This window comes from Columba livia, unplaced genomic scaffold, assembly GCF_036013475.1.
Source record: "Columba livia isolate bColLiv1 breed racing homer unplaced genomic scaffold, bColLiv1.pat.W.v2 Scaffold_84, whole genome shotgun sequence".
Taxonomy (NCBI): Eukaryota; Metazoa; Chordata; class Aves; order Columbiformes; family Columbidae; genus Columba; species Columba livia.
Window position 1 is genome coordinate 157,426 of NW_027043812.1, and position 144,179 is coordinate 301,604.

General features: G+C 45.7%; 3 protein-coding genes and 2 long non-coding RNA genes across 9 annotated transcripts; 2 read left to right on the forward strand and 3 right to left on the reverse strand.

Annotated features, from left to right (window-relative positions):
- Positions 1–62,457: 62,457 nt before the first annotated feature.
- Positions 62,458–64,301, reverse strand: LOC135578165 (uncharacterized). Its single transcript, XR_010469504.1, has 3 exons — positions 63,921–64,301; positions 62,794–62,914; positions 62,458–62,570 (listed from the first exon to the last, which is right to left on the reverse strand). It is a non-coding gene; the product is annotated as an uncharacterized LOC135578165 (long non-coding RNA).
- Positions 64,261–84,962, forward strand: LOC135575245 (transmembrane protein 52B-like). 5 transcript variants are annotated; one of them, XM_065048522.1, is made up of 8 exons: positions 64,261–64,368; positions 66,767–66,996; positions 69,027–69,141; positions 69,705–69,842; positions 79,779–79,822; positions 80,756–80,794; positions 81,734–81,900; positions 82,374–84,960. In XM_065048522.1, exons 4-8 carry the CDS (start codon positions 69,786–69,788, stop codon positions 82,622–82,624), a joined length of 558 nt encoding a protein of 185 aa, XP_064904594.1. In that variant the 5' UTR covers positions 64,261–64,368; positions 66,767–66,996; positions 69,027–69,141; positions 69,705–69,785; the 3' UTR covers positions 82,625–84,960. The 5 variants fall into 5 exon arrangements, with proteins under 5 accessions (XP_064904594.1, XP_064904593.1, XP_064904596.1 ...); XM_065048521.1 differs by having other exon boundaries at positions 64,357–64,584; XM_065048524.1 differs by lacking the exon at positions 69,027–69,141 and having other exon boundaries at positions 64,357–64,584; positions 82,374–84,962.
- Positions 69,143–75,216, reverse strand: LOC135578164 (natural killer cells antigen CD94-like; the record flags this gene model as incomplete). The annotated part of the gene is made up of 5 exons (XM_065048527.1): positions 69,143–70,152; positions 70,420–70,538; positions 71,445–71,578; positions 73,443–73,541; positions 75,024–75,216. Coding segments are annotated over 5 exons (708 nt in total), but the record flags the coding sequence as incomplete, so codon positions are not given.
- A 5,064-nt stretch (positions 84,963–90,026) lies between the features above and the next one.
- On the forward strand, positions 90,027–99,515 carry LOC102088161 (gamma-aminobutyric acid receptor-associated protein-like 1). Its single transcript, XM_005513819.4, has 4 exons — positions 90,027–90,503; positions 94,212–94,290; positions 95,257–95,375; positions 96,806–99,515. The coding sequence occupies exons 1-4, from the start codon at positions 90,414–90,416 to the stop codon at positions 96,869–96,871; spliced, it is 354 nt and encodes a 117-aa protein (XP_005513876.1). The 5' UTR covers positions 90,027–90,413; the 3' UTR covers positions 96,872–99,515.
- A 9,069-nt stretch (positions 99,516–108,584) lies between these two features.
- On the reverse strand, positions 108,585–115,569 carry LOC135578163 (uncharacterized). The gene is made up of 2 exons (XR_010469503.1): positions 114,888–115,569; positions 108,585–113,344 (listed from the first exon to the last, which is right to left on the reverse strand). It is a non-coding gene; the product is annotated as an uncharacterized LOC135578163 (long non-coding RNA).
- Positions 115,570–144,179: the final 28,610 nt, after the last annotated feature.

The following is a 144,179-nucleotide window of genomic DNA, read 5'->3' on the forward strand; positions in this document are numbered from 1 at the left end:
CAGTAAGGACAAGAAAGACAGTTGGGGAGGTAATCAAGAGGTGATACAGAGAGCAGAGACCAGCTCTGCAAGCACCTTAGTTAAATTACTCCCAACTGCAGCTAAAATTCTTTCCCTAGGTTTTTATACTCGTTTTCGACCATCCTCTTTATGGTGGTCATATGCCAAATCATCCTATACGTACCAGTAATTCATTTGTCCAGGACATCTGTTTTCTAGGTGTTTTTTAGTTACAGTTTGCCAGTCTCCTCGATATAAGGTCATTGCATGCTTTTCTTGAAAACCTTGCTGTACCATAAGTATTTTCCCAATTTTGCAATACCTCGGCCAAGGGCGTCCCCTTCTCTATGCCGAGTTTTATTTCCCATCACTAAAATAATTCAGAGACACGCTTCCGTTGAGTCACGAGGTTCAGAGGGAGCCCCTTGCTTTCTAATCTCCTTCAGAGAGGAGTTTAGGTGCGGCTGGATCCCATCCTAGTCTCAGACTTGGTCAACGGCTTATGTCTAAAGGATATTTTCCCATTCTCAAGAGAGACTCGAACACTGCTTTTATGTGCACTTTACACTGATCAGGCCACACACTTTGCACTCAAAAACATACTGCAGGAAGGGAGGGACTCGCACCCACCCTGGTGTGGAGGAAGATTTAAAGGCCCTACAGTTTTTTTTACATACCAATTTAGATCTTTGCATAGCCAATTGTCATTGGATCCGTATTTTGGCCAGAATATCACTCTATTAAGGGCTATTTTGTCCAGACAAAACACAATACTTTATCATTTTCTATTTATCCTTCCTTTTTGTACACCACACGTTTCCCCGGTACCTTAACATCCTCCCTAAACGACTGGACGGAGGAATGTCACCATTTTTCCTTTCTATTTCCCATTCTGAGTCTCGAGGCTTCTCCTTGCGCCTCGTCCCTCCTCTCAGAATGCCCCCGACCACCAAGGTAGTACTTAACAGTCTGTTTTCTTACCTTGGTCCACGCACAAAGTTGCCCGCTCGCTCGTATCGTGCTTCCCGCTTTTTCCTTTCTCCTTTCGCCTATGGTTTGCGGGGATCCGCCTTCGTCCCCACAGCCCTGCAGTTTCTGTCTGTCCGTCCGTCCTGGAATCCCCACCGACCATCCAGAAGGCCATTGAAATCAACGGGGCACGCCTTCCCGTCCATTGGCGACAGGGACCCCCGAGATGACGACGTCGAGTCTCGGACGAGCCCCCAGACTTGTAGGAAACCATCATCTTGCCAACAGAATAGGCTCAGGCAGGATCTCTCGGCAAAGCACGTTTTATTAAGGCTTTTGCGAAACGGGCCGTTCTACCTAAAAGTAGGCACACGCAATAGGGCAAAAAGCTTATACGCCCCCACAAATGCCAGCTGCAAATTCCCTGCCCTGTTCCCCAGGGGTTGGGTACTGCAGGCTTTCCGGACTGCCCGCCGCCTGCCTCAGTTTCCAGGACTCATTCATCTCATGCTAAGAAGGCCCTTCCCCTGCTGGATCTATTGCAAAGGTGGGTTCCTGGCTCTTGGGTTAGCCTTCCCTCTAGCTGCACTTGTTTTTGAAATGCAGGAATGAGTTTGCATTGCAGCATGAGTTGGAAGAGAGTTGGTTTGTGGGAAGGATTCCCAGTGTGATGTGTGTCAATCCTTCCCCCCTCGCTGGGTGAGGTGGCAGCTGAGTTGCAAAAGCAACATTCCTTCTCGAAGGGCTCCTTCCTTGCAGGGCTGAGGCAGAGGCGAGAGAGCGAGGCAGGTGCGCGGGGGGGGCGCCGTGGGGGGCGCCGTGGGGGGGGCGGTTTGTCGGTGGGAAAAGCGGGGATCGAACCAGGGACCCATTTGACCAATCCGCGGGTCCGGCGCCCTGGCCGCTCCGCCAGCGCGATCCCACGGCCGTGGAACGCACGGCGCCCCCTATAGGCCGCAGAGCGGCCTGCGCGGCGGCTAAAGGCCGGGGGGGCGGTGGGCGGGGTGGGGATGGAAGTGGGTGCCCTGCGGACCAGCGTCCCGCGACCTGGCCGCTCCTCTACCGCCATCCCCACCGCCGGGGGACGCCACAGCTCCCCCTACAAACCTCCGCCCGCCCGCTAAGCTCGGCCCATGCCGGGGGGCACCCACCGACTCGCTGCCTCCCACCACCACGCTGCAACCCCACCTGCCCCCCGCCCAATCACACACCCCCCCACCCGCCCCTCGCCTGACAGAGCCCAAGACCTCCCGCTGCTGACAGCTACCTGCTCGCGGCCCTAGCGGCAGCGCACGCCGCTCTGCGGCCTATAGGGGGCGCCGTGCGTTCCACGGCCGTGGGATCGCGCTGGCGGAGCGGCCAGGGCGCCGGACCCGCGGATTGGTCAAATGGGTCCCTGGTTCGATCCCCGCTTTTCCCACCGACAGACCCCCACCCCCCACAGCCCCCCCCCCCCGCGCACCTGCCTCGCTCTCTCGCCTCTGCCTCAGCCCTGCAAGGAGCTATTGAAGGACGAAGGTTGTTTTTACAACTGGTTTGGCACCTGAGCTCAGCGGGGGAAAGGATTGAGAGGTATCAGACTATGAATCACAGAATCACAGAATGTTAGGGATTGGAAGGGACCTCAGAAGATCGTCTAGTCCAATCCCCCCGCCAGAGCAGGAACACCTAGATGAGGTTACACAGGAATGTGTCCAGGTGGCTTTTGAATGTCTCCAGAGGAGGAGACTCCTCAGCCTCCCTGGGCAGCCCGTTCCAGTGCTCTGCCAGCCTCACTGAGAAGAAGTTTCTTCTCCTATTTAAGTGGAACCTCCTGTGTTGCAGTTTGTACCCATTGCCCCATGTCTTATCATTGGTTGTCAGTGAGAAGAGCCTGGCTCCATCCTCGTGACACTCACCCTTTACATATTTACAAACATTAATGAGGTCACCCCTCAGTCTCCTCTTCTCCAAACTAAAGAGACACAGCTCCCTCAGCCTTTCCTCAGTAGGGAGATGCTCCACTCCCTTAATCAACTTTGTCGCCCTGCGCTGGACTCTCTCCAGCAGTTCCCTGTCCTTCTTGAACTGAGGGGCCCAGAACTGGACACAATATTCCAGATGCGGTCTCACCAGGGTAGAGTAGAGGGGCAGGAGAACCTCTTTCAACCTACTAACTACCTCCCTTCTAATACACCCCAGGATGTCATTGGCCTTCTTGGCCACAAGGGCACAGTGCTGGCTCATGGTCATCGTGCCGTCCACCGGGACCCCCAGGTCCCTTTCACTGCTCTCTGACAGGTCATTCCCCGACTTATACTAGTACCTGGGGTTCTTCTTGCCCAGATGCAAGACTCTACACTTGCGCTTGTTATAGTTCATTCATGTTTTCCCCGCCCAACTCTCCAGCCTGTCCAGCTCTCGCTGGATGGCAGCACAGCCTTCTGGCGTGTCAGCCACTCCTCCCAGCTTGGTGTCATCAGCAAACTTGCTGACAGTCACTCTATTCCCTCATCCAAGTCATTGATGAATATATTGAATAGTACTGGCCCCAGTACCGACCCTTGAGGGACTCCACAGGCCTCCAACTAGACTCTGCCCCGTCGATCACGACTCTCTGGCTTCTTTCCTTCAGCCAGTTCACAGTCCACATCGCTACCCGATCGTCCAGACCACACTTCCTCAGTTTAGCTGGGAGGATGCTGTGGGAGACCGTGTCAAACGCTTCACTGAAATCAAGACAGACCACATCCACTGCTTTACCATCATCTGTCCACCCGGTTATGTCCTCATAAAAGTCTATGAGGTTGGTCAAGCACGACTTCCCTTTGGTGAAGCCACGTTGACTGCCCCTAATGACCCCCTTATCCCTGATATGCCTTGAGATGGCACCAAGGATAAGTCGTTCCATCAGTTTCCCAGGGATGGAGGTGAGGCTGACCGGTCCATAGTTACCCGGGTCCTCCTTCTTGCCCTTTTTGAAGACTGGAATGACATTTGCTTTCCTCCAGCCCTCAGGCACCCCTCCCGTTTCCCATGACTTAGCAAAGATGACGGAGAGTGGCCTAGCAATGATCAGCCAGCTCCCTCAGCACCCGCGGGTGCATCCCACCTGGAGCCATGGATTTATGGATGTCCAGATTGCTTAATCGGTCCCTAACCCAGGCCCTCAGCCTTCCCTAGCCTGGAAGCACCAACACCCACGAAGGAGCGAGCTGTGGGCAATGTCCTGCTTTGCCTTCAGCGTCTCTCGCAATGTTAACTTGCAAATTTGTAGTGGATGAGGGTGTGGAACTGCAAGCTGGGGATAACAGTTTTCCAGTGAACGTGAAGGAGAAGGACATTGAACTGCTGCCCATGCAAGCTGGTCTCAGAGGACACGTAGCAACTATTCACCTCACACCTGGCAATGCATTCGTTTTAAAAAAAAAAAAAAAATAAGCCCAAAACCACTAAGGCAGGGCTATGTTTCTCACCTGCATAGATGTCATCCTTTCCTGACTGGAACCCTTGGCTTCTTTGTGAAGCCTTTGGTTTCATTACCAGGTAGCGGAGGTTTGTTATCAGTCCTTGATTTGGCTTGTCGTAAGTGTATATTGAATCCTTCAATATTCTGAAGATCCTCTCTGGAACACCTTCAGAAGTCTGCAGAGAAAGGAAAGAAACATTTGTCTGCAGCTGCTCTTCGCATGGAGTCCCCAAAAATGAAAGGAATGACAGGTTGCTTCTTCTTTCCCAAGGAGCTGTTTTGGAAGCAGACTGGGTGACAGAGTCTGGTACCAGCCTTTGGCCACCAGGGACACCTGCTTGGTGGTGTGCTCTAGGCCCTAAGTGTCACCTCCCTCACCCGCTTGATTTTTTTTTTTTTTTTTTTTTTTTTTTTTTTTTTTTTTAAAGGGAGAAGAGCAGTTTAAAATCTGGGCTCAGGGGTGTGTTGCAGAGGGATGGCGTTACCGACTTCCCCCTGGCGTCAGAGCGCAACGTTCTCTAGGTTATCTACTTTAGTCTTCTAGTGCACCACACTGGTGTGGATGTCAATGAATAAAGTCTGTGTTGAACTTGTATAAGGAAACACGGAAAAAAAGAATAAGCCAATAAACGCCATCATTATTTTAAAGAAAGATGAGAAGGTAATTTTGCTTATGTCTCCAATAGAAAAGAACCACTGAACAATGACCCCCCTTCCTTCTCTCCTCAGTGGGCAGAGATGACAAGAGTTCCTCCTACTCCTTCCCTCTCCTTTCTCCCAAGGTAAACAGTGTCACATTCAGTGCCATGTAGATTAACTTGCATTTCTGAATGGAACCATAACTCCCCTTGGCACCACTCCAAGCAGAGAGACGAACTGAGCAGCTCAGACATGGATGTGTATGAGTATTCAAGGGTCCTGGCCTGACACCAACATCAGTGACATTTTCTTGATCTATCCTTTAATAGACTGAGATCTTTGTCGGTCAAAGTTCAGGCAGCTTACCAGAAAACCAACTACAGTCCTCATGTGTTAACAACATTTAGACTGTCAAAGGAAGAATGCTCAAATTTTAAATTCATCCTTCGTTTGCAGAGAACAGCTGCAGAAACTGAATGCCTAACACAAGCTAGCGCAACAACACAGAAACGTAGAGAAGGAAAGAGAACACCCAACCGCCTGTTCTACTGGTTATTTTCTCCAATACAGGAGAAACAACCACCAACTCTGGAGAACAAACAGGTCAGGGTTATTGGTCCCACAAAAACGAGCATAAGAAATACTAAGGCAATTCCCCAGAGTCCAGTAACTCTCTTGCCCTCAAGCCAGGGTCGTGCCACAAAAACAAAACTCTTACCAAAGATTTCATCTTAGCTTGAACAGGTAAGTTGTGATGACGGAGATTCGCCAGGAGTCCTAAACATGGTATCATTACCTCATCTTCTGTGGTTTGACTGAAAAGTCCAGGAAGTCAAACAAAGACTTTTAATTAAAGCATCCAGAAATTAGTTACCAGAATTTGGGGGTTGAGGGTGGGGTGCTTGGGGGACTCTATTTTGTTGCCGTGGCGGTGGGGAGGGGAGTGTGGTATTGTTTTGTTTTTTAACTAGACACCATTCTGCCAAGCCAAGCAAAATTCAGATTGCAATCCCCATAGTGTGGGCAGTTTTTAACTGAGCACATCTGGGGGAAAAAAAAAAAAAAAAAAGGTCTATCAGAGACCAGCACTATCAAAGGTCCTTTATTGCAGGTGCTTTTAAGAGTCACTAGATCTCTTACAAGGACCCTTGCACAAAAGTCATTTTAATGTAACATAAGTCTGTTCCTAATGACGAGCATGACTTTTCCCCTGGGTCTTCTCTTTGACAGCTCCCTGGGATATGCAGGTGGGCTAAGAGGCCAGTTAATATCCAGTCACTGAAAGTCCCACAACCACTGCATTTGACAGGCTGTAACAACATGGTTTGCTAAGAAAAACCTCTGTTTAGCTTGGAGTAAAAATGCCACAGGTCACTCTGGAGACCAGGTTAGTGCAATACGCTAATGGCCTTCAGAAAGTTTAGAAACTTAGCCAGGTGTTTCCCATGAGAGAAGGTAACTGAGTGCACACTTACACATGATGCATTAGAAATGAAATTAATTCATTGACGCTGGCACCAGCACAAAAGACCTGAACATTGTAAGTTACCCTCTGCAGCAACTGGATACTCTGAGGAAATTAAAAGCTGTTCACATGTGTCTTTCCTATAGCATCGCACTCAAGAATGTTACAAATTAGAAAGCTGAAAGGACAAATAAAAAGACATCACGACTGAATTCATTTTCAGACCCTGTGACGTTAACACGACAACTACACAAGCTGCTGTGAGCACACAGGGTCGTGTCCTGACACTCCGAGGTACTTATTAAAAGCCCAAACAGATGGATAAGGTTTTCTTTTGACAGAGGCATTACCTTTGTAGCCCATCCATTTCTCCCCTTTGCTTCATCAGCACGTTCTCCATTCTGTCAGCGAGAAAGGGGCTTTGTCCTGTTGAAAGATCCACAAGTTTTGCCAAAATGCAAAAAGCGCTTTGCAGCCTCTTCAGAAAGTATGTTTAGTGCAGGGGTGTCAAACTCATTTGTAGCAAATGCATTTTTAGGACTGTATAAATGTAGGAGTAGTCGCATTTCTAGAGTCCTAAAATTACGTTTGGCCCTTTGAAGGCAACCGCGAGGCTGATGTGCCCCCCAGTGAAAATGAGTTTGACACCCCCGGCTTAGAGGAAAACACGTTTGCTGTGAAGACAGTCGACAGATCTAATGGTAGTTAAGTCTTTCCTACAGCATCCTTTCAGCACGCAACGTAATTGAGTTAATATAATGCTAATATGCACAATTATGACAATAATCACAGCACAGGATAGCAGCTGAAACCAAACCTCATTATATAAGCATGTGACATAAGAAATTCAAGGTCTTAGTCCTGCATCTACTTGGTGACTACAAAACCTCTCCCACTGACTGGCAAGTCACCTGGATCTCTTAGTCTTCTCCTACTCCAAGTGCTTTGACAAATACACAAACTGGGACAAAAGTGTCCTTCACTGGATGCCTGACTCATTTTCCACAGATCAGGGGCAACACAACTGCTGGCAAATTCATTTTCCGTTTTCCCTCTCAGAAAAGAGATGTCACGACACGTAGCCAGCAAGTACTTGCTGAAATCTCAGAGCCACATATGAGGAAACCTGTGCATATTTAAAAAAAAAAAAAAAAAGAGGAGGTCTTCCCCACCTTTACTGGTCAATGCACAGAAAGGACACGTGAACATTGGTGAAGATGGGCTGTGAGATATTATGTGTAAGGTAATAATGTGTAATAAGCTCTGCACTTGACTCCTATAACTCAGCTCGCACTGGCACAGCCCCTTGCACTCACTGGCACTGAGCAGAGGGCAGCAGGCACACGTGCCCTGCAGACCTTCGATGAGAACTGGCAGCCACAGCTCTCGTTTCACTCCTTCACAACTGCCTGTCAAAGAATTGATTAGACAAAACCGACTCCAGGCTTGTCTCATGAACAGTAGGAGAAAGAACTAAATACCTCAGCTGGAAAATAATTCTGGAAAATAAGCTCTCCAGCAGCCAAATCATTTCAAAAACAGAGGCTTTTGGTTTTGGTTTTGGTTTATTTTTGCTTGGTTTGTTGGTTGGATTTGTTTGTCTGGTTTTGTTAGGTTTGGGGTTTTTTGTTTTGTTTCAATTGGAGCAGGTGAGAAGCTCAAGCTCGATTAAAGAGAGAGTACAAAGAACTCTCTGCAGCCTTAAAATCCTGTCATACTGGCCTCGTATGGCAAACAACATACACAGCTAAGACCAACACACTATTTCAGAAGAGTTATTACATGCATGCCGCATAACAGATACCATATAAGAGTAGACAAATAGAGTTAAACATTAGTTCCTGTTACCTGTAATATGAATGGGTCACTGAGATGAGCAGAGCCTCGATGAACCACTCCTGCCAGCACGTGGTCACATTGTAGGTATCCTGAAGAGCTTCTCTAGTCTCGCTCTCTAAGACTGGAATTTAAGAATTATTAACAAAAAACCCCTGTCAAACAGCAAAAGCAGCTGTTGCATTAGCTACCAATCTGAGCAGAAGCCCAAGTCATTGACCAGTTTTTCACATCTGTTTCACAAACAACTACAAATAAATCACAGCTCCTACGCACTTGAAGAATCTGGACCTGTCTTGTCATCGCTTTCCCAGAGCAAAGAGCATACCCCCCTCCCCTCTTCCCCCCTTCCTACCCCTCTGCACACCACCTCCAGCCCCGCTACAACCCCACCTGCCCCCCACCCAAACACATCCCCCCCCACGCCCACCCCACCCCTCGCCTGACAGAGCCCAAGACCTCCCGCTGCTGACAGCTACCTGCTCGGGGCCTGGGAGCAAGCGTCACCCAAATGGAACAACCGGCCCAGGCCCACCCACGGGAGACTCTGGGGCGCAAACCAGATGCAAACTCTTCCGTCCTTCCTTCCTTCCTTCCTGCCTTGGCCCTAAGTGTCACCTCCCTCACCCACTTGTTGGGTTTTATTCCGAAAAAAAAAAGAGTGGTTTAAAATCTGGGCTCGGGTGTGTTGAAGAGGGACAGCGTTAGCGACTTTCCCCTGGGGACAGAGTGCAAGGTTAGTGGCAACCTGTTTGGTTCTCACTTCAAAGCTTCTCTTTCGACGCCTAGGTGAGAAGCAGAAGCCAAAGGTTCTGCCAAGGATGGGCACTGTCGAGCAAAAGACATCTGCAGAGGCAAGCCCGGAGGACGGCGCTCCTAAGCAGAGGAAGGGCCTTGTCGCAAGCTGCGTTTGAACGTGCCGGTTGGTGCTGCTGGACTGGATTCCTTCCAGGGCACAGTCCCCCAGGGATCCGTACAGAGACTTGGCCACACTGGTCACTTGAGGAGGGTGACAGACGGTAAGCGCACAAATCATCTGGAGTCACAGCCAGGGTCCTGCTAGTGGTGAGGACAAGTGAACAGGGCTTGATTCTCTTGGTTTTTCGGCATCCTGCATCTTGCCTTCTGCCCGGGGTGGGCTAGGTGCCACTGCCTCTGCGGACTTGCTCTGGCTGGGACGGAGTTGACTCTTGTTAGTGGCAGCCGGCCTAGCACCGTGTTTGGCAGGGGTGGCTAAAGCGGTGTTGCTTACTGCAGCTGTGGTGTGGCTGTTGCTGCGAGTGCGGGCCTCCCGGAGCCGTGAGGTTGTCTCTTTTTCCTGCAGCGCTGAGGCTGGGGGTGTGCAAGAGGTTGGGAGGGTGGAGAGCAGGAGAGCGTCCGGGAAGTGGCCAAAGGGCCGTCCCCTGCTGTAGGCCAGCTGCGCCCACAGGCCTGGTGTTCCTTGCTGCTGGTGCTGCTGCTGCTGCCTTTGTGGTGCAGGTCAGCGTTTCTGGGCGCATGCATGATTTGGGGTGGGCTTGGGGGTGGGCAGGAGGGCAGCAGGCCAAAGGGCTCCCCTCCTGCTGTGCTGCCTGGGTGTCCCTGGCTGTGTGTCTGCCGGGGGCCGGGGAAGCAAGAGCAAGAGGGCCAAGCGGGCGGCAGGCAGCGCAGGCTGGTGAGCGGCAAGGAGGAAAGGCCAAGGGCTTTGGGCGTCTGGTGCCGGGCCAGGTGGGGCTGAGGCGAGGGCATCTTTTCTACTAATGTCTATTCGCGATCCATAAACCTCACTTACTGAATCATCTGCTCCCTGTAGCGTAATTAGCAAAGGGTTGCACTGCAGAGACTCACATCCCGGGAGAGATTGCCCTTTGGATAGGGTAAGTTTTCTTTTTCATTCATAACCATTCATTGCTCACTGTCCATCCCCCAAACTCTGTGGTCCAGATAACACTGTACCAGGAGGGGCAATGAGAGACAGCAACAAAAACTATGCACTTATTTAAATCATCCTTAGACTCGGTCCCCTTGGACACATGTTTGTTTTCATAACTCAATTCCCTTTAGCTCTGTACATCCCCACACCTATGGATCTGGCAAGCGTCTACTCAGATTGTTAGGGAACCTTCAGTTTCAGTGACGTTCACGTTAAGTAACCCATTTGTAAATTCTACATAATACAGGATTAGTAATCCCCAAAAGTTTCATTTCATTTTCATCTCTGTATCTTTAGTTGAAGTGGGTCGTCAGTTGTCAGTACTTGCCACTCCTCACTGTCCTTTGGAGGTCTGATTGGCTCTTTAATCCACATGTAATGAGTCCACCCTTTCTCAGCTGGTCGCACCACTGTCTCGGTGATCAGCAGAACTTGAAATGCGCCTTCCCAATCTGGCTGAAGCTTAGCGTCTTTCCAGGATTTGACCAGGACCTGCTGTCCAGGCTGAAACTTGTGAGCTGCAGACTCTAAAGGCAGAGTTTGTGCCAGAAGCCCTTGGTGCCTGAGAGAAGACAGAAAAGACAACCCGAGCATACAGTTTTTGAGAAACAAATCCTTAGTTTCAAACCGTGGGGGTCCATCCGTTATTTCGCTTTTGCTACCACTGCCCCCGTGGCAGTGCTAAGAGGGAAGGCTTCTCCCCACCTGGTAAGATGATCAAACACTAGTAAGTTTTTAATTCAGCCAACTGCAGGTAATTCTGTGAAATCAACTTGTATATTTTGGAAGGGTCATAAACTTGGCCTTCAACCTCCTGCAGGCTGCTTCCTAAGTGCCTTTTCATTTACTTTTTTACAAACCACACATCATTCACAAATTTGCTTGGCTATAGTATAAATTCCAGTACACCCATATTTTTATAACACTATGGCACCCATTACTTGTTTTCCTCATTAACTCTCTTGATGTAAAATTGCTAATACCTTCCTCATGGTTTGCTTATTTAACATTTCTCTACCCTCTGGGAGTACGCATTTCCCATTCTGTTCCCTGGCTTCCAACTCTTGGAGGACTTCTTTTTATCTTTCATTGAAAACTGGAATTTCTTGTGGGGCCAGGACCTCGGGCGTGAGATAAAACCTGAAGCAATAACTAAGTTAAGGCTGCTTCTCAGGCCATTTCATCTGCTAACCAACTTCCCCTGACACAAAAAGAGTTGCCCCTCTGATGTCCATTAACATGTACTACAGCCACTTCTATTGGTGACATCAGATTCCATAACACTTGTCCAACTAGTTCTTCATGAACCAATTCTTTACCTTTGCTATTAATTAGACCCCATTCTTCCCAAATTTTCCCAAAGGTGTGCACTTTTCCAAATGCGTATCTAGAACCATTACGGATGGTACCTTCTTTTCCTTCTAACATTTGCAGTGCCTGACTGACGGCTTGTGGCTGGCATGTTTGAGCTGACCAGTTATTAGGCAACCTTCCCGTTTCTCTTATTTCACCATTCACACCTTCAACGATGGCACACCCATTGTGTCTCTTCCCCTGAATTACCCTTGAAGACCCATCTATGAAGAGGTGCAGCCCATTGCCACCTCTCCATAGGAAAGCAGCAGGGTTTAATTTCCTGCTTTCTCCCACCAGAAGAGCAGTTGCTGCTGCAGCTTGCACACACTCTGGCCAACCTCGAGACACTGGGTCTAAGAGCTTAGATCAGTGTGCCACTGCTTGTCGCTTCCCCCCCAGCCCACTTGCTGCTGGAGCAGCGTGAGAGGCAGAACAGGCCTCCACTCTGTGCAAGCATTGCTCAACAATAACAAAAACATCTCTGTATTATCAACACTGTTTTAAGCATCAATCAAAAACATAGTCCCATACTAGGTACCACAAAGAAAATTAACTCCAGCCCAGCCAAAACCAACACAAACTTCCAGGTAATACAATATCTTTCAAATTTTCTCCTTGTCACCCCCCAGGCAGTAACTGTGTTTCCACACCCAGAGCCTGTAAAAGGTTTCTCTCTAATATAGAAGCTGGGGAATCTTCCCCTAATATATTCCTTCCCCATACGCTTTTAATTCTTATTATCACAAATAGGAATTTATTCATAATTGTCTCTCCTTCCTCCCTGCTACCCCATTTATTACAACTCCGTCTTCAGTTCTGGATCTTTTTAGGGGAGAATTTAGAAGGGACATGGGAGCTTCTGTTTCTGCTAAAAACTAGACCTCATTACCAATTACCACCATTACTTTACCAATTACATGCTCTTTTCCAATTTAAACGTTTCCCCACAAAAAACAAACAAACAAACAAACAAAAAAAAAAACACCAAAAAAAAAAGCCACCACAACACCAAAAACATTTTCAGCCCCTCTGATTTTCCAAAGTGTATTGAGTTTTCTTCCTTTAGTCATTTCCAACAGTTGCCGCCCTAGGGGTAAATATCCCAGATTTCCACAATAATAGCATCCCATTTTCTCTCATTCTCTCACTTTTTTCACTGACTTTGGTCTAAATCTTCTGCGGTTTTGTTTTGTTTTGTTCTTTTCCCTTTCAGTCTTTCACTTGCAACCAATCAGTCTGCTTCAACTTTTCGCTTCAGTTCCCGACCATCATACACAAACACGACCACACTCAGATTTTTTGCAAATTCTTCCTGCCAACCTGGCACATGCTCTCGGAAATACTTCCGTAGATCCACAAACACACTTGCTACCAGTCCACAAAGCTTTCCAAAAATCTTCCCCAGTCGGTGCTCCCCTGGCTTCTGTCTACATTCCTGCACTTCAGTTCAGTTTACTCTTATCTCCTCAAAAGCTCAAAAGCTTTTATCAGATTTTTAACCACCGTTTGGCAATTATCTCCATTTGTTTGATTATTATCATCTCAATTAGAATCACCTTGGGGCCAGGTAGTCTCCCACTGCCTGTGGGGTTAGTTCCACATTCTTTTAAATGATGTTTCCGGAAAGACCAACTCTCTCAATAACAGGATAACATCGGCTCAGAATGGATTCTAGCCGCTCCCCCCCTCCCCCCCCAAAAAAAAAAAATTAGAAAATCATGATGCTCATCGATCCCCATCTTCCCTTCAGAGTTTGATTTCCTCACATAATCAAATCCCCAGAGTGCCAGGGGGTGCATCCGTGTAACACTGGAACACTGGAGGGCATTCACATGTACATCCCCCCCTTCGCACTTGCTCCCCTACACACACATACGCACGCACATCTGCTGCTGGCTGCACTGCAAAATAACTTTAGCAATCCCAGGGTAAAGCCCAGCAAAAGCAGTAAGGACAAGAAAGACAGTTGGGGAGGTAATCAAGAGGTGATACAGAGAGCAGAGACCAGCTCTGCAAGCACCTTAGTTAAATTACTCCCAACTGCAGCTAAAATTCTTTCCCTAGGTTTTTATACTCGTTTTCGACCATCCTCTTTATGGTGGTCATATGCCAAATCATCCTATACGTACCAGTAATTCATTTGTCCAGGACATCTGTTTTCTAGGTGTTTTTTAGTTACAGTTTGCCAGTCTCCTCGATATAAGGTCATTGCATGCTTTTCTTGAAAACCTTGCTGTACCATAAGTATTTTCCCAATTTTGCAATACCTCGGCCAAGGGTGTCCCCTTCTCTATGCCGAGTTTTATTTCCCATCACTAAAAAAATTCAGAGACACGCTTCCGTTGAGTCACGAGGTTCAGAGGGAGCCCCTTGCTTTCTAATCTCCTTCAGAGAGGAGTTTAGGTGCGGCTGGATCCCATCCTAGTCTCAGACTTGGTCAACGGCTTATGTCTAAAGGATATTTTCCCATTCTCAAGAGAGACTCGAACACTGCTTTTATGTGCACTTTACACTGATCAGGCCACACACTTTGCACTCAAAAACATACTGCAGGAAGGGAGGGACTCGCACCCACCCTGGTGTGGAGGAAGATTTAAAGGCCCTACAGTTTTTTTTACATACCAATTTAGATCTTTGCATAGCCAATTGTCATTGGATCCGTATTTTGGCCAGAATATCACTCTATTAAGGGCTATTTTGTCCAGACAAAACACAATACTTTATCATTTTCTATTTATCCTTCCTTTTTGTACACCACACGTTTCCCCGGTACCTTAACATCCTCCCTAAAGGACTGGACGGAGGAATGTCACCATTTTTCCTTTCTATTTCCCATTCTGAGTCTCGAGGCTTCTCCTTGCGCCTCGTCCCTCCTCTCAGAATGCCCCCGACCACCAAGGTAGTACTTAACAGTCTGTTTTCTTACCTTGGTCCACGCACAAAGTTGCCCGCTCGCTCGTATCGTGCTTCCCGCTTTTTCCTTTCTCCTTTCGCCTATGGTTTGCGGGGATCCGCCTTCGTCCCCACAGCCCTGCAGTTTCTGTCTGTCCGTCCGTCCTGGAATCCCCACCGACCATCCAGAAGGCCATTGAAATCAACGGGGCACGCCTTCCCGTCCATTGGCGACAGGGACCCCCGAGATGACGACGTCGAGTCTCGGACGAGCCCCCAGACTTGTAGGAAACCATCATCTTGCCAACAGAATAGGCTCAGGCAGGATCTCTCGGCAAAGCACGTTTTATTAAGGCTTTTGCGAAACGGGCCGTTCTACCTAAAAGTAGGCACACGCAATAGGGCAAAAAGCTTATACGCCCCCACAAATGCCAGCTGCAAATTCCCTGCCCTGTTCCCCAGGGGTTGGGTACTGCAGGCTTTCCGGACTGCCCGCCGCCTGCCTCAGTTTCCAGGACTCATTCATCTCATGCTAAGAAGGCCCTTCCCCTGCTGGATCTATTGCAAAGGTGGGTTCCTGGCTCTTGGGTTAGCCTTCCCTCTAGCTGCACTTGTTTTTGAAATGCAGGAATGAGTTTGCATTGCAGCATGAGTTGGAAGAGAGTTGGTTTGTGGGAAGGATTCCCAGTGTGATGTGTGTCAATCCTTCCCCCCTCGCTGGGTGAGGTGGCAGCTGAGTTGCAAAAGCAACATTCCTTCTCGAAGGGCTCCTTCCTTGCAGGGCTGAGGCAGAGGCGAGAGAGCGAGGCAGGTGCACGGGGGGGGGGGGCCGTGGGGGGGGCGGTTTGTCGGTGGGAAAAGCGGGGATCGAACCAGGGACCCATTTGACCAATCCGCGGGTCCGGCGCCCTGGCCGCTCCGCCAGCGCGATCCCACGGCCGTGGAACGCACGGCGCCCCCTATAGGCCGCAGAGCGGCCTGCGCGGCGGCTAAAGGCCGGGGGGGCGGTGGGCGGGGTGGGGATGGAAGTGGGTGCCCTGCGGACCAGCGTCCCGCGACCTGGCCGCTCCTCTACCGCCATCCCCACCGCCGGGGGACGCCACAGCTCCCCCTACAAACCTCCGCCCGCCCGCTAAGCTCGGCCCATGCCGGGGGGCACCCACCGACTCGCTGCCTCCCACCACCACGCTGCAACCCCACCTGCCCCCCGCCCAATCACACACCCCCCCACCCGCCCCTCGCCTGACAGAGCCCAAGACCTCCCGCTGCTGACAGCTACCTGCTCGCGGCCCTAGCGGCAGCGCACGCCGCTCTGCGGCCTATAGGGGGCGCCGTGCGTTCCACGGCCGTGGGATCGCGCTGGCGGAGCGGCCAGGGCGCCGGACCCGCGGATTGGTCAAATGGGTCCCTGGTTCGATCCCCGCTTTTCCCACCGACAGACCCCACCCCCCACGGCCCCCCCCCCCCGCGCACCTGCCTCGCTCTCTCGCCTCTGCCTCAGCCCTGCAAGGAGCTATTGAAGGAGGAAGGTTGTTTTTACAACTGGTTTGGCACCTGAGCTCAGCGGGGGAAAGGATTGAGAGGTATCAGACTATGAATCACAGAATCACAGAATGTTAGGGATTGGAAGGGACCTCAGAAGATCGTCTAGTCCAATCCCCCCGCCAGAGCAGGAACACCTAGATGAGGTTACACAGGAATGTGTCCAGGTGGCTTTTGAATGTCTCCAGAGGAGGAGACTCCTCAGCCTCCCTGGGCAGCCCCGTCCAGTGCTCTGCCAGCCTCACTGAGAAGAAGTTTCTTCTCCTATTTAAGTGGAACCTCCTGTGTTGCAGTTTGTACCCATTGCCCCATGTCTTATCATTGGTTGTCAGTGAGAAGAGCCTGGCTCCATCCTCGTGACACTCACCCTTTACATATTTACAAACATTAATGAGGTCACCCCTCAGTCTCCTCTTCTCCAAACTAAAGAGACCCAGCTCCCTCAGCCTTTCCTCAGTAGGGAGATGCTCCACTCCCTTAATCAACTTTGTCGCCCTGCGCTGGACTCTCTCCAGCAGTTCCCTGTCCTTCTTGAACTGAGGGGCCCAGAACTGGACACAATATTCCAGATGCGGTCTCACCAGGGTAGAGTAGAGGGGCAGGAGAACCTCTTTCAACCTACTAACTACCCCCCTTCTAATACACCCCAGGATGTCATTGGCCTTCTTGGCCACAAGGGCACAGTGCTGGCTCATGGTCATCGTGCCGTCCACCGGGACCCCCAGGTCCCTTTCACTGCTCTCTGACAGGTCATTCCCCGACTTATACTAGTACCTGGGGTTCTTCTTGCCCAGATGCAAGACTCTACACTTGCGCTTGTTATAGTTCATTCATGTTTTCCCCGCCCAACTCTCCAGCCTGTCCAGCTCTCGCTGGATGGCAGCACAGCCTTCTGGCGTGTCAGCCACTCCTCCCAGCTTGGTGTCATCAGCAAACTTGCTGACAGTCACTCTATTCCCTCATCCAAGTCATTGATGAATATATTGAATAGTACTGGCCCCAGTACCGACCCTTGAGGGACTCCACAGGCCTCCAACTAGACTCTGCCCCGTCGATCACGACTCTCTGGCTTCTTTCCTTCAGCCAGTTCACAGTCCACATCGCTACCCGATCGTCCAGACCACACTTCCTCAGTTTAGCTGGGAGGATGCTGTGGGAGACCGTGTCAAACGCTTCACTGAAATCAAGACAGACCACATCCACTGCTTTACCATCATCTGTCCACCCGGTTATGTCCTCATAAAAGTCTATGAGGTTGGTCAAGCACGACTTCCCTTTGGTGAAGCCACGTTGACTGCCCCTAATGACCCCCTTATCCCTGATATGCCTTGAGATGGCACCAAGGATAAGTCGTTCCATCAGTTTCCCAGGGATGGAGGTGAGGCTGACCGGTCCATAGTTACCCGGGTCCTCCTTCTTGCCCTTTTTGAAGACTGGAATGACATTTGCTTTCCTCCAGCCCTCAGGCACCCCTCCCGTTTCCCATGACTTAGCAAAGGTGACGGAGAGTGGCCTAGCAATGATCAGCCAGCTCCCTCAGCACCCGCGGGTGCATCCCAGAGGCACTGGAGCCATGGATTTATGGATGTCCAGATTGCTTAATCGGTCCCTAACCCAGGCCCTCAGCCTTCCCTAGCCTGGAAGCACCAACACCCACGAAGGAGCGAGCTGTGGGCAATGTCCTGCTTTGCCTTCAGCGTCTCTCGCAATGTTAACTTGCAAATTTGTAGTGGATGAGGGTGTGGAACTGCAAGCTGGGGATAACAGTTTTCCAGTGAACGTGAAGGAGAAGGACATTGAACTGCTGCCCATGCAAGCTGGTCTCAGAGGACACGTAGCAACTATTCACCTCACACCTGGCAATGCATTCGTTTTAAAAAAAAAAAAAAAATAAGCCCAAAACCACTAAGGCAGGGCTATGTTTCTCACCTGCATAGATGTCATCCTTTCCTGACTGGAACCCTTGGCTTCTTTGTGAAGCCTTTGGTTTCATTACCGGGTAGCGGAGGTTTGTTATCAGTCCTTGATTTGGCTTGTCGTAAGTGTATATTGAATCCTTCAATATTCTGAAGATCCTCTCTGGAACACCTTCAGAAGTCTGCAGAGAAAGGAAAGAAACATTTGTCTGCAGCTGCTCTTCGCATGGAGTCCCCAAAAATGAAAGGAATGACAGGTTGCTTCTTCTTTCCCAAGGAGCTGTTTTGGAAGCAGACTGGGTGACAGAGTCTGGTACCAGCCTTTGGCCACCAGGGACACCTGCTTGGTGGTGTGCTCTAGGCCCTAAGTGTCACCTCCCTCACCCGCTTGATTTTTTTTTTTTTTTTTTTTTTTTTTTTTTTTTTTTTTTTTTTTAAAGGGAGAAGAGCAGTTTAAAATCTGGGCTCAGGGGTGTGTTGCAGAGGGATGGCGTTACCGACTTCCCCCTGGCGTCAGAGCGCAACGTTCTCTAGGTTATCTACTTTAGTCTTCTAGTGCACCACACTGGTGTGGATGTCAATGAATAAAGTCTGTGTTGAACTTGTATAAGGAAACACGGAAAAAAAGAATAAGCCAATAAACGCCATCATTATTTTAAAGAAAGATGAGAAGGTAATTTTGCTTATGTCTCCAATAGAAAAGAACCACTGAACAATGACCCCCCTTCCTTCTCTCCTCAGTGGGCAGAGATGACAAGAGTTCCTCCTACTCCTTCCCTCTCCTTTCTCCCAAGGTAAACAGTGTCACATTCAGTGCCATGTAGATTAACTTGCATTTCTGAATTGAACCATAACTCCCCTTGGCACCACTCCAAGCAGAGAGACGAACTGAGCAGCTCAGACATGGATGTGTATGAGTATTCAAGGGTCCTGGCCTGACACCAACATCAGTGACATTGTCTTGATCTATCCTTTAATAGACTGAGATCTTTGTCGGTCAAAGTTCAGGCAGCTTACCAGAAAACCAACTACAGTCCTCATGTGTTAACAACATTTAGACTGTCAAAGGAAGAATGCTCAAATTTTAAATTCATCCTTCGTTTGCAGAGAACAGCTGCAGAAACTGAATGCCTAACACAAGCTAGCGCAACAACACAGAAACGTAGAGAAGGAAAGAGAACACCCAACCGCCTGTTCTACTGGTTATTTTCTCCAATACAGGAGAAACAACCACCAACTCTGGAGAACAAACAGGTCAGGGTTATTGGTCCCACAAAAACGAGCATAAGAAATACTAAGGCAATTCCCCAGAGTCCAGTAACTCTCTTGCCCTCAAGCCAGGGTCGTGCCACAAAAACAAAACTCTTACCAAAGATTTCATCTTAGCTTGAACAGGTAAGTTGTGATGACGGAGATTCGCCAGGAGTCCTAAACATGGTATCATTACCTCATCTTCTGTGGTTTGACTGAAAAGTCCAGGAAGTCAAACAAAGACTTTTAATTAAAGCATCCAGAAATTAGTTACCAGAATTTGGGGGTTGAGGGTGGGGTGCTTGGGGGACTCTATTTTGTTGCCGTGGCGGTGGGGAGGGGAGTGTGGTATTGTTTTGTTTTTTAACTAGACACCATTCTGCCAAGCCAAGCAAAATTCAGATTGCAATCCCCATAGTGTGGGCAGTTTTTAACTGAGCACATCTGGGGGAAAAAAAAAAAAAAAAGGTCTATCAGAGACCAGCACTATCAAAGGTCCTTTATTGCAGGTGCTTTTAAGAGTCACTAGATCTCTTACAAGGACCCTTGCACAAAAGTCATTTTAATGTAACATAAGTCTGTTCCTAATGACGAGCATGACTTTTCCCCTGGGTCTTCTCTTTGACAGCTCCCTGGGATATGCAGGTGGGCTAAGAGGCCAGTTAATATCCAGTCACTGAAAGTCCCACAACCACTGCATTTGACAGGCTGTAACAACATGGTTTGCTAAGAAAAACCTCTGTTTAGCTTGGAGTAAAAATGCCACAGGTCACTCTGGAGACCAGGTTAGTGCAATATGCTAATGGCCTTCAGAAAGTTTAGAAACTTAGCCAGGTGTTTCCCATGAGAGAAGGTAACTGAGTGCACACTTACACATGATGCATTAGAAATGAAATTAATTCATTGACGTTGGCACCAGCACAAAAGACCTGAACATTGTAAGTTACCCTCTGCAGCAACTGGATACTCTGAGGAAATTAAAAGCTGTTCACATGTGTCTTTCCTATAGCATCGCACTCAAGAATGTTACAAATTAGAAAGCTGAAAGGACAAATAAAAAGACATCACGACTGAATTCATTTTCAGACCCTGTGACGTTAACACGACAACTACACAAGCTGCTGTGAGCACACAGGGTCGTGTCCTGACACTCCGAGGTACTTATTAAAAGCCCAAACAGATGGATAAGGTTTTCTTTTGACAGAGGCATTACCTTTGTAGCCCATCCATTTCTCCCCTTTGCTTCATCAGCACGTTCTCCATTCTGTCAGCGAGAAAGGGGCTTTGTCCTGTTGAAAGATCCACAAGTTTTGCCAAAATGCAAAAAGCGCTTTGCAGCCTCTTCAGAAAGTATGTTTAGTGCAGGGGTGTCAAACTCATTTGTAGCAAATGCATTTTTAGGACTGTATAAATGTAGGAGTAGTCGCATTTCTAGAGTCCTAAAATTACGTTTGGCCCTTTGAAGGCAACCGCGAGGCTGATGTGCCCCCCAGTGAAAATGAGTTTGACACCCCCGGCTTAGAGGAAAACACGTTTGCTGTGAAGACAGTCGACAGATCTAATGGTAGTTAAGTCTTTCCTACAGCATCCTTTCAGCACGCAACGTAATTGAGTTAATATAATGCTAATATGCACAATTATGACAATAATCACAGCACAGGATAGCAGCTGAAACCAAACCTCATTATATAAGCATGTGACATAAGAAATTCAAGGTCTTAGTCCTGCATCTACTTGGTGACTACAAAACCTCTCCCACTGACTGGCAAGTCACCTGGATCTCTTAGTCTTCTCCTACTCCAAGTGCTTTGACAAATACACAAACTGGGACAAAAGTGTCCTTCACTGGATGCCTGACTCATTTTCCACAGATCAGGGGCAACACAACTGCTGGCAAATTCATTTTCCGTTTTCCCTCTCAGAAAAGAGATGTCACGACACGTAGCCAGCAAGTACTTGCTGAAATCTCAGAGCCACATATGAGGAAACCTGTGCATATTTAAAAAAAAAAAAAAAAAGAGGAGGTCTTCCCCACCTTTACTGGTCAATGCACAGAAAGGACACGTGAACATTGGTGAAGATGGGCTGTGAGATGGGCTGTGAGATATTATGTGTAAGGTAATAATGTGTAATAAGCTCTGCACTTGACTCCTATAACTCAGCTCGCACTGGCACAGCCCCTTGCACTCACTGGCACTGAGCAGAGGGCAGCAGGCACACGTGCCCTGCAGACCTTCGATGAGAACTGGCAGCCACAGCTCTCGTTTCACTCCTTCACAACTGCCTGTCAAAGAATTGATTAGACAAAACCGACTCCAGGCTTGTCTCATGAACAGTAGGAGAAAGAACTAAATACCTCAGCTGGAAAATAATTCTGGAAAATAAGCTCTCCAGCAGCCAAATCATTTCAAAAACAGAGGCTTTTGGTTTTGGTTTTGGTTTATTTTTGCTTGGTTTGTTGGTTGGATTTGTTTGTCTGGTTTTGTTAGGTTTGGGGTTTTTTGTTTTGTTTCAATTGGAGCAGGTGAGAAGCTCAAGCTCGATTAAAGAGAGAGTACAAAGAACTCTCTGCAGCCTTAAAATCCTGTCATACTGGCCTCGTATGGCAAACAACATACACAGCTAAGACCGACACACTATTTCAGAAGAGTTATTACATGCATGCCGCATAACAGATACCATATAAGAGTAGACAAATAGAGTTAAACATTAGTTCCTATTACCTGTAATATGAATGGGTCACTGAGATGAGCAGAGCCTCGATGAACCACTCCTGCCAGCACGTGGTCACATTGTAGGTATCCTGAAGAGCTTCTCTAGTCTCGCTCTCTAAGACTGGAATTTAAGAATTATTAACAAAAAACCCCTGTCAAACAGCAAAAGCAGCTGTTGCATTAGCTACCAATCTGAGCAGAAGCCCAAGTCATTGACCAGTTTTTCACATCTGTTTCACAAACAACTACAAATAAATCACAGCTCCTACGCACTTGAAGAATCTGGACCTGTCTTGTCATCGCTTTCCCAGAGCAAAGAGCATACCCCCCTCCCCTCTTCCCCCCTTCCTACCCCTCTGCACACCACCTCCAGCCCCGCTACAACCCCACCTGCCCCCCGCCCAAACACATCCCCCCCCACGCCCACCCCACCCCTCGCCTGACAGAGCCCAAGACCTCCCGCTGCTGACAGCTACCTGCTCGGGGCCTGGGAGCAAGCGTCACCCAAATGGAACAACCGGCCCAGGCCCACCCACGGGAGACTCTGGGGCGCAAACCAGATGCAAACTCTTCCGTCCTTCCTTCCTTCCTTCCTGCCTTGGCCCTAAGTGTCACCTCCCTCACCCACTTGTTGGGTTTTATTCCGAAAAAAAAAAGAGTGGTTTAAAATCTGGGCTCGGGTGTGTTGAAGAGGGACAGCGTTAGCGACTTTCCCCTGGGGACAGAGTGCAAGGTTAGTGGCAACCTGTTTGGTTCTCACTTCAAAGCTTCTCTTTCGACGCCTAGGTGAGAAGCAGAAGCCAAAGGTTCTGCCAAGGATGGGCACTGTTGAGCAAAAGACATCTGCAGAGGCAAGCCCGGAGGACGGCGCTCCTAAGCAGAGGAAGGGCCTTGTCGCAAGCTGCGTTTGAACGTGCCCGTTGGTGCTGCTGGACTGGACTCCTTCCAGGGCACAGTCCCCCAGGGATCCGTACAGAGACTTGGCCACACTGGTCACTTGAGGAGGGTGACAGACGGTAAGCGCACAAATCATCTGGAGTCACAGCCAGGGTCCTGCTAGTGGTGAGGACAAGTGAACAGGGCTTGATTCTCTTGGTTTTTCGGCATCCTGCATCTTGCCTTCTGCCCAGGGTGGGCTAGGTGCCACTGCCTCTGCGGACTTGCTCTGGCTGGGACGGAGTTGACTCTTGTTAGTGGCAGCTGGCCTAGCACCGTGTTTGGCAGGGGTGGCTAAAGCGGTGTTGCTTACTGCAGCTGTGGTGTGGCTGTTGCTGCGAGTGCGGGCCTCCCGGAGCCGTGAGGTTGTCTCTTTTTCCTGCAGCGCCGAGGCTGGGGGTGTGCAAGAGGTTGGGAGGGTGGAGAGCAGGAGAGCATCCGGGAAGTGGCCAAAGGGCCGTCCCCTGCTGTAGGCCAGCTGCGCCCACAGGCCTGGTGTTCCTTGCTGCTGGTGCTGCTGCTGCTGCCTTTGTGGTGCAGGTCAGCGTTTCTGGGCGCATGCATGATTTGGGGTGGGCTTGGGGGTGGGCAGGAGGGCAGCAGGCCAAAGGGCTCCCCTCCTGCTGTGCTGCCTGGGTGTCCCTGGCTGTGTGTCTGCCGGGGGCCGGGGAAGCAAGAGCAAGAGGGCCAAGCGGGCGGCAGGCAGCGCAGGCTGGTGAGCGGCAAGGAGGAAAGGCCAAGGGCTTTGGGCGTCTGGTGCCGGGCCAGGTGGGGCTGAGGCGAGGGCATCTTTTCTACTAATGTCTATTCGTGATCCATAAACCTCACTTACTGAATCATCTGCTCCCTGTAGCGTAATTAGCAAAGGGTTGCACTGCAGAGACTCACATCCCGGGAGAGATTGCCCTTTGGATAGGGTAAGTTTTCTTTTTCATTCTATAACCATTCATTGCTCACTGTCCATCCCCCAAACTCTGTGGTCCAGATAACACTGTATCAGGAGGGGCAATGAGAGACAGCAACAAAAACTATGCACTTATTTAAATCATCCTTAGACTCGGTCCCCTTGGACACATGTTTGTTTTCATAACTCAATTCCCTTTAGCTCTGTACATCCCCACACCTATGGATCTGGCAAGCGTCTACTCAAATTGTTAGGGAACCTTCAGTTTCAGTGACGTTCACGTTAAGTAACCCATTTGTAAATTCTACATAATACAGGATTAGTAATCCCCAAAAGTTTCATTTCATTTTCATCTCTGTATCTTTAGTTGAAGTGGGTCGTCAGTTGTCAGTACTTGCCACTCCTCACTGTCCTTTGGAGGTCTGATTGGCTCTTTAATCCACGTGTAATGAGTCCACCCTTTCTCAGCTGGTCGCACCACTGTCTCGGTGATCAGCAGAACTTGAAATGCGCCTTCCCAATCTGGCTGAAGCTTAGCGTCTTTCCAGGATTTGACCAGGACCTGCTGTCCAGGCTGAAACTTGTGAGCTGCAGACTCTAAAGGCAGAGTTTGTGCCAGAAGCCCTTGGTGCCTGAGAGAAGACAGAAAAGACAACCCGAGCATACAGTTTTTGAGAAACAAATCCTTAGTTTCAAACCGTGGGGGTCCATCCGTTATTTCGCTTTTGCTACCACTGCCCCCGTGGCAGTGCTAAGAGGGAAGGCTTCTCCCCACCTGGTAAGATGATCAAACACTAGTAAGTTTTTAATTCAGCCAACTGCAGGTAATTCTGTGAAATCAACTTGTATATTTTGGAAGGGTCATAAACTTGGCCTTCAACCTCCTGCAGGCTGCTTCCTAAGTGCCTTTTCATTTACTTTTTTACAAACCACACATCATTCACAAATTTGCTTGGCTATAGTATAAATTCCAGTACATCCATATTTTTATAACACTATGGCACCCATTACTTGTTTTCCTCATTAACTCTCTTGATGTAAAATTGCTAATACCTTCCTCATGGTTTGCTTATTTAACATTTCTCTACCCTCTGGGAGTACGCATTTCCCATTCTGTTCCCTGGCTTCCAACTCTTGGAGGACTTCTTTTTATCTTTCATTGAAAACTGGAATTTCTTGTGGGGCCAGGACCTCGGGCGTGAGATAAAACCTGAAGCAATAACTAAGTTAAGGCTGCTTCTCAGGCCATTTCATCTGCTAACCAACTTCCCCTGACACAAAAAGAGTTGCCCCTCTGATGTCCATTAACATGTACTACAGCCACTTCTATTGGTGACATCAGATTCCATAACACTTGTCCAACTAGTTCTTCATGAACCAATTCTTTACCTTTGCTATTAATTAGACCCCATTCTTCCCAAATTTTCCCAAAGGTGTGCACTTCTCCAAATGCGTATCTAGAACCATTACGGATGGTACCTTCTTTTCCTTCTAACATTTGCAGTGCCTGACTGACGGCTTGTGGCTGGCATGTTTGAGCTGACCAGTTATTAGGCAACCTTCCCGTTTCTCTTATTTCACCATTCACACCTTCAACGATGGCACACCCATTGTGTCTCTTCCCCTGAATTACCCTTGAAGACCCATCTATGAAGAGGTGCAGCCCATTGCCACCTCTCCATAGGAAAGCAGCAGGGTTTAATTTCCTGCTTTCTCCCACCAGAAGAGCAGTTGCTGCTGCAGCTTGCACACACTCTGGCCAACCTCGGGACACTGGGTCTAAGAGCTTAGATCAGTGTGCCACTGCTTGTCGCTTCCCCCCCAGCCCACTTGCTGCTGGAGCAGCGTGAGAGGCAGAACAGGCCTCCACTCTGTGCAAGCATTGCTCAACAATAACAAAAACATCTCTGTATTATCAACACTGTTTTAAGCATCAATCAAAAACATAGTCCCATACTAGGTACCACAAAGAAAATTAACTCCAGCCCAGCCAAAACCAACACAAACTTCCAGGTAATACAATATCTTTCAAATTTTCTCCTTGTCACCCCCCAGGCAGTAACTGTGTTTCCACACCCAGAGCCTGTAAAAGGTTTCTCTCTAATATAGAAGCTGGGGAATCTTCCCCTAATATATTCCTTCCCCATACGCTTTTAATTCTTATTATCACAAATAGGAATTTATTCATAATTGTCTCTCCTTCCTCCCTGCTACCCCATTTATTACAACTCCGTCTTCAGTTCTGGATCTTTTTAGGGGAGAATTTAGAAGGGACATGGGAGCTTCTGTTTCTGCTAAAAACTAGACCTCATTACCAATTACCACCATTACTTTACCAATTACATGCTCTTTTCCAATGTAAACGTTTCCCCACAAAAAAACAAACAAACAAACAAACAAACAAAAAAAAAAACCACCAATAAAAAAAAGCCACCACAACACCAAAAACATTTTCAGCCCCTCTGATTTTCCAAAGTGTATTGAGTTTTCTTCCTTTAGTCATTTCCAACAGTTGCCGCCCTAGGGGTAAATATCCCAGATTTCCACAATAATAGCATCCCATTTTCTCTCATTCTCTCACTTTTTTCACTGACTTTGGTCTAAATCTTCTGCGGTTTTGTTTTGTTCTTTTCCCTTCCAGTCTTTCACTTGCAACCAATCAGTCTGCTTCAACTTTTCGCTTCAGTTCCCGACCATCATACACAAACACGACCACACTCAGATTTTTTGCAAATTCTTCCTGCCAACCTGGCACATGCTCTCGGAAATACTTCCGTAGATCCACAAACACACTTGCTACCAGTCCACAAAGCTTTCCAAAAATCTTCCCCAGTCGGTGCTCCCCTGGCTTCTGTCTACATTCCTGCACTTCAGTTCAGTTTACTCTTATCTCCTCAAAAGCTCAAAAGCTTTTATCAGATTTTTAACCACCGTTTGGCAATTATCTCCATTTGTTTGATTATTATCATCTCAATTAGAATCACCTTGGGGCCAGGTAGTCTCCCACTGCCTGTGGGGTTAGTTCCACATTCTTTTAAATGATGTTTCCGGAAAGACCAACTCTCTCAATAACAGGATAACATCGGCTCAGAATGGATTCTAGCCGCTCCCCCCCTCCCCCCCCAAAAAAAAAAAATTAGAAAATCATGATGCTCATCGATCCCCATCTTCCCTTCAGAGTTTGATTTCCTCACATAATCAAATCCCCAGAGTGCCAGGGGGTGCATCCGTGTAACACTGGAACACTGGAGGGCATTCACATGTACATCCCCCCCTTCGCACTTGCTCCCCTACACACACATACGCACGCACATCTGCTGCTGGCTGCACTGCAAAATAACTTTAGCAATCCCAGGGTAAAGCCCAGCAAAAGCAGTAAGGACAAGAAAGACAGTTGGGGAGGTAATCAAGAGGTGATACAGAGAGCAGAGACCAGCTCTGCAAGCACCTTAGTTAAATTACTCCCAACTGCAGCTAAAATTCTTTCCCTAGGTTTTTATACTCGTTTTCGACCATCCTCTTTATGGTGGTCATATGCCAAATCATCCTATACGTACCAGTAATTCATTTGTCCAGGACATCTGTTTTCTAGGTGTTTTTTAGTTACAGTTTGCCAGTCTCCTCGATATAAGGTCATTGCATGCTTTTCTTGAAAACCTTGCTGTACCATAAGTATTTTCCCAATTTTGCAATACCTCGGCCAAGGGTGTCCCCTTCTCTATGCCGAGTTTTATTTCCCATCACTAAAAAAATTCAGAGACACGCTTCCGTTGAGTCACGAGGTTCAGAGGGAGCCCCTTGCTTTCTAATCTCCTTCAGAGAGGAGTTTAGGTGCGGCTGGATCCCATCCTAGTCTCAGACTTGGTCAACGGCTTATGTCTAAAGGATATTTTCCCATTCTCAAGAGAGACTCGAACACTGCTTTTATGTGCACTTTACACTGATCAGGCCACACACTTTGCACTCAAAAACATACTGCAGGAAGGGAGGGACTCGCACCCACCCTGGTGTGGAGGAAGATTTAAAGGCCCTACAGTTTTTTTTACATACCAATTTAGATCTTTGCATAGCCAATTGTCATTGGATCCGTATTTTGGCCAGAATATCACTCTATTAAGGGCTATTTTGTCCAGACAAAACACAATACTTTATCATTTTCTATTTATCCTTCCTTTTTGTACACCACACGTTTCCCCGGTACCTTAACATCCTCCCTAAAGGACTGGACGGAGGAATGTCACCATTTTTCCTTTCTATTTCCCATTCTGAGTCTCGAGGCTTCTCCTTGCGCCTCGTCCCTCCTCTCAGAATGCCCCCGACCACCAAGGTAGTACTTAACAGTCTGTTTTCTTACCTTGGTCCACGCACAAAGTTGCCCGCTCGCTCGTATCGTGCTTCCCGCTTTTTCCTTTCTCCTTTCGCCTATGGTTTGCGGGGATCCGCCTTCGTCCCCACAGCCCTGCAGTTTCTGTCTGTCCGTCCGTCCTGGAATCCCCACCGACCATCCAGAAGGCCATTGAAATCAACGGGGCACGCCTTCCCGTCCATTGGCGACAGGGACCCCCGAGATGACGACGTCGAGTCTCGGACGAGCCCCCAGACTTGTAGGAAACCATCATCTTGCCAACAGAATAGGCTCAGGCAGGATCTCTCGGCAAAGCACGTTTTATTAAGGCTTTTGCGAAACGGGCCGTTCTACCTAAAAGTAGGCACACGCAATAGGGCAAAAAGCTTATACGCCCCCACAAATGCCAGCTGCAAATTCCCTGCCCTGTTCCCCAGGGGTTGGGTACTGCAGGCTTTCCGGACTGCCCGCCGCCTGCCTCAGTTTCCAGGACTCATTCATCTCATGCTAAGAAGGCCCTTCCCCTGCTGGATCTATTGCAAAGGTGGGTTCCTGGCTCTTGGGTTAGCCTTCCCTCTAGCTGCACTTGTTTTTGAAATGCAGGAATGAGTTTGCATTGCAGCATGAGTTGGAAGAGAGTTGGTTTGTGGGAAGGATTCCCAGTGTGATGTGTGTCAATCCTTCCCCCCTCGCTGGGTGAGGTGGCAGCTGAGTTGCAAAAGCAACATTCCTTCTCGAAGGGCTCCTTCCTTGCAGGGCTGAGGCAGAGGCGAGAGAGCGAGGCAGGTGCACGGGGGGGGGCGCCGTGGGGGGCGCCGTGGGGGGGGCGGTTTGTCGGTGGGAAAAGCGGGGATCGAACCAGGGACCCATTTGACCAATCCGCGGGTCCGGCGCCCTGGCCGCTCCGCCAGCGCGATCCCACGGCCGTGGAACGCACGGCGCCCCCTATAGGCCGCAGAGCGGCCTGCGCGGCGGCTAAAGGCCGGGGGGGCGGTGGGCGGGGTGGGGATGGAAGTGGGTGCCCTGCGGACCAGCGTCCCGCGACCTGGCCGCTCCTCTACCGCCATCCCCACCGCCGGGGGACGCCACAGCTCCCCCTACAAACCTCCGCCCGCCCGCTAAGCTCGGCCCATGCCGGGGGGCACCCACCGACTCGCTGCCTCCCACCACCACGCTGCAACCCCACCTGCCCCCCGCCCAATCACACACCCCCCCACCCGCCCCTCGCCTGACAGAGCCCAAGACCTCCCGCTGCTGACAGCTACCTGCTCGCGGCCCTAGCGGCAGCGCACGCCGCTCTGCGGCCTATAGGGGGCGCCGTGCGTTCCACGGCCGTGGGATCGCGCTGGCGGAGCGGCCAGGGCGCCGGACCCGCGGATTGGTCAAATGGGTCCCTGGTTCGATCCCCGCTTTTCCCACCGACAGACCCCCACCCCCCACGGCCCCCCCCCCGCGCACCTGCCTCGCTCTCTCGCCTCTGCCTCAGCCCTGCAAGGAGCTATTGAAGGACGAAGGTTGTTTTTACAACTGGTTTGGCACCTGAGCTCAGCGGGGGAAAGGATTGAGAGGTATCAGACTATGAATCACAGAATCACAGAATGTTAGGGATTGGAAGGGACCTCAGAAGATCGTCTAGTCCAATCCCCCCGCCAGAGCAGGAACACCTAGATGAGGTTACACAGGAATGTGTCCAGGTGGCTTTTGAATGTCTCCAGAGGAGGAGACTCCTCAGCCTCCCTGGGCAGCCCGTTCCAGTGCTCTGCCAGCCTCACTGAGAAGAAGTTTCTTCTCCTATTTAAGTGGAACCTCCTGTGTTGCAGTTTGTACCCATTGCCCCATGTCTTATCATTGGTTGTCAGTGAGAAGAGCCTGGCTCCATCCTCGTGACACTCACCCTTTACATATTTACAAACATTAATGAGGTCACCCCTCAGTCTCCTCTTCTCCAAACTAAAGAGACCCAGCTCCCTCAGCCTTTCCTCAGTAGGGAGATGCTCCACTCCCTTAATCAACTTTGTCGCCCTGCGCTGGACTCTCTCCAGCAGTTCCCTGTCCTTCTTGAACTGAGGGGCCCAGAACTGGACACAATATTCCAGATGCGGTCTCACCAGGGTAGAGTAGAGGGGCAGGAGAACCTCTTTCAACCTACTAACTACCCCCCTTCTAATACACCCCAGGATGTCATTGGCCTTCTTGGCCACAAGGGCACAGTGCTGGCTCATGGTCATCGTGCCGTCCACCGGGACCCCCAGGTCCCTTTCACTGCTCTCTGACAGGTCATTCCCCGACTTATACTAGTACCTGGGGTTCTTCTTGCCCAGATGCAAGACTCTACACTTGCGCTTGTTATAGTTCATTCATGTTTTCCCCGCCCAACTCTCCAGCCTGTCCAGCTCTCGCTGGATGGCAGCACAGCCTTCTGGCGTGTCAGCCACTCCTCCCAGCTTGGTGTCATCAGCAAACTTGCTGACAGTCACTCTATTCCCTCATCCAAGTCATTGATGAATATATTGAATAGTACTGGCCCCAGTACCGACCCTTGAGGGACTCCACAGGCCTCCAACTAGACTCTGCCCCGTCGATCACGACTCTCTGGCTTCTTTCCTTCAGCCAGTTCACAGTCCACATCGCTACCCGATCGTCCAGACCACACTTCCTCAGTTTAGCTGGGAGGATGCTGTGGGAGACCGTGTCAAACGCTTCACTGAAATCAAGACAGACCACATCCACTGCTTTACCATCATCTGTCCACCCGGTTATGTCCTCATAAAAGTCTATGAGGTTGGTCAAGCACGACTTCCCTTTGGTGAAGCCACGTTGACTGCCCCTAATGACCCCCTTATCCCTGATATGCCTTGAGATGGCACCAAGGATAAGTCGTTCCATCAGTTTCCCAGGGATGGAGGTGAGGCTGACCGGTCCATAGTTACCCGGGTCCTCCTTCTTGCCCTTTTTGAAGACTGGAATGACATTTGCTTTCCTCCAGCCCTCAGGCACCCCTCCCGTTTCCCATGACTTAGCAAAGATGACGGAGAGTGGCCTAGCAATGATCAGCCAGCTCCCTCAGCACCCGCGGGTGCATCCCACCTGGAGCCATGGATTTATGGATGTCCAGATTGCTTAATCGGTCCCTAACCCAGGCCCTCAGCCTTCCCTAGCCTGGAAGCACCAACACCCACGAAGGAGCGAGCTGTGGGCAATGTCCTGCTTTGCCTTCAGCGTCTCTCGCAATGTTAACTTGCAAATTTGTAGTGGATGAGGGTGTGGAACTGCAAGCTGGGGATAACAGTTTTCCAGTGAACGTGAAGGAGAAGGACATTGAACTGCTGCCCATGCAAGCTGGTCTCAGAGGACACGTAGCAACTATTCACCTCACACCTGGCAATGCATTCGTTTTAAAAAAAAAAAAAAAATAAGCCCAAAACCACTAAGGCAGGGCTATGTTTCTCACCTGCATAGATGTCATCCTTTCCTGACTGGAACCCTTGGCTTCTTTGTGAAGCCTTTGGTTTCATTACCGGGTAGCGGAGGTTTGTTATCAGTCCTTGATTTGGCTTGTCGTAAGTGTATATTGAATCCTTCAATATTCTGAAGATCCTCTCTGGAACACCTTCAGAAGTCTGCAGAGAAAGGAAAGAAACATTTGTCTGCAGCTGCTCTTCGCATGGAGTCCCCAAAAATGAAAGGAATGACAGGTTGCTTCTTCTTTCCCAAGGAGCTGTTTTGGAAGCAGACTGGGTGACAGAGTCTGGTACCAGCCTTTGGCCACCAGGGACACCTGCTTGGTGGTGTGCTCTAGGCCCTAAGTGTCACCTCCCTCACCCGCTTGATTTTTTTTTTTTTTTTTTTTTTTTTTAAAGGGAGAAGAGCAGTTTAAAATCTGGGCTCAGGGGTGTGTTGCAGAGGGATGGCGTTACCGACTTCCCCCTGGCGTCAGAGCGCAACGTTCTCTAGGTTATCTACTTTAGTCTTCTAGTGCACCACACTGGTGTGGATGTCAATGAATAAAGTCTGTGTTGAACTTGTATAAGGAAACACGGAAAAAAAGAATAAGCCAATAAACGCCATCATTATTTTAAAGAAAGATGAGAAGGTAATTTTGCTTATGTCTCCAATAGAAAAGAACCACTGAACAATGACCCCCCTTCCTTCTCTCCTCAGTGGGCAGAGATGACAAGAGTTCCTCCTACTCCTTCCCTCTCCTTTCTCCCAAGGTAAACAGTGTCACATTCAGTGCCATGTAGATTAACTTGCATTTCTGAATGGAACCATAACTCCCCTTGGCACCACTCCAAGCAGAGAGACGAACTGAGCAGCTCAGACATGGATGTGTATGAGTATTCAAGGGTCCTGGCCTGACACCAACATCAGTGACATTGTCTTGATCTATCCTTTAATAGACTGAGATCTTTGTCGGTCAAAGTTCAGGCAGCTTACCAGAAAACCAACTACAGTCCTCATGTGTTAACAACATTTAGACTGTCAAAGGAAGAATGCTCAAATTTTAAATTCATCCTTCGTTTGCAGAGAACAGCTGCAGAAACTGAATGCCTAACACAAGCTAGCGCAACAACACAGAAACGTAGAGAAGGAAAGAGAACACCCAACCGCCTGTTCTACTGGTTATTTTCTCCAATACAGGAGAAACAACCACCAACTCTGGAGAACAAACAGGTCAGGGTTATTGGTCCCACAAAAACGAGCATAAGAAATACTAAGGCAATTCCCCAGAGTCCAGTAACTCTCTTGCCCTCAAGCCAGGGTCGTGCCACAAAAACAAAACTCTTACCAAAGATTTCATCTTAGCTTGAACAGGTAAGTTGTGATGACGGAGATTCGCCAGGAGTCCTAAACATGGTATCATTACCTCATCTTCTGTGGTTTGACTGAAAAGTCCAGGAAGTCAAACAAAGACTTTTAATTAAAGCATCCAGAAATTAGTTACCAGAATTTGGGGGTTGAGGGTGGGGTGCTTGGGGGACTCTATTTTGTTGCCGTGGCGGTGGGGAGGGGAGTGTGGTATTGTTTTGTTTTTTAACTAGACACCATTCTGCCAAGCCAAGCAAAATTCAGATTGCAATCCCCATAGTGTGGGCAGTTTTTAACTGAGCACATCTGGGGGAAAAAAAAAAAAAAAAGGTCTATCAGAGACCAGCACTATCAAAGGTCCTTTATTGCAGGTGCTTTTAAGAGTCACTAGATCTCTTACAAGGACCCTTGCACAAAAGTCATTTTAATGTAACATAAGTCTGTTCCTAATGACGAGCATGACTTTTCCCCTGGGTCTTCTCTTTGACAGCTCCCTGGGATATGCAGGTGGGCTAAGAGGCCAGTTAATATCCAGTCACTGAAAGTCCCACAACCACTGCATTTGACAGGCTGTAACAACATGGTTTGCTAAGAAAAACCTCTGTTTAGCTTGGAGTAAAAATGCCACAGGTCACTCTGGAGACCAGGTTAGTGCAATATGCTAATGGCCTTCAGAAAGTTTAGAAACTTAGCCAGGTGTTTCCCATGAGAGAAGGTAACTGAGTGCACACTTACACATGATGCATTAGAAATGAAATTAATTCATTGACGTTGGCACCAGCACAAAAGACCTGAACATTGTAAGTTACCCTCTGCAGCAACTGGATACTCTGAGGAAATTAAAAGCTGTTCACATGTGTCTTTCCTATAGCATCGCACTCAAGAATGTTACAAATTAGAAAGCTGAAAGGACAAATAAAAAGACATCACGACTGAATTCATTTTCAGACCCTGTGACGTTAACACGACAACTACACAAGCTGCTGTGAGCACACAGGGTCGTGTCCTGACACTCCGAGGTACTTATTAAAAGCCCAAACAGATGGATAAGGTTTTCTTTTGACAGAGGCATTACCTTTGTAGCCCATCCATTTCTCCCCTTTGCTTCATCAGCACGTTCTCCATTCTGTCAGCGAGAAAGGGGCTTTGTCCTGTTGAAAGATCCACAAGTTTTGCCAAAATGCAAAAAGCGCTTTGCAGCCTCTTCAGAAAGTATGTTTAGTGCAGGGGTGTCAAACTCATTTGTAGCAAATGCAATTTTAGGACTGTATAAATGTAGGAGTAGTCGCATTTCTAGAGTCCTAAAATTACGTTTGGCCCTTTGAAGGCAACCGCGAGGCTGATGTGCCCCCCAGTGAAAATGAGTTTGACACCCCCGGCTTAGAGGAAAACACGTTTGCTGTGAAGACAGTCGACAGATCTAATGGTAGTTAAGTCTTTCCTACAGCATCCTTTCAGCACGCAACGTAATTGAGTTAATATAATGCTAATATGCACAATTATGACAATAATCACAGCACAGGATAGCAGCTGAAACCAAACCTCATTATATAAGCATGTGACATAAGAAATTCAAGGTCTTAGTCCTGCATCTACTTGGTGACTACAAAACCTCTCCCACTGACTGGCAAGTCACCTGGATCTCTTAGTCTTCTCCTACTCCAAGTGCTTTGACAAATACACAAACTGGGACAAAAGTGTCCTTCACTGGATGCCTGACTCATTTTCCACAGATCAGGGGCAACACAACTGCTGGCAAATTCATTTTCCGTTTTCCCTCTCAGAAAAGAGATGTCACGACACGTAGCCAGCAAGTACTTGCTGAAATCTCAGAGCCACATATGAGGAAACCTGTGCATATTTAAAAAAAAAAAAAAAAAGAGGAGGTCTTCCCCACCTTTACTGGTCAATGCACAGAAAGGACACGTGAACATTGGTGAAGATGGGCTGTGAGATGGGCTGTGAGATATTATGTGTAAGGTAATAATGTGTAATAAGCTCTGCACTTGACTCCTATAACTCAGCTCGCACTGGCACAGCCCCTTGCACTCACTGGCACTGAGCAGAGGGCAGCAGGCACACGTGCCCTGCAGACCTTCGATGAGAACTGGCAGCCACAGCTCTCGTTTCACTCCTTCACAACTGCCTGTCAAAGAATTGATTAGACAAAACCGACTCCAGGCTTGTCTCATGAACAGTAGGAGAAAGAACTAAATACCTCAGCTGGAAAATAATTCTGGAAAATAAGCTCTCCAGCAGCCAAATCATTTCAAAAACAGAGGCTTTTGGTTTTGGTTTTGGTTTATTTTTGCTTGGTTTGTTGGTTGGATTTGTTTGTCTGGTTTTGTTAGGTTTGGGGTTTTTTGTTTTGTTTCAATTGGAGCAGGTGAGAAGCTCAAGCTCGATTAAAGAGAGAGTACAAAGAACTCTCTGCAGCCTTAAAATCCTGTCATACTGGCCTCGTATGGCAAACAACATACACAGCTAAGACCGACACACTATTTCAGAAGAGTTATTACATGCATGCCGCATAACAGATACCATATAAGAGTAGACAAATAGAGTTAAACATTAGTTCCTGTTACCTGTAATATGAATGGGTCACTGAGATGAGCAGAGCCTCGATGAACCACTCCTGCCAGCACGTGGTCACATTGTAGGTATCCTGAAGAGCTTCTCTAGTCTCGCTCTCTAAGACTGGAATTTAAGAATTATTAACAAAAAACCCCTGTCAAACAGCAAAAGCAGCTGTTGCATTAGCTACCAATCTGAGCAGAAGCCCAAGTCATTGACCAGTTTTTCACATCTGTTTCACAAACAACTACAAATAAATCACAGCTCCTACGCACTTGAAGAATCTGGACCTGTCTTGTCATCGCTTTCCCAGAGCAAAGAGCATACCCCCCTCCCCTCTTCCCCCCTTCCTACCCCTCTGCACACCACCTCCAGCCCCGCTACAACCCCACCTGCCCCCCGCCCAAACACATCCCCCCCCACGCCCACCCCACCCCTCGCCTGACAGAGCCCAAGACCTCCCGCTGCTGACAGCTACCTGCTCGGGGCCTGGGAGCAAGCGTCACCCAAATGGAACAACCGGCCCAGGCCCACCCACGGGAGACTCTGGGGCGCAAACCAGATGCAAACTCTTCCGTCCTTCCTTCCTTCCTTCCTGCCTTGGCCCTAAGTGTCACCTCCCTCACCCACTTGTTGGGTTTTATTCCGAAAAAAAAAAGAGTGGTTTAAAATCTGGGCTCGGGTGTGTTGAAGAGGGACAGCGTTAGCGACTTTCCCCTGGGGACAGAGTGCAAGGTTAGTGGCAACCTGTTTGGTTCTCACTTCAAAGCTTCTCTTTCGACGCCTAGGTGAGAAGCAGAAGCCAAAGGTTCTGCCAAGGATGGGCACTGTCGAGCAAAAGACATCTGCAGAGGCAAGCCCGGAGGACGGCGCTCCTAAGCAGAGGAAGGGCCTTGTCGCAAGCTGCGTTTGAACGTGCCCGTTGGTGCTGCTGGACTGGATTCCTTCCAGGGCACAGTCCCCCAGGGATCCGTACAGAGACTTGGCCACACTGGTCACTTGAGGAGGGTGACAGACGGTAAGCGCACAAATCATCTGGAGTCACAGCCAGGGTCCTGCTAGTGGTGAGGACAAGTGAACAGGGCTTGATTCTCTTGGTTTTTCGGCATCCTGCATCTTGCCTTCTGCCCGGGGTGGGCTAGGTGCCACTGCCTCTGCGGACTTGCTCTGGCTGGGACGGAGTTGACTCTTGTTAGTGGCAGCCGGCCTAGCACCGTGTTTGGCAGGGGTGGCTAAAGCGGTGTTGCTTACTGCAGCTGTGGTGTGGCTGTTGCTGCGAGTGCGGGCCTCCCGGAGCCGTGAGGTTGTCTCTTTTTCCTGCAGCACCGAGGCTGGGGGTGTGCAAGAGGTTGGGAGGGTGGAGAGCAGGAGAGCATCTGGGAAGTGGCCAAAGGGCCGTCCCCTGCTGTAGGCCAGCTGCGCCCACAGGCCTGGTGTTCCTTGCTGCTGGTGCTGCTGCTGCTGCCTTTGTGGTGCAGGTCAGGGTTTCTGGGCGCATGCATGATTTGGGGTGGGCTTGGGGGTGGGCAGGAGGGCAGCAGGCCAAAGGGCTCCCCTCCTGCTGTGCTGCCTGGGTGTCCCTGGCTGTGTGTCTGCCGGGGGCCGGGGAAGCAAGAGCAAGAGGGCCAAGCGGGCGGCAGGCAGCGCAGGCTGGTGAGCGGCAAGGAGGAAAGGCCAAGGGCTTTGGGCGTCTGGTGCCGGGCCAGGTGGGGCTGAGGCGAGGGCATCTTTTCTACTAATGTCTATTCGTGATCCATAAACCTCACTTACTGAATCATCTGCTCCCTGTAGCGTAATTAGCAAAGGGTTGCACTGCAGAGACTCACATCCCGGGAGAGATTGCCCTTTGGATAGGGTAAGTTTTCTTTTTCATTCTATAACCATTCATTGCTCACTGTCCATCCCCCAAACTCTGTGGTCCAGATAACACTGTATCAGGAGGGGCAATGAGAGACAGCAACAAAAACTATGCACTTATTTAAATCATCCTTAGACTCGGTCCCCTTGGACACATGTTTGTTTTCATAACTCAATTCCCTTTAGCTCTGTACATCCCCACAGCTATGGATCTGGCAAGCGTCTACTCAGATTGTTAGGGAACCTTCAGTTTCAGTGACGTTCACGTTAAGTAACCCATTTGTAAATTCTACATAATACAGGATTAGTAATCCCCAAAAGTTTCATTTCATTTTCATCTCTGTATCTTTAGTTGAAGTGGGTCGTCAGTTGTCAGTACTTGCCACTCCTCACTGTCCTTTGGAGGTCTGATTGGCTCTTTAATCCACGTGTAATGAGTCCACCCTTTCTCAGCTGGTCGCACCACTGTCTCGGTGATCAGCAGAACTTGAAATGCGCCTTCCCAATCTGGCTGAAGCTTAGCGTCTTTCCAGGATTTGACCAGGACCTGCTGTCCAGGCTGAAACTTGTGAGCTGCAGACTCTAAAGGCAGAGTTTGTGCCAGAAGCCCTTGGTGCCTGAGAGAAGACAGAAAAGACAACCCGAGCATACAGTTTTTGAGAAACAAATCCTTAGTTTCAAACCGTGGGGGTCCATCCGTTATTTCGCTTTTGCTACCACTGCCCCCGTGGCAGTGCTAAGAGGGAAGGCTTCTCCCCACCTGGTAAGATGATCAAACACTAGTAAGTTTTTAATTCAGCCAACTGCAGGTAATTCTGTGAAATCAACTTGTATATTTTGGAAGGGTCATAAACTTGGCCTTCAACCTCCTGCAGGCTGCTTCCTAAGTGCCTTTTCATTTACTTTTTTACAAACCACACATCATTCACAAATTTGCTTGGCTATAGTATAAATTCCAGTACACCCATATTTTTATAACACTATGGCACCCATTACTTGTTTTCCTCATTAACTCTCTTGATGTAAAATTGCTAATACCTTCCTCATGGTTTGCTTATTTAACATTTCTCTACCCTCTGGGAGTACGCATTTCCCATTCTGTTCCCTGGCTTCCAACTCTTGGAGGACTTCTTTTTATCTTTCATTGAAAACTGGAATTTCTTGTGGGGCCAGGACCTCGGGCGTGAGATAAAACCTGAAGCAATAAATAAGTTAAGGCTGCTTCTCAGGCCATTTCATCTGCTAACCAACTTCCCCGACACAAAAAGAGTTGCCCCTCTGATGTCCATTAACATGTACTACAGCCACTTCTATTGGTGACATCAGATTCCATAACACTTGTCCAACTAGTTCTTCATGAACCAATTCTTTACCTTTGCTATTAATTAGACCCCATTCTTCCCAAATTTTCCCAAAGGTGTGCACTTCTCCAAATGCGTATCTAGAACCATTACGGATGGTACCTTCTTTTCCTTCTAACATTTGCAGTGCCTGACTGACGGCTTGTGGCTGGCATGTTTGAGCTGACCAGTTATTAGGCAACCTTCCCGTTTCTCTTATTTCACCATTCACACCTTCAACGATGGCACACCCATTGTGTCTCTTCCCCTGAATTACCCTTGAAGACCCATCTATGAAGAGGTGCAGCCCATTGCCACCTCTCCATAGGAAAGCAGCAGGGTTTAATTTCCTGCTTTCTCCCACCAGAAGAGCAGTTGCTGCTGCAGCTTGCACACACTCTGGCCAACCTCGAGACACTGGGTCTAAGAGCTTAGATCAGTGTGCCACTGCTTGTCGCTTCCCCCCCAGCCCACTTGCTGCTGGAGCAGCGTGAGAGGCAGAACAGGCCTCCACTCTGTGCAAGCATTGCTCAACAATAACAAAAACATCTCTGTATTATCAACACTGTTTTAAGCATCAATCAAAAACATAGTCCCATACCAGGTACCACAAAGAAAATTAACTCCAGCCCAGCCAAAACCAACACAAACTTCCAGGTAATACAATATCTTTCAAATTTTCTCCTTGTCACCCCCCAGGCAGTAACTGTGTTTCCACACCCAGAGCCTGTAAAAGGTTTCTCTCTAATATAGAAGCTGGGGAATCTTCCCCTAATATATTCCTTCCCCATACGCTTTTAATTCTTATTATCACAAATAGGAATTTATTCATAATTGTCTCTCCTTCCTCCCTGCTACCCCATTTATTACAACTCCGTCTTCAGTTCTGGATCTTTTTAGGGGAGAATTTAGAAGGGACATGGGAGCTTCTGTTTCTGCTAAAAACTAGACCTCATTACCAATTACCACCATTACTTTACCAATTACATGCTCTTTTCCAATTTAAACGTTTCCCCACAAAAAAACAAACAAACAAACAAACAAAAAAAAAAAAAACCACCAATAAAAAAAGCCACCACAACACCAAAAACATTTTCAGCCCCTCTGATTTTCCAAAGTGTATTGAGTTTTCTTCCTTTAGTCATTTCCAACAGTTGCCGCCCTAGGGGTAAATATCCCAGATTTCCACAATAATAGCATCCCATTTTCTCTCATTCTCTCACTTTTTTCACTGACTTTGGTCTAAATCTTCTGCGGTTTTGTTTTGTTCTTTTCCCTTCCAGTCTTTCACTTGCAACCAATCAGTCTGCTTCAACTTTTCGCTTCAGTTCCCGACCATCATACACAAACACGACCACACTCAGATTTTTTGCAAATTCTTCCTGCCAACCTGGCACATGCTCTCGGAAATACTTCCGTAGATCCACAAACACACTTGCTACCAGTCCACAAAGCTTTCCAAAAATCTTCCCCAGTCGGTGCTCCCCTGGCTTCTGTCTACATTCCTGCACTTCAGTTCAGTTTACTCTTATCTCCTCAAAAGCTCAAAAGCTTTTATCAGATTTTTAACCACCGTTTGGCAATTATCTCCATTTGTTTGATTATTATCATCTCAATTAGAATCACCTTGGGGCCAGGTAGTCTCCCACTGCCTGTGGGGTTAGTTCCACATTCTTTTAAATGATGTTTCCGGAAAGACCAACTCTCTCAATAACAGGATAACATCGGCTCAGAATGGATTCTAGCCGCTCCCCCCCTCCCCCCCCCCCAAAAAAAAAAATTAGAAAATCATGATGCTCATCGATCCCCATCTTCCCTTCAGAGTTCGATTTCCTCACATAATCAAATCCCCAGAGTGCCAGGGGGTGCATCCGTGTAACACTGGAACACTGGAGGGCATTCACATGTACATCCCCCCCTTCGCACTTGCTCCCCTACACACACATACGCACGCACATCTGCTGCTGGCTGCACTGCAAAATAACTTTAGCAATCCCAGGGTAAAGCCCAGCAAAAGCAGTAAGGACAAGAAAGACAGTTGGGGAGGTAATCAAGAGGTGATACAGAGAGCAGAGACCAGCTCTGCAAGCACCTTAGTTAAATTACTCCCAACTGCAGCTAAAATTCTTTCCCTAGGTTTTTATACTCGTTTTCGACCATCCTCTTTATGGTGGTCATATGCCAAATCATCCTATACGTACCAGTAATTCATTTGTCCAGGACATCTGTTTTCTAGGTGTTTTTTAGTTACAGTTTGCCAGTCTCCTCGATATAAGGTCATTGCATGCTTTTCTTGAAAACCTTGCTGTACCATAAGTATTTTCCCAATTTTGCAATACCTCGGCCAAGGGTGTCCCCTTCTCTATGCCGAGTTTTATTTCCCATCACTAAAAAAATTCAGAGACACGCTTCCGTTGAGTCACGAGGTTCAGAGGGAGCCCCTTGCTTTCTAATCTCCTTCAGAGAGGAGTTTAGGTGCGGCTGGATCCCATCCTAGTCTCAGACTTGGTCAACGGCTTATGTCTAAAGGATATTTTCCCATTCTCAAGAGAGACTCGAACACTGCTTTTATGTGCACTTTACACTGATCAGGCCACACACTTTGCACTCAAAAACATACTGCAGGAAGGGAGGGACTCGCACCCACCCTGGTGTGGAGGAAGATTTAAACGCCCTGCAGTCTTTTTTACACACCAATTTAGATCTTTGCATAGCCAATTGTCATTGGATCCGTATTTTGGCCAGAATATCACTCTATTAAGGGCTATTTTGTCCAGACAAAACACAATACTTTATCATTTTCTATTTATCCTTCCTTTTTGTACACCACACGTTTCCCCGGTACCTTAACATCCTCCCTAAAGGACTGGACGGAGGAATGTCACCATTTTTCCTTTCTATTTCCCATTCTGAGTCTCGAGGCTTCTCCTTGCGCCTCGTCCCTCCTCTCAGAATGCCCCCGACCACCAAGGTAGTACTTAACAGTCTGTTTTCTTACCTTGGTCCACGCACAAAGTTGCCCGCTCGCTCGTATCGTGCTTCCCGCTTTTTCCTTTCTCCTTTCGCCTATGGTTTGCGGGGATCCGCCTTCGTCCCCACAGCCCTGCAGTTTCTGTCTGTCCGTCCGTCCTGGAATCCCCACCGACCATCCAGAAGGCCATTGAAATCAACGGGGCACGCCTTCCCGTCCATTGGCGACAGGGACCCCCGAGATGACGACGTCGAGTCTCGGACGAGCCCCCAGACTTGTAGGAAACCATCATCTTGCCAACAGAATAGGCTCAGGCAGGATCTCTCGGCAAAGCACGTTTTATTAAGGCTTTTGCGAAACGGGCCGTTCTACCTAAAAGTAGGCACACGCAATAGGGCAAAAAGCTTATACGCCCCCACAAATGCCAGCTGCAAATTCCCTGCCCTGTTCCCCAGGGGTTGGGTACTGCAGGCTTTCCGGACTGCCCGCCGCCTGCCTCAGTTTCCAGGACTCATTCATCTCATGCTAAGAAGGCCCTTCCCCTGCTGGATCTATTGCAAAGGTGGGTTCCTGGCTCTTGGGTTAGCCTTCCCTCTAGCTGCACTTGTTTTTGAAATGCAGGAATGAGTTTGCATTGCAGCATGAGTTGGAAGAGAGTTGGTTTGTGGGAAGGATTCCCAGTGTGATGTGTGTCAATCCTTCCCCCCTCGCTGGGTGAGGTGGCAGCTGAGTTGCAAAAGCAACATTCCTTCTCGAAGGGCTCCTTCCTTGCAGGGCTGAGGCAGAGGCGAGAGAGCGAGGCAGGTGCGCGGGGGGGGGCGCCGTGGGGGGGGCGGTTTGTCGGTGGGAAAAGCGGGGATCGAACCAGGGACCCATTTGACCAATCCGCGGGTCCGGCGCCCTGGCCGCTCCGCCAGCGCGATCCCACGGCCGTGGAACGCACGGCGCCCCCTATAGGCCGCAGAGCGGCCTGCGCGGCGGCTAAAGGCCGGGGGGGCGGTGGGCGGGGTGGGGATGGAAGTGGGTGCCCTGCGGACCAGCGTCCCGCGACCTGGCCGCTCCTCTACCGCCATCCCCACCGCCGGGGGACGCCACAGCTCCCCCTACAAACCTCCGCCCGCCCGCTAAGCTCGGCCCATGCGGGGGGGCACCCACCGACTCGCTGCCTCCCACCACCACGCTGCAACCCCACCTGCCCCCCGCCCAATCACACACCCCCCCACCCGCCCCTCGCCTGACAGAGCCCAAGACCTCCCGCTGCTGACAGCTACCTGCTCGCGGCCCTAGCGGCAGCGCACGCCGCTCTGCGGCCTATAGGGGGCGCCGTGCGTTCCACGGCCGTGGGATCGCGCTGGCGGAGCGGCCAGGGCGCCGGACCCGCGGATTGGTCAAATGGGTCCCTGGTTCGATCCCCGCTTTTCCCACCGACAGACCCCCACCCCCCACGGCCCCCCCCCCCGCGCACCTGCCTCGCTCTCTCGCCTCTGCCTCAGCCCTGCAAGGAGCTATTGAAGGACGAAGGTTGTTTTTACAACTGGTTTGGCACCTGAGCTCAGCGGGGGAAAGGATTGAGAGGTATCAGACTATGAATCACAGAATCACAGAATGTTAGGGATTGGAAGGGACCTCAGAAGATCGTCTAGTCCAATCCCCCCGCCAGAGCAGGAACACCTAGATGAGGTTACACAGGAATGTGTCCAGGTGGCTTTTGAATGTCTCCAGAGGAGGAGACTCCTCAGCCTCCCTGGGCAGCCCGTTCCAGTGCTCTGCCAGCCTCACTGAGAAGAAGTTTCTTCTCCTATTTAAGTGGAACCTCCTGTGTTGCAGTTTGTACCCATTGCCCCATGTCTTATCATTGGTTGTCAGTGAGAAGAGCCTGGCTCCATCCTCGTGACACTCACCCTTTACATATTTACAAACATTAATGAGGTCACCCCTCAGTCTCCTCTTCTCCAAACTAAAGAGACCCAGCTCCCTCAGCCTTTCCTCAGTAGGGAGATGCTCCACTCCCTTAATCAACTTTGTCGCCCTGCGCTGGACTCTCTCCAGCAGTTCCCTGTCCTTCTTGAACTGAGGGGCCCAGAACTGGACACAATATTCCAGATGCGGTCTCACCAGGGTAGAGTAGAGGGGCAGGAGAACCTCTTTCAACCTACTAACTACCCCCCTTCTAATACACCCCAGGATGTCATTGGCCTTCTTGGCCACAAGGGCACAGTGCTGGCTCATGGTCATCGTGCCGTCCACCGGGACCCCCAGGTCCCTTTCACTGCTCTCTGACAGGTCATTCCCCGACTTATACTAGTACCTGGGGTTCTTCTTGCCCAGATGCAAGACTCTACACTTGCGCTTGTTATAGTTCATTCATGTTTTCCCCGCCCAACTCTCCAGCCTGTCCAGCTCTCGCTGGATGGCAGCACAGCCTTCTGGCGTGTCAGCCACTCCTCCCAGCTTGGTGTCATCAGCAAACTTGCTGACAGTCACTCTATTCCCTCATCCAAGTCATTGATGAATATATTGAATAGTACTGGCCCCAGTACCGACCCTTGAGGGACTCCACAGGCCTCCAACTAGACTCTGCCCCGTCGATCACGACTCTCTGGCTTCTTTCCTTCAGCCAGTTCACAGTCCACATCGCTACCCGATCGTCCAGACCACACTTCCTCAGTTTAGCTGGGAGGATGCTGTGGGAGACCATGTCAAACGCTTCACTGAAATCAAGACAGACCACATCCACTGCTTTACCATCATCTGTCCACCCGGTTATGTCCTCATAAAAGTCTATGAGGTTGGTCAAGCACGACTTCCCTTTGGTGAAGCCACGTTGACTGCCCCTAATGACCCCCTTATCCCTGATATGCCTTGAGATGGCACCAAGGATAAGTCGTTCCATCAGTTTCCCAGGGATGGAGGTGAGGCTGACCGGTCCATAGTTACCCGGGTCCTCCTTCTTGCCCTTTTTGAAGACTGGAATGACATTTGCTTTCCTCCAGCCCTCAGGCACCCCTCCCGTTTCCCATGACTTAGCAAAGGTGACGGAGAGTGGCCTAGCAATGATCAGCCAGCTCCCTCAGCACCCGCGGGTGCATCCCAGAGGCACTGGAGCCATGGATTTATGGATGTCCAGATTGCTTAATCGGTCCCTAACCCAGGCCCTCAGCCTTCCCTAGCCTGGAAGCACCAACACCCACGAAGGAGCGAGCTGTGGGCAATGTCCTGCTTTGCCTTCAGCGTCTCTCGCAATGTTAACTTGCAAATTTGTAGTGGATGAGGGTGTGGAACTGCAAGCTGGGGATAACAGTTTTCCAGTGAACGTGAAGGAGAAGGACATTGAACTGCTGCCCATGCAAGCTGGTCTCAGAGGACACGTAGCAACTATTCACCTCACACCTGGCAATGCATTCGTTTTAAAAAAAAAAAAAAAATAAGCCCAAAACCACTAAGGCAGGGCTATGTTTCTCACCTGCATAGATGTCATCCTTTCCTGACTGGAACCCTTGGCTTCTTTGTGAAGCCTTTGGTTTCATTACCGGGTAGCGGAGGTTTGTTATCAGTCCTTGATTTGGCTTGTCGTAAGTGTATATTGAATCCTTCAATATTCTGAAGATCCTCTCTGGAACACCTTCAGAAGTCTGCAGAGAAAGGAAAGAAACATTTGTCTGCAGCTGCTCTTCGCATGGAGTCCCCAAAAATGAAAGGAATGACAGGTTGCTTCTTCTTTCCCAAGGAGCTGTTTTGGAAGCAGACTGGGTGACAGAGTCTGGTACCAGCCTTTGGCCACCAGGGACACCTGCTTGGTGGTGTGCTCTAGGCCCTAAGTGTCACCTCCCTCACCCGCTTGATTTTTTTTTTTTTTTTTTTTTTTTTTAAAGGGAGAAGAGCAGTTTAAAATCTGGGCTCAGGGGTGTGTTGCAGAGGGATGGCGTTACCGACTTCCCCCTGGCGTCAGAGCGCAACGTTCTCTAGGTTATCTACTTTAGTCTTCTAGTGCACCACACTGGTGTGGATGTCAATGAATAAAGTCTGTGTTGAACTTGTATAAGGAAACACGGAAAAAAAGAATAAGCCAATAAACGCCATCATTATTTTAAAGAAAGATGAGAAGGTAATTTTGCTTATGTCTCCAATAGAAAAGAACCACTGAACAATGACCCCCCTTCCTTCTCTCCTCAGTGGGCAGAGATGACAAGAGTTCCTCCTACTCCTTCCCTCTCCTTTCTCCCAAGGTAAACAGTGTCACATTGAGTGCCATGTAGATTAACTTGCATTTCTGAATTGAACCATAACTCCCCTTGGCACCACTCCAAGCAGAGAGACGAACTGAGCAGCTCAGACATGGATGTGTATGAGTATTCAAGGGTCCTGGCCTGACACCAACATCAGTGACATTTTCTTGATCTATCCTTTAATAGACTGAGATCTTTGTCAGTCAAAGTTCAGGCAGCTTACCAGAAAACCAACTACAGTCCTCATGTGTTAACAACATTTAGACTGTCAAAGGAAGAATGCTCAAATTTTAAATTCATCCTTCGTTTGCAGAGAACAGCTGCAGAAACTGAATGCCTAACACAAGCTAGCGCAACAACACAGAAACGTAGAGAAGGAAAGAGAACACCCAACCGCCTGTTCTACTGGTTATTTTCTCCAATACAGGAGAAACAACCACCAGCTCTGGAGAACAAACAGGTCAGGGTTATTGGTCCCACAAAAACGAGCATAAGAAATACTAAGGCAATTCCCCAGAGTCCAGTAACTCTCTTGCCCTCAAGCCAGGGTCGTGCCACAAAAACAAAACTCTTACCAAAGATTTCATCTTAGCTTGAACAGGTAAGTTGTGATGACGGAGATTCGCCAGGAGTCCTAAACATGGTATCATTACCTCATCTTCTGTGGTTTGACTGAAAAGTCCAGGAAGTCAAACAAAGACTTTTAATTAAAGCATCCAGAAATTAGTTTACCAGAATTTGGGGGTTGAGGGTGGGGTGCTTGGGGGACTCTATTTTGTTGCCGTGGCGGTGGGGAGGGGAGTGTGGTATTGTTTTGTTTTTTAACTAGACACCATTCTGCCAAGCCAAGCAAAATTCAGATTGCAATCCCCATAGTGTGGGCAGTTTTTAACTGAGCACATCTGGGGGAAAAAAAAAAAAAAAAGGTCTATCAGAGACCAGCACTATCAAAGGTCCTTTATTGCAGGTGCTTTTAAGAGTCACTAGATCTCTTACAAGGACCCTTGCACAAAAGTCATTTTAATGTAACATAAGTCTGTTCCTAATGACGAGCATGACTTTTCCCCTGGGTCTTCTCTTTGACAGCTCCCTGGGATATGCAGGTGGGCTAAGAGGCCAGTTAATATCCAGTCACTGAAAGTCCCACAACCACTGCATTTGACAGGCTGTAACAACATGGTTTGCTAAGAAAAACCTCTGTTTAGCTTGGAGTAAAAATGCCACAGGTCACTCTGGAGACCAGGTTAGTGCAATATGCTAATGGCCTTCAGAAAGTTTAGAAACTTAGCCAGGTGTTTCCCATGAGAGAAGGTAACTGAGTGCACACTTACACATGATGCATTAGAAATGAAATTAATTCATTGACGTTGGCACCAGCACAAAAGACCTGAACATTGTAAGTTACCCTCTGCAGCAACTGGATACTCTGAGGAAATTAAAAGCTGTTCACATGTGTCTTTCCTATAGCATCGCACTCAAGAATGTTACAAATTAGAAAGCTGAAAGGACAAATAAAAAGACATCACGACTGAATTCATTTTCAGACCCTGTGACGTTAACACGACAACTACACAAGCTGCTGTGAGCACACAGGGTCGTGTCCTGACACTCCGAGGTACTTATTAAAAGCCCAAACAGATGGATAAGGTTTTCTTTTGACAGAGGCATTACCTTTGTAGCCCATCCATTTCTCCCCTTTGCTTCATCAGCACGTTCTCCATTCTGTCAGCGAGAAAGGGGCTTTGTCCTGTTGAAAGATCCACAAGTTTTGCCAAAATGCAAAAAGCGCTTTGCAGCCTCTTCAGAAAGTATGTTTAGTGCAGGGGTGTCAAACTCATTTGTAGCAAATGCATTTTTAGGACTGTATAAATGTAGGAGTAGTCGCATTTCTAGAGTCCTAAAATTACGTTTGGCCCTTTGAAGGCAACCGCGAGGCTGATGTGCCCCCCAGTGAAAATGAGTTTGACACCCCCGGCTTAGAGGAAAACACGTTTGCTGTGAAGACAGTCGACAGATCTAATGGTAGTTAAGTCTTTCCTACAGCATCCTTTCAGCACGCAACGTAATTGAGTTAATATAATGCTAATATGCACAATTATGACAATAATCACAGCACAGGATAGCAGCTGAAACCAAACCTCATTATATAAGCATGTGACATAAGAAATTCAAGGTCTTAGTCCTGCATCTACTTGGTGACTACAAAACCTCTCCCACTGACTGGCAAGTCACCTGGATCTCTTAGTCTTCTCCTACTCCAAGTGCTTTGACAAATACACAAACTGGGACAAAAGTGTCCTTCACTGGATGCCTGACTCATTTTCCACAGATCAGGGGCAACACAACTGCTGGCAAATTCATTTTCCGTTTTCCCTCTCAGAAAAGAGATGTCACGACACGTAGCCAGCAAGTACTTGCTGAAATCTCAGAGCCACATATGAGGAAACCTGTGCATATTTAAAAAAAAAAAAAAAAAGAGGAGGTCTTCCCCACCTTTACTGGTCAATGCACAGAAAGGACACGTGAACATTGGTGAAGATGGGCTGTGAGATGGGCTGTGAGATATTATGTGTAAGGTAATAATGTGTAATAAGCTCTGCACTTGACTCCTATAACTCAGCTCGCACTGGCACAGCCCCTTGCACTCACTGGCACTGAGCAGAGGGCAGCAGGCACACGTGCCCTGCAGACCTTCGATGAGAACTGGCAGCCACAGCTCTCGTTTCACTCCTTCACAACTGCCTGTCAAAGAATTGATTAGACAAAACCGACTCCAGGCTTGTCTCATGAACAGTAGGAGAAAGAACTAAATACCTCAGCTGGAAAATAATTCTGGAAAATAAGCTCTCCAGCAGCCAAATCATTTCAAAAACAGAGGCTTTTGGTTTTGGTTTTGGTTTATTTTTGCTTGGTTTGTTGGTTGGATTTGTTTGTCTGGTTTTGTTAGGTTTGGGGTTTTTTGTTTTGTTTCAATTGGAGCAGGTGAGAAGCTCAAGCTCGATTAAAGAGAGAGTACAAAGAACTCTCTGCAGCCTTAAAATCCTGTCATACTGGCCTCGTATGGCAAACAACATACACAGCTAAGACCGACACACTATTTCAGAAGAGTTATTACATGCATGCCGCATAACAGATACCATATAAGAGTAGACAAATAGAGTTAAACATTAGTTCCTGTTACCTGTAATATGAATGGGTCACTGAGATGAGCAGAGCCTCGATGAACCACTCCTGCCAGCACGTGGTCACATTGTAGGTATCCTGAAGAGCTTCTCTAGTCTCGCTCTCTAAGACTGGAATTTAAGAATTATTAACAAAAAACCCCTGTCAAACAGCAAAAGCAGCTGTTGCATTAGCTACCAATCTGAGCAGAAGCCCAAGTCATTGACCAGTTTTTCACATCTGTTTCACAAACAACTACAAATAAATCACAGCTCCTACGCACTTGAAGAATCTGGACCTGTCTTGTCATCGCTTTCCCAGAGCAAAGAGCATACCCCCCTCCCCTCTTCCCCCCTTCCTACCCCTCTGCACACCACCTCCAGCCCCGCTACAACCCCACCTGCCCCCCACCCAAACACATCCCCCCCCACGCCCACCCCACCCCTCGCCTGACAGAGCCCAAGACCTCCCGCTGCTGACAGCTACCTGCTCGGGGCCTGGGAGCAAGCGTCACCCAAATGGAACAACCGGCCCAGGCCCACCCACGGGAGACTCTGGGGCGCAAACCAGATGCAAACTCTTCCGTCCTTCCTTCCTTCCTTCCTGCCTTGGCCCTAAGTGTCACCTCCCTCACCCACTTGTTGGGTTTTATTCCGAAAAAAAAAAGAGTGGTTTAAAATCTGGGCTCGGGTGTGTTGAAGAGGGACAGCGTTAGCGACTTTCCCCTGGGGACAGAGTGCAAGGTTAGTGGCAACCTGTTTGGTTCTCACTCCAAAGCTTCTCTTTCGACGCCTAGGTGAGAAGCAGAAGCCAAAGGTTCTGCCAAGGATGGGCACTGTCGAGCAAAAGACATCTGCAGAGGCAAGCCCGGAGGACGGCGCTCCTAAGCAGAGGAAGGGCCTTGTCGCAAGCTGCGTTTGAACGTGCCGGTTGGTGCTGCTGGACTGGATTCCTTCCAGGGCACAGTCCCCCAGGGATCCGTACAGAGACTTGGCCACACTGGTCACTTGAGGAGGGTGACAGACGGTAAGCGCACAAATCATCTGGAGTCACAGCCAGGGTCCTGCTAGTGGAGAGGACAAGTGAACAGGGCTTGATTCTCTTGGTTTTTCGGCATCCTGCATCTTGCCTTCTGCCCGGGGTGGGCTAGGTGCCACTGCCTCTGCGGACTTGCTCTGGCTGGGACGGAGTTGACTCTTGTTAGTGGCAGCTGGCCTAGCACCGTGTTTGGCAGGGGTGGCTAAAGCGGTGTTGCTTACTGCAGCTGTGGTGTGGCTGTTGCTGCGAGTGCGGGCCTCCCGGAGCCGTGAGGTTGTCTCTTTTTCCTGCAGCGCTGAGGCTGGGGGTGTGCAAGAGGTTGGGAGGGTGGAGAGCAGGAGAGCGTCTGGGAAGTGGCCAAAGGGCCGTCCCCTGCTGTAGGCCAGCTGCGCCCACAGGCCTGGTGTTCCTTGCTGCTGGTGCTGCTGCTGCTGCCTTTGTGGTGCAGGTCAGGGTTTCTGGGCACATGCATGATTTGGGGTGGGCTTGGGGGTGGGCAGGAGGGCAGCAGGCCAAAGGGCTCCCCTCCTGCTGTGCTGCCTGGGTGTCCCTGGCTGTGTGTCTGCCGGGGGCCGGGGAAGCAAGAGCAAGAGGGCCAAGCGGGCGGCAGGCAGCGCAGGCTGGTGAGCGGCAAGGAGGAAAGGCCAAGGGCTTTGGGCGTCTGGTGCCGGGCCAGGTGGGGCTGAGGCGAGGGCATCTTTTCTACTAATGTCTATTCGTGATCCATAAACCTCACTTACTGAATCATCTGCTCCCTGTAGCGTAATTAGCAAAGGGTTGCACTGCAGAGACTCACATCCCGGGAGAGATTGCCCTTTGGATAGGGTAAGTTTTCTTTTTCATTCTATAACCATTCATTGCTCACTGTCCATCCCCCAAACTCTGTGGTCCAGATAACACTGTATCAGGAGGGGCAATGAGAGACAGCAACAAAAACTATGCACTTATTTAAATCATCCTTAGACTCGGTCCCCTTGGACACATGTTTGTTTTCATAACTCAATTCCCTTTAGCTCTGTACATCCCCACACCTATGGATCTGGCAAGCGTCTACTCAAATTGTTAGGGAACCTTCAGTTTCAGTGACGTTCACGTTAAGTAACCCATTTGTAAATTCTACATAATACAGGATTAGTAATCCCCAAAAGTTTCATTTCATTTTCATCTCTGTATCTTTAGTTGAAGTGGGTCGTCAGTTGTCAGTACTTGCCACTCCTCACTGTCCTTTGGAGGTCTGATTGGCTCTTTAATCCACGTGTAATGAGTCCACCCTTTCTCAGCTGGTCGCACCACTGTCTCGGTGATCAGCAGAACTTGAAATGCGCCTTCCCAATCTGGCTGAAGCTTAGCGTCTTTCCAGGATTTGACCAGGACCTGCTGTCCAGGCTGAAACTTGTGAGCTGCAGACTCTAAAGGCAGAGTTTGTGCCAGAAGCCCTTGGTGCCTGAGAGAAGACAGAAAAGACAACCCGAGCATACAGTTTTTGAGAAACAAATCCTTAGTTTCAAACCGTGGGGGTCCATCCGTTATTTCGCTTTTGCTACCACTGCCCCCGTGGCAGTGCTAAGAGGGAAGGCTTCTCCCCACCTGGTAAGATGATCAAACACTAGTAAGTTTTTAATTCAGCCAACTGCAGGTAATTCTGTGAAATCAACTTGTATATTTTGGAAGGGTCATAAACTTGGCCTTCAACCTCCTGCAGGCTGCTTCCTAAGTGCCTTTTCATTTACTTTTTTACAAACCACACATCATTCACAAATTTGCTTGGCTATAGTATAAATTCCAGTACACCCATATTTTTATAACACTATGGCACCCATTACTTGTTTTCCTCATTAACTCTCTTGATGTAAAATTGCTAATACCTTCCTCATGGTTTGCTTATTTAACATTTCTCTACCCTCTGGGAGTACGCATTTCCCATTCTGTTCCCTGGCTTCCAACTCTTGGAGGACTTCTTTTTATCTTTCATTGAAAACTGGAATTTCTTGTGGGGCCAGGACCTCGGGCGTGAGATAAAACCTGAAGCAATAACTAAGTTAAGGCTGCTTCTCAGGCCATTTCATCTGCTAACCAACTTCCCCTGACACAAAAAGAGTTGCCCCTCTGATGTCCATTAACATGTACTACAGCCACTTCTATTGGTGACATCAGATTCCATAACACTTGTCCAACTAGTTCTTCATGAACCAATTCTTTACCTTTGCTATTAATTAGACCCCATTCTTCCCAAATTTTCCCAAAGGTGTGCACTTCTCCAAATGCGTATCTAGAACCATTACGGATGGTACCTTCTTTTCCTTCTAACATTTGCAGTGCCTGACTGACGGCTTGTGGCTGGCATGTTTGAGCTGACCAGTTATTAGGCAACCTTCCCGTTTCTCTTATTTCACCATTCACACCTTCAACGATGGCACACCCATTGTGTCTCTTCCCCTGAATTACCCTTGAAGACCCATCTATGAAGAGGTGCAGCCCATTGCCACCTCTCCATAGGAAAGCAGCAGGGTTTAATTTCCTGCTTTCTCCCACCAGAAGAGCAGTTGCTGCTGCAGCTTGCACACACTCTGGCCAACCTCGAGACACTGGGTCTAAGAGCTTAGATCAGTGTGCCACTGCTTGTCGCTTCCCCCCCAGCCCACTTGCTGCTGGAGCAGCGTGAGAGGCAGAACAGGCCTCCACTCTGTGCAAGCATTGCTCAACAATAACAAAAACATCTCTGTATTATCAACACTGTTTTAAGCATCAATCAAAAACATAGTCCCATACCAGGTACCACAAAGAAAATTAACTCCAGCCCAGCCAAAACCAACACAAACTTCCAGGTAATACAATATCTTTCAAATTTTCTCCTTGTCACCCCCCAGGCAGTAACTGTGTTTCCACACCCAGAGCCTGTAAAAGGTTTCTCTCTAATATAGAAGCTGGGGAATCTTCCCCTAATATATTCCTTCCCCATACGCTTTTAATTCTTATTATCACAAATAGGAATTTATTCATAATTGTCTCTCCTTCCTCCCTGCTACCCCATTTATTACAACTCCGTCTTCAGTTCTGGATCTTTTTAGGGGAGAATTTAGAAGGGACATGGGAGCTTCTGTTTCTGCTAAAAACTAGACCTCATTACCAATTACCACCATTACTTTACCAATTACATGCTCTTTTCCAATTTAAACGCTTCCCCACAAAAAACAAACAAACAAACAAAAAAAAAAAAAAAAAACACCAATAAAAAAAGCCACCACAACACCAAAAACATTTTCAGCCCCTCTGATTTTCCAAAGTGTATTGAGTTTTCTTCCTTTAGTCATTTCCAACAGTTGCCGCCCTAGGGGTAAATATCCCAGATTTCCACAATAATAGCATCCCATTTTCTCTCATTCTCTCACTTTTTTCACTGACTTTGGTCTAAATCTTCTGCGGTTTTGTTTTGTTCTTTTCCCTTCCAGTCTTTCACTTGCAACCAATCAGTCTGCTTCAACTTTTCGCTTCAGTTCCCGACCATCATACACAAACACGACCACACTCAGATTTTTTGCAAATTCTTCCTGCCAACCTGGCACATGCTCTCGGAAATACTTCCGTAGATCCACAAACACACTTGCTACCAGTCCACAAAGCTTTCCAAAAATCTTCCCCAGTCGGTGCTCCCCTGGCTTCTGTCTACATTCCTGCACTTCAGTTCAGTTTACTCTTATCTCCTCAAAAGCTCAAAAGCTTTTATCAGATTTTTAACCACCGTTTGGCAATTATCTCCATTTGTTTGATTATTATCATCTCAATTAGAATCACCTTGGGGCCAGGTAGTCTCCCACTGCCTGTGGGGTTAGTTCCACATTCTTTTAAATGATGTTTCCGGAAAGACCAACTCTCTCAATAACAGGATAACATCGGCTCAGAATGGATTCTAGCCGCTCCCCCCCTCCCCCCCCCCAAAAAAAAAAATTAGAAAATCATGATGCTCATCGATCCCCATCTTCCCTTCAGAGTTCGATTTCCTCACATAATCAAATCCCCAGAGTGCCAGGGGGTGCATCCGTGTAACACTGGAACACTGGAGGGCATTCACATGTACATCCCCCCCTTCGCACTTGCTCCCCTACACACACATACGCACGCACATCTGCTGCTGGCTGCACTGCAAAATAACTTTAGCAATCCCAGGGTAAAGCCCAGCAAAAGCAGTAAGGACAAGAAAGACAGTTGGGGAGGTAATCAAGAGGTGATACAGAGAGCAGAGACCAGCTCTGCAAGCACCTTAGTTAAATTACTCCCAACTGCAGCTAAAATTCTTTCCCTAGGTTTTTATACTCGTTTTCGACCATCCTCTTTATGGTGGTCATATGCCAAATCATCCTATACGTACCAGTAATTCATTTGTCCAGGACATCTGTTTTCTAGGTGTTTTTTAGTTACAGTTTGCCAGTCTCCTCGATATAAGGTCATTGCATGCTTTTCTTGAAAACCTTGCTGTACCATAAGTATTTTCCCAATTTTGCAATACCTCGGCCAAGGGTGTCCCCTTCTCTATGCCGAGTTTTATTTCCCATCACTAAAAAAATTCAGAGACACGCTTCCGTTGAGTCACGAGGTTCAGAGGGAGCCCCTTGCTTTCTAATCTCCTTCAGAGAGGAGTTTAGGTGCGGCTGGATCCCATCCTAGTCTCAGACTTGGTCAACGGCTTATGTCTAAAGGATATTTTCCCATTCTCAAGAGAGACTCGAACACTGCTTTTATGTGCACTTTACACTGATCAGGCCACACACTTTGCACTCAAAAACATACTGCAGGAAGGGAGGGACTCGCACCCACCCTGGGGTGGAGGAAGATTTAAAGGCCCTACAGTTTTTTTTACACACCAATTTAGATCTTTGCATAGCCAATTGTCATTGGATCCGTATTTTGGCCAGAATATCACTCTATTAAGGGCTATTTTGTCCAGACAAAACACAATACTTTATCATTTTCTATTTATCCTTCCTTTTTGTACACCACACGTTTCCCCGGTACCTTAACATCCTCCCTAAAGGACTGGACGGAGGAATGTCACCATTTTTCCTTTCTATTTCCCATTCTGAGTCTCGAGGCTTCTCCTTGCGCCTCGTCCCTCCTCTCAGAATGCCCCCGACCACCAAGGTAGTACTTAACAGTCTGTTTTCTTACCTTGGTCCACGCACAAAGTTGCCCGCTCGCTCGTATCGTGCTTCCCGCTTTTTCCTTTCTCCTTTCGCCTATGGTTTGCGGGGATCCGCCTTCGTCCCCACAGCCCTGCAGTTTCTGTCTGTCCGTCCGTCCTGGAATCCCCACCGACCATCCAGAAGGCCATTGAAATCAACGGGGCACGCCTTCCCGTCCATTGGCGACAGGGACCCCCGAGATGACGACGTCGAGTCTCGGACGAGCCCCCAGACTTGTAGGAAACCATCATCTTGCCAACAGAATAGGCTCAGGCAGGATCTCTCGGCAAAGCACGTTTTATTAAGGCTTTTGCGAAACGGGCCGTTCTACCTAAAAGTAGGCACACGCAATAGGGCAAAAAGCTTATACGCCCCCACAAATGCCAGCTGCAAATTCCCTGCCCTGTTCCCCAGGGGTTGGGTACTGCAGGCTTTCCGGACTGCCCGCCGCCTGCCTCAGTTTCCAGGACTCATTCATCTCATGCTAAGAAGGCCCTTCCCCTGCTGGATCTATTGCAAAGGTGGGTTCCTGGCTCTTGGGTTAGCCTTCCCTCTAGCTGCACTTGTTTTTGAAATGCAGGAATGAGTTTGCATTGCAGCATGAGTTGGAAGAGAGTTGGTTTGTGGGAAGGATTCCCAGTGTGATGTGTGTCAATCCTTCCCCCCTCGCTGGGTGAGGTGGCAGCTGAGTTGCAAAAGCAACATTCCTTCTCGAAGGGCTCCTTCCTTGCAGGGCTGAGGCAGAGGCGAGAGAGCGAGGCAGGTGCGCGGGGGGGGCGCCGTGGGGGGCGCCGTGGGGGGGGCGGTTTGTCGGTGGGAAAAGCGGGGATCGAACCAGGGACCCATTTGACCAATCCGCGGGTCCGGCGCCCTGGCCGCTCCGCCAGCGCGATCCCACGGCCGTGGAACGCACGGCGCCCCCTATAGGCCGCAGAGCGGCCTGCGCGGCGGCTAAAGGCCGGGGGGGCGGTGGGCGGGGTGGGGATGGAAGTGGGTGCCCTGCGGACCAGCGTCCCGCGACCTGGCCGCTCCTCTACCGCCATCCCCACCGCCGGGGGACGCCACAGCTCCCCCTACAAACCTCCGCCCGCCCGCTAAGCTCGGCCCATGCCGGGGGGCACCCACCGACTCGCTGCCTCCCACCACCACGCTGCAACCCCACCTGCCCCCCGCCCAATCACACACCCCCCCACCCGCCCCTCGCCTGACAGAGCCCAAGACCTCCCGCTGCTGACAGCTACCTGCTCGCGGCCCTAGCGGCAGCGCACGCCGCTCTGCGGCCTATAGGGGGCGCCGTGCGTTCCACGGCCGTGGGATCGCGCTGGCGGAGCGGCCAGGGCGCCGGACCCGCGGATTGGTCAAATGGGTCCCTGGTTCGATCCCCGCTTTTCCCACCGACAGACCCCCACCCCCCACGGCCCCCCCCCCCCGCGCACCTGCCTCGCTCTCTCGCCTCTGCCTCAGCCCTGCAAGGAGCTATTGAAGGACGAAGGTTGTTTTTACAACTGGTTTGGCACCTGAGCTCAGCGGGGGAAAGGATTGAGAGGTATCAGACTATGAATCACAGAATCACAGAATGTTAGGGATTGGAAGGGACCTCAGAAGATCGTCTAGTCCAATCCCCCCGCCAGAGCAGGAACACCTAGATGAGGTTACACAGGAATGTGTCCAGGTGGCTTTTGAATGTCTCCAGAGGAGGAGACTCCTCAGCCTCCCTGGGCAGCCCCGTCCAGTGCTCTGCCAGCCTCACTGAGAAGAAGTTTCTTCTCCTATTTAAGTGGAACCTCCTGTGTTGCAGTTTGTACCCATTGCCCCATGTCTTATCATTGGTTGTCAGTGAGAAGAGCCTGGCTCCATCCTCGTGACACTCACCCTTTACATATTTACAAACATTAATGAGGTCACCCCTCAGTCTCCTCTTCTCCAAACTAAAGAGACCCAGCTCCCTCAGCCTTTCCTCAGTAGGGAGATGCTCCACTCCCTTAATCAACTTTGTCGCCCTGCGCTGGACTCTCTCCAGCAGTTCCCTGTCCTTCTTGAACTGAGGGGCCCAGAACTGGACACAATATTCCAGATGCGGTCTCACCAGGGTAGAGTAGAGGGGCAGGAGAACCTCTTTCAACCTACTAACTACCCCCCTTCTAATACACCCCAGGATGTCATTGGCCTTCTTGGCCACAAGGGCACAGTGCTGGCTCATGGTCATCGTGCCGTCCACCGGGACCCCCAGGTCCCTTTCACTGCTCTCTGACAGGTCATTCCCCGACTTATACTAGTACCTGGGGTTCTTCTTGCCCAGATGCAAGACTCTACACTTGCGCTTGTTATAGTTCATTCATGTTTTCCCCGCCCAACTCTCCAGCCTGTCCAGCTCTCGCTGGATGGCAGCACAGCCTTCTGGCGTGTCAGCCACTCCTCCCAGCTTGGTGTCATCAGCAAACTTGCTGACAGTCACTCTATTCCCTCATCCAAGTCATTGATGAATATATTGAATAGTACTGGCCCCAGTACCGACCCTTGAGGGACTCCACAGGCCTCCAACTAGACTCTGCCCCGTCGATCACGACTCTCTGGCTTCTTTCCTTCAGCCAGTTCACAGTCCACATCGCTACCCGATCGTCCAGACCACACTTCCTCAGTTTAGCTGGGAGGATGCTGTGGGAGACCGTGTCAAACGCTTCACTGAAATCAAGACAGACCACATCCACTGCTTTACCATCATCTGTCCACCCGGTTATGTCCTCATAAAAGTCTATGAGGTTGGTCAAGCACGACTTCCCTTTGGTGAAGCCACGTTGACTGCCCCTAATGACCCCCTTATCCCTGATATGCCTTGAGATGGCACCAAGGATAAGTCGTTCCATCAGTTTCCCAGGGATGGAGGTGAGGCTGACCGGTCCATAGTTACCCGGGTCCTCCTTCTTGCCCTTTTTGAAGACTGGAATGACATTTGCTTTCCTCCAGCCCTCAGGCACCCCTCCCGTTTCCCATGACTTAGCAAAGGTGACGGAGAGTGGCCTAGCAATGATCAGCCAGCTCCCTCAGCACCCGCGGGTGCATCCCAGAGGCACTGGAGCCATGGATTTATGGATGTCCAGATTGCTTAATCGGTCCCTAACCCAGGCCCTCAGCCTTCCCTAGCCTGGAAGCACCAACACCCACGAAGGAGCGAGCTGTGGGCAATGTCCTGCTTTGCCTTCAGCGTCTCTCGCAATGTTAACTTGCAAATTTGTAGTGGATGAGGGTGTGGAACTGCAAGCTGGGGATAACAGTTTTCCAGTGAACGTGAAGGAGAAGGACATTGAACTGCTGCCCATGCAAGCTGGTCTCAGAGGACACGTAGCAACTATTCACCTCACACCTGGCAATGCATTCGTTTTAAAAAAAAAAAAAAAATAAGCCCAAAACCACTAAGGCAGGGCTATGTTTCTCACCTGCATAGATGTCATCCTTTCCTGACTGGAACCCTTGGCTTCTTTGTGAAGCCTTTGGTTTCATTACCGGGTAGCGGAGGTTTGTTATCAGTCCTTGATTTGGCTTGTCGTAAGTGTATATTGAATCCTTCAATATTCTGAAGATCCTCTCTGGAACACCTTCAGAAGTCTGCAGAGAAAGGAAAGAAACATTTGTCTGCAGCTGCTCTTCGCATGGAGTCCCCAAAAATGAAAGGAATGACAGGTTGCTTCTTCTTTCCCAAGGAGCTGTTTTGGAAGCAGACTGGGTGACAGAGTCTGGTACCAGCCTTTGGCCACCAGGGACACCTGCTTGGTGGTGTGCTCTAGGCCCTAAGTGTCACCTCCCTCACCCGCTTGATTTTTTTTTTTTTTTTTTTTTTTTTTAAAGGGAGAAGAGCAGTTTAAAATCTGGGCTCAGGGGTGTGTTGCAGAGGGATGGCGTTACCGACTTCCCCCTGGCGTCAGAGCGCAACGTTCTCTAGGTTATCTACTTTAGTCTTCTAGTGCACCACACTGGTGTGGATGTCAATGAATAAAGTCTGTGTTGAACTTGTATAAGGAAACACGGAAAAAAAGAATAAGCCAATAAACGCCATCATTATTTTAAAGAAAGATGAGAAGGTAATTTTGCTTATGTCTCCAATAGAAAAGAACCACTGAACAATGACCCCCCTTCCTTCTCTCCTCAGTGGGCAGAGATGACAAGAGTTCCTCCTACTCCTTCCCTCTCCTTTCTCCCAAGGTAAACAGTGTCACATTGAGTGCCATGTAGATTAACTTGCATTTCTGAATTGAACCATAACTCCCCTTGGCACCACTCCAAGCAGAGAGACGAACTGAGCAGCTCAGACATGGATGTGTATGAGTATTCAAGGGTCCTGGCCTGACACCAACATCAGTGACATTTTCTTGATCTATCCTTTAATAGACTGAGATCTTTGTCAGTCAAAGTTCAGGCAGCTTACCAGAAAACCAACTACAGTCCTCATGTGTTAACAACATTTAGACTGTCAAAGGAAGAATGCTCAAATTTTAAATTCATCCTTCGTTTGCAGAGAACAGCTGCAGAAACTGAATGCCTAACACAAGCTAGCGCAACAACACAGAAACGTAGAGAAGGAAAGAGAACACCCAACCGCCTGTTCTACTGGTTATTTTCTCCAATACAGGAGAAACAACCACCAGCTCTGGAGAACAAACAGGTCAGGGTTATTGGTCCCACAAAAACGAGCATAAGAAATACTAAGGCAATTCCCCAGAGTCCAGTAACTCTCTTGCCCTCAAGCCAGGGTGCTTGGGGGACTCTATTTTGTTGCCGTGGCGGTGGGGAGGGGAGTGTGGTATTGTTTTGTTTTTTAACTAGACACCATTCTGCCAAGCCAAGCAAAATTCAGATTGCAATCCCCATAGTGTGGGCAGTTTTTAACTGAGCACATCTGGGGAAAAAAAAAAAAAAAAAAGGTCTATCAGAGACCAGCACTATCAAAGGTCCTTTATTGCAGGTGCTTTTAAGAGTCACTAGATCGCTTACAAGGACCCTTGCACAAAAGTCATTTTAATGTAACATAAGTCTGTTCCTAATGACGAGCATGACTTTTCCCCTGGGTCTTCTCTTTGACAGCTCCCTGGGATATGCAGGTGGGCTAAGAGGCCAGTTAATATCCAGTCACTGAAAGTCCCACAACCACTGCATTTGACAGGCTGTAACAACATGGTTTGCTAAGAAAAACCTCTGTTTAGCTTGGAGTAAAAATGCCACAGGTCACTCTGGAGACCAGGTTAGTGCAATACGCTAATGGCCTTCAGAAAGTTTAGAAACTTAGCCAGGTGTTTCCCATGAGAGAAGGTAACTGAGTGCACACTTACACATGATGCATTAGAAATGAAATTAATTCATTGACGCTGGCACCAGCACAAAAGACCTGAACATTGTAAGTTACCCTCTGCAGCAACTGGATACTCTGAGGAAATTAAAAGCTGTTCACATGTGTCTTTCCTATAGCATCGCACTCAAGAATGTTACAAATTAGAAAGCTGAAAGGACAAATAAAAAGACATCACGACTGAATTCATTTTCAGACCCTGTGACGTTAACACGACAACTACACAAGCTGCTGTGAGCACACAGGGTCGTGTCCTGACACTCCGAGGTACTTATTAAAAGCCCAAACAGATGGATAAGGTTTTCTTTTGACAGAGGCATTACCTTTGTAGCCCATCCATTTCTCCCCTTTGCTTCATCAGCACGTTCTCCATTCTGTCAGCGAGAAAGGGGCTTTGTCCTGTTGAAAGATCCACAAGTTTTGCAAAAATGCAAAAAGCGCTTTGCAGCCTCTTCAGAAAGTATGTTCAGTGCAGGGGTGTCAAACTCATTTGTAGCAAATGCAATTTTAGGACTGTATAAATGTAGGAGTAGTCGCGTTTCTAGAGTCCTAAAATTACGTTTGGCCCTTTGAAGGCAACCGCGAGGCTGATGTGCCCCCCAGTGAAAATGAGTTTGACACCCCCGGCTTAGAGGAAAACACGTTTGCTGTGAAGACAGTCGACAGATCTAATGGTAGTTAAGTCTTTCCTACAGCATCCTTTCAGCACGCAACGTAATTGAGTTAATATAATGCTAATATGCACAATTATGACAATAATCACAGCACAGGATAGCAGCTGAAACCAAACCTCATTATATAAGCATGTGACATAAGAAATTCAAGGTCTTAGTCCTGCATCTACTTGGTGACTACAAAACCTCTCCCACTGACTGGCAAGTCACCTGGATCTCTTAGTCTTCTCCTACTCCAAGTGCTTTGACAAATACACAAACTGGGACAAAAGTGTCCTTCACTGGATGCCTGACTCATTTTCCACAGATCAGGGGCAACACAACTGCTGGCAAATTCATTTTCCGTTTTCCCTCTCAGAAAAGAGATGTCACGACACGTAGCCAGCAAGTACTTGCTGAAATCTCAGAGCCACATATGAGGAAACCTGTGCATATTTTTTAAAAAAAAAAAAAAAAGGAGGTCTTCCCCACCTTTACTGGTCAATGCACAGAAAGGACACGTGAACATTGGTGAAGATGGGCTGTGAGATGGGCTGTGAGATATTATGTGTAAGGTAATAATGTGTAATAAGCTCTGCACTTGACTCCTATAACTCAGCTCGCACTGGCACAGCCCCTTGCACTCACTGGCACTGAGCAGAGGGCAGCAGGCACACGTGCCCTGCAGACCTTCGATGAGAACTGGCAGCCACAGCTCTCGTTTCACTCCTTCACAACTGCCTGTCAAAGAATTGATTAGACAAAACCGACTCCAAGCTTGTCTGATGAACAGTAGGAGAAAGAACTAAATACCTCAGCTGGAAAATAATTCTGGAAAATCAGCTCTCCAGCAGCCATTTCTCGAAATCATTTCAAAAACAGAGGCTTTTGGTTTTGGTTTTGGTTTATTTTTGCTTGGTTTGTTGGTTGGATTTGTTTGTCTGGTTTTGTTAGGTTTGGGGTTTTTTGTTTTGTTTCAATTGGAGCAGGTGAGAAGCTCAAGCTCGATTAAAGAGAGAGTACAAAGAACTCTCTGCAGCCTTAAAATCCTGTCATACTGGCCTCGTATGGCAAACAACATACACAGCTAAGACCGACACACTATTTCAGAAGAGTCATTACATGCATGCCGCATAACAGATACCATATAAGAGTAGACAAATAGAGTTAAGCATTAGTTCCTGTTACCTGTAATATGAATGGGTCACTGAGATGAGCAGAGCCTCGATGAACCACTCCTGCCAGCACGTGGTCACATTGTAGGTATCCTGAAGAGCTTCTCTAGTCTCGCTCTCTAAGACTGGAATTTAAGAATTATTAACAAAAAACCCCTGTCAAACAGCAAAAGCAGCTGTTGCATTAGCTACCAATCTGAGCAGAAGCCCAGGTCATTGACCAGTTTTTCACATCTGTTTCACAAACAACTACAAATAAATCACAGCTCCTATGCACCTGAAGAATCTGGACCTGTCTTGTCATCGCTTTCCCAGAGCAAAGATAAAAAGTTCACATGCATACCTTACCTAGCTGTGATAGGTGAGAGATGGCTTTGTACTGGCATCCTCAAGGAGTTCTACCGAGACATTCACATGGTAGAATCTGGTTTGAAGCAAAAAATGGTGGAAGCTTCAATCCAGAGATAACCTGGAGACGGGGAATTGGGGGCGAGAAACAACCTTAATTACTCAACTGCAACAAAGCATTTAACACAGACATCAAAGCACAGTCATATTCAATAGTTCTTGCCCTGTTTGACAAAACGAGGATGCTTAGCGCCACTCTAAAAGGAGATTCACAGCAGGAAAAAAAAAAAAGTTTTGAAAAAATCTGTTTTTCATTCCTGTGGATGCATTTCCCTTACTCTTGGAAAGTACCAAGTTTGCAGCCTGATTATTTATACCATATTGGAGCTGCCTTTCTTCGCTTGCTAACAGCATCCATAAGTAACAGCATTCTTCTTTATCTCACAGCTCTAGCAGAGGAACACCAAACAGATTTCTCAATGCACACCTTTAATAACCAGCCTTCAGCTCAGCCCAACAGCCTGCTTTCCACAGACACAGACAGGAACCCAAAGGAGCACAAAGGACAGGCTGTAACAGGAGCTTTCAGAGCACTCTGTGCTTGAGACAAAAAAAAACAGAACTTGAGTTCAGGGAAGCCTCTATAAGAAGATGCTGAAAATGACACACCTGCCCATCAGTACAGGCAGGCACGAGTTACACTTGTATCCTAGAGGAACACAATGTCAATTTGGCATATCCCTGTCAAACTCTTTACAATAGATACAGGAGAAAGCTCAGCTGAATACTAACTCTGATATTAATGTTTTAGCAATTAACAAGTAAAACTGTATTTGAACAAGGTACCCGGCAGATTAAGCCATTCAGTCCATGTGTCCATCTCTCACCACACCATGGTGCCCAGGCCGAGGTTGTACACAAGGCTCTAGCTGGAGCTCACCCCCCCCTTAGCAGCAAACACCTTTCATTACTTGTTGCATGGAACTGCCAAACACCCCATACAAGACCAGCTCATTCGTCAAACTGCAGTTTTAAAGTTGGGAAAGTAAAGGATCCTTGTGGGTGAGAATTTCGGGAATATGAAAAAGAAAAAAAAGGTCCCCCAAAGGGCACACTGTATACTTTACCTACGTCCATATGGACACATTGCAGACCTCCATGAGCATACACAAACACCATAAACCAGTCTAACAAAGTACACAGCGATAGTCGGGGGATAGGGCTGAACACTGACCCAGCCACCAACTCCCCAGCCAGCCGGGCCCAGGGCCAGGCCGCGGAGCAAACCCAGCCGAGGCCGGGGCCCGGAAAAATCCACCCGTTGTCCACAGGCCCGAGGGGACACCGCGGCAGCCATGGCGCCCCAGCTCAGCTGTCAGACCGGGCAGCAACAAACTCCACTCGCATTTCCCGCCGCCGCTATTTTGATGGCAGCGCCCACGGAACGGCAGCGGGGCCTGACGGAGAGGCCGCGGCCGCCGTGTGGCTGCAAGGGGAGGAGCCCGGCGGATGCGGCTCGGCAGCCGGTACCCGCGCGTCTGGGCTGTGGGACGGGAGGAGCTGCTGCGTTAACACGTAAAAAACTCAGGATGTGGATCCAGTTGGGTGGGTGCGGGCGGCTTCAGGGCTCGCGTGGGGCCGAGGTAATGCAGGAAGGTCGGGTGTCAGACCTTCTTCCAGCTGCCACCTCTGGCAGACAGCTTCAGGAGTGAAGTGCTGCGGATTCCATCTATGCCCAGAGCCCTGGCGTTCCTTACTGCTGGTGCTGCTGCTTCTGCCTTTGTGGTGCAGGTCAGGGTTTCTGGGCGCATGCATGATTTGGGGTGGGCGGGAGGGCAGCAGGCCAAAGGGCTCCCCTCCTGCTGTGCTGCCTGGGTGTCCCTGGCTGTGTGTCTGCCGGGGGCCGGGGAAGCAAGAGCAAGAGGGCCAAGCGGGCGGCAGGCAGCGCAGGCTGGTGAGCGGCAAGGAGGAAAGGCCAAGGGCTTTGGGCGTCCGGTGCCGGGCCAGGTGGGGCTGAGGCGAGGGCGAGAGAGAGAGGCAGGCGTGCTGGGGGGGCCAGCAGGCTTGTCCGGGGTTGCGGTGGACGGGCGGGAGAAGGGCGGATGGAACTGGGTGGTTTCTGGTGAAATAAATAACTTACGTTTCTTGTATGGATAAACAACGTTTAATCTAATTCCTTGTATTCCTTAAACACATGTTCATTAGAGCATAAGCAAAACAGCACTGGGTGCACAGGGGATTCGCTCCACCCAACATGCACAACATGCACGCCCAACATGTGCTTAAATACAGTAAGGTATTACATATTCATAATGACCCCAGGAACACCTATACATATTCATAACCTTTCCCCGCTTCTGATTAAAATGAGTCTCAGATAACCATTTCCATAGACCCTCCCCTATTGCGCCTGCGCAGTGCCACTTGGTGAATTTGAGGAGGGGTCTTTGGACGAAGGCTCCTTCAGCTTCGTCACAGTGAACTTCTTACCTTTGGCTCATTATGTTGAATCAACTGGGACCCAAGCTGCCAAGTCGATTGAAACCAGACTGGCGCCCCCTTTTGCTGTAAATCTTCGTTATCTTGTCTCCTCAAGTTTACAGCTAGGTGCAGTAAAACTTCTTATCTTGGCATTCAATGGGGTTCTGTTCTTCTTAACATAAAGCTCTAAACTAAGCATTTATTGTGTGGCTAAGCCTTAAAGTGTTAGTTCATTAGTAGACACCCATTATATGTTTAGTTAACCCTTAAAATGTTAGTTCCCTTCATAAACAAGTTTCATAACTTTTTACATGGAACTTAACAACCTTTTTCCAGGTTCAGAGCCTGTGCCTCATTTGGTTATATCTATAAACATTAAACATCTTAGCAAGAATCACAACTGCATTTTTCACACTGGGAAGGATTCCTAGTGTGATGTGTGTCAATCTTTCCGCTCACTGGGGTGAGGTGGCAGCTGAGTTGCAAAAGCAACATTCCTTCTTGAAGGGCTCCTTCCTTGCAGGGCTGAGGCAGAGGCGAGAGAGCGAGGCAGGTGCACGGGGGGGGCGCCGTGGGGGGCGCCGTGGGGGGGGCGGTTTGTCGGTGGGAAAAGCGGGGATCGAACCAGGGACCCATTTGACCAATCCGCGGGTCCGGCGCCCTGGCCGCTCCGCCAGCGCGATCCCACGGCCGTGGAACGCACGGCGCCCCCTATAGGCCGCAGAGCGGCCTGCGCGGCGGCTAAAGGCCGGGGGGGCGGTGGGCGGGGTGGGGATGGAAGTGGGTGCCCTGCGGACCAGCGTCCCGCGACCTGGCCGCTCCTCTACCGCCATCCCCACCGCCGGGGGACGCCACAGCTCCCCCTACAAACCTCCACCCGGCCGCTAAGCCCGGCTGCCCGCTAAGCTCGGCCCACCCCGCTCCACTCAGCGGGGCACCCACGCATTCGCTGTCTCCCACCACCACGCCACGCCGACACCACCCGCCTCACACACCGAAATGCACATACACACAGCAGCCTCCACAGCCCCTTCCCTCTTCCCCACTTCCTACCCCCCTGCACACCGCCTCCAGCCCTGCTACAACTCCACCTGCCCCCTGCCCAAACACACACACACGCACACACCCCCCACCCTACCCCTCACCTGACAGAGCCCAAGACCTCCCGCTGCTGACAGCTACCTGCTCGGGGCCTGGGAGCAAGCGTCACCCAAATGACACAACCGGCCCGGGCCCACCCACGGGAGACTCTGGGGCGCAAACCAGATGCAAACTCTTCCGTCCTTCCTTCCTTCCTTCCTGCCTTGGCCCTAAGTGTCACCTCCCTCACCCACTTGTTGGGTTTTATTCCGAAAAAAAAAAGAGTGGTTTAAAATCTGGGCTCGGGTGTGTTGAAGAGGGACAGCGTTAGCGACTTTCCCCTGGGGACAGAGTGCAAGGTTAGTGGCAACCTGTTTGGTTCTCACTTCAAAGCTTCTCTTTCGACGCCTAGGTGAGAAGCAGAAGCCAAAGGTTCTGCCAAGGATGGGCACTGTCGAGCAAAAGACATCTGCAGAGGCAAGCCCGGAGGACGGCGCTCCTAAGCAGAGGAAGGGCCTTGTTGCAAGCTGCGTTTGAACGTGCCGGTTGGTGCTGCTGGACTGGATTCCTTCCAGGGCACAGTCCCCCAGGGATCCGTACAGAGACTTGGCCACACTGGTCACTTGAGGAGGGTGACAGACGGTAAGCGCACAAATCATCTGGAGTCACAGCCAGGGTCCTGCTAGTGGTGAGGACAAGTGAACAGGGCTTGGTCTTTGACTTGTAAGGCAGGCTAGGATACAAACCACAGTAATGTGTATCATGGTTGCAAAATAGACCTTTTAGCCAAGGAAGGCTAACTCCATGTGTTAAAACAGCAGCCCTGTATGGGTTACTCTTCCCATCATTCACATCCTACCTCCATCCGCTGTCAACCAGTCCGTGCTGGGATCCCATGTAGTACCTCTATGGCTGTTGAGACCCCATGGTTAGACTTAGGAAATGCAGTGTTTCCAGACTGAGATAGCTGTGTGGCAGGACACTCTCTATTGTCCCTTCTCCTCTGACTTCTTCATACCCATAATTAAGATAATTGCCATACTGCTAAACCCTCATTTAAGTGAGAGATACAGCATACTTGTTGACTGTTGCTACTGCAAACTTATGATGCACAGCTTTATGTCTGAAATAGACATAATTAGGTGGTTTCCTAAACAGAATCTTAGAATTGTTTTGGTTGGAAGAGACCTTCATGATCATCAAATCCAACCATAATCCAGCACTAAACCATGGCCCTAAGAACCTCATCTAAATGCCTTTTATACACCTCCATGGATGGTGACTCAACCACTTCCCTGGGCAACTTGTTCCAATGCCTGACAACTCTTTCCATGAAGAATTTTTTCTTAATATCCAATCTAAACCTCTCCTGGTGCAGCTTGAGGCCATTTCCTCTTATCCTATTGCTTGCTACTGGGGAGTAGAGACCAACATCCTCCATGTTACAACCTCCTTTCAGGTAGTTGTAGACAGCAATAAGATCTTCCCTCAGCCTCCTTTTCTCCAGGCTAAACAGCCCCAGTTTCCTCAGCTTCTCCTCACCAGCACCGAGTACGGAGGCACAGTAACTTCTCTGGTCCTGCTGGCCACACTATTCCTGATACAAGCCAGGATGCTGTTGGCCTTTTTGGCCACCTGGGCAGACTGCTGGCTGATGTTGAGCTGGCTGTCAATCAACACCCCCAGATCCCTTTCTGCCAGGCAGCTTTCCAGCCACTCTTCCCCAAGCCTGTAGCATTGCCTGAGGTTGTTGTGACCCAAGTGCAGGACCTGCCACTTGACCTTGTTAAACCTCATACAGTTGGCTTCAGCCCAACAATCCAGCCAGTCTAGATCCCTCTGTATGGCCTTCCTACCGCCAGCGGATAACACTCCCACCCAGTTTGGTGCTATCTGCAGACTTACTAAGGGTGCACTCAATCCCTCATCCAGATTGTTGATAAAGAGATTAAACAGAACTGGCCCCAGTACCAAGCCCTGGGGAACACCACTCGTGACCAGCCACCAACTGGATTTGGCTCTGTTCACCACAACTCTTTGGGCCCGGCCATCCAGCCAGTTCTTTATCCATTGCAGAGTACACTCATCCAGGCCCTGAGCTGCTAGTTTCTCCAGGGGAATGCTGTGGGATACAGTGGCAAAGGCTTTACTGGAGTCTAAGTAGACAGCATCCACAGCCTTTTCCCCATCTACTAGGTGGATCACCTTGTCATAGAAGGAGATCAGGTTGGTCAAACAGGACCTGTCTTTCATAAATCCATGTTGACTGGGCCTGATTCCATGGTTTTCTTGTATGCGCCATGTGATGTTGCTCAGGATGATCTGCTGCATGACCTTCCCCAGCACCAAGGTCAGACCGACAGGCCTGTAGTTCCCCGGATCCTCCTTCAGGCCCTTCTTGTAGATGGGAGTCACATTAGCCAACTTCCAGTCAACTGGGACTTCCCCAATTAGCCAAGATTGCTGATAGATAATGGAAAGTGGCTTAAATTAAATACCCACACCTTCCCCAACTTACAGTTCAATTTTCATTGAAAGGCTCAAATTAGTGCAAAATATACACAGAAACAAAAGATAAACTTGACTGTTCCTGGGAGATTTCAACGATCTCTATTGTTTGCTAGTGCCATAGAGAGAGATGCTCTCTCTGATGCAGTCTTCTCTTTGAACAGCCTCTTAAACAGCAGTGAAGTGGCAGGAGGCTTTGCATCATTAAAGACCCTGTATTTGATGGTTGTTGAGCCTACTGCACAGTGACTTATGAAAAAGACACACTACACGGAAAAGGTCAGTAGCAGCAATATTTATTTCATTTGTGAAATTCTGCAACAGAATGGAAAATGGATTTTAGAAATTGAAGAACTGGATCAGATGTGGCATGGATAATTATCAAGACAGATGCCTTAGAGGAATGCACCTTCCCCCTAACACCCGATGCAGCAGAACAATCCACTAGCAGCTGGACTGGCATTCCTGGGCATTAAATGTTGCTGACTTTCCTCATTAAAGATGTGTTCTGCATTTACCTTCTGTTCTTTGACCCATAAGGCATATAATCCCATTTGAAAGCTTTTCTCTCTAACTAGGAGAATTATATATACATTTATTTGTCTTTTAATGCAGGCTCTGATTCTGTTGCACTTTCTAGTTATCAGTTGGTGGGGAGTGAAATTAAATATTTGGAAATGTGTTGTAAACTGGGAGCTCACATCTGTGAATACCCAATGGATGGATTTTGAAAACACGATCTGTTGCTCTAACAAACATTTGTTGATTCCTGTTTCTGGGAGATAGGTATGAATATTTAAAGTAAAGTTCTGTAATCATATACTTAATTTTGTTTCATTTAGAAAGGAATTTATGAGGAGTGGATCGAAGTCATTACACAAGAATGAAGAAAGAAGAAAAGAAGAAAAAAGAAGAATGAGGGAATGAAGTTGTTGAAGAAAAAGCCCAAGAGGAGTCTGGCTGTTGTGCATCACCAGGGGGCAAGTTCAGTTTAGATTATCCCTGATGTTAGATTAACCTGAGCTCAGACTAGTTTTCTCTGTCACAAACCCTGGACAAGCCCTGGGGCAGAACTCGCTCCCACAGTGGCATATCCCAGGACAGGGCTCCCTGCAGAGCCCTGCATACTAGTGTCTCTCCAAGTAGCTGACTTGCTCAACCATGGCAGGATCCACCAGTTTCTCACAAATGTAAAATTTATACTCGCTGCACCGGGCAGTGTCTATGTTTGCACCTTGAAACCACACACAATCTAGGAAAGGACTTGAGCTGGCTCGTTGGAACTGAAACCTGTGAAAAAAGAGCAGATATATTAATGGAAAAAGTAACAGGCTGATAGAGTAATTCCTGACTGCTGCTACCCATTTGACCCACAACAGAATACAAGATCTCTGATGGGGGCTTGCCTAGGCTGATAAGTGTGAGTGATGGGTAACCTGTCTGCTGGCAAGCAGGTGAGGGGACAGGTGATTACTGAGTGATGTTTAAAGTTTGCTGTTTCTGGCCCATAATAAATATGCCTGGACATGGTCTGCTCCTATCTGTGCATTGACTTACAGATCACGGGAGAAACCTGATCCATTCTCCCAAAGCCAGGGCCCCTCCGATCCATTGCGAGACAGCCCAATCCAGAAGGAGTAAGAACTGTAAGACTGTTCTGATTCCATTGTGAAGTCCTGTATGGAAATAAATGCAAAGCCTATGAATCACATCCCTGCCTCAGTCATAATGGCCTATTGGAAAAGGAGGGAAGGAAATGAAAGCGAGCTGCTCCCACCTGCATGTAACAGACTTGTTACATGTCACAAGTGAAGCTGGGCAGTGCCTCCTGCTCCTGGCAGTCAGTGCTGCTTTGGAGATAAGGAAAATGAACCTGCTGAGAGCTTGCAAGTAGCTCTCAGCTAGAATGACAGTTGAGATAACTGAAGCTTTCACATTAGCTGGGTAATGGGTATAGGATAATGACTTCCTTCCAACACCATGGCTGTATAAGTAGGCAGGAAAAGACCTTTGCATGATTTGCTGTCATTACAGAAAATTCATAATACAGACAGTAAAACCATGGAGTTCAAGACCATTAAGGGTCTGGGTAGAAATTCCTTCACAGAGAAGAACTCTTCTGTCAATGCTTTATCTGCTGCGTCATCATGTGGAAGACTAGACCAGGGGGCAGGCCAGGCCAGCAAACTTTCTAGTTGTGGACAGCATGAAGCTGAAGGCCAGGATTCTGATGTTTGCTAGCCAGTTTTCTCCAGCAGGACAACAAAAGAGTTGCCATCCAGCACTAGCTCAGTTATATTTGCTCTGAGGTGAGATGAAGATCTCTATGTAGGCCCAAGCTGGTGTGTCTCAGTTCACTTCCCTGCAGTCAGAAGAGATGTACTAGGAAGGGTGCAGCCACAGTACAGGTAGAGAGGCTTCAAAGAGGCATGGACAGTTTTTGACACTTGGTCCAGCACATGCATGCCATAGCATACTGCCCAGTGTGAGGATGGAGTGGCTGTTCAGGCCACAGTAAAATGCAGAGTGTGAAACTACTAAGAGAGAGGAAAAAAAATCTTTACCAGCTCTTCCTTACTCACTGTCTTAAGAAGTCTGGACTCCAGAGCCGAGCATCTATCCTTGCTTTCTTGCCAAGTTTTCCATTCATTTGAAAAGTGGTAGCAGTTCTCCCCATACTGTAGCCAGTTCTTGGGACAAGGAATACATTTATTCCCTTGAAAACAAAAAAACACCTGATAAGGCTTGTTGGTGACAGCAGTCTCTAGTGGTCTAGTGGATCCCTGCAGGATCCCTAGAGTAATGGAAAGTCAATCACAGAGGAGCAACAATTCCTCCTTCATTCTGCAGCTAAACTAATGTCTTCATTAGAGAATTAATAAATCCAGTTGGCAGAAGACCAGAAAAAACACTTCTAAGTGAAAATCAGAAAAAGAAACCATAAAGACTTTTTTGAATCTGACCAGTAAACATGGAGGGTGCTAGTAAAACACAAATAGGGGAAATTCTGGACGGCTGATCCATATTCAGAGACGTGGATCTAGGTGGACGGAAAAGGAAACCTGGACTTTCAGTCATATGGATACATCTCTATTTACATGAACTTCTTTTTAACTTCTTGTTGACATCAGAGTCAGCTCTTCCCTTCTATATGCTTTACAAGGCAATTTAATTTTCCTGGTAGCATTTTGTATTTGCTGTGGATTCAGTGCGCAGACAGTGACAGCCAGCCAAAGTGTAAGATAATGAGTCCATTGCTGTAAAAGAAAATACCTTTTTGACATCTGCACTTTGACTCTGTTCTGCCACATTATTCTGTTAGCTGCCTTTTGGGACCCTGAGTAATGCTGAAACTAGAAAGAACTCAAAATGTTGGGTTTTTCTTTCACACTTGCACCATTTGAGGAACTCAGTTTCTAGTTGGAAACTGAAATAATCACAGGCAGTAAAAAAGACCTGCCAAAGAAAATATTTCTGATATTTCTGGGAACTAGGTTCTAACTATGGGGTGAATCATATTAATTGCTCTATAGTTCGCATGACCATTTTATATTGTAACAAAACAGTGCCAGCTGGGAATGCCAGGACTTAATGCTGGATGGTAATAGATAGCACAGCACAGTGAACTTAATTCTTACAAGCAGCTTCTGGTTTATACCAAATTCAAATGTAGTATTTACAAAGATAATAACCTTGCCATTCTCTCACATGACATTAATTTATTATGATTCTTTTCCTTCTGCTAGATGATAATTTAGCATATTCACCTCACATATCATCAAACTTCCACATCACTGTTTTGCACAAGGAAAATAATACCCTCAGCCTATAGCCTGTAAACTGTTAAAGCCAGAGATTATGATCATGTTTGGTAGAGAGTACAAGTTTTTCCACTGCTGCATCCACTACAGCATAACAGAACGAATCTGTCTGGAGGACTCAAAGCATTCCAGACAAAGCCAACAGGAATTTTCTATCACATTATTAATTATAATTCATTGAAACTGACTGTGAAAGATGAAATGGTATCATCTATGAATTTACCTCGTAGAAACACTCCTTTTTTAAAACAAAAACAAAACCACAAAACCAACTATGTACCTCTAGAGGTGGCAAGTTGCTTTACAGTCCCTGTCAAGTTCAAATTCTGAGCCTGGAGGAGCTCCAGCTGCTGGCTGAGGCTTTCCATAAATGCCTTTTGCAGAGTGAAGTTTTCATCCCTTTCATGCTCAAGGTGGCAAACAAGGATTACTTGAATCACAGTGAAACAAGAATAAAATAGTTTCATTAATATTAAAGCTAAACTACTCAATGCAACCTGAATAAACTCACATAAGACACATGTACCTCCCCATGACTGAATATACTTGGCCCACGTACAGATTGTGCACAACTATGAATAAGACATACTACATCCCGATGTCAAAATCTGGGGGATCTTTTGAGTGGGGAAACTCTTCCAGCAAGGGACACTTTTTAATGTCACTAATCTCCTAGGTTAATCTTTCTCTTTAACTAATTTCCTAGACATCTAGTTGTTCCTACTGAAATCTGAGCACCCCTGCTGTGACCATACTTACACCTGGCAGTCAGGACTCCTGCAGTTACCACTGAACTTAGGCAGAAGACCCCAAGAGCCACTGTAGCCAGTTGCCAACAAGAAGACAGCCCAGGGGAATCTGGGATAGACAAAAAGAAGGAAAGCAGCAAGAACAGCCATGTCTCATTTTTCTATCTGCAGCTCATGCATTCCACCAGTAGTCTGCCCAGTGAATTGATGAGTTTCAGACCTGTATGTGGCATTACATTATGAAAATTGTCTCATTGTTTGGCTATGGCCATTCCTCCTTAGCAGCTGGGGGAAATGAGCAAGCGATGGAGACTAGTTTACAGGAGCTTTTAAGAGAAAATGAATTGGACAACGTGGAAGAAATTTTCATATGCAGCCAGGTATTGGGGTATTTTTCCTTTTGAGTGCCTAACCCAGCAAATCAGCATTTAATTCACCTTTTCAGAAAATAACCTCAGAATCAGTCACCAATGAAAGCCAGGTTCCTGTAAAGTAATCTGAAATTAGGCATACAGACGAGAGCAAGACCACATACCTGCAGCTACACAGAAGAAACACAGTCTCACACTTGGAAATGTACGCACCCATTCTTGCAATGTGGGCAGATGCAAACACCCATGTAAATTCACACAGAGCCCCAAACCACAGAGGAAATGATTGCTTCCAATGTAAGACTTTTCTTTTATTAGACTCCACTATGAAATTCCCATGGGAATACTTATGTTAAAGTCATCCACATGAATAAATGGCATACCAGCCTGCAGTATTTATGCCTTTTATCCCCTGTGATCCCTAACTCCTTAACAAAACAGCTGAGAGGAAACCTCCTACATTACTGGGAGTTCAGCTTCAGACTCCAAGTATAAAACTCAAGGACCTCTCAAAAAAGAGAATGAGTGAGAAAAGTGAGAATCACTAGCTAGCCAATAAGCACAAATCTTATTCATAAAGAGCTCTTTAATCCATTAGATTATTAACAAATTTATCAAATTCATCTCCAGATGTTTAGTCAGGCTGGAATATAACACTGCTTTGCTACTACCTTTAATACACAGTGATTCTAAAGCACTAATGCATAGCATGAAGAATATACATTTGGGATCAGCCACATTCCTCCCTTCCTCTGTGAAGCTATGTAGCATACTTTTAATTATATTTAAGTACAAAAAGGTATTTGTCTGTCTATTCCTTCCCTTCAGAGAAAATATCTTTTTCCCTAGCATTTACTTCAGTTAGTCAGATTTAAATGAATAAAGCTGAAAGGCAAGATCCCTTAGGCAGATTACTTCACTAACTTCCAGAAGCTGACAGTTAATGTCTAACTGGAACAGGATAATTTTTACATAACTGTATCCCACAACCTTAATTGTATCTCTCATCTCAAATCTAAACAGATTTTCCACATCCTCTACTCTTACATTCTTTTTAATCTCCTGCCTCCTTTTTTATCTCCTGCCTCTTAGTCCAAAGGGGTCCAAGAAGCCATGATGCTTCTTGGCAGATGACATCCTTCTCTGAGTGTCAGATAAAGAAGTGTTCTCCAAGGTGAGAGTTTGCCTTGGAGAGAAATGTCCCCCAACACCACCATTACCTTTTGCTCTGGCAGTCTGGAGCTCCTGGTCCTGGGATTTTCCCAGTGTCGTGAACCTCAGGTCTGCATATGTCACTTCTGCAGTAATTTCTGACAAGGTTACAGGAGAATTCAAAACTTTGGTTGATCCCACAGGAGAAACAGGGATAAGGTTCTGGATGGAGTCAAATGATTCAGTGTCATTGGGAGTGAACAGGGTGATTCATGTAAAAGTCAGAAGGGTTTTTTGGCTCATACTGAAGGATTTCATGACACAGCGATACTGGGGGTTGTTTACATGCAGCAGAGTACCAGAGTAGTATTTGAATCTCCTGCATGCAAAAATGCTGTGGGGCACAAATATCTCACAGTTCTCAGCTCCAGGAACAGATGCATAGAGTTACCCAATTTGGGGGTACATCCACTCTGCAGAAAGAAAAAGAAGGAAGAAGAGAGGTAAAGTGAAAATGACATTAATTTTGTATTAAGTCTAAACAATTCCTCAAAGACTTTCAGCAGCAGGGGTTGTTTCCTGGCTTTATTATACAGTGATTAATATTCAGTAAATTAAGCCTGAAGGGCTCCTCAGTCTCTCAAGTGTCACAGGAGGACTGGAGGTAAAATGAAGTGACAAACATACTGATCTTTGCTTATTGCTTGTAAGCACATCACACTTATCCTAACACGGTAGCACATAGACTTGTAACAGCCATTACCCATTCTTAGGACACAAAGAAACGAACCCAGGTTTCCCAGCTGCCATTCCAACTATGCACTAGAAAAGGGAATGAGCCAAAGAAACCTCCTCGACTAATGGGAAGTCTGGGTAGAAGGTTCACGTACCAGAGTATGATGTTTTGCTCCTGGACTAGCTCTGGCCTGAAAGCAATCCAGGCAAAGTCACATGCAACAATTTCTTCCTTTTAGCAAGAGTGATTAACAGGGCACAGCACCATGCCATTAAACTAAGGCTGCTGTTGCCTCCAACTTGTCACCCTGAGGACGTGCACCACGCTCCCTTAGGCTTTGAGCACTAGGAACAAGATGGAGAAACTTATCTGGTATTTCTAGGTCTGCTGGCAGAATGACAGGAATGTGACCTGAACTTTCAGTTTTATTTCATATGGCTTTACTGCACACAGCTCAAGGTCTCACCAGCTGTTAATTTGGGAAAAAGGGTGAACACCAGGTAGCACAGAATACTACCCCGAGTGCTGTGTCTCACTAGGGGCTTTGACAGCCTCTGCCAATCCCAGGCTGCTGGAGATCCAGGCTCCCCTGGTACAGGGCAGAAGGCGTTCCCAGAGTTTTATCTTAAGAGTAGAAAAGTTGAGCACAGTGACTTACACTCCAGCAACTAGGCAAACACATATAGACCATTAAATGTTAATTTCCCTGTCTCTAGTCAGCTGCTGCTTTTGAACCCTCTGTCACATTTTCTGTCAAGAGGAGGTAACAACCCTTATATTGTCAGTGTAAAGAACATGAAATGTGGAAGGGAAGTGTTCTGCTCCTTTATGCGCAGTGTATTCACAAATAATCTGGTTTTGTTTCACAAGCAATGGAAGCCTTTTGGATTATCATAATCCACTATAAAATACATAAAATCTTTGACAATGTCTCACTGCACCCACAAAAGTATTAGAGGTCCTTGTGACCCCCAAATGTGTCCCCATATTTTACATTTCCAAATGCCCATGGGGAAGTATTGGGTATGACTAAACAAACTGCCTCTAGTGGAATACTCCTTTGAAGAGTAACAGGGAACAAGCAGCAATTCTCATCATGGTACAACAGGAATTTTCAGCTCATTAAGAAGTTTTACTCCCAGTTAGGATCATGCTACCCAGGAAATAAAAGTTAGAACAAGCTTGAGACACATCCCTCAACACAAAACCAGCACAGAGAAGAAGAGAGAACAGAAGTATTTCCTGTCCATACCACAGTCTGCTTTCTCTGTCATCCAAGAAAGGACATATTCAAATGACAAAGCTTACTATGGAATGGACCCTTAGATTGTAAACAATTGCAAAGAACAGAGAAAAGTCAACAATGGGATATTTTTGTTTGTTTTAGCAGTTCTGTAAGACTCTGATCACATTTTTAAATACTTTTGAAAGGTGGCAAGGGGGAAATATGAAAAAGTCATTTCAAAATAACGTAAAACAAAGGAGAATAAGATATTGAAATAATTGAGGCAAAATGCCAGATGAATGTGGAGAAATTTCAACCGTTGTTGGATGATAGGCTAGCAGGGCCATATGTGGATTACTGGAAACACAGTTTTAATAGCAATGCCGTAGAAATAGAAAAAGAATGACCAATAAGTTTCAGCAAGAATGAGTTATGATGTGCTTTTGGAGTGGTCACTGTTTCGTGTCACAGTGCTGCTTTTTCTTTTGAGTATTTTTTTATCCCTTTTTAAAATATTTCTCCTGATCCATAGAGTTGATGAAATTTGTGTAAGACTGAATTTCAGTTAAAAATCAAGTGCTAATCTATTGAATTGCCACACTGATAATAAAAAGCCCATGAAAAACATTGATAATTTGCACTCATTCACATTGAATCCCACCAGTTTTAAAAGTTGTACATACAAGAAAGACTATTTTACAGTTCTGCTATCATACACAAAAGAATTTAAGGAGAAAGAGACAAAAATAATATTGGCCAATTCCCATGTAAATACAAAGTTATTAGCTCACATTTCTGTGTCTCTTGTATGTCCATCTGAACTCAGAAATATTTTTCCAGTAGTAGACTAGTATGGATAGATAGATAGATAGATAGATAGATAGATAGATAGATAGATAGATAGATAGACAGATTATAAAGAAACTCAAGCTAAGGCATGTTTATAGTGCATTTTTATAATTAGAGAGTGGTAAATGGGTTTTAGCCTGCCTTGGGAGAACACATAATGTTCATGAATCCATTGGTTCTGCTCTACAACTCTAACAGGCATCACAAAGGCTAATGATTCACCAGTTTAATGTGAATGCATTGTGACTGCAACATGGGGCAACAAGTTTCTCTAGTTGCTCTCCTGCCCTTAGCATATATTTATGCACCAGTCCCAGGTGGTTCACAAACACAAATAGTAACACATTACTGCAGAGCATTTTTTTCTATTATCTCAGCTATTTAAGGAGAAGGTGAACACAATTATATGCATGTCACATTCTGAATAGCCACGAGCAGTAACAGAAATCTAAAGCAGTTCTATGAGAGAGAAAATGAATGGGTCATTGAATAGACCCTACTAATTTAACCACCTGTAGAACAAATAGCATCCAGAATAGGAGAATCAACATGTATGCCCTGTGATGCAAAGTACTGGGGGTACCTGTGAGTGAATAGACTGACAGTTTCAGGACTGACAGAGCAGGGTACTACCAGGTAAGCGGAATGATTGCAGAGCCTTAAAATCGGAGATAAGAGAGGTGTTGCATATGCATATATGTGTATATATCTTGCATTCATACACATATAACTACACTTGTACACTCTGGATGTTGATCATATGGCTATAGTCAATAGATAATGTGAGTGCAGAAGCAGAAAAGGTAGTGGAGGAGGGAGACGAAGCTGAACTCCATTTAAACAGGTCAATAACATGACCTTCAACCCACCCCCCTCAGGGTAGAGGCGGGGAGAGGAATAATTGGAAATGAACAAACTCAGAGACCCTTTCTGCTCTCAGAAGGGAAGGGTCAGGTGTGCAGAGATCTCATTATGCCCTTCACTGAACTACTACAACATCTAAAGTAAGAACTTGTAGCCACCACTTTTCTCCTGATCTGACTGGAAAGCTTTAGAGATCCCTTCAAAAAAGGGAGAGAAGCAGGACAAGAAAACAACAGAAGGAGACAGGCAGAAACAAACAGAAATTGCCAAAGAGGGAAAGAGAGAAAGCAAAAACCTGAAGGCCAGAGAATAGGCCCAGAGGAGGTCACAAAGAGGAAGAAGAGTCTAGATTCAACACACAACAAGGAATCTGCTCCTTCTCCTGGTCAGTGGATTGGTGAGGATGAACTGAAACTAGAAAGGACACTAAGTCATCAAGTAGCTTGAGACACCAAGAGGCCACAGAACCACGCAACTGGGATTCATAGCTGAGTCATGATCTGCTTTGTTTTAGGGTGTTTCTTACGGGTAAGTCTAAGAATTCCTTTTTATGGGGTCTCTGCTCAGTTGTGGAGTTACCTTGGAACAACGGAGGGGTATTAGCAATTGACAATCACAATAATTTCCCTGATACTAGAAAGAACTAAACATACAAAAGGCAAACACACAGAAGAGAATACTTGCTGCTCTTTCAGGGAGGGTAACGCAGAGGTTAAGGTACCAAGGAAAAGGAATGAGAAGGGTAGGAGTGCTGGCAGGACAAAGCAAAATTCAAGTCAGTGTGGGTATAGTGTAAAGCACGACATTTAAAGGTTCTTAATAAATGAGCACGGAGAAGGATACACATCTAGCATGACATGGCTTTTGTGGGGAAAGGGAAACTGGTGAGGTTGAAGGTAAGTCTGGGTCTGCGCTGGGAACAGTGCTAAGTAGGATAGTAATGGGAAGTCAGGATATGAAACAATGCAGTTGGTATCACACTAACTTCAAATCTACAGCAGAATATATGATGGAAAAAACAGAAGATACATAACAATAAGTCCTTACTGTAAGAGATTCAGACTGGTAATAATCTAGGTGACAGAGATGAAAGTTGCCTGTGACAAAGAATTCATTCTACCTGTGTCTTGTCTGTTTTTCTCCTTCTAGCTCCCCCAGGTGAGGGGTGAGGAAGGTTGTCTCAACACTGAACTGTGAGTATTTGTTGATCTTGCACTCTCTTAAGAAGACAATGAAGGACAAAGACAGTAGACATCAGTGTTACAACATGGTGGCTGACACAAAATCTTACTTTAATTGCAACTAGTGAAAACTCACATAAAATTTCCATTGCTTTGAATGTGAAATGTATTATTTACTATCTATTCAACATACTGATCATGTGGTACTGTTCCTGCTACCGATTTGGATAACTGTAATGGTTAAGAGCTTTCTGGTGTAATTTTGATTGACTAAGATTATAAACTTTTAATTGACCTTTCCTTGAAAAATGATTTTAAATATAGTGTTTTGGTGAATATTCCTCTTGGTGATGTCATTTGAAGAATAACAGAATGGTGATGTCATAGGAATAACAGAAATCAAGACAAAACAAATGTGAAAAATTGTCTAGGAGGATTCTTTTTTGACTAAAATGTGTTTAAAAATGCACAGGCAGGTTTACTAGCTAAACTAAAGAAACATACAACACAGCATCCAAAATATATCCACAGGGCCAGAAAGAAACCAAAGAGAATGTCAGAAAGAAAAACAAAACAACAAACAAACAAAAGCCAGTCAGGGTTGGGTGGACTAAATGGTGAAAAACATATATAAAAGAAGGGAAATTCAGAAATTATAACATGATGCAGATCCCTAAGGTTTACAAACAGAATTGAGCAGGCACAAATATCAGGGAAACAATAAAGAGATCAAGCCAAAGAGAGGGCAAACTCACCTAACAGGGAGACTGATGAAGTTGGACAACTGTCTCCTCCAAGAAGCATGATGAGCTTCTCATCATTGTGCATTTAAAAGCTGAAATGTAAATGAGGAGTGTGATGGGAGCTGGAAGAGCATGCAGTAGGGATCTTCCCGTTTACTTGGCATTCTGTGGTTAACTGTGTGTTGTACCCTCTCCTCCTCAGCTGCTCAGGTACAGAGTGGGACCGCTTGTGGTATATCTGGTAAGATGACATATGTTTACTTTAAATAGCTGCATCACTGGACAATTCCAGTAGCAAAGCAGTGGCATTAAATGTGACCCGCTCCAGTGTGATGCCACCCCCAGTTTCCCTTGGGACACTCTAATTATCTACATTAGCAAGGCAACCCCTTCACTATCATGTAATCTTTAACAAATGTTGACTTGCCAGCCTCCTTTTTTATTACAAATATTAATTTAGTCAGGTGAAAAGTATTAATAAAGCATTTGTGGCAGAACATGCCTTTTAAATGCCTGTTTTAAAGTAATTTCAGTCTGATTCCTTAGTAATTCTCAACAGGACAAAATGAAAAATGTTGATAGTAGTTGGACATCTATGAGACTGCATTAATAAGAGCATAGCCAGTAGATTGAGAGATATGATTTTTCATCTGTGCTTATCACTCATGAGGTCACATCGAATATGTAGTCTAGTCTTATTCCAGTCTTGGTCTGACAAATGGAGCAAGTTCACTAGAGAGCCATTATGGTCAGGGGTCCAGAAGATATGATGTATGTGGAGGGGCTGAAAGGAGCAGGTTTGTTCAGCCTGGAGGAGGCTAAGAGGGCAACCTAATTGCAGTTTTCCACTCCCTAAATTGAATCTACAGAGAAGACAGAGACAGAGTCTTATCAGAGGTGCCCTGCAGAAGCAGATGAGGTGACTGGCCAAACTGCATCCGGGGAAATTCTGATTGGACAGAAGGTAAAAATGCTTCCCCCAAGGGTGATGCAGCACTGTAACGGGTGCCCAGCGGGTACATGGGATCTCCATCTCTGAAGACTGTTCAAACTCTGCTGGACAAGGCTCCAAATGACCATGCCTGTCTTTAAGATTAGACCTACTTCAAGCAGGGTGAGACCTTAAAGGTCCCCTGCAAACATAGTCGTACAGTCCTAATGTAATCCTCTCCATTTCCAGGGTGGTGGTGGTGATCGGTGGGCTGCTGCTCCTGTGTGGCTTGGTTTCCATTTGTGTGAGATGCTGTTTTCATTGCCGTCAGACAGCGGAGGGATCGGGACCTCAGCCCTACGAGGTCACCGTCATTGCTTTTGATCATGACAGCACCCTCCAGAGCACCATTACCTGTGAGTTGGCTTTGACAGGCTGGGGACTTCAGCACAGCCCGAGGTGAGGGGCTGCACTGTAAAAAGCCCAGATGGTGGCACCCCAAGACTGGCAGAGGGAAGTTCATGGCAGGATGCAGGGAAAAGAGCATCTGTACATAGTACAAGGTAAAGTGCTCACCAGGCTTCACATAGCAAATGCAGCCAGATAGTGAATCAGCTGTGAGACATGTTTGGGTGGAATTAGGGCAGCTATGGGCCTTGGTGGCATTTGAGGAAGCTATGGGCAGCTATGGGCATTTGGTGGCAACTGTGGGATGTTGCTGATGAGGTTTCAACACTCCCCCCTTGTAGTGAAGGATGGAGGGGCAGGAAAAGGAAAATATTCAGGGTGTGGGGAGAAAAAGCCCTGAGGGCTGCAGATATACTTGTCCTTCTCTTACCACCTGGTGCTTCCAGGATGAGGCGAACAGCTTTTCTCTCCTCCCTTCCAGCTCTCCATTCCGTATTTGGGCCTGCTGCCAGGAGGATATTAGCAGTGGCACACTCCCACAACGTTTTGCAGGGAACAGCAACACTCTCAACATCAGACACTCCTCCGGTCTATGAAGAAGCTCTGCGCACAAGCCGATTCACAGTCGCCAAGGCAGGGCAGAAAGTGACAGACCTGGACCCAGTGCCGGAGGAAAACCTGCAGGCGTCTGCTGAGGGCAAGGATGCCCAGCCAGACCTCCCAGGACACTAGTGCTGTTTTTTGCTGAATGACAAATACAGAACAGTTACATGCAGAGACTAATTCTGAGCAGGGTTAGGAATACCAGATTAACCTGCTTAGTGTAATGAGAAAAGGGAAAAAAAAAAAAGAGACTAAGTTAGTTTCAGATCCAGCATATTTTGACACTTCCTTGAGATAATTAACAATTGGTCTTTCCCATGTCCATTTATTACACACACACACACATCACTAATATCACCCTTTGCACAAAAAAGTAGGCAGCAGGATCAAGGTGCTGAGCCACTTTGCAAGCCAGTGACCTGCAGTGAGATTACACAATCTTCATGCAAACAAAAGATAGCATACATTTGGTAGCATGTGCAGTATAGTGCCCTAAATTCACTACAAGATATATAGAATGAATACAGACTGGTTCTGAATATAATATGTAGCAATTCTGAATTAGCAGTTACAAGGTCATATATTTTAATTTAAAAATATATGTGTGATAAGAGATCAAACAAGGGGAGAAGGAATACTAGCCGTGAAGTAAAGTTCAGTTGTATCTTAGTTACATTCATATTGTGTCATTTATTATTCTTAATGTCACTGTCAAAAGCAGATTAAATTAAATAAGACCATTTAAAATTTTTAAGCCATTTCTCATATAGAAATAGTTTGTAAGTCTTTCCTGATTGGTATAAGTACTTTGAATCATCCAGAAATATTAACCAAACTGTTTGGATGAACACAGCTATGGACCGTCTGTAAAATATTTTCTTGGACTAAATACTCATGAGAAGGTGACTGTTGAGTGACATCAGTATTGTCTCTAACCCAGGTTCAGCAACTGAAAACATTAAAGCAGAAAGACATCCAATATAAAAAATTTAAGCAGTCATGAATGAATTGCATGTATGTGTTAACGTTGATGTGAATGCACAGGTCACCGATATCACATGTTTCTGAAGTGCCTGCATGGCCCTTCCTACTGCAGTACCCAAATTCTCAGTGCCCTTAGTAGACTGATCTTCACAATGCTCCTGTGGAAATACTGAAAATATGGTTGTTCTGTGGATAAGGGGAACAAGGACCAAGTCCCCAGATACGTTAAGGAACGTATCTGCTGTTGAGATTACAGCCATGGGAAATTTTAAAGACTGATAAGACAGGTTTGGGGATAGCGTAAAGCAGAAGTGAATAAAAAAAAAATACCTTTGATGGTGTCCCAGACCTTGTCCAGTCACAGGAATTTTGTATCCAAGGGAATTTAATGAGGGTCTTTATTTCCTAGTTCACAAGCTTCTTCCTGAATTGCCAATGGTACCTAACTGTACCATTAATGAGTGAATAAACTGGAATGGAATAAATAAATAAGTGACATATGAGGTTATGTGTCTTCTGCTACACAGCACACTTGAAATAATAATAACAGCTGTTTGTAGAACATCTACTAGAGACCTATTTCATCAGGTGATCTCTGAAGTCTAGTTCAAGCCTGACTTCTCCACCAAGCTGCAGAACATTTCCTAGAAGGCTCTTGTCTATACCACAGTAAAAGCCCAAAGCAAGCAGAGACATTTGGGTTTGTTGAACATGCATCAAACACTGTCAAGCCCCTAAATTTCCTGGAAGACTTCACAGTCGTTTCAGTGGGAACATACCATTCCCCTGCCACCTCCACCCCTCTCCTCCTGCCATCGAGTCCCAAGCTGTGCATACTTGTCACACAAGAGGGCAGCCCTGCCCCACAGGAATACATCATTGTTAATAATTTGCAATAATAATCACACCGTGTTCTTTTTTTTCCTAAGACACAATAAAAAAGGAAGTTTTAACATTCTTAGTTTCCCCTCCTCTGCATCAAGTCATCTCTGCTACTTCTTCTCTCAGTTTCAAGGGGAAAAGTTACAGGTCACTTGTACGCAGAGCTGGGTATTACGTGCTGATTTCAGCGTATTTCCCTTGACCAGAGCCTGTATTGTTTATCACTCCTGTTCCTTCCTGTCTCCTCACATGCTTCTTTGCTTCTCTGTCTCTTAGTTGTTAGGTGCTAGAGCAGGTACCCTCAAGTATTTTTTTTTTTACTGGCAAGACATCCAAAATATTTCAAGTGACAATAATTATAGGTATAACTTCACTTGCTCAGGTATTGTTTCATACTAAACTGACTTCAGATGAGCACTTGGAACCCACAGGACATGATAAAGCACCAGATTAAAATGAGCAAATAAACAGAAACCTGTCTGTAAAGCTACAGACACTCTATTTAACCCTAGAAGGCTGTGTAGAAAAGCAAAGACCAGGTGTCAGTACTGGAAACACTTCACTCTCGCCCTCAGATCTGTTATGATTCAAAGACATTCTTTCTTCACAAACAATTCAAAAATAAGGACAAAGTCAGTAAAGATGACATTACTTTGTGAAAAAGCAGGACTACACCCCATAAAAATATAGCAAGTTTACTTATTTATGGAGATAAACTGCTACTTGGTACTGCAATTTACTGTTATTTAGCTAGGTTTTTTTTTTACTCCATGAGCAGTGGTTCCATCTTGCTGTTGTCTGGACATTGAATACACATTGTGTATTGTGTTACATCAGCCAATAAGCACTTTGAAATCTTTTATGCTTTCAGATTGAAAATGAAACATTAAGTATTATTAAACAGAAATAATGGATACTTTCATTCAATATTTAAACAAATGTCCAAGTAGCAACTGTTTTGCCCATGCTTAAGAGCAACAGGGACATGAATTGCTCACAAATACAGAAAATCATACATTAGAAAATAAAAGAGATGTTTCTGTTAATCATTAAATAATTTTAGGGTCAGTTCAGGTGCTGTGTACCATCACTGATGACAAGTTAGCTGCAGTGGAGTATCTGTGTTCTGCAGAGCACTCCAATATCCTGCACAACAAGGGAAAGAATACCATCAAAAGTTTTTCTCTTTAGTTATGAATAATTAAGTATCTGCATCCAAAGATCCCCAGGCACTTTACAGACTTCAACCATGTTGTCATGCTACCTATTCATCAGACAAGCCTTAGTATTCCATCTGTAGATGAGGAAAATGGTGCACAAAGTACTGAAGATAACTATATCATAACCAAGTCACTGACCCTTGGCTCAGCTTCTGCTCAACCCTTGACCAAACAATGGGAAATGGGTAGGACCCAAGCAAGCATAGGACAAGTGATATCAAGGGACAAAGAGCAGCTGGCCTCTACTGGCTACCTTTAGCCAGTAGGAATTTAGCCATGGAGGAATTTGGGCTGGAAACACATGAGGAGAAACAAGAGTACACCAACACCAGCTACCGCAAAGGAATTGTCCATGCCAGCCTTAGGTTCCCCTAGAACACGTGGTACTTGAGAAAGACTGGTCTTCAGAAACACCACTCTGGCCCAACTGTTGTGTTGCTCCTTTGTTTTCACAGCACCGTAAGTAATGATACCCCTCCCCAACAGACCACTCCAAACCCTCGGCCAGAACAAAGGGATCTCAGACTTGTGTTATTCACATCTGGAGTTTTGCCCCATACTGCTGCTTTTCATCAAACAATCTCCTCCTTAATCTCCTCATGACATCATTTGTATGCATTTAAGCAACTTCAGCTGAGGCTGTGCCAGGCAATCAGTCTGGGAGAAATTAGCAGCTTTTTTTGTAAAAAATAAGCTGTAGAAAACAGAGCAGTGAGACAGCAGTTCAACATAAACAATACAGATCCATTTCCTAGAGGAAATGAAAACAACTACACAATTAGCCACTGGTTGCTGGGAGTGACTAACCTTGTGCCCTCATCCAGGGCCAATGTGCCTGGACTGGCTCTGACGCTGCGATAGATCTAGAGTCAAGTGAAACTGGTGACCAGTCACGAGTGGTGCAGGAGAGTTGCCAGGCAAGGACTGAAGAGTTATCCATGTGCCATGGATGGCATCAAACAGAGAAGAATCACAAGGGACTTCAGGTATGCCTTCTGTGGTTTAATTACCATTCAGACTACAAAGTAGGAGTTTTCTGACAAGAGAGGCTTTGATATGCTGGAACCACACTAGAGATATATTAAAAAGAAAAAAAGAAAAAAAGTCAGCCTATGGAGGTATAAATGGAATATGTACCCAAGGGCAGGTACTAATAAAAGAAATATCCAAGGGAATCCAGAGCTATAGGCAGCTGAAGAGTAGCTCCGGGAGGGTTCCCAGGAGTTATCCACCTGGATGTCATCTCCAAGAAACACAGGGCAAATAATGGATATTTTTATCCTTAATTCACAGATTTTTAGCCAGTTTTGTAGGTATACATAAGCTAGCTTCACTTCACAGCAGCACACTGCAGAGCTTCTGTCAGATCCCCTGGAGCATGGGCTGCAAATCCTGCCCCCCAGATTCTGCATGAATATTTTTATCTCCTGCTTCTATGGCTATGGCACTGGCAACGCTTGGGGAATCCCTTTTAAAGTGAACCTCTGCCTACACGAACTGCACATACTTGATGCTTAGAGCTATTCTGACGTTGAGAAATGGTATATTGTTTTGACACTCTGAGACACTTTGCACTTGCATTCTAGCGTAGGAAAACTAGCCAACCTCATTTCCAGTTTCTTCTTCTAGCACATGGACGCAGAATGTGGGGTTTGTCACATGCCCATGGGTTGACATTGTAATAGGAACTCTAAGTCAGATGATTAGCAGTTTGTCGCTGCTTCTGCATGTATCATCTTCCTGCCTGCTGCTGTGCCAGTGACGTTATTGTTGTTATTGAGCTGGAGCAGAGGGCTGGGAATTCAGTGCCTGAAGTGGGAGGAGTGAGGCTTGTGGCTGCACAACCAGGGCTGCATGATCAGGGCAGGAAGAGTTCAGTAAGGAGATTTGTGATCCTCACATGGGATTTGTTGGGGAAGGAGATGTCCCCTAGAAATGCTCTCACAGGACATGTCTTTGATCAGACTGTGGAGAATCCTGAAACTACTGTCTGATTTGTCAACAGAAATTCAAACTAGATGATAGCTCATCTGCCTTGTGTAGAGTCCTGGAGATGGAAACACTGATTTACAGGACAACAGGAGTTTGAGATCAGTCTGTTAAAATCGCCATAATGGCTTGGTGGTGGGGTGAAACAACCTAGAAAATTTCCTTTCTTTTGTCCTTGAGGAAGAGGCATTTACATCACTACAGACCTTCAACTCACTTCAGTAACTGCTATCGTGCAGGCAGTTAGGAAGCAAGGAGGCCAAACACAAGTATTATAGAAAGGCGCAATGCCATGAAACCAGAATTTTCCCCAGGTCTGAACCCTGGGATTCCTTCAGTCTAGGTTAATCACTATGGCACTACACAAAAAATAATGCCTTCCTTCTGACTCACCCTTCTGAGATTCTCTGACACTACCTGCAAGCATGGGGAAATGTTCACATGTCCTAGGACAGACAGAAACAAGTTGATGATGCTTCCTGCACAAACCTTATGCATATGAACTAGTGAAGGTTGGGACACACTGGTCTATGCCAGTCCCACTGTGGGCTGCTCTGTCCTTAAGAGATTCGGGTGTGCACATGTTGCAGCTGACCATTGGGCTGTGCAGGCCACACTACACCATACTGAGTAGTAAAAGCTTAGACACTAAAGCATCTGCCAGAGTTTTGGGGGACACACTAGGGCCATCCAAAAGTAGATGTCGCTGTTCAGGCTAGAAGAATCCTACCCTGACAAGCCTGTTTATTGCCACTGACCACAAAGCAGTTTAAAGTGACAGGTTCAGCAGTACATGCCTACATTGTAAGTGTAGGTGTGGTTTCTATCCCATGCCCATTTACATTTCTGTGCCAGGCAAAAATATCTGGGAACTGCCACCACGTGAGCATATCTCAAATGAGGTAAATGTATTTCCTCCATAACTCTCCTACATACATGCAAGATGAGAGACTACAGTGCACCAGGGTTATGGAGAGAGAGCATTACTACAAGGCCTCAATTCAAGAAGCAGTGTGCTACTGAATGGAAAGGTGGGTGGTGGCCAGTATATCAAACAGCTCTCTGCAATGCAGAGGGCACAAGCTAGCACCCAAGATCTGCTGTGGTGATTTGCAATATACCCTTCCTAAACCTGGTGCTGGCATGAGTCCCACCCTGGAGGCAAATTAGGTGTGCATATTGTTATGTAGGGATAAAGTCACCACTACTATGAGTTTCTTGGGGCAGCCTAAAGGATTTATATGAGTACTTGTAGAACGAGACCAAGGCTTTATGTTGCCCTGATCCTGTTTTTATCATTAAGGAGCTTGTTCTTCAGTCTCTTCTGGATTTTTTCCATTCTAGCCACACTGTAGAAGCAGAGTGCCACCGAAACAGCAGCAATGTCTTTTCCTACACTTGTTCATTCTGGCTCAACACCCTGGCACAGGGTTGAGTGAGATCTGGGAAACATGGGTCCTCTCACCTCTGCCACTGGTGTGGCCTTGGAGAGTCACCTTATGCATCAGAGGCAGTTTGCTGTCCCACTCAGCCTCTACTACTATACTAGTGCCTCCTTGGAAAAGTTCTCTTCTTTGGATGAAGCATGCAACGAAATAATTATTTGATACACTCCCATTCATTATCCCCAGGGTAGCAGCAATTATTTTTGTGCTGTTTTGAGCATGCTGATCCATTCATTAATACCTCTTCTTTTGCTGGTCACTAAATAACTGTGAGCCAAACTACTCCTATCAAAAAAAACCCAAAGACATTCCAAGTATGTGACAGCTGTGTAGCTGGGCTAAAATTGTCTGCCTATTTCGGCTTGTTTGCAGACAGTTCCCTTTAGCTGCCTGTTGTTTGTAATGTGCATATGGTCTGGCACACTACGTGACACACTTTCTGCCCCTTGTTGTTTAACCGAGGCATTATAAACAGAATAATCCAGATCCAACAGCGACAGGGACGGTCATGAAAAGCACTGGGTTTTTTTGGTTTTACATCTCACAGCCACTTAAATAATAAGTTAGGCTCATCACCCCCCGCTTTAGACATGTGGAGGCAGATGCATTCAAGACTCACAGGTGGACACCAAGCCCCGGACCCCCGCCGCGGCCCGCTCCCACGCACGGAGCACCGCCCCACACCGCTGCTCCGCTGGGTAGAGAGGGAGGAGCAACGCGGCCATCCCCGCAGCTCCGGGTGGATTATGTGCCTGCTCACGCTGTATTTATAAACCCTGAGTCATGCTGGGGTTGGGGGTGGGGAGAAGGCGGTGCGGTGTCGTCGCTCAATCGTATATTTATTTGCTGCCATATTTAAAAAAAAAAAAACAAAAAACAAAAAACAACTAATTATTTTTACATCTTTATTTATTTTGTTATTTATTGACGCGCAATAAATCAATGCACAAAAATATGCGACCTTGCGCGGTGGAGGGGCGGAACGCGGCACAGCGTCGCCGCCCTCACTCGTCACCCCCGCTGCGCCACGCCTCCCCCTGTCACGCGTGGGCTTGAAAGGTGGGACACCCCTTCTGGCCCCCCCTCCCCGATGCGTGAAGGGCCCTTAGCTTTTTCCCCTCACCCCCCTCGTCCTTCTCGGGCGATGTAGACCCCAGTCCCTCCTGCAGACAGCTAGAGCCCCCACCCCCGCCGCACCGTGACAGCGGGGGATGATTTTTGTGTGGGGGAGTGTGTGTGTGTGCACCTCCCCGTGACGTCACAGCGCCCAATTCTCCGTTTGCTCCCGCCGCACGGTTCGGGATTGCACTGCGCTTGCGGGGGTGTCCGCCGCGTACCCGGCCGTAGGGGAGACAGCCCGGCGACAGCCCTCGGTGGGGGAGGTGACAGCCCGGCAGCATGAAGTTCCAATACAAGGAAGACCACCCGTTCGAGTACAGGAAAAAAGAAGGGGAGAAAATCAGGAAGAAATATCCCGACAGAGTCCCTGTGAGTGTGGGCTGCGAGGGCAGCGGCGGCGATCGCCGCCTTTGTTTTTCTTTGGCGGCTGTCGCCTGCTTCTTTCTTTATATTCTGTCAAGGCCAAAGAAATTGAATTAGTAACGATGTTTGTTATCTTGATGTTGTGATTCTGATTCCCGGCTGCCGTTCTCTTTAGTGCAAAGCAATGGCTGTTTATGTACGAAGGTCTATATCGGCGGGTGGGTACGGGGTGTAATACATCCTTTTTCTCTGGGATCCGCAGTAACTCGACAGCGAGAATGCTGCTGATCTTTTTCTGGCAGCCTGCGTGCGTGCGGCTGGGGGGTGGGGAAGAAGCTTACCATTAGCTCTGTAAAAATGGAGGAGAACAATGAGTGAGTTAACCGGGTACTCCTCATAGAAAACAAGGTCTGTATCCATGTCACCTGATACTTTCCCATTATTTTTATTTTACCTTTTTTTGGCCTGTCTTTTTGATGCAATCTTGCTCTGTTCTTTTCCTTTGCATGAGAGAAAAATGATACTTCTCAGGCTTTCTTCCCTCCTGTTTAATCATCCCGTGGAAAAAACGTGACTTGAAAAACAAGGTCATCTTCTCTCTCAACTTGGCTTCCTCATCCTTAGGTCTCTTCAGAGTGCCTGTGGAAAACTTCTAGCTTTATAATTACTACTAGTAATTAAAAAAAAAAAAAGGAAATGACAATTGTGATTTTTTTTTTATTGTTCCTTTTTTAATGAATGTTTTGCAAATGTTCTTTCTTTCTATCCCCACTGGAGAGGTCTGTCCTAGATTTACTGCCCAGGGGTACTGAATGTAAAATAACTTTCACTACCCTGTACATCTAAGGACAAGGGGGAACAGTTAGCACTACATGTTTTCCCTGCAGGTTAGCACCATTTTTGATCTTGGGAGTGGCCCTCAACTGGACTTGAAAAATGTTTTTGGGAGGCAGTATTCAGGTGCACTTGTCCTAACTGTTTTTGGGACCCCTGGCATAGCACAGCAGGTTGAGCATGCAGCGAGTCAGTGGTGAAGTGTGTGCGGTTCTGTGTTTTAAGATGAGGACCTCAGAGGGCTCTGTAGGTCAGGAGTGAGACAAGCTGTAAACTGAGGATTAGTATGACAGATTGTACAGCAGATTATGATAGATGTGTCTGGGAGAGCTGTGTGGGAGCCTGGGACCAGTCCCGGTCTGGCAAGAGAGAAGTCAAGATAGAGGAACATCAGCAGATCTTTATGGGGAAAGCCAGGACCAAAATAGCAAGATGTGCTGTAGTTAAAGATAAATGAAAATGGTACATGGCAAGGTCCAGATGTGAATTGTCGGGGGTATCATCTTGTCAGAGCTGCATACGGAGCAAATGAATGCAGTATACGACTGTTCTTTACATCACTTCTGTGGCTGCCCTTCCCGACAGCAAGATGCTTGAAGATGACGTCCATTTGGCTGCCTACACTGCAGTGCCCTGGTACATCTCAGCATTTTGCTGAAATTATACTGTTGGCACGGTCGCACGTTACCACAGTCACCACCCAGCAACCACAGACATACAGACAAACTGTTTCTGCCCTTTGGATTTTCTTAGTGGATTTGTTTCTGTGTGTGAAGGATTTAGTGCTTCAGAAGAGATACCTGTGTTATCAGGCAAACTGACTACAGTTGATAGTCAGATTAGCAGGGTACCTCCGTTCCATCTCTGCCTCTTTGCAAGAAGGACATCTCTCTTAAACTCAGTGATGATCTGATATAAATTTTTCCTAGGGGCTTAGAAGCCCCAGCACTCTCACCTCTTCCTCATAGGCATGACTTCTTTTTCTTTGTTAGCTAATGACCACACTACAAACCACCCTTTCGAGTCAGGGTGGTCACATTAGTGCTGCTAGCTAGATTTCTGCTTGTCAGTAGTTTTTGAAATTGGAGGCAAGAACTAAAGGTTTCTCTCCACTTCAATTTATTGTGTTAGATATTGCCTTGTTGGATGCACAGGTAAAAAAAACCGTGCAAAATGCTGTTGCTGTTAGCCTGCACCTGTTCAATGAGATTGTGGAACTGTCCTTCCTTCACAGCACTTACCAACTGCATCTTGTATGGAAATGCATGTCCTACCACAAACTGCCTGAAGGAGTCTTGTACTAATTGAGATGCTTGCAGTTGTTGAAGTAGCAGACGTGACCATGTTTCTATTTTAAAAACAAATGTAGAATTTTCAGGGGGTTTGGCTGTGTTGGCAGCATCTGGATCATAGTGGAGAGATGTCCAAGCTAGCACCTCTGTGGTGTGACATGCTTTGCAGATACTTACTTGGGTCTAGAAGGAGTTGTGTACTTTGCCCAGACTAAATACACCAAGATCATCATCTTTACATTTTTTTATCTGGAACAGTGTCTCAATGATGTGACAACACCATTTTGCTTCCAGAGAAGGCTTAATCCACAGCCGGTCAGCCTTTTCTGTTACACAACAGATACAGTTGCTGCTTTGGGTTGCCAAAGATATGAGGGATGCGTGGATCCCTTAGAAATTAGTCCAACCATGTCTCACATGGAGTATTTTAATTATAGAGTCTAATGGAATTAAAAACTTGAGGAGGTTCAGAAGATCCAGCTTCTTGTTTAGATGGTCAAAATGGCTTCTGCAGAATAGCAAGCCACACAGATTGAATCATGGAATATAGCTCTTAGCAGTTCAAAAATGCGTATGACAAAACCAACCAACCACACAAAAAACTGCCTTCATTTTTTTTCCTGCATGAACCCAGTAGTTCCGTGGAAACATACCTCCAGTATTTGGAAAGGTTTTTCAAGGATTTTAATGGAAGTCGCTCCGGTCATTTTGGAATACTTCCTGCTTCTGAGGTAAACATTTTGCCTAACTCTGGTAAAAAGAAAATTCCTGTGGCAGAAGATCCCTTAGTCTGTTTGACCTTAAAGTTGCTGAGCTTCATATTTTTCTGTCATAGCAACATTAGAATATAATGAGAATTACTGTTTTCTGTCAAAGCTGTCTGTGGTTCCAGTTAGCCAGATGGTAGCCTGTTTTAAAGTTATTAGATATTTATATGAATAAGGAAATGTCCATAAGTGTATGAAGTAGGGAAAATAAACTCACAGGATATGAATTTCAAAGTAAAAGGTAGCTACTGAAGAACTGAGGTTAAAAACCAAACCAAACCAAATCAAAAAAAACACCACCAACAAGAAAACATTCCCCAATGAGCTGTAGTTCCTTTTAAATTATTTCCTTCATTCTAGAGCACTTGCTATTGGTGAATACAGAAATTAGGATGTGGGACTACTGGGAGTAGGGCTGATTTTTTGTTAGGTAGTTTAGAACTGTAACCTGGAAACAGTTCAACTTCCTTGTGTTGATGTGTTAGACTCCTGGCAGCTCCTTTATACAAAATTAACTTGTGCGGGTACCATCAAGGTGACCTGATTTTTTTTTTCCTTGGCTATTATGGTTTATTTTTATGTCTGTTCCAGTCTCCATGTTTCACTCACTGTGCTTACTGCTGCAGTCTTAGGTTCCTAGCACAGCTATTGCCAGTGATTTTAAGTCGTCTTCTCACCTGCCTGTTCGTTAGTGTCAGGTATTTGTTATAACATAAATAAATTTCTAATCTGAAGGGTAATATCTTTTTCCACTGATGCTTTTTGGTCCATTTCATTTTATGATACTCATGGGTCATTTCTTGCTTTTTCTTACTCTCCAGGTAATTGTGGAAAAAGCACCAAAAGCCAGAGTACCTGATCTAGACAAAAGGAAGTATCTTGTGCCTTCTGACCTCACAGGTAACTAAATCTACCTCCTTTCTTCCTGATTTTCAGTTAGAAGGTCTCAGAAGTGCTTTTCACTTTCTGATCAGCATGAGTAAAATATCCAGGCAGGCTCAACATCTTGTCATTGACCCAGTTTACCTGGCTGTCCTTCTTATATTTACGTACTTTACAGCCTGGATTACTACATGCAGCATTCTCTGAGATCTTCTGAGACATGCCACTGGCTTAACTAACATGCATGTGTCACAGCTGACTTCTACCCATGATGAAAATGACTGAATTGTGTATCATAGGCAGTAGCATAATCATCAGTCAATGATAACCTAGCTGCAGAGTTGCCAGAGGCTGTAACCTTCTTGCAGGAAGAGACAGGTGCTTAAAATAGTCCCGCTGTTTTCTACCCCTGTGTTTAGAATCATGCCTACAAAGTTCCTTTTCTGAATGGTCATGGCCATTTTTGTCTGTGTTTACCTTTGTTTTCATTTGAGAACATGAACGAGTTAAAGCGTTTCTTTTTCTTGCAGTATGTAATGGCTTGCGGAATGCATTCTTGTGCAACATAGCTCAAGCAACTACTGAGGGATTTGTTTTCCAGAATGATATGACCATTTGCGCCAAGGCTAAATTCTCTAAGGTGTTTTGGTTCTATAGGATGTAAAGGTTAAGCTAGTTAGAGGTCTTCCCACCAGTCCCTGCAGTAGAGCATTTCATACCATAGCAGGTGGAGTTTGGATCTAGAGTGTACAGGGCCTGAGGCATGTACCTGAGAAACTGCCAGCTCTGAGGGCAATAGGTGCTAATATGGTTACAATAGTGAAGTTACTGCTCTGTTTCCCACATTGTTCATTTTCCCCTACTTTTTACACACAGAATGTGAATTCCACCATCAAAACAAAACAATGGTAAAAACAAACAAACAAAAAACCCCAACAACACATTCTTTCTGCATCTAAGGCATTCTTCTCTGTTCCTCTTCAGTTGGCCAATTCTACTTCTTAATCCGAAAGCGGATCCACCTGAGGCCAGAAGATGCCCTGTTCTTCTTTGTCAATAATACCATCCCTCCCACCAGTGCTACCATGGGCCAGCTGTATGAGGTAAGCCTGCCCCATCTTTTTCTCCTTTTGTTGGAGTCCCCAGAAGGATGGATATCCTCCCTGAAGGACAACTGAGCACTACTACACTGACAGTGGATGCAGCTTGGTCAAAGATATCTGAACATGGACCCTCTTGGCCTGGGCTATATCCCATCATCTGTTTAGGGAAGTTCCATCCTGCAGTTATAAAGAGGAGCCTGGGGAGCCTCATCATTTTAATTATTTGTTTGCTGCATTAAAGGGTTGTTCTATCAGATGGGGAACAGTTGCTGCAGCAGTGATAAGTTGGTCCAACAATCTTTAACAAAGTATTGAAATAAACTACTTATATTTCAGATAAAATATTGTGTCTGGGGTGAAGGGTGTAGCATGCACACTAGCCTTCCTGTTTATACAAAAGAAATTTCTTTTTAGCCAGTAAAAGAACACAGTATCACTGGGCAACCGTCCGTGTATACATATCTCATCAAGGAACATTTATTCTTTGTTGAAAATTACTTTTTCATAGCTTGTATGGTATATGTGAGTCTCTTGTAAGGACACTGTGAACATTGCTGCCCCCATTTTTGCTGAGCAGTGTTATTTGATTGACTTTAAAGGCATATTGTGCCCATCAGAGGAATGTTCCTCAATTACATAGCCATTATATCATGGCTGGTTTGCAGCCTGGATTGATTTCTCCATGGTTTCTCCTTCTACTGTGTTTGTGTGTTTTAACAGGAGAGCTCCAGTATGGTTCTATGAGCCCTATTTGACCTGTCCCTTTTTGACAATAACTGGACACTTTGTATGTGGACTGATTAAGATAACATAAGATTAACACACGCAGGGAGCTTTCCAAATCTGGACATGTTGCAGGAAGGTATGTCTGACTGTCCAGAGCTGAAATCAGAACTCTGTTCCTGGCACTCTGTAGACTTCTTGTGTCAGTGTCATCAGTGTCATCTCAGCTTTACTGCTTATATATAAAAACAGGACTAGAAATATAGCCACTTGTCAAAGTGTTCTAAAAAACAACAAATATAACCACATTTACCAAATACTGAAGTATTTAGAGGTGATTTTTGACCTGTTAAAGCTTTCCAAGTCTCTCCTCTCAATCTTAAGGCCTTACCAGCAGTGAGATTCTGCTGCACATCCTGCAACAGTCAGAGCTGTGTCTGTTGCACATTTGCAGAACCCTCAGACTGTGGATCTTAAAGTAAATTCATTCTGTCCAGAAATGTGATTTGCTTGAACTTAGTGGTAGAGCTGTGGCCAGAGAGAAGGGGTTGCTATATGCTCTCTTTGGTATGAGGAAGCCTTTGATGTACAGGGGGAGAAAGAGAGGTCATGCCCTCTTGTTGTTAAAATAATCTCGTTTGGGCTTTTTCACATGTAATGAGTTACAGGACTTTGGTTTGTTACTTTCTCCCTTTCTCTCCTTGCAGGATAACCATGAGGAGGACTATTTTCTCTATGTGGCCTACAGTGATGAGAGCGTCTATGGCAAGTGAGCACCAGCCCCTCAGGCATGCAGGCGAGATGGACTGATGGAATGGATTTGGGGGGGAGTGTTGAAGAGGAGGAAGGAGGATGCCTGAGAAGAGGGGAAGAGAACTGGAAGTGAACCACATGCACAATGCCATCATCTTCCATGCATTAATTATAATAGTTATTTTTTAAATTGAGGGGAGGGAGGGTAGGGGGACAGTGTGTGAAAGGGTGAACTGAAAGGCTAACGAAGGGTTCTGTGCTGAGGGATGGAGAGACTCCACTGTCTGTAGTTCTCTTGACACAGCTGGAAGTAGTTAGCCAGTGCTGGAGTCTACTAGACAAGCCAGTGTGGTGGAGCTCCAGGAGAGTGACTGGGCAGGATGGCCATTTTTCTGTAACCCTTTCATTGGATGAAGAAGGCATGCCATGTATTGTACACTGACCTTTGTCACGCCTTGTCCATTGGCATGGGCTGCACTCCTGTGAGCATTCAGTGAGCTGTGAAATACTTCACTCTGCTCACAGAAGGCTGTCAGTCCTCACTCCAGCTGCTAGCTGTGAAGCTTTCCAAGAGTATTGTGTTTCCCATCACTTCCATCAGTATTAGAAGGGCTACTTCTAAGGCCTGGGCACTCAGCGGCAGTGAGATGCGAAGGCTGGGGAAAAGAAGGAAGGACCTTCTCTTTTTTTTTCCTTTCTTGCTTTAATTGCAAGTGCTGGGCAGAAAAATTTGAGACAACCCTTTTATTCTTTTCGGTGAAGCCAACTGATAAACTCATAAGCACAGGGCTAGAAAGGACCTCAAGAAAATGACTAGCCCACTCCAGATCTGAGACAGGACTGAGTATACCAAACATGTCCACCATGGCTGCTCATCTAACTTGTTCATAGTAAACTCCACAGAGGCAGATCCTGGAAGCTGCCAAGATTGTCTGTTCAGTTCCTAGCTAGCCTACAAGTGAGAGCTTTTCTTGCTAATTAACTTTAGTCTCCCTTGCTGTGCATTAAAGCAACTAACTACTAATGGTCTTGTTATTGCTGAACACAGAAAATTATCTATCAGTGTTGTCCTTGTATCAGTCTTCTGCAGATCTGAAAATGGCAGAAGTCCTGTGGGTTTAGTCTTCCGTGTCTCAACCCTGTACAGCCCTTGCACTACATGCACAAGCGGAAGAAATCAGTCTCTCCATGTGTGTCTTGCTGGCTTTTTGTGATTGGACAACAGTGCCGCCCTTTGCCACAAGAGAAGTGCTTTTAGACTTGAAGGGGAAGGGGAATGGATTCTCTATAAGTTTTATTTTATTTTAAGCCAATGTTTTTCTTAGAAAGGTGCTAGATACATGCTGTCCTGTGCAAGCTTTATGCTGTCATGTCAAAGCAGTTTCTTCCCAGTGGCACAAAGAGCAGATTTTCCCATAACTGCCATAACTCTGATGAAGGGATGGAGTTTGGGGAGTGACCTGACTTTCAGGAAAATTCTGGGGTTTTATCTAAAAATCAGAGAACTGGACCCGAGTTACTGTAAACATTCCTACATTTAACAGAGGGACCAAGAGGGAGGAAAGGAGAAGAAGGTTGAAGAAGACAGGCAGATTCCAAAGTAAGCTGAAGGTGTTTGCTCTATTTATGTGAAGTTAGATACCAATTCTCTGTGTTCCTCAGGAGTGAGAAATCAAGATGAGTGCTCTTCTGCTTGTGGGAGAGAGGAAATCAAGTTTCAACCTTCTCAGCCTGTTGTTCCGTGGAGGTACACAGAGTAAAGGAGCAGGCTAGGAAGTGTGAACTGGGAGTAACTGGCAGAACTGTGTGAAGGTCAGGGCAAGCAGCTTAGAGGGGCAGGAGGATCACTGCCCATGTGGTATGTGAAGTAGCAGAAGGAGAGAAGGGAGGGACTACAAAGGATGTAGACAGGGTAGTTGCAATGGGCAGACAGAAAGTGAGGGAACAAAGGATAAAATGGTTAGGTTAGTATTCCCCAGTTTTTGATCCTGAACTTCAGATTTGTTGTTCCATCATGCATTTATCTGGAATAAATGCATTTGGATGAGTTATACCTACTGCCAACTTAGGTAACTTCAGTATCTGTCTTCAGTGCTCTGTCCTCTCTTTTTGGCCCACTCTCCTCCAATTACCAGGCTCTTCTGCCATTGTTGGGTGCAATTTTGCATCAGTGTCTTGTTTTAGGAAGCTCTGAATGTTCTGAAGCAGAGAACAGACACAGGAGGCTTTCTAGAGTAAAATACAAGATGCGGGCAGGTGGTGTGCATCTCTGTGCTGCTCTCCCACTTGCTCACACACGCGCTGCCAAGCATGTGGTTGTGTGTGGTCTCAGATGAGCCCATGCTTAGGCACACTCCTGGGAGAAAGAGTTGGCATCTAGGGTGCTCAATTTTGTGCTCAGAACTCCCTCTGCTGGGTTTCTAAGTGACATGTGTGGGACTAATCTCAGCTGTTTGTTACATGTAGAGTTACAGTTTAATTTAGTTATTTTACCGTTCTTTTAACTGGATTGTGGCATTTACTTCTGTTTTTGCGCTAGTCCGATATTGTATGAGGTAATGATGGTAATTCTTTTTTGTGTTGGTTAGCTGCAGGTTCTTGTAAAATAAAGTTCATACTACTTGAGCTAAAACAACCAATCAATAAAGATGCATTTGAAAATCACAGGCTTGGTCCAAAATGTGTGACTGCAGCATTTGTCTCCACATGTGTGCTTATAAATAGGGGAGCAGCTTTGTCAGAACTTTTTGCTGCTGCTTTTTCCCAGAACCCCAAATTTCCTGTGTCCTGTCTACCAGGACAAGCCACATCTCTTATTTTTTTGGTTATGTTGTCACATGCACACACTTGGCCATGTGTTTCTGTGCCACCAATGTGCACTTTAATTAGACCTAGATGACATGAGGTGGCCTTAAGAAGTGTAGTGGATGCACTGAGACATTCTCTGCCATTTTAAGGTCCTGAACAGTTCTAACGAGTTGACAGGGCCCCAAGGGCACCTCCAGCCCTGACTGTCCCTGCTAGGCCCTCAGGGTCACCTGTCACCCTGCCCATGGCCCAGGACCATGTAATGCTGTCAGCCCCGACGATGCCACAGCAGGGTGGTGATGCCAGCTTACCACAGCCCTGCCCAGCCCTAGGCCCTTGGAAAGCCAGGCCCACAGGGCCCAGCCTTGGCCCATTCCTCTCTCCACAGCCCTGCCATCGCCAGGCATGGGCCTGGGTCTGATCCTGACCCCAGCCTGCAGGTGGGATTCCTGTCTTGACCTGCCTCATCACCATGATGAGCCTTGTGGTCAGGGCTTGTGTTTGGATCTGGCCACCATCCCTGGGCCTTTCCAGCTCCCACATCGAGTCCTGTAGGATGGGTCCCGTGCTTCCCTGTGGGCCATTGTCCCTCAGGGAGCCACCAGCCCTCACTGTCTCATGACAGCTCAGGCTGAGGTGGGATTCCCATGGGCAGAGGGCATGGGAGGGATCCTGGGGTGCCCTCTAAAGATAGGAAAAGCAAAGATAAGGGAATCTGTGGCTCATTGAAAAGTAAGTCTGCAGTGGTGACAGATCTAGGCTGCTTGTCCTTGTGGATATTTGTGCGCTGAGAGGGAAGGAGTCCTGCTTGTATCTGGCGAGACCAGCAGCCACCATTTGCTCAGTGCTGTAACTCCGCATCAGGTACTGTCAGCACACAGGAAGGAAAGGGACGTGCTGTCATCTGAGGAAGCAGCAAGAGATATGCCACTTCTTCTGCCTTCTCGTCACCTGCGATTTTGTACAGGTGCCACCGGCCAGAGCAGCGGAAAAGGGCCATGCCAATGCTGTGGAGGGGCAACTGTCAGCTGTCCCCCTGCCACACACTGAGTGAGAGGGTTGCACAGAGCGCTGAAGTCAAGAACTGTGGCACTAAAATTCACGGGAATAAAACTTGCTAGGCCAAATAGATCTTCTTTTCCCCACTGCACACAGGTTGGAGCCAAAGTATGAGCTTTTCTTGCTGTTGCTGAGGGAGACAGTAATTCATCCTGCACTGTGTAAACTCAGAGCCTGCCCATAGCAGCAGTTTCTGTGCTCATGTCCACCAATGTGAATGAAACAAGCTCCCGCTGTACGGCAGAAGGGTGCTGTGCCTCCTGACAGATGGTCAGAGATCATCTGAAAGCTTACACTATCAGCTGAAATAATTTGAATATCAGCTTCAAACATAGTGCATGTTTTGCTGTCTAGGTTGTGGTATTGTCTGCTGAGTCACATAGAAAACCACCATGGAGTTGTATCTGCATAAGCAGGCCTCTTCCACTGCCCCTCTCACCCCTTTTCTGAGAAAATGGTGTACTGGTGATGTTTGTATGCCTTGTACCTGCCATGCTGCTTTTTTGTTTGTGTCAGTGCCGTCACTGAGAGAAACAGCAGTCAGGCACATTTACTGAATGTGATTTGCCTGATCCATGTGTAAAATATCAGCCTGTGCTCAAAGACCATCACCTTTATTCTGTGGGTTATGGAAATGGGCTTGGAGCAAGGCCTGGGGGAAACTAGAGGCTCAGCTGTTTAAGAGAGTTTAAGTAATTAATACTGTGTCTTGGTCACTATCACTGCACCTGGGATCCTCTCTGCAGTCATCCTGATGTTTGCTTTGGAAGAAAGCATCCTCCTGGAGCAGAGAGTACCTGAGGAAAAAGATGGCCTGAGTCATTAGGGTCACACAACATCACTGTGAAGAGTATCTGTTGTCTTAACAACAGGTCCCAAATTATGCTAAAACCTGGTGTTTTCACTTCCCATAAAACAGTCATGTCTGAGATGAAAGAATCACTGATTAAAACAGAAATAAGACTACCATAGGGAGAAACTCCAGCTAATTCCTGTCACTCAACCTTGAATGAACAGTCCCCCATGATGAGCCACAGAGTGTGACTAGAGGCAGAGACTGACTGCTGGCAGGGCACTCGCAGGCCTGACACAGACAGAGCATGGCTGGCCACAAACAGCAGCTGTCCCAGCTTGTGCTGCCAGTCTGTAGGAGGATGTTGGAAGTCCCACAGCATTTATGTTCCTGGATGCTCGTATGAGTCCCAAAGCACAGGTCATATCTGAATACATATGTGATACAGGAATTAGTTAATATTCTCCTGAAAAAGCTGGATCTTGTGGTACCTTTCGGTACAACAAGAGTCTGATTCTCCCTAATTTTGCACTCTGGCCAATATCATCTGGATGTTACATTGTTCTCTGAGAATTAGACGACTGTTAAAAAATGCTAGAAGTAGTGATACATGGAAGCAGCAGGATAACAAAAAGATCCGCATTTTCAAGTGAGGGCATTGCTAGAACTGCATTAAGGTTGAATGGACTAGATTGTTAGCTGAAGGAAAAACTGATCTGATTCATCCCTGGTCTACTGCTCCCCCCACCTCAGCTTAGAGGATTTGTTTTGCCACAAACCTCTCTGATCATCTTGAGCAGTCTCCTGCAGTGTCCACACACTGCTCAGAAACCTAGAGTGCTTTTAGGAGGTAGCAGTCCCTGTTGCCTTTAGCAGGACATTCTCCTCGCCTTTGGTGTACCTTGAGACTGGCTCTGCCTCTTCTCTCTTCCCATATCCTATTATTCCTCCAGTAGCACCTGCCCTTTTTTCCCCTCAGGGTACAATGAGATTAGCAGGAATGGAAAGGTTTCCTTAGCCTTTAATGTCACTGCCTGCCCAGCCACCTTCTCTCCCACAGGAGGCAGCAGAAGGCTGACGTGTGCCCTCATGCAGCAGCATCACCTACCTCCATTAACTGAAGTTCAAAGACACTTAACCGCCAAATGTACAGTGAACAGGGCTGAGAATGCCTCACATCAAATAGGCAAAGCCATTGGATATCATTCCTACAACAAATACATACCCGTGAACACACCACCTGGACCACATAAACAAAACTGTAAGCTACTTCCTGCACCTTATGCTGGAAATACCACATCATGGTCACCCCATGCACACTTGTACACACATACGCACATTCTCCACCATGCCTCAGACCACATCAAAGGCACATAACATCTCTGTATGCTGCATTGGCCACATCATGGATATTACCATGTCAAAACCCACTCTGTGACTTCAGTTGTACCCCACACAACAGTGAATTTACAGGCATTCCCATGATACATTGTCAAAAACCATGCGCTTCCTATACCGAGCCTTGTATCGCAGCAAATATGCAAAACATACCAGTCTGATCATGCTCACCAGAAGCACATGTTAGCAGAAGGGATGCAAGGGAGAAAATTATATGCACTACACACTTAGAATATAGTTCAACTCTCCACACAGACAGCAAGTTTGGAAAACAGTGCAAAAAGGAAAGAAAAATGAAGACACACACACACACTGAACATGAGGCTTTACAGGCCTGGAATTCAGCCACTCTGGCAAGTGTAGTGTATACAGGCAATCAAAAAAGAAATACAGCAAAATATATGCCTGTGCATACTGGCTTTCACCCAGCCCTTAGTGCACAATGTATATTTGTCCACCATCCTAATATGTATTCAGTGCAACTGGAGCAAACAGCCATGTGCCAAAAATGGACACTGAGAAATGGAAATCAATAGGGAAATGCAGGATGGAAAAAATGCACAGACTAATACAGACTCATGGCTTTAGTGCAAGATTAAAAGCAGGAGTGAAAAAGGAACCTGGAGCACTAAGAAAAGGTACTGCAGTATACAGCCACTAAGCTGCTTCTTATCTATGGAATGCAAAAGAAGACAAGAAAGCATCTGTTCACAGAAAACCTTGGAGGAAAGGAGCCTACTACCTACAGCCATATTTGAGAGGTGAAGAAACAGCAGCCTCTGTCCCTCTATCCTTTGCAACTGAAGGTAAAAATTAGAGTCTGGAAAAGCAGGACCCTTCTGATCAGGACTGGATTGTCGTGGGAGAACAAGAGGGAGGCAAATTAGGACTATCAGCAGTTTATGGAGAGCAGATGGAATCAGGAGCCTGGTGGAGCAAGATGTGGGAGAAGAGTAAGAACAGACTGGTGAAGGGACTGCAGGGTATGAGTGAACCCAGCAGAATTGTGTGGGAAGCCCAGAACTGGAATAACACAGTGGATCCAAGGCAGGAGTAAAAAGATACCGACAGCTTAAACTAATGCCAAAGGTATTGCAGAAAAAGCCTCTCCTAGATTGGGCAGGTGTTGGCTCAGCCTGTGCATTCAAACTGCTGCCACTACCAGTAGAACCGCAGCTGCATGTAGGACTCATTCACAAAGCTGAGTATCTGGTGAAGCTGTGGTTATTTACCTACCTATCTCTCAGTTTAGTCCTTTTGTGCATAGTCATTACAGCAGCCATTAGAGCTCCCTGTGTCTGCTGTGCTACCTCAGTGATATCAATTAACCTCTTCGACCCTGAGTGGACAGTGCTGGGAGACATCCTAAATGCATTTTCCTTACATCATACATTAAATGGGTGAGGGAATGAACAGTTATCACAGGTATGCTCCTTCTTAAGAGGTATTCTGAACCCAAGAGCAAAATAAACATGTAATTAAAGGAGTGGTATCACTATGCAGATATGAAGAGCAATAGTGTCAAATATTTAAGAGAGAACAACAAGAAGACAATGGGGAAAACCGGCCTATTAGAATGAGAGTAAAGAAAGGCAGGATCAAGCTGTAATGCACTATGTAAGAATGCGTATTAAAATGTCAGAGGAGATGTTAATGCAGATTAGAATCTGAAATAGGTATTTTTCCATTTTACTGTGGTTGTTCAGATGTAACATTGGAATATTTCAGGTCTTACTCACAGTTCATTTGTTCCAAGGGGCATACAACAGAAAATGAACAGTGACAGATCTGATCATATTTCACTAGTTTGCGTTTTATTACTTCACACTTATATAATGGGTTCTATATGAGAGTCTTCATATTTCCAAAAATACAGATCTATTCAGCCTCACAGCAGCGCAGTGGGGTAGCTCTTGCTGTCTCCAGCCAGCTGCTGGGGATGTTGAGGTGCAGAGATGGGGACTGGCTTACCTCAAGGCCTTACGATGAATCAGAAGCAGAGTTAGAAAACAAGCCTTGTCCTCCTGATCTCTAGCACCTCTAATAACAGGAATACACTCATTACATGGAAAATTGGAATGTGAATTCTGTATATTCATATTATTTTTCATTAGTGAAAGATATTCCTTATCATCTTTGGGAACACAGCATCGTAACATTTTGATATTCTGCCATTTGCAGACTGGAAAAGCTCTGATTTCTTTGCCAGAACCAGCAGCAAGATGGTAGCTCCTACTCTTGACACGCTGCCAAGAAAACACTGCTGAATTGTCTTTGGGCAACAGCCCTTTTCAAAGCTCGTTGATACATTTATCAGTGCCTTCTTTCTCTGGAACAAAAAACAAATTACAGTGCAAGCCTGGGAAAAAAAAAGTGCATTTTCCTCTTGCCATTTGCATTTTGTTGGATTTTCTGGCAACTTGCAAGCATTTAGTATCTGTTTTTCTATTTTATTATGAATGTTTCATAAAATCTGCAAAATGATTCAAATTATTTAGAAGCCTAAATGTCATTTTGAAAGAATTTAGACACTCACTCTTGAAAATGCTGAAATAAGCACAACACTGTAGTCACAGACTTTCAGTAGTATTTGGGTTTGTAGAATTTTTAAATACACAGATGACAAAGCAGAAAGAAATATGGATTTTTTTTTAAACTATATAGCTGCACGTGTCTGTGGTTGTCCAAAAACAAACAAACAAACAAACAAACAACAACAACAAACCTCCATAAGACACTTTTGGAAATGTTAGCCTTTTGGGATAGCATTTCCTGGCAGGGAAAAAAAAATAAAGAATGAAAGAAAGAACATTTTGAAATCTGTACATTTGCTGTGGATGTCATAGAGATGAGTGTTAGAGTGTTTCACTGTTAGAGAAAAATGTCATCCAGGGTCTTGGGTGCAAAAGATGGAAAGCACTTACTAAGTGGTAGAGGCTCAAGTTCCTATGGCTACTTGATAAAATAGAGAAGGAACATTAAGTTAACATCACTGCAGTGACTGAGATATCTTTGCTTCTTATAAAAGGTTTCAGCTGATTTTGACTTGAGGACGCCCTGTAAGAAAACTGCATTTCCTGAACTCAGTCACAGAGGAAAATATTGTTTATTTAAACTGCCTATTCCAGAAGGCAGAATCAAGTGCATATTTGGACCAACTTCCGAGCTCTAGAAAAATCACAAAGCTGCTAAGGCAGTTACATATTTTAGCATACTCTTATAGTGATTTTAGCATACTCTTAATGCATGGACTGGCAGAGAGAAACCATTATGTTCCAACCTCAGCTTCCTACATCACCCATCACATCCCTGAAGGGACTGGGAATGATTGAGTGTAACGCATGACAAAAACAAGGGAAGCTGGGACCAGGAAGGGGTGGGAGCAGTGCTTGACTGAAGTTGAGCCGGGGGAGGGGGAGTGGGGGGAAGAGGAAGAAAGGTGTTTCCCTAACTGTTTGTTTAGTTTTTTACTCTTTCTTTTTTTTCTCAATATTCAAATCGGTAATCAAAGATTTGCGCTAGCTGACAATAGATTAAATAAATTTCCCCATGTCGAGACTGCTTTGGCCATGACAAATATGTTTACTCCAGCTGGTAAAAGTATCCAAGATTTGCTTGCTGGCCCAGCTTGTACATGTAACTTTTCCAGCTCAAGCTTAGGCTTCTGTGTGATGCTGTACTTCTGGGGATGTGGTTCCTTCCCTCAGTGACAATTGTTTTCACTGCTTGTTGGAGATGGCCAGTAAGTCATCAATTACCTGATTTTTCAGGCCAGCCCAGGCTATTTTAGCTTTCTCCATATGTAAAGACAAGTAATAGCCTTTTCTGGGGCCATTAGTATGTTACAAGGGTGTAAAGTTGCTTAGAGTTCCTCTGTACTTTTTGTTTCTTTCTGTGGCATACCTGAATCATTTGGAACAGGGCAGATGTAGTTCAGAGCTATGAGTGAGCTTTCCCCATAACAGCTATTTGTGCTTTTGTTGCTTTCCCCAGTACATACCAGAACCATCTGAAATGTTAGAGCTGACAAAGCAGTTCAGGTCTCATTTTGTCTGAGTGATAGTTTTGGGCAAGTTTCACCACATGACAAGCCTAGCCTCCATTTCCAAAGGATCTCAAAGTAACCTACAGAGATTGATACTAAAACGGTCATCTTACTTAGGGAAAGGCAGCTGCTTTATGAGCTGCAGAAAACAATCATAAATCAGCTAGCTACAGGGTAGAAAAAGCGACATAATCATCAGGTCTCTGAAGCAGGAGGCAGGGGGATGGTGTCTGCTAGAACTGGGTCAACACTTTCATAGACTCATCCACTTTTAGAAATCCTGAAGATAATTTACTATTATTCATAAGCTTAGTTCGAAAATTATTTTCTGTCTCCAAATAGCATGTTCTTTCATTTGAAATATGAACGATGTAAGCCACGTGTATTGTGGAAGTTTTAAAAGCAGAAAAATGGAGGGTGAATTATATAATAACAGACAAAAATTATATATGCTTGCTGCAATTTAGGGATAGTGTGTTTTCTGAGGAGTTTTGTACTGCCTCTGAAAAAGTACAGAAAAAGAGATGGGGTCAATCAATCTAACACAGTGTGAGACCGAAACCTCCCAGATATTCTGGTTTTCCGCTTTCAGAGAGTTGTTATAGTAAGAATTTTCTATTAAAGAATGTTTCAGTCAAATAACTCAAATATCCACTGTTCATGTAAGATATCTATTTGTCTGCCTGATGGGGTGTAGGTGTCATGAATCTCCAAAGTGTAGTACAGAGATTATAAAGTCATCCAATGGGACAAATTCAGTAATGTTAGTGCCTGACCCAAGACTACAGCATTAAGTAGGATTCACTGCTATGAGATTTAGAGGCTGTAACCAAAACTTGACTCTCATGGAATTACAGTGTAAAGGAGCTTGGTAAAAATGGGTCCTAACTAATAAACTCCTCTGGGGCAAGAAGTAGCAATGAGTTTCTAAAGAATAGGAAAGAGCATTAAAGGAGGCATAAAGGATTTACACTGGAAGAAAAATATTAATTGCTTGGCCCTGCTTTCACTGGCACTGCTGAAGAGCTTCCGTGTGGTTTCTATGAGAGCAGACTCTGGATCCAAAAGCGGAGAAAAGATTCTGCTCTAGGCTACATTTGCAGCACTGAGTTTGGTAGAACCACACAGAGGCAACTGACACTAACATCTTGCCTTGCCTGTGACCACCAGCTTAAAATCTCTCTCCTTCTCCAGCATAAGAACAAGTAAATTGATAGAAATCACATTTCCTTTATGTTAATGGGAACTGTGGGAACTGTTCTAAGCAACTCCTTTTTTTTTTTTTTTTCCCTGGTGACTGTAACACTTTTTAAACATACTCAAGTATATTTGCATCAAAATACTAGGGAGCTTCTTCTGCCAAAACTGTGCATCATTAGTATATATTATCCAATTTACTTTTTGTACAAGGAGATAATAATAGATTTCATAATGATCTCATTTAGTTATAATTTGCAAACAAAACCAGAAGAACCAAATTAATTAGCAGGTCAGACTCACCTTATTTGAAGACAACTGACAAGACTCCAGTGAAAGAGTTAGAAAAATTTAAAAGGTAATGATTTTAGCCTTTTGCTGAACAAGATGAAGGAAAACAAAAACATATTAATTAAAAATACCAACATACAAGTCTGCAGAAATATTATGTTTAATTGGAAGTTTATTTCAAATAAATTACTCACTGTTAGTTAATTACTGTTGCTAAGTATGTTTTAGCAGTTCAAAGTGCTAAGAACTGCCAGGTCTGGCAGAATGGTGCTCATACACATCTGTTCCTGTAGGAGGCTGATAAGCCAGGGTTATTTTACGCACATGATATTTTCTTCTTTCCAAAATAGCTGAATAAAATAACAACTACTCTTAGAATTTCTCAGATTATAATCAAGTTGAAAGTTCCACCCCAAACCAGAACCATGAGTAATGGAATAAATGGGTATTTTGCCCATCCAATACCCAAAATGCTTTATTTCCAGTCAGAAAACCTGTTCTTCTCCAAAGTTCAGTGAAAAAAGTCCTCCCTTTCTTGGTGGGAGTCAAAATGAACCCAAGAGAGCTTTATGGTTGTTGTCTGTGGGTCTCCATTATGAATGATTCAGCCTATGAATGGTGCCACCATTCTTCACTTCCCATTTCAGTCATCATCATCTATGTCAGGCTGGGTAGATCCCTCCTGAGGACAGCCAGCTTGAAAGAATATGAAGCAAGGTTGCTGCTTCTTTGCTTTTGTACTGTCAGTTGACCCAGCTGTGAAATTATGCAAGATTTAGAAAGGAAGCTGGGAACTAGATGGAAAAAACATGTTCTGATTGAACTGATGTTTCATGACAGGTCTTATTGGCCATCAAAGCAGATACGAGATGCTTGGCTGGGTCTGACATATGTCATTATGTCAGAGTGTTCACAGCCCTCAAAACCTTGTTCCCTGAAAACTATGTCAAATTATTAACAGACAGTTGTTAAAAGCTCCTGAGAGCATCCTCCCCTACATTTCCAAGCAACTCCCCCTTCAGTGGATGTCTGCACAGCATTAACTATCATAGATGGTCCAAAGAAGTCACATCACAGTGAAAAAATAATTTCTGCTTTTGTGATTAATATTATTAAGCAAAATAGACTACAGATACAAATTCTTTAAAAAGAATTGGATCATCTGAACTTTTAAAATCTCTCTCAAGGTTTCCCCCTCGCCTCTGACACTATGTACACAGCAGGACTGCTTCAAATTGCATCATATACCATAAGAAAAATTGAGCCACTTTTAGGCTGAATTTATCACACTGCAGGCAGCATAGAACAGAAAGACAACAAGGTTTCCACCAAGTCAGTTATTAGGAGGGACTGTCAGATGGCATAATGCTTGAATGGGTATTGACAAAAGTATCCGAGTTTAGATGTCAGTCTTGCAAAATTACAAATGACGAGCAAGTACGTGATGTCTGTGGCAGCCTGATTCTTGTAACAATAGCTCACATGTGACTGCTTTAGAAAACATGAACTAAATTTGTATAAATTCTCTTTTGTGACCCACCCTCTCCTGGGCTAGGAACACATCTTTCTCACACTGCTGCCTTCTTAAAATGCATTTTGATCTCTATGCTCCCTGAACCACTGGGGACTAAGGGTCAAAATACTTTTTCTCGGTGCAGACATGCTCCTTCCCTGTCCCCATCTCTCTGACAACCAGTGGAGTAGCTCAGCAATGCACAGTTCCTTAAGAGAAGGCTGTGCTAAAATATTTATTTTTGTGTCAGAATGTGTAAACACTGGTTTTCATTTCAGAGCCCAAATACTATCCCACCCTTCCAGTGCTGTCAATATAATTTATGGATCTAAAAGCTGATTATGGAAAAGTCACAAGTGTTACAATCTGCAAAGGCAAAGCAAACCCATTCCTTTCATTCCTCAGGCACTACAGGGAGAACAAGGCACAAATTTCGTGTGGCAAGGAAAGACTGGTGTATTCATTACGTACTATCATACATATTAAACAGGAGAGTGCTCCTCGGAGTCTGAAAAAACAGACGAGAAGACTTTACGTGCCATGAATCCTGCCTGATTTTCTTTACATTCTGCTAGAAAGAAATATGGAAAACAATAATATTTATCAAAAGGTATTTGAAGCACCTCTGCTTTTCTTTTCATATGCTTTGTAACTCAAAGTAAATAGCTGTTAAAGGAAACTAATGAACATAAAGGACTAACATTTCCGAAGTATGTATTAATGCTTCTGAACTGATTACACTTTTAAAATAAACTCCTTTCGTACCCATACAATAAGCAGGGTCACAGACAAGTTCTCTGATTGGAGTGTGACTTGTAGCATGTGGTGTAGGGCTGAAACTGGTGTTTATTCTTTATTGTAAGTCACAAAAAAATCTCAGAGAATTGCTGTGATGGCTGCTAAAAAATTTTAAATCCTTCTAAGGCAATCAAGATTAGTATTTTGCAAGGCAGAGGTCTAGCACTACTGTAAATTTTTTTTATCTGGTATGTCACAACCTTCAGTATTATTCTTAGTAGTGTGATTTTCTCTACCTTATTGATGAGGGGTTTGCTTTAGAAAGCCCTTTGTTCACAAATATGATCTAGTCCTTATATGTAGCCAAATGAATAGAGGTCATCTGTTCTGAAAGTAGCCTAGCGTCCTATGCCATCCTGTTGCACTTGAAATCTGAAATTGGAAGACATCTTTTATTGTTAACTTTTCTAATCTTACTATAAATGGCACATAAATAAGTGGTCCCTCATTTTCTTCTCTGGGTACTCTTGGAGTTTGTAGGGATTCAGCATGGAAAGGGCAAATAGGTGAGCCATACCAGGCTCTGCTCCATCATAGAAGTTTATATACAACAGACAAAAAGTAAGGCTGATGCACTCAATATACTCCTAAGAGAAAGCCCAAGAACTGTAGTTGCTGCTGTAGTTTGCACTGTCAGACATGAATACATCTCAGTACTGCTTCATGGCCCTGGAAATGGTGGTTAACAGGCAAAGAGGGTGAGACTTAGCTTAAGAACTCATGGCCACTGTACTGGTAGCTTGGGTAGGCAGAGGGGAGACAAGGAGAAGAACAAGGGCTATATCAGTAACATAGTCCTGACTACTGAAAATACTGTTATAAAAGCCTTTGCCCAAGCCTTGAGACAGAACATTCCTCCTTCCTTTTGGAAGGGACCATGCCCAAAGGCACCCACCTCCCAAAGCAGGCTTTGTAAAAGCACAAAATAACAAACAAGGATAACCTTGAAAACAAAAGAAACTCAGATTTCACCCGGTGGGTGAAATCTCCTCTGAGTGCACTACCCTGGCAAGATGATCCTTCCCTGGTCCAGTTCTGCATTTTTTTCACTGATTCCCTGCAGTAAGCACCCTCAGCCCCCAGAAGACATGAGGCTGTGCTAGGAGTCTGCACCCAGAGCATATCACCTTCCTCTGCTCTGGTGTCCTGGGCCTCCTTTGCTGTGTGACCCACTGCCTGCCTCATCTCACCTTCTGGAAGCTGAGCACGTCCAGCCAGCTCTGGGGAAGGTGCCACCTCCCCTCTGCTCAGTGCGACTCCCTTGGTGGAGCAGGCTGCAGCAGGGATGAGGTAGCAAGGCAGTCTTTCTTGTCCTCGCATCTCTGTCATCTGTCTACCATCTCCTCTTGTAATCCATGGTCGTTCAGCATACCACTAGCAAGGCCACACATTGTACAGCATTGGTCTACGTAGGTTTGGGACAGAGAAAGACATTGGAAAGATTTTTAGACTTACTGTCACTCCATGGTAATATAGACCCTGTCTAAGAAGAACTCCAGGCATCCTGAAACAAGAATTTGTTTTTTCAAACAAATATCCCTTCGAAATACAGAAATCTACTCATGTTTTATTTAACCTTCTAGCCTTATGATCTTTGAGATGGGCTAGAAATGTCTGAATCCTGAAGAAAATTAGTTGAATATGTACCTAAATGGATTTTGTCAGAATTTCTTGGAAAATTATTTGCTTTCCTATTAAACTATGGATGGCAGCTGAATGCAGAAGGTATCTTAGAATAAATTACGCAGTCATAGAATCATGTAATCGTAGAATCATACAATAGTTTGGGTTGGAAGGGACCTTTAAAGTTCATCTAGTCCAAGGCCCCTGCAATGAACATATTCAACTAGATCAGGTTGCTCAGAGCTCTGTCCAACCTGGCATTGAATATTTCCAGGCATGGGCCTTCTACCACCTCTCTGGGCAACCTGGGCGAGTGTTTCACCACTCTCATTGTAAAAAAATGTCTTCCTCATATTTAGCCTGAATCTCCCCTCTTTTAATTTGAAACTATTACCTCTTGTCCTGTTGTAAGAGATCCTGCTAAAATATCTGTCCTCCTCTTTCTTACAGGCCCCTTTTAACTACTGGAAGGCTGCAATAAGATCTCCCTGGAGCCTTCTCTTCTCCAGACTGAACAACCCCAACTCTCTCAGTCTGTTCTCATAGAAGAGCTGTTCCAGCCCTTTGATCATCTTTGTGACCCTCCTCTGGCCCCTCTCCAACAAGTCCATGTCTTTCCTCTACTGAGGACTCCAGAGCTGGTTGCAGGGCTCCAGATGGGGTCTCATCAGAGCAGAGTAGAGGGGCAGAATCACCTCCCTCGACCTGCTGGCCAAACAAATAGTCTTATGTTAACCTTGTATTAAGATTATTGCAAGATGTAGTAATGTTAAAATAAAATAGAATGGAGTTTAGGAGAGAGAACCTGGGGTTTCAGTTCCAGGGAAGCACCTCAGGTCGGGGCAGCCTTTCCTTTACGTTGGGTTAGACAGCGGAGATCTGGGAGAACACCACCATCCCAGAGTGTCCAGGGAGAAGACAGCTTTCCAGTGCCATCCGTTCCTCTGCACAGCCTCTCAGGGACTTATCTGGAAGATGCAAAACAACCCCACCTGTTTTGTGGCAAACCTCTCGCAGAATTTGTCAAACTGACCAAAACCTCTCACAGCTTGGGCTGCTGGGTGGTGTCTATCTGCATTAGTCTCACTGGAGTGAAAAAAAATCTTTCAAACTGGCATCAAGGCAAAATGGGTAACCTAAAACAAAACTGCAGTTTTACAAAATGGTCTTTTTTAACTCATTGATTTCTGAGTACAGTTAACAAAATTATTATTTCAATACCACTGTAATGTAAATATAGGGATTGTGTTCTCCTTACGTGGGGATACCTGATGTTGCTGTATCAATTTTGAATAGCAGAAGAAGCCCTTCAGACCTGCAAAAGACTTATATGTACAAATTATATATTGTAAATTTTCACAGATTTTTTCTTGGCTTGCTGCCATCCTGGAGCTATACTTGTTTTGTGCTTATGGAACAAGCTTCCCCAAAGTGGCACTCACCATTCCACTTCAAAGCCAGTGTACATAGCAGGAGAAGGTAAATTACACAAATGCCTGCAAGCAAAACACTAAATGCTTTGATATCATTCATTAATACTTTCATAGGTATGAAGCTTTCTCTAAAAGAACAATAGTTGAGAGCCTGCTCCGATTTCTAATCCTAGGTTTGTTCCTAATATAAACAATGTACAGCAGAATGAATAACTGGTGGTTGTTTATTAGTCATTAAAAATTATTTGATCAAAACATCTATTTCTGCTAATCCAGTAGATGATTCTAAGGAAACAGTAGGTTCGGGGTGGGTTTTTTCACTGCTTCATCAAGGAGCAGTGAGACTGGATGACCTCAAGAGTCTTGCCCAACATAAATGATTCTGTGATCTATAAATTAAAACAAAATTTCTTAGGAAGATATATCACGTGATTTGCTGAGGTTCAGATATATCCTTTATCTTCTTAATGCACTGAGGAATCTGCAGAAATTAGTTCTTGGTTTCCAATAATTTTCCATTGATTAACTTGTAATATGTGACCTGAAACTTCACGTCATCTTAAGTGGTAGGATGATCAGGTTATGAGTGGTAGAAAAATGTGAAAATAGCAGAAATTTGCAAATTTTCTTGAATTATATTTATGTTACTGCTTTTTTCTTGGTGACTAATCAAGGATATTCCATTTTTCTAACTAAAGCAGAATTTAGTTTGGAACTTTTATTAAGAAATATGAACCCAAAGATTATTTTCTAGACATAGTATATTGTTTTGATAGGCTAATTTTTATTGAATAATTCTCCACTAGCACTTCTTTTTTTCGTTTTGTTTTTGTTTTTACAGCTCTGTTTAAAGGTACACTGTTGATTTCCAGATGGTTTTGTGTACATTCAGTGCCTTTAGTTTTTTGAATTATTTTTCCTGAAAGACATAACAACACACTGTTATGATTCCCATCTCAATTATTTTTGCAAGGTCATGTTCTGTAGGATTCTTTGCATCTTTTCCTGGTCTGTAGCAATATCTGTTTTTCCTATTTAACATTAATATTTATTCCTGTCATAGTAATTATTAACATACATGTATACTTCTCACTGTTGTTCCCAGCAGTGCCAAGAAGAGCATCCCTAGAATCACTGCAATAATCCAGCAAGTACTACGTGAAACAGGAGAATCTAAGAAGAAAAAGAACATAAATGTGAGAAATGTGAGGCTTTCTCAGTGGGACCAGTTATAACAATACAACTTATCTCAAACTGTGATGTCTGTTTACCTCAGCCTGCACTCATTTCAGAGTCCAATACTGTCTGACCAGGTTATTTTCAATATTCCACACATGGATATTTTAATGTTTAATACCAAATTTAGTTATCTGAAAATACATGTGTCACGGAGGTACCCCAAGGTTAGTTTAAGGGACAACAGGGTCCAAAACAACTTTTATTAAACCGGTGAGAAATAGGGTTTTAACACTCCAAAGTGACTTAAATAAAGGTTCGGATACCAGTTGAGGAAAATTATTAAGGGGCAGCAACAAACACAACAGGCGGTCCACAGAGTGCATGCATGTGGCTTCACTCAGAACAATGCCGGAGCCAGCCCTGAGTCCGAGACGAATACACACTTGCCTGAACACGGTGCGGGATTATTTTTAAAGAGATACACGTACTCATAGTGAGTACGGAAAGTGTACACTCGCGATTCTGCGAGGGTAAATTTATAATACACTCGCAATCCTGCGAGGGTTAATTTACTTACACGCGCAAATGTGCAAGGAATATTACACGTGCTTATGTGGAAGCACAGGAGGAAAATACACTCGAGATTGTGCGAGGAAATAATTTATACACGTGCTTGTATTGAGCACAGAAAGTTACACGTGCAAATGTGCACGGAAAGCACATGTACTTGTATTAAGCATGGAAAGTAAGCGTGCAAAAGTGCACGGACAGTTACACGTGCAAATGTGCACGGAATAAAAATACACCCGTGATTCTGCAAGGATTAATTTTACACGTGCTCGTATTGAGCACGGGAAGTTACATGTGCATATGTGCACGAAAAGTATAAATATACTCACAATCCTGCAAGAAGTTTTACTCACACCCGTGGCGGCGAGGCAAGCGGAGTCTCCATCCCGGGGAGGGGGGCTCTTGGCGGCAGCATCTTGCTCGTGCTCCGAGAGACCCGCAACAATGGGCGGAGTCTCGACGAGAATCCTGTTTTTATATTCGCTGATCAGATCTGACTGTAGGCATTCTAGAAGCTTCTCTGCACCCCCACACTGGTTGTGGGTGCCCCTGAAGCCTCCAAACATCCCCCACACTGGCCGCAGGTGCCCAGCGGCTCAGTGGCGCCTCAGCACTCCCTTCTCCTAATGGCCCTGGCCAGGGTGCTCTGGGGCCAAACAAAAGAAGCTGTTAGCCTCAAGTAGCAGAGAGAGAGGGAGATATGCCTATTCCTTCCGTACTGAAGGAGGGAGGGGGAGAGAGGGAGGTTTGCATTCTGCCACAACGTGCTATTACATAGGATTCTGATTTAGCAGAATGATACAGCTATGTGTTGAAAGCACAACACAAATGCAAATTACACTTAGTAGAATAGAGCAAGTTCTATATACAGCTGAATCACACTACAAATATGGTTCTCATTGCCAGGCTCTGTGATATGCTCACCACTGCAACATTGGGTGGTACCAGAAAGGAAAATGTGGGTTTAAGCAGCTCAAGCCTGTTGATCTCTTCAAAGGTCTTTTTGTCAGTTATTCACTGGTTGTACTCTGTGTTAGGCTGAGCCACATGTAGACTCACTCCATGCTGGTCTGGCTAACTCAGGAAGACCGTTGCATTCTTTTGAGTGCTGATACAACTGTTAATCTAAAAAAAAAAAGAAAAGTATCTGTCTGTCTCCTTAATGTTAAGTTCAACTTTCTTTCTGACAGCTACTTTTCAGTCACTGCATACTTCATGAGTACATTGCACTTGCCCATCTCCTTTGAGCCTTCTCCCATTGTAGAGGCTTATTGATCAGTGACAACTGAAATAAATAACTTACTTTTTTTCTATGGATAAACAACATTTAATCCAATTCCTTGTATTCCTTAAACACGTGTTCATTAGAGCATAAGCAAAACAGCGCTGGGTGCGCGGGGGATTCGCTCCGCCCAACACGCACACCTTTAAACAATAAGAAGTGTGCTTAAATACAGTAAGGTATTACATATTCATAATGACCCCAGGAACACTTATACATATGCATAACCTTTCCCTGCTTCTGATTAAAATGAGTCTCAGATAACCATTTCCATAGACCCTCCCCTGTTGCACCTGCGCAGTGCCACTTGGTGAATTTGAGGAGGGGTCTTTGGACGAAGGCTCCTTCAGCTTCGTCACAGTGAACTTCTTACCTTTGGCCCATTATGTTGAATCAACTGGGACCCAAGCTGCCAAGTCGATTGAAACCAGACTGGTGCCCCCTTTTGCTGTAAATCATCATTATCTTGTCTCCTCAAGTTTACAGCTAGGTGCAGTAAAACTTCTTATCTTGGCATTTGATGGGGTTCTGTTCTTCTTAACATAAAGCTCTAAACTAAGCATTTATTGTGTGGCTAAGCCTTAAAGGTTAGTTCATTAGTGGGCACCCATTATATGTTTAATTAACCCTTAAAATGTTAGCTCCCTCTGTCAATATAACTTCATAAGCAAGTTTCATAACTATTTACATAGAACTTAACCACCTTTTCCTTTTTCCAGGTTCAGAGCCCGTGCCTCATTTGGTTATATCTGTAAACATTAAACATCTTAGCACGAATCACAACTGTATTTCTCACAACAACTCAGGCTTACATCTGAAGAGCAGTCCAAATACAATGACTGTTTCAATATGGCATCAACAAAAATTATGAGGTCACACATCACTTTGTTGGCTTTGCAAGTCTCCATCTTTAACCTGCCTTGAACTACCCATCCTTCCCAACTTCAAACAGCAGGATAAAAAGAAAAATTTGTAGCATACAAATGCTAAGACGTGAAATATGTTAGACTATTTATTAAAAAATGCATACAACCTTCCCATTATTAACAGACTTTACCTTTGCTCTTGATGTTCTCCTCTGTTCTTTGTCTTCTCATCATATGTTTCTTGGAAGAACTGATCTGTTTCACGTTCAGATAGATGTGCTCCTTTTTATTCCTGTCACATGCTTTTAAGTGTTGGGGTTTTTTACTTTGCTTTACTTGAAACTTAGAAACCCAAATATCAACAAAGTCCAGATCTAGATCTGAATTTCCCTGGAGATCAATAGAGCTTTCCTCCCAGCAGTTTGGAATCATTTCTATCAACAGAGCAAATTATTAGCAAAAGGGTAATACATAGAAGCAATGGTGTCCTAAATCAGCTTTCTCAAATACAGTATCACTTAAGCAATGAAAATAGCTTATGAAGAGTTCTGTCTTTTGTGATTAAACTGCTGCTACGACAGATATTAGGTAGGTCAATGCTAGACAGGGGATCTTTCTTTCACAGGGAACTGACATTATCTCACATTCTCCATATCAATGAATATAAGAAAGCAACTTAGGCTTGACTGAGATGACAAAGGTGAGGAATAAAATTTCCTTACGCATTCAGTCTGTATCAATGGCATACTGGTTTAAAAACAAAGTCCTTTGAGCATCTGGACAAGAAAATCTGGGGTTTTTTACCTTAATTCCACAGGAGGAAGCTGAAATGTAAGAGCAAAACAGGTGGTGCATCTTTCCCAATCTTCATATGTGACTCTGCAAGAAGACAAAGTGATCATTACTATCAGACTGAAACAGGGTAACTGAGACATGAGAAAAAAGTATTGTGGTGACCCACACAGGAAATGCACATTCCTTTACCCCAGCACTAAGCTTTACCCTTTCAAAGTGACAGTGACAAACCCTGTGTCTGCCATGATCACACCAAACTCTGAGCTAGTTGTCATGCCACATTCACTGAGAAACAGAATACATTGAACAAGCTCAATCTGTAGAATCTGTTACTAAAATCATAGGCTTGTACTGCCAGTCCTTTTCCTGCAAGAATGATTTCTCCGATCAATCCAACAATGTCAGACTTTCCACTCCACTTTTTGATCTGTGTAGAAAGAAGTAGATCTGTGTAGAAAGCTCATGCCTGCCTTATAGATAGGTTGGCACTTGGCTTCAGGTGGAAAAGAGATATAGTACCTTCAGAACAGAAAAGGACATCACAAATAATTCATTTTGTTAATTCTGAGAATTAATCAAAATCTTGAAACATAATTTTATGAACATTTGCATAATTATTTTCACTTTATAGGTTACCAGGAACAAATACGTTTAATTTAGAAACATAAAAATAATTTCCATCCCTTTTCTTAATTTACTTTCTCTTCTTTTTTTTTTTTTTTTCTTACTCCATTTATTTTTAAGGACATGTACAAGAACTGGTCAAGGATGTAAAGGTTGGGGTTAGATTTGACAGCAGTAACAATGAGCCGAAAAAAAACGAGACTGAAAAAAAAGGGAGAAAATGAAAAACAGACTCACAACCTTAGACTTGAGAAGAGTGGACTTTGTAGTGCTCAGGAATTTGCTTTCAAGAATCCCATGTCATACAGTCCTGGAGAGAAGAGGGGTTCAGAATAGCTGGCTGGTTTTCAGCTCCTCTGAACTCAAGAATGGTCCATCCCCAGGAGTAGGATACAAAGCAAAGGTGGCAGTGGACCTGCATGTATGAGCAAGGAACTCCTGACTAAACTTGAGCATAAAAAGGAAGTGTACAAGATGTTGAAGTGGGGTTGGATGACCCATGATCCAGGAAGAATCCCCTAACTTGCAGGGGTGGACTTAGGAAAGCAAAAAAATGCCTGGGTTTGAATATGATGGGGGATGTGAAGGGCAACAAGAAAGGTTTCTACAGGTATATCTGCAAGACAAAAACTAGGGGAAAATGGGAGCCACTGCTGAATATGGAGTGGAGCTGGTCACAAAGACATAGAAAAGGGCAATATACTACATGACTCAGTGCCTTCTTCATTTCAGTCTTTGCTGGTATGACTTGCCTTCAGCAATGTCAGGTGCATGAAAACTATGAGAAAATGCAGTGCAACATAAATTTATCCTTGATGGAGGAGGATCATGTTAGGAAGCATTTAAACAAAATGTACATACACAAGTCCATGGGCCCTGATGGGAGACACCTCAAGTGCTGCGGAAGCTCACTGATGTCATTGCAAGGCCACTCAAAATAACCTTTGAAAGGTCATGGTGATTGGGAGAGTTCCCTGAAGACTGCAAGACAGCAAACATGACTCCTGTCTTCAAGAAGGAGGATCCAGGCAACTACAGGCCAGTCAACCTCACAACAGCCCCTGGGGAGCTGATGGAGCAGCTAATCCTAGAAATAATTTCCAGACACATTAAGGACAAGGAGGTAGTCAGGTAGTCACCTTCTTGTCAGCATGTATTTACAAAGGGAAAAACATGCCTGACTGACCTGATAGCCTTCTACAATGAGGTGACTTTGCTCCATGGATGAAGGGAGACCTGTGAATGTTTATTTATCTTGACTTTTAGTAAGGCTTTTCACACTGTCACCTGAAACATCCTCACAGACAAGCTGATGAAGTATGGAGTTGGATAAGTAGACAGTGATGTGGATTGAAAACCAGTGGCATGATGAAAACCAGTGGCATGATGTCCAGCTCCAGGTCAGTCACGAGGAGCATGCCCCAGGGTTCAATACTAGATGCAGTAGTGTGTAACATCTTTAATGATCTTGACAATGGGGCAGAGTAAACCCTCAGTAAGTTTTCAGGTGATACAAAACTAGACGTAGTGACTGATACACCACATGGTTGTCCCAACATTGAGAGAGGACAAGCAGAAGAAATGGCCAGAGAGGAACATCATGAAGTTCAGTAAAGGTAAATGCAAAGTCCTGTGCATGGTGAGAAACCAGTACATACTGAGGGCCAACGATCTGGAAAGCAACTTTGCAGAAAAGGACCTGAGGATTTCTGGCAGACACCACGCTGAACATGAGCCAGCAATGTGCCTCATGGCTGTGCTGGTTCAGCTGATATAGGGTTAATTCTCATGGGAAACTGGCAATGTCCTGAGTTTGGCTGGGTCAGACTTAATTTTCACAGGAAGTCAGGAGGGGACACAGCCAGGACAGCTGACCCAAAATAGCCAAAAGGGGTATTTTATACCATCAAGGTAATGCTCAGTATAAAGTCAGGTAGCAGACTAAGTGAAGGGGATGGGGAGGGGAACACTTCCAGCACGGGGATTGTGTGGTCCAGAGCCCTCTTTTTTTCTGCAGGAATTGCTGGGTGGTGCAGTTGTGTTCGAGCACAAGGTGCAGTCCAAGTCTCTGTTGGTCCAGGACAAGGGATTCGGCATGAGCATGTTTGAGCCTGAGCAGTCCAGCATCCATGATTGCTGCTTGAGTGACTGCTGCTCTGGAGCAGTCTGGACATTGTTTTTTATCAGGCTGGTGAGCAATTGCATTTGGTATCCCTTGCTTTGTATAGTAATTCATTATTGTTATTTATCTTTTCCCTTTTGCTGTTCTGTTAAACTGCTTTCATCCCAGCTCACAAGTTTTACCTTTTATTTCCTGATTCTCCTCCCCATCTCATCAGGGGCAGGGGAGAGGTGAGCAAATGACACTGTGGTTCTAATTGCCAGCTGAGGTTAAACTGCAACAATGCCAAAGAATGACAACAGCCTTCTAGTTGGCATTAGGCAGAATGCTGCCAGCAGGTAGAGTGAAGTCGTCCTTCCCCTTTACACTGCATGAGTCAGGCCATGTGTCCAGTACTGTGTCCAGTTCTGGGCTCTCTTGTACAAGAAACACATGGACTTACTGGAGTAAGTAGCAAAAGGCCACTGAGATGATTAAGGGACTGAAGCATCTTTTGTACAAGGAGAGACTGTGACAGATGGGACTGTTTAGCCTGGAGAAGAGAAGGCTCAGGGGGATCTTATCAATCAAAGTTGGTTTGTTTGGTTGGTTTTTGTTTTGTTTTTTTGGTTTGGTTTGGTTTGGTTTTGTGTGTATGTGTGTGTGTGTTTGTTTTGTTTTTAGTGTTGTGTTTTGTTTTGTTTTGTTTGTTTACAGTGAGTGTGTTCAAAACTGGAATGGGCTTCTCAGAGAGGCTGTAGACTGTCCATTTGTGACAATATTTGAAAGCCAACTAGAAAATGTCCTTAGCAACTTGCTCTAGTTGATCCTGCTTTGAGCAGGCCATTGATGATCACCAGAGCTGCCTTCCAACCTCAACTATTCCATGATTCTGTGACAACTAGTCTCTGGCTTCCGATATTTTAGATGCAGCCACACACAGCACAAGCAACTGTAATGTAAAACATCTCTCTGAGGGCAAAACAAGCTAGTATAGTTCTTCCTCATAAATGTACTTTGCACTTTAACTCGCAAGATCAGAATCAATTGTGCACAGAGCAGAAACAACATAAAGTATGAACTCTGACTGAATGAAGAACTTCAGTACTGTTCTACAAACCTGTGGCTCTTTGTGGATAGATTTTTGACCCAAAAATCAGACTTACCACACTCCACCATAATCTGAATCTAAATTCTGCCCCCATGCCACTGAGTTCTGCTTTGTGCTGATGCAGCTGACTGCATATTTTAGGGCAGGATGTTCTTAATTTAAAACATGGATGTATCAAACCAATTTAAATACAGAATGCAGGATTAAATTAAATAAAATGCTTCCTTTTATAATTCAGTATAAGAAACTAAGTAATTAAACTTTTTAAACACAAATAATAAAATTAAATGCTGTCCTCCAGCTCAGAACTGGAGTATACCTATGCAGAAAGTACACATTCAAAAAAAACTTAGGTTGCAGACAGTTCAACTTGTATCTTGTCATGAACAATAAACCACAGCAAATCCACACTTTGAAAAGGTAAGAACCAACTTACAGGAAATGCTTGTTCTGAAGACATTATCTTCAACCAGACAGGAAGCTTTGGCTTCACAAAAGCTTTGTTGCCTGGTATATTTTTCATAGGGAGGAATGATTAATAAGAGAGGCAATGAGGAAGACCTGAGTGCTTCTTTTCCATTATGCCATATATATGCCATAATGCCATTTCTTTGTGTGTCTCAGCAGGTAGGCCTGTTTTGCCAGGTGCTGCAAAGACCCAAATTCTTCAGCCATTATTTGGTGTCCCATTAAGAAACTCTAGACAAGCTTTTGGAGAGGACCAGCCTGGGATTTGTAACTGATGGGTTACAACTGCTTTTGTCTTCCTCCAGTGCAAATTCCCTAGCAAGCTCCAAGCTGCACTAATGGTGAGCAGGGCGTCCTGGATCTATGCAGGCACATAAGGTGGGTATGCTGGTATTTGGTGGCTCCTTGCAAGTGTGGGCTGCCTGTGAGAAGAGTGTGTGAGTGCATGGCTATGTTTGGTAGTAAGCACCAAGCTGGATGTGCTGGCGAGTACGGGACCTGTGGAGCAGGCAGAAGGAGCTCAGATCTGAGCAGGGATATCAGGTGGAGAGGTGCTATACTGGTACTCATAGATCCGTGAAAGTGTGTGTTTGCTTGTGAACCTACACAGTGTTGTATGTGTGCCTTCACTAGTGAACTTCAACCCTGAGCAGCCAGAGTGGACAAAGGGGACTAGGCTGTCTGTACCTGGTGTTTGTTTGACTCCTGGTAGTGTTATCCATAAGTGCTATTGAAGGCATCGCCTTGCCTGTGGCCATCTGTATATCTAGCAGCGTTAGTGTTGTGTATTTGTGTGTGTGTGTATGCGATACAGGCTCTGCTTCACTGCTGGTTGACCCTGCAAACAGGAAAGCAACAGATGTGTCCAACAGCCTGGGACCTCCCATCCGGGCTCCAGGCAGGAGGAATCCTGAGGCCTCAAAGGTGCTGGAGATAGTATCCACTTAAAACATGCCTTTTCAGGAAGACTAATAGAACTTCATGTATTAATTGCTTTAAATATGCCTGCTCATTTACCCCTTTAGAGAACTCCAGTTTATTTGCCGAGTCCCTTGCACAGATGCAAAGTCATCTTCTTCCCCAGTCCATTGTACTTACTGCCTTGTCTATTTTATGTTTGTAATAGTTTCTACCAGCATGTGTAATGTGACAGTCAAGCTTCTGGTATGTAGTTTTAAGACCCTTACAAAGTTTGCCATTTGCTTCTTTTGTGTTGGGATAACATTCAATAAATTAGTTACTGTGGTGGGTTGACCTGGGCCAACAGATAAACATCCATCCAAACACCCACTTATTCCTCTCTCTGGGACAGGCAGAAAATAGAAGTAAGGTGAAAAAAGAACTTGTGGACTGAGATAATGACAGTTCAACCAAGAAAGCAAAAGCACACCCAAGCAAAGCAAAAAAAAAAAAAAAAAAAAAAGATACTTCCCATGAGCTGGCAAATGCTCAGCCAATACTAGGAAAGATGAACTAAGCACATGTAATGGTTGCTGAGAAGAAAAATACCATAGCCATGAAGGTCCTTCCTTCTTCCTCTTTGCCCTAATCTTGGTGTTCCCTCTATTGTTTCTCACTCTTTTTCTCCCTGCTCTTTCTTTAATATATTTCCCCAGAGGCACCACCTGCCTGGCTGAGGGGCTCAGCTGTGTCCTATAGTGGCTCTGATGAGAGCCAGCATCACCTGGTCTCCTCTCACAGAGATCACCTCTGCAGCCCTCCCCTGCCCACACCTTGCACAGACACCCAGCACAGTTACATGCTGTACCCAACCCACACACAGAGGATGGAGAAGGGGCACATGTTTAGGAAGCAAGTGTAGCGGCAGGCAGCAGCCCCACATTGGGGCAGGTGGAGCTGAGGTTGCACACTGGCACTGCCTGCCTTGCCCTGCACATAGTCACATCGCAGTTCCTACTCCTAAGAGTTCAGTTTGGAAAGGAGGCATTATTTATTTTCTATATGCGTTCTTCCAGAGAGGTTTTTATTTTTTCTTTTTTTCTGCTCCTGGTAGTATTTCACAATGACTTCTACTAAGGCTCTCTTTTTACCTCTTGTCACTTCCTTTACTTGCCTGCTTAACACCTACACTTTTTAAGGTATCAGACTTAAACTTTTGACATTATTTTAAATATGGCATAATCTGTAACCACATTATGTGGTCCACTTTTTTTAAAGACATATGGCATTATTTGGCTGGTTTCTTGTGATGTCCCCTCCCCCTTCAGGACTGCATCTGCACTACTCCCAAGGCTGTGCATATGTGTGTGAGTGTGCACTGGGTCACATGGAGGAGACATGAGGGAGAGTGAGAAATGGCATTGTGAGTATTGTTGTCAATGATAAGTAAAAAATAAATCAAGACACCTCTGTCTAGTTGTGAAGTTTTCATCTACACTGCTCTAGACAGGAACAGAGACTTTTATGAATGTGGAATGCTGTGGGTTTTTTGTGTTGTTTTTTTTTTTTTTTTGTTTGTTTGTTTGTTTTTTTCTGAAAAAGTCATACAAGAAGAGATAAGCAAGAAGAAATGAAGACATCAGGACAGACAATTCCTACTTTCTTCCCTCCGTTCCTTATATTGCAGCCACTGAATTTGGATCTTAGAGTCAGCAGTACCATGCCTGCATCCAGGAGGCAACAATGCACGTCCCATGTTGGATGGTACTGTATGGATATATTAAAACACAGGTGTCAAACACACGACCTGTGGGCCAAATCTGGCCCTCCGCTTTGTTTTATCTGGCCTGGCACTTGGTTTCTACCTGGTGGCAGTGCCAAGCTCTTTGCCCCCAGGCTCCTGCTGCTCATGTGTGCAGCATGTGTGACCATGTTACACTGCAGGAGATTCAGCTCTAGCTACAGGAAAGCTGTGAGCCTGGGTAAGAAGAGTAATGGGTGAGACTGATGTTTGAGACTAGAAAATGCCTTGGGGCATTGAAAGGCAAGACAGACAAGAATTAGCGGGGCGGGGGGGCAGTGCTTGAAGGGGTACTCTCAACTGGGTAAACATTTAATTTAATTTTTTAATAAATTAGCCAGATACACGAACTTCAGCAATTACATGTTATTTTTAAAAATGCCCATAAAAAGATATTTTGTAACCAGCAGCCAGTGTCCCACTCATGAATTAAAAAATGTCCAGTAAGAGAAAGATTGATGCAGAAGGAAGGCAATTTAATGATAGATGGGAAAGGAAATACATGTTTGTGTTGCAAGGAGAAAAAACAGTATGTCTTTTGTGTTATGAGACAGTGTTGGTGATAAAGGAGTACAATGCACATAACCAAGTGGCAAACATAAGGCCACAGGCTGAATCCTAAAATTATATTCAACCCTTTGAAGGCAACTGTGAGGCTGATATGGCCCACAGTGAAAATGAGTTTGATACCCCTGTGTTAAAAGATTAAATATATTAAGAGATCAGCCAGCTAAGACTCTTCCTTGTGTCATATCCTCTCCACCCATACGGCCCCCTGCAAACACTACCCTCCCTTTTTTTATTGAAAACCCTGCCCTCAAAGACAGTTAAGAGCATAATAACATTGAACTATGCACACTAATGTACAACTTGCCGGCATTCCCTGTACCAAGTAAGGTATGATTATTTTGGCAGCATCAAGCTATTTTTTCTTCTCCTTACTTGATAAAATAACACTTGTTAAAATAAAGGCTGTAAAACAATATTTTTCTCATTTAAAAAATGGGAATACTCTTTTTTTTTTTTTTTCTTTTTCTGGCAGCACTGATGTATTTTCATGCAAAAAGAATTTACTAAGGGGGAGCCAAAGCAAAATCAAGGTCCAAAAGTGTCACAACCTAAAAGGTTACCCAGCCTCTGAGTATGAAGAGGTTACAAACATGAGTTTGCAGGATTCCGCAGGATTTTCAGCATGATCATGTTTGAGCATGAACTGGGGTCCAGGTCTCTGCTCCTCTGAAATTGACTGTACTGGACAAGTGTTCACAGTTGCTACTCAGGGGCTGGCTGGGCCCTGATTTTCCAGGTTGGTGAGCAATTGCATTGTGTATCCCCCACTTTGTGTATTCTTCTATTGTTATTACTGTTGTTGTTTATATTTCCCCTTTTGTTGTTCTGTTTAACTGTTTTTTATTCCAATCTATGAGTTTTACCCTTTGCTTCCTGATTCTCCTCCCTGTCTTCAACCTAGTGGCCTTCTATGATCGAATAACTATATCAGTGGACAAAGGAAGGGCTATGGATGTCATCTGTCTGGACTTCTGTAAAGCTTTTGACATGGTTCTGCACAACGTCCTTCTCTCTAAATTGGAGAGATATGGGTTTGATGGGTGGAATGTTCAGTGGATGAGGAACTGGCTGTGTGGTTGCATCCAAAGATTAGTGGCCAATAGCACAATGTTGGATGGGCACCAGTAACAACTGGTGTCCCTCAGGAGTCCATACTGGGGCCATCCAAAGGGACCTGGACAAGCTAGAAAAGTGGGCCCTTGCAAACCTCATGAAATTCAACAAGGCCAAGTGCAAGATCCTGCACTTGGGTCAGGGCAATCCCCAATATCAATACAGGCTGGGAGATGAAGGGATTGAGAGCAGCCCTGTGGAGAAGGACTTGGGGGTACTGGTGGATGAAAGGTTGGACATGAGATGGCAATGCCCACTTGTAGCCTAGAAGGCCAATCGTATCTTGGGCTTCATCAGAAGAAGCGTGGCCAACAGGTTGAGGCATGAAGTGATTCTCCCCCTCTCCTCTGCTCTAGTGAGACCCCATTGGGAGTCCTGCATCCAGTTCTGGAGCCCTCGGTACAGGAAAGACATGGACCTGTTGAAGAGGGTCCATGGGAGGGCCACAGAAATGATCAAAGGAATGGAACACCTCTCCTATGAAGACAGGCTGAGAGAGTTGGGGTTGTTCACCCTGGAGAAGAGGGAAGACCTTCTCCAGGGAAGACCTTATTGCAGCCTTTTGGTATTTAAAAGGGGTCTATAAGAAAGATGGGAACAGAATTTTTAGCAGGGCTTGTTGTGATAGGACAAGGGATAATGGTTTTAAACTAAATGAGAGGAGATTGCGGCTAGACAGGAGGAATGAATTTTTTACAATGAGAGTGGTAAAACACTGGAAGGGGTTGCCCGGAGAGATGCTGGATGCGCAGTCCCTGGAGACATCCAAGGCCAGGCTGGATGGGGCTCTGGACAAGCTGATCTAGTTGAAGATGTCCCTGCTCATTGCAGGGGGCTTGGACTAGATGACCTTTGAAGGTCCCTTCCAACCCAAACTATTCTAGGATTCTATTTTTAGATTCCTAATTCTTTGATTCTATGATTAACTCCTGCCTTCATGGCTGGTGTTGTCATGAGGGTTTTGGCTTTTATGACAATGGGACATTCCTCTATGACTGTAATGTGTTCGGGATGGATGGAATCCATTTGTCTAGAAAAGGCGAAGGAATCTTTCTCAATAGGCTGGCCAACTTGGTAGGGCAGGCCTTAAACTGAAGGGCTTGTGAGTTAGCGTCTGAAGTGGCAATTGCATCCATCTGAGGAATAAGCCCGGCCAACCAGAGCAGCGACAAATTTTCCTTAGGTGCCTCCCAAGATGAGAACCGAAAGGACAACCACCTCAAGGGTATGTCTGGCTGTGGTGGATCCTTCTGCACTCCTCATGGGAAACCTGCATGCTTGAGTACTTCTCTGAAGCATTTGTACAGCAACACACATAGCATGGGGAATAAACAGGAAAAAATAGAGATCTACATGTGGTCGCAGGGCCATAATCGCATTGCAGTTACAGAGACATGGTGGGACAGCTCATGACTGGGATGTTGTCATGGAACGCTATGTACTTTTTAGGAAAGATAGGCCAGCAAGGCAAGGTCAAAGAGTTGCACTTTATGTGAGAAAGCAGCTCGAATATCTTGAACTCTGCCTTAGGGGGGGATGAAGAACAAGGTGAGAGATTATTGATAAAAATTAAGGGGCAGGCTAACAAGGGTGACACTATTGTTGGCCACCTGATCAGCAAGAAGAAGTTCATGAGGCCTTCAACAGACGGCTGGAAGGAGTCTCACAATCACATGCCCTGGTTCTCATGGGAGACTTCAATCACCCTGACATTTGCTGGGAAGGCAACACAGCTAAGCACACGCAGTCCAGGCTGTTCCTACAGATCATTGATGATAGCTTTTTGACACAGGTGGTGAAGGAGCCATCTTCCAACAGTCCTGGCTCACTGGGGAGGTCCCATATGATTGGAAATTGGCCAATGTTACCCCAGTCCACAAAAAGGGCTGCAGAGCTGACCCTGGCAACTACAGGCCTGTCAGCATGACCTCGGTGCCTGGCAGGGTTATGGAGCAGATCATCCTGAATGGAATCACACAGCACCTTCAGGATGGACAAGGGATCAGACCCAGCCAGCATGGGTTTAGGAGGGGCAGGTCCTGTCTGACCAACCTGATCTCCTTTTATGATCAGGTGACGCAGCTGGTGGATGAGGGGAAAGCCGTGGATGTGGTCTACCTGGACTTCAGCAAGGCCTTTGACACTGTCTCCCATAATATACTCTTGCAAAAGCTGGTAGCCCATGGCTTGGACAAGTGTACTCTACGCTGGGTTAAGAACTGGCTGGAGGGCCGGGCCGAGAGAGTGCTGGTGAATGGGGCTGCATCCAGCTGGCGGCCAGTCACTAGTGGTGTTCCCCAGGGGTCAGTGTTGGGTCCAGTCCTGTTTAACATCTTTATTGATGATTTAGATGAGGGGATTGAGACCATCATCAGCAAATTTGCTGATGACACCAAGTTGGGAGGGAGTGTCGACCTGCTGGAAGGCAGGAGGGCTCTGCAGAGGGATCTGGATAGACTGGAAAAATGGGCTGATTCCAACGGGCTGAAGTTCAATAAGGCCAAATGCCGGGTGCTGCACTTTGGTCACAACAACCCCCTGCAGCGCTACAGGCTGGGTGCAGGCTGGGTGCAGAGTGGCTGGAGAGCAGTCAGACAGAAAGGGACCTGGAGGTACTAATTGACGGGAAGCTCAACATGAGCCAACAGTGTGCCCAGGTGGCCAAGGCGGCCAATGGTATCCTGTCCTGTATCAAAAATAGCGTGGTCAGCAGGACAAGGGAAGTGATCCTTCCCCTGTACTCTGCATTGGTGAGGCCACACCTGGAGTATTGTGTTTAGTTCTGGGCCCCTCACTTCAGGAAAGACATTGAAGTGCTGGAGCGGGTCCAGAGAAGAGCAACACGACTGGTGAAGGGACTTGAACATAAGACCTATGAGGAGAGGCTGAGGGAGCTGGGGTTGTTTAGTCTAGAGAAGAGGAGGCTTAGAGGTGACCTCATCACTCTCTATAAGTACCTGAAGGGAAGTTATAGCCAGGTGGGGATTGGTCTCTTCTCCCAGGCAGTTAGCAACAGGACAAGGGGGCATGGGCTTAAACTCTACCAGGGGAAATTTAGGCTGGATATTAGAATGAAATTCTTTACAGAGAGAGTGGTCAGGCATTGGAATGGCCTGCCCAGGGAGGTGGTGGACTCGCCGTCCCTGGAGGTTTTTAAACTGAGATTGGACATGGCACTTAGTGCCATGATCTAGTAAACGGACTAGAGTTGGACCAAGGGTTGGACTCGACGATCTCTGAGGTCTTTTCCAACCCAGTCGATTCTGTGATTCTGTAAAGAGAGATGTGCTGCTGGACCTTGTCCTAATAAACCAAGAACGACTCATTGGAGATGTGAAGGTTGGGGGCAGCCTAGGCTGCAGTGAACACACGACGTTTGAGTTCAGGATCCTGCATGGAGAAAGCAGGAAAATAGGATTATAGCCATGGACTTCAGGATGACAAACTTTAGCCTCTACAAGGTTCTGCTTGGAACAATCCTATGGGTTAGGGCTCTTGAAGGTAGGGGAATCCAAGAGATCTGGTTAATATACAAACATCACTTCCTCAAGCTCAAGACCGATGCATCCCTGTGAGGAAGAAATCAAGTAAAGGAAGTCAGCAGCCAGCATGGATGAGTAAGTAGCTTCTGTCAAAACTCAAATGGAAGAAGGATGTTTATGTAATGTGGAAAAAGGGACAGACCACCTGGGAGGAACATAAGGAGGCTGTTAGAATATGCAGGGATGTGGTGAGGAAGGCCAAGCTCCACTTGGAATTAAATCTGGCAAGGCATGTAATGGACAGCAATGTCTTCTTCAAGTATATCAGCAGCAAAAGGAAGGTTTGGGAAAATGTAGGTCTGCTGCTGAATGATGTGGGTGCCATGGTGACGGATGATACAGAGAAGGCAGAGCTACTGAATGCCACCTTTGCTTCTGTCTTTACTGCTAAGACTGGCTGTCAGGTATCCCAGACCCTAGAGACAAAAGAGAAAGTCTGCTAAAAGGAAGACTTTCCCTTGGCTGAGGAAGATCGGACTAGAGATCATTTAGACAAACTGGATATCTGCAAGTCCATGGGCCCCAATGGGATGCCCCCATGAGTGCTGAGAGAGTTGGCAAATGTTGTTGCTAAGCTGCTCTCCATCATCTTTGAAAGGTTGTGGAGAACAGGAGAAGTGCCTGACGACTGGAAAAAAGCAAACATCACACCAGTAAGCTTCACCTCCATCCCTGGAAAAGTGACGGAATAACTTGTTCTGGATGTTATCTCCAAGCATGCAGAAGAAGAAAAGGTTTCAGTAGTCAACATGGATTCACCAAGGGAAAATCACGTTTGACCAACCTGATAGACTTATGCGATGGCATGACTGGCTGGGTTGACAAGGGAAGAGCAGTGGACCTTGTCTACCTTGACTTCGGCAAGGCCTTTGACATCGTTTCTCACAACCTCCTCATAGGCAAGCTCAGGAATTGTGAGTTGGATGAACTGGACAGTGAGATGGATCATGAACTGGCTGGATGGCAGAGCTCAGATGGTTGTGATCAACAGTGCAAAGTCTGGTTGGAGGCCTGTAGTTAGTGGGGTTCCTCAGGGGTCAGTGTTGGGTCCAGTCTTGTTCAACCTGTTCATCAATGACCTGTATGAAGATACTGAGTGCACCCTCCACAAGTTTGCTGACAAAACACAAGATCATGAGGAGCAATTGATACAACAGAAGGCTGTGCTACCATTCAGTGAGATCTGGACAGGTTGGAAGACTGGGTAGAGAAGAAGAACCTAATGAAATTCAACAAAGGCAAGTGTAGGGTCCTGCACCTGGGGAGCAATAAACTCAGGCACCAGTACAGGTTAGAGGTTGACCCACTGGAAAGCAGCATTGTGGAGAAGGACTTGGGAGTCCTGAGGCCCTTGTGGCCAAGAAGGCCAACAGTATCCTGGGGTGCATTAGGAAGAGTGTGACCAGCAGGTCGAGGGAGGTTTTCCTCCCCATCTCCTCTGCCCTGGTGAGGCCGCGTCTGGAGTACTGCATGCAGTTCTGGGCTTCCCACTTTAAGAAGGACAAGGAATTACTGGAGGGAGTCCAGCAGAGAGCTACGAAGATGATCAGGGGTCTGGAACATCATTTTTATGAGTAAAGACTGAGAGAGCTAGGTCTCTTCTGGTCTGGAGAAGAGAAGGCTGAGAGAGGACCTTATTTATGCTGATAAATAATTCAAGGGTGAGTGTCAAGAGGAAGGAACCAGACTCCTTTCAGTGGTGCCCAGCAACAGGATGAGGGGTAACGGGCACAGGCTGAAATATACGGGGTTCCATCTGAATATACGGAGAAACTTCTTCACTTTGAGGGTAACAGAGCACTGGAACAGGCTGCCCAGGGATGTTGTGGAGTCTCCTTCTCTGGAGACATTCAAACCCACCTGGATGCATTCCTGTGCAATCTGCTCTAGGTGCTTTAGCAGGAGTGTTGGACTAGATGATCTCCAGAGATCACTTCCAACCGCAACCATTCTGTGATTCTGTGAATTAATATAATTAAAATGCCCTGTGCCCATGCTCCAAAGCCTGGAAGCCAGGTCAACAGCCATAATCAGTCAGCTGCCAGGCCTCTGAGTAGGAGTTGTTCTTGTGCTATTTGGTGAAAGGATCAGACATGTTGCTGAATCTTGTTCACAATCATATTTGATTTGTTAGATTTGTTAGTGTAGAAGCAACAGGTACTATTTATTAGCACACAAATACCTCCTTGTGAGGCTAAAATATAGTCTGAGGCCAAACACAAGTGAATCAGTCTCCATCTGTAGAATCATTAAAGTAGCATTTTGGCTCATTTCAAGTGTAGTGGAAATGCTGTCAATAGCTTCTTCTAGTTCAGCAACACCCACAAGTGTGGAAGCAGTTTACATATAAATTCATGAAATGTGGTTGGTCTTGTTACTAAGAGGCTAAACATGCCACACTTTTTACATACAGGGTAATGGTTGTATTGGAAGCTAAAGGATAAATTCTTAGATCAGATGCAAAAGAACCAAGATGAGCTATGGTACAAGTGCCTGCCCATTTTGGAAGCAGACTTATAGGCATTAGTCCCACAAAGACAGAATCATCTAGGTGTAAAAATGGTGGGCCACCAGCCCTGTCTAGAGGCACTGCAATGTTTGCAGAAGAATAATTGAATTTCATTAATCAAATTTGACCTAACTGGATTGTCCAAAAGGGGGTTACCATCTATATAGCCAGGCACATTGTTTGGGTTGCATACCCCCCAATTATCATTAATACTCAGCCAGCCATTCCTCTGAAGACTATAGCGTGTGGAATTAGGACTGGTGAAATCACAGTGTCTTTGATATTATTTTGTGTTATTAACATTCAGTGTAAGTTTCCAGAGTTCCAAACCATTAAACCCACCTTTTTTGTCATTATTCCAGATCCACGAGATTTTTGGATCAGAATCAATACAAGCTTGTGTTCTGTCACATTTAAATTGAAATAATGCTTGGGTGAGATCGTAATACAAGATGTAATTAAAATTGCTTGTCTTGCCCACTAAAATTGAACTCACACCCTGTCACATCATAATGCATCATCGAGCCTTCTAATAAGAATGTGCCTTAAAAGGTTGCTGTCAATAATTTGGAGTATTGGGAAGTAAATACACCAAATTTGGTTGATGCCAAGATGCTCCAGTGACATGTTCTGCTAACCACCAAAATTAGGCATCCAGTGCTCAAAGGTGGTATAAACAATACCAACAATCCAATTCATTGCCCACTTGAGAGATCGTATTCATAAACTGAACAATGTGATTGCCATCCCATCCCTAGGAAGAGGGAACAAGCATTGCTGTGATTATGAGATAGGACCCAATCATTACATTTATCAAATAACAACTATAAGAAAGAAAAAAACTGAGGGAAGATTGCTCATGACATTATTTCGTTCAGGTGAAATTGCCAATCAGTAGGTTGAATAAGGTAGACCAAAATCCACGGAATAATATGAGTTCCTGGTTGCTGACCTTGCAGGCAGGGCAACCTAAAAGAATAAAAAGCCAGATTGCTTCATTTCTTTTGGGTATTAGGTAATCTGGATATCCTACACTCAGAAATGAGGTGCTTGTTACCCTGGTGATTGAACATAATTGAAGAGGTGTTTGTAATACACATGGAAATTTTCCTTTTTGTGGATGATTCACCTGGGCAGTTTATCCAATAGATAACTGGTGACAATAATTTATGCCTGAAGTTGAAGTTATCCAAGGATGAGTCACTTGTTGTATAGCAAAAGTAAGATTTGTAATAGAAGGGACAGCAGCATGTAAGGGCTGCTTTTCATTCAATTAATTCAATAGTTTCATTCAGCTTATGATAATCTACCATCAAACACCAGGTGTCGTTAAACTTATGGACAGACCATATAAGGGAGGTATATAGGGAACAAGTTTTCTGAAAAATACCTTGTCATTTTAAATCCTTCATGAGAGTAGTTATGCCTTGTGAGGATTCAAGGAGAACAAGATATTGTTGTACGTGTGTTGAAGTACTTTTAGATAATTTAGGTGCGACCTGTAATAGAAAAGTAGGAGACCCTCCAGCCAGTATTTCATCCACAGAAATTACAGAAACCTGAGTTTGACGGTTTGGCACTCAGGTGCCTAAAGGAGTCTTAATAGTCTGTGATTTTAATAGATCCATACTTAATATACTTAAGGGTTCTACCACCACTAGGGGGCTCATTATCCTGTCATTTGGCAAAATCAGTTTTATCCTGGCCTTGGAGCACTCCTGTCTTTTATCTTCAACCCTTGTTATAGGAACACTTTCTCAAGTTTTCTGAATTAATGTGGTGTGTCCTCGGCTTTAATCATTGATACTGAGGCACCCATATCCATGACAAAAGAGGGAGAATATAAATAAATCACAATTAATGGTATACAAGGGCTTTTACTAGTATTAATTCAAAAAATGTTGGCCTCTTGGGGCAGATTGGCAGAACTCCCTGGGCTGGAAATCTGGAGTTTCTCTGTTTGTTTTCCAATAGTAAGATAGGTAAAGCAAGTGGAAAGTTTTCTTATTCCTCCTGGCAGAAATATTCCTATCCAATCTTCAGTTAACTTTTTGCCATACTCTAAGGACATCTGCCTTAACTGTTCTGCATTAAAATTTGTAGTGGTCATCATGACCTGAGGTGGGGGATTGCCCCTGTCTCTGGCAGGAGCTGGGAATTGTACCATGGAGGTTTTAATGACAGGGTAAAAGGAGGCTGTCTTACCCATAGGATGCTCAGGTAATGAAGTGGGGGTGGAAGACTTGCTCTCAAAATCATCCTCTTCATTATCAGTTTTCATATATTTGTTCTTTCAGTGATACCATTCCCGGAGACTGCGTGTGTATGGTAGAGCAATCTTGCTGCCATAAAACCAGAGGTCTGAGGTTAGTTTCTAATTGTCAGAGTAGATGCTCTTGTCATGACCATGCGATTCAGGGGCAGCTGCTCTAGTTCACAATAAAGTATTCTGAGCTTGCTGCCTCAGGAAGTTAAATAAAGTGCTTGTGGCTGCTACTGTGAGAAGCCCAGTGAAGGATTCTTGTCTGCCTTTGCTTTACATTTATGAATTTCCTGCCACCTCCAAAATTCTGCTCACACTGTTTCCCAATTAAAAAACATTTAACTACTTGATTCTTATCCCACCTATGTGTTTTCCATCCCTTATCTTCTTGCTGTCTTCACTGTCTTCCTACTGCCTCCTCCCAAGCATTCATAACCTGTGTATTTAACAGAATCCCACTTCTGAGACCAATTAATATCACAACCTAAAGAGTTATCTGGCCTGTGGGTGGGTATGTAGAGAGTCACAAACATGTATACCTATGATTAATAAAGTGAATTTATATACAACAAATTACTACAAATAATTATCAGCAATCAACAGCATAGCAGCCTTCAAGAATTAGCAGCAATCAAGTATATACATAATATTTCAGGTTACTACAAACTTATCACTAGTAAAGCAAACTTTTCAATAATAATAACAGCAAATATCCTCACGATAGATTACTTATATGCATATATGTTCATAATATTACCAGTACCAAGCACATAAAACCTATCCCACAAGTGGGTCCAAATCCAACTGATCCCAAAATGGGGACCAGAAGCAGAACCAATAAAATGGCAGACAGAGCCTTACTTCAAAGATGATCCATGTCACAGAGACGGGAGTCAAACAGGAATCCCCAGCGATGGCCCGATAACTTGCCTAGGAGATCCCATAGAAGGTCGCAGAGGCTCCAGTTTGTGCCAAATATAAGTCATTTTTCTATCACAGAGATGTAAATGGCCTTAGGAAAGCACCATCTGGAGCAGCCAATAGAAACAGCTAATTTCTCTTTTTTACTTGGGGTGGCCAATATGATGATGTTTTCTCTCAGACAAGTTTTTATTTTTTCAGACTGCTTTCCTGTTCTTGCAGCTAGAACAGCCAATGGCAGTTATCGATTCTTACTTTCTTAGTGTGATTTCCCCTTTTGCCAGACTATTTTTCACCTTTCCAGATGATAAGCTGCTGTTCCACTCCCTTGTTGTTGCACTTGCCAATGGTATCTCAGGCTGCCTGCAGTTCCTAGGTACCCAGCTGCTCTTCAAAGATGACAGCTGTGCTTCTCAAGGATGCTTCTTGTTCCCAGACCTCATTCCCAGGCTGGCAGGCATTGCCTCTATATTTCATCAGACATCTTCTTCTGTTTAATATTCTTCCCCTTATAAACATGTTGCCTTTATGGCTGTTCACATCAAGGAAGAAACTTGCATTTCTGAGAGAATTCTCAGACTTGCACAGTAATTTGATGTGTCCAGCTCTAAAGCTTGAAGCTGGTTGTGAAAGTTTCCTAAGAAATTTTGCTGCATTGTCTCTGTTATAACAGAACTTGAAACCCAAATTTTCCCAGGTTCAGAGCCAAGCTGGGACAGCAGAAGTGAGAGACAAATTTCCAGAGCTGCCCTCTGAAAGCCTGGTTCCTATGCTAGGGCATTCAACACCTAGATTTTCTTTACTGTTCCTGAAACATTAGTTTTGTATTAAAGACCAGAACCCAGGTGTGGCTGTCTTCACCATATAAAAACATAAAAACAGAGAAGGCAGAGTTACTGAATGCCTTCTTTGTCTCTGTCTACTCTGCCGGAGGCTGTCCTGAGGAGCCCCATACCGCTGAGGCCCCAGAGAAAGGCAGGACAATGGAGGAGTTTGCCTTGGTTGATGAGGACTGGGTTAGGGAGCAGTTAGGCAATCTGGACATCCATAAATCCATGGGTCCAGATGGGATGCACCCGCGGGTGCTGAGGGAGCTGACTGGTCATTGCTGGACCACTCTCCATCATCTTTGCCAAGTCTTGGGAAATGGGAGAGGTGCCTGAGGACTGGAGGAAAGCAAATGTTACTCCAGTCTTCAAAAAGGGCAAGAAGGAGGACCCGGGTAACTATAGACCGGTCAGCCTCACCTCCATCCCTGGGAAACCGATGGAACGACTTATCCTTGGTGCCATCTCAAGGCATATCAGGGATAAGGGGGTCATTAGGAGCAGTCAACATGGCTTCACCAAAGAAAAGTAGTGCTTGACCAGTCTCATTGACTTTTATGAGGACATAACAAGATGGATGGATGATTGCAGAGCGGTGGACGTGGTCTACCTTGACTTGAGTAAGGCATTTGACACAGTCTCCCACAGCATCCTCACAGCTAAACTGAGTGAGTGTGGTCTGGACGATTGGGTAGTGATGTGGACTGTGAACTGGCTGAAGGGAAGAAGCCAGAGAGTCGTGGTCAATGGGGCAGAGTCTAGTTGGAGGCCTTGTATCTAGTGGAGTACCTCAAGGGTCAGTATTGGGGCCTATATTATTCAATATATTCATCAATGATTTGGATGAGGGAATAGAGTGTACTGTCAGCAGGTTTGCTGATAACATGAAGCTGGGAGGAGTGGCTGATATGCTGGAATGCTGTGCTGCCATCCAGCGAGACCTGGACAGGCTGGAGAGTTGGGCAGGGAAAAATTTAATGAAATATAACAAGGGAAAGTGTAGAGTCTTGCATCGGGGTAGGAACAACCCCAGGTTCCAGTATAAGTTGGGGAATGACCTATTAGAGAGCAGTGTAGGGGAAAGGGACCTGGGGGTCCTGGTGGACAGCAGGATGACCATGAGCCAGCACTGTGTCCTTGTGGCCAGGAAGGCCAATGGCATCCTGGAGTGTATTAGAAGGGGGGTGGTTAGTAGGTCAAGAGAGGTTCTCTTTCCCCTCTACTCTGCCCTGGTGAGACTACATCTGGAATATTGTATTCAGTTCTGGGCCCCTCAGTTCGAGAAGGACAGGGAACTGCTGGAGAAAGTCCAGCGCAGGGCAATGAAGATGATTAAGGGAGTGGAGCATCTCCCTAATGAGGAAAGGCTGAGGGAGCTGGGTCTCTTTAGCTTGGAGAAGAGGAGACTGAGGGGTGACCTCATTAATGTTTACAGATATATAAAGGGTGAGTGTCACGAGGATGGAGCCAGGCTTTTCTCGGTGACAACCAATAATAGGACAAGGGCTAATGGGTTTAAACTGGAACACAAAAGGTTCCACTTAAATTTGAGAAGAAACTTCTTCTCAGTGAGGGTGACAGAACACTGGAACAGGCTGCCCAGGGAGGTTGTGGAGTCTCCTACTCTGGAGGCATTCAAGACCTGCCTGGACGCCTTCCTGTGTAACCTCATCTAGGTGTTCCTGCTCCGGCAGTGGGATTGGACTAGATGATCTTTTGAGGTCCCTTCCAATCTCTGACATTCTGTGATTCTGTGATTCTGTATAATGTTTGTATATATGTGTGTATGCATTAAAAAAAACCTGTTGAGTGCATTTCTTGTCTTGCATGCAGTGTGTGCCTCAGCCTGGCAGAAAGCAACAGGGATATTAAGGCAGCATAATGTAGGAACCTCTCTTGGGACTCAGCAACTTAACTAAACACTGAAGTGTAACAGTGAATAAACGCTGTCCTGACCACAATTGTTCTCAGAGTTATGATGCCTACTGCCTTCAATCCTCAGTTTATTTTGAAATATTGTTACCAATTCCAAAGTCTTACAGAGAAGCTTCTGTGTAACTATACTTACGTTTTTAACATCTGCATATTGCATGTTGTATAAATCATTATGATTTGCAAGTAATTTGCAGGAATTTTCAAGTCTGCATGGACATGTATGGGATGGAAAAACAGCTGGTAATAATGAATTTTCAAAATGTGCTCACAACATAGCTGCTAGCAGAAGCCATGTAAATATTGACCTTGATGTGAAGGTCTGCGTCTGTCTTCTCATGATTTTCTATTTCTTCTTTTAGGATTTTCCTTTCTCTCATTTTGGTTTTGGTGATGAACTGCAGTAACCACAGACATCCTATGACTATTATTAACAGAAGCACCAATATTTTGAGTACATGCAACCACAGAAGGACACATGTGAGAATATGATATATTCTTACCTGGTCAGAAAACACACTTTTCATAGCATGCCACAAAACTCCAAGTCTTAAGTGAAGCAAAGCAACCTTCTCACTACTTCTCCCTTACATTTTCCCAGACCTGTTCTCTGGAGTAGGAAAAATAAGATATAGTTGACAGTCAGAGATGGGCAGCTGGTGTTGCAAGAAGACTACAGCCCCGGTAAGCATGCCTGAGGACAGGCACCACTGTTATGTTGCAGGTAGGATATAATGACAGGACCATCAGCCACATGCCTTGCTGCTGTCAAGTACAAGACAAGCACTGAGCAATCCCACCTCAAACAAAACCAAAACAACATATGCCTACAGGCCACAAACAGACCATATGGAGTATCTCAGCATGCATGCTCACACTGTGCCAGCCTGACTGACAAGCCCGGACAGTAAGCAATCACCAGGCATCACGACTGCCTTCTTGTCATAAATGGTCCTTCATTTCATGTCCCAGCTTCCACCAAAATGATGTTAACCATGGCTGAAAAGTCAAATTTGGTGCTGGTTACATCATCCATAACCACAATCCAGACCTGCTTCCAGTGTGCCTGTCCTCCAGCAATCCTCCCTGGCACCATCACCAGGAACCCCAGTCACAGGGCAGGATCCCAGTGCAGGCAAGTGCTATGGCTCCTGTGAGGTAACTTGGCAGCTTTACCTCTTGAGTGAAAAGCAGGCTCTGTTACAAGCAACAAGATAACCTACACTGGAATTACAGTGCGGTGCTTGGCAAAAAACAAACTGTCAGCTAGGGGATTATTTTTCTAATTTAATTTCTTCTGACTTGGTTCACAGACTTCCACAGAGTTCTTTCAAACACTTTTGTTCTTACTTTTGCCATGTAAAGCAGCTCACTGAGAAATTACATGGCTGTACTGTAACAACATAACAGTGGATGTGTTCCAAATCGGAAGAAACATACAGGTCTTCTCATTGAAGAGGTAATTATGTTTGCATTCAGCAGCTCCTGCAAACAAGATTTGGTTTAATTACTATAAATCACACTAGCACCTCTTACTACTCTGAATACTCCTGGAGGAGTTAGCCATAACATAGCATATGTTTCCCTGAAGACAAAATATCGTAATATGTGCTAGCACAAACAGATGAAGAAGACAGCTGTTAACAACTAAAAGTCAAGAGAAAGCACTCTTCATATAACGTTCTGGTTTAAGATTATTGTGAAGAACAATTTCAATGTGGGTACTGCTCTACAATTTAAAACCAGGCAACTGTGCTCAAAATCACTGATTTTTGAACAAATTCAGCACAGTCTTAGCTTGATTACCTAGACATTACTACACTGGTGGGCTCTTCCAGGTTCTATTCTGACACATGAAATAACCCCTGGGGACTACACTGAAAGACTCTAGATGTCATTCCAGGAAGGGATGTATCTCACAGAGCAAACAAGCATTGTGTTCTTAATGAAGAAATAGAGGAAGAATAAGTCTGCAGTGACTGGCAGAAAGCAGGAAGAAAGTCACAGCATGGGTCTCGTGACAGGCCTTTGTTTTCTGCTGTGATCTTAATACCACCCAGAAGGTGAACAACGTTCCTGATAAGTAGATCCAGCATCTCTGGAAGCTACTGGATGTAGGCAAGGGTCATCCTGTGGCAGTAAGAAGACACAATAGCTTCTTCCTCTGCTATGAACATCTCCTCAACTTCTTTAATCCTGCCTGTGCTCTTCGCTTCCTCTTTAACAGTTCTTTTGCTCTTAAACTCTGGATGTTGACATCTTTACTTCTACCAAAAACTGCTCCAAGAAGAAAAACTTCACATTTAGAGTCTGGACAGAAATCACTCCTTGACTAATGTGCACCAGTTCTAATTCTAATCTAAACAGGATTATAAACATGGCTTGTCGGTATGCAGCTCGAGCATAGCACTATTAAACACTGCTTCCTTGCACCACAGGTCTGCTATAAGTTTCCCAAAGTCAGAAGTAGTTACTATAAGTGAAGCAGAGGGTGAAGAAGGGAAGGAGGAGGTGTTGTAAGAGGTTTTGTTGTAAGAGGTTTTTGTATTGACCAAGTTAACCTATACACAGCAAAAAAGACAAGTTTCCTATTTACTTTTTTTAAAAATTTATTTTTACAATTTGAGACGGAAATTCACACTTAAGGTTGAACAGAGGTAATCGGAAAGGAGCAATTTGTGTAAATGCAGTGTGCTGGGTGATAAAGTAGGACATGATTAGAGGCAGCCTTCAGGAACCTGGCCAGCTGCTGGGAACCCAGAGAGACAACAGTTTGCACAGTTTGGGGCACTCCCCACACATGCGTCTGTGTCAGACAAAACAGCAGCTGCGAATACCATGATAGAGGCATTTTCACTGCACAGAAAGAAACCTCTAACACAGGACACCTCAAAAAAGCATCCAGCACTGCTACATAAAACGGCAGCAGGGGACAAGTGTTTTCAGCTCAAATGACACTTACCCAACCACTCGCCACTGAAGGCTAAACCTCCCCACCCATACTTCATACTCTGCAAGCTCACACAGTTTTAAGAGCTCAGAAACAAGTCCATCATGAACTTCAAATCTGCACCTCTAACAGGAACAGGAAAAAAAATAAAGCAGTGCTGGGTAAGAAACATTGATCAAACCCAAGAGAGAAATAAAAAGGGAGATCCATGAGCTGTGAGACTCTTGGAATGGCTGATGTCCAGCAGTTTTTGCCTCAGCTTTAAAGGAGATAGGATGCAGGATTTACAGATACATGTCATCCATTCAGCACTTCCAGACTTTGTTGCCTTAGCTGATATGACAAAGTATTTAACATGCCAGTTGCATCCACATCAGATTCACTCTAAATGTAGACAAGCATGCATAAGAAAACACCATGGCTATGCTTTCCACACTGCATTTCTTCTTCTCCTTCTTACCAGTTGCTCACCTGTAGCTCAACCATATGGCAGGCAGCTTACAACTCACAAACCAACAGCCACTAAATTCAGTTTTAAGGGGGCTATGAAAGCAGTTGCACAGCACAGCAAGATTTCAGCAATGATTTTCTGAACAAATTATTCATAACTGAGATGTAATCCCTTCACTTACAGCAATAAAGGCTAGGTCAGATAGCATTCCAGCATTGGACCATCAAAAATTGACAGTATTTCCAATAAGGGATCATGCCGGATTATCGACACTTCTAACAGAAGCAGCAAAGCCATGGTGGATAAAACATAACAGGTATTGAGGAAGCATTCTCTAACTCCAATATATCACTTGGCCTGAAAAATCAGGCATTTGTTGTCAGTCCCAAATGATTTAATGTCACCTTGGCAGTGTTTTCCAAGTGTTCTTTTTTTTATCTGATATCTCCCAGTCCTGAGTCAGATTCCAAATTGTGTTGCCATCACAGGTCTGAAAAGTCACCCATAGCCACCCAAATCTTTCACGTCTTATGCACATCTTAAAGAAATTACTGTGATCTCCTCTCCTGGTTTCACCCTGGCTAAAGGCACCTACACTGGCTACAGTCGGCTCTTTGACGACAGCCACTAGCTGTATGTAGCAGTTTTTGTAACCTTTGAACATAAAAGCTACTGCCACACAGAATGAGGCTTGAAAGCACACAGTATTTAAAAAATATTAGTTAAAACTACCCTACAAACCTTTTAAAGCTTTTCTGTACAACTCTGCCCATATGTGTTTAGTCTATTTCAACCAACTCTCCAGACGATAAGGCCTTTAAAGCCTGCTGCCTTCACTTCTCTTTTGGAACAAATTCCAAAAATATGTAATTATTTTAATATGCGTAAATCCAGTCATGGACTATATTAAGCATGTTTCCTGGTCATCTTTGCTTTCCTGTTATGTTTTGTACCTGAGTGATATTCTAAAGTCCTTGGATTACTGACAAGCTACATAAAATCAAGCTATTTTGCTGCATATTGAATAACTCCATTACATTCCACAGGATTGCTCATGCATTGCAAAATAAGAGTTACTATATTTTTGTGTGTGATATCAAATCAAGATTATATATACAATATAGTACTTTATATACATACATATATATATGATATAGTACTCCAGCCACTATTTCCAAAAGTCAGTGACAGAAGTTCAGGCTAGCTTGCTACTTACTCAGAAGATTCTCTTGGAAAAAAATTCTGCAGGGAAGAACTGCAAGAAAAAGAGGAATGAAAATAAGTTGCCAAGGACAAAATGGGGAGATGGTGAGTGGAGGATGGAACCAAACTCACAAAGGGAAATACAGCATCCTGCACAGAAATAATTTCCACAGGAGATGAAATTTGAGATAAAATTATTATAATCCAAAACAATTTACAATAAGAAAACCAAGATAGCTTTCATTAACATTTGGAAAATAATTACTGGATAGTAAGCTCTAAGCCACAAAAGACTCAAACATCTTCATGAACATCACTAAACTAACAAGTTTTTCAGTCTTAACACACAGAGTAGAAACCTACCAATGGCCCAAAGGGTTGTTTAGAAAGGC

Coding starts and splice junctions, on each gene's coding strand:
- LOC135575245 (XM_065048522.1), top strand. CDS start 69,786: ATGAAGTTGTTGAAGAAAAAGCCCAAGAGGAGTCTGGCTGTTGTGCAT. Junction 69,843..79,778: donor CTGTTGTGCATCACCAGGGG/GCAAGTTCAGTT, acceptor TTCTCCTTCTAG/CTCCCCCAGGTGAGGGGTGA. Junction 81,901..82,373: donor CCTCCAGAGCACCATTACCT/GTGAGTTGGCTT, acceptor CCTCCCTTCCAG/CTCTCCATTCCGTATTTGGG.
- LOC102088161 (XM_005513819.4), top strand. CDS start 90,414: ATGAAGTTCCAATACAAGGAAGACCACCCGTTCGAGTACAGGAAAAAA. Junction 90,504..94,211: donor AATATCCCGACAGAGTCCCT/GTGAGTGTGGGC, acceptor CTTACTCTCCAG/GTAATTGTGGAAAAAGCACC. Junction 95,376..96,805: donor CCATGGGCCAGCTGTATGAG/GTAAGCCTGCCC, acceptor CTCTCCTTGCAG/GATAACCATGAGGAGGACTA.